General features: G+C 44.9%; 3 protein-coding genes across 3 annotated transcripts; 2 read left to right on the top strand and 1 right to left on the bottom strand.

Annotated features, from left to right (window-relative positions):
* Positions 1–34,466: 34,466 nt before the first annotated feature.
* On the bottom strand, positions 34,467–56,715 carry TPRA1 (transmembrane protein adipocyte associated 1). Its single transcript, XM_043970189.1, has 11 exons — positions 56,423–56,715; positions 44,512–44,639; positions 43,846–43,978; positions 40,109–40,195; positions 39,804–39,876; positions 39,569–39,648; positions 38,012–38,122; positions 37,635–37,695; positions 37,182–37,284; positions 36,933–37,013; positions 34,467–36,195 (listed from the first exon to the last, which is right to left on the bottom strand). The coding sequence occupies exons 2-11, from the start codon at positions 44,619–44,621 to the stop codon at positions 35,955–35,957; spliced, it is 1,080 nt and encodes a 359-aa protein (XP_043826124.1). The 5' UTR covers positions 44,622–44,639; positions 56,423–56,715; the 3' UTR covers positions 34,467–35,954.
* A 28,020-nt stretch (positions 56,716–84,735) lies between these two features.
* On the top strand, positions 84,736–99,264 carry MCM2 (minichromosome maintenance complex component 2). Its single transcript, XM_043975283.1, has 16 exons — positions 84,736–84,882; positions 86,830–87,065; positions 87,896–88,071; positions 88,452–88,712; positions 89,330–89,549; positions 90,000–90,207; positions 91,510–91,644; positions 92,087–92,278; positions 93,469–93,562; positions 94,045–94,295; positions 94,453–94,579; positions 96,109–96,221; positions 96,331–96,579; positions 97,446–97,628; positions 97,909–98,064; positions 98,173–99,264. Exons 1-16 carry the CDS (start codon positions 84,877–84,879, stop codon positions 98,281–98,283), a joined length of 2,718 nt encoding a protein of 905 aa, XP_043831218.1. The 5' UTR covers positions 84,736–84,876; the 3' UTR covers positions 98,284–99,264.
* A 1,567-nt stretch (positions 99,265–100,831) lies between these two features.
* On the top strand, positions 100,832–143,837 carry PODXL2 (podocalyxin like 2). The gene is made up of 8 exons (XM_043977211.1): positions 100,832–100,982; positions 123,230–123,508; positions 131,044–131,834; positions 132,198–132,272; positions 134,196–134,352; positions 135,502–135,563; positions 141,597–141,776; positions 141,997–143,837. The coding sequence occupies exons 1-8, from the start codon at positions 100,943–100,945 to the stop codon at positions 142,207–142,209; spliced, it is 1,797 nt and encodes a 598-aa protein (XP_043833146.1). The 5' UTR covers positions 100,832–100,942; the 3' UTR covers positions 142,210–143,837.
* The last annotated feature ends 342 nt before the right edge of the window (positions 143,838–144,179 follow it).

Genomic DNA, 144,179 nt, shown 5'->3' with positions numbered 1-144,179 from the left:
GAGCTTTAATAAGTGAATAACACTAATTATTGTCCCCTAATAAATTATCCTAAGATCGTGCCAGTAGGATGCAGGGTAGAGACAAGCAGGGATGCTTTTAAGTACTTCCTTGATAAGTGGCTCTATAACCAGTGCTATAATGTCATTTGTTAAGTATTCTAAGGTCATTAATACATCTCCTTGGGACAAGTTACAGCACTGGGGCTGGGAGGGAATCATTAGAAAAAAAACTCATTTCTATTTCTCATGGGTTCATGTTATCATTAGTAAGGAATATTTCCCTGCAGTCTTCATTTGAAACATTGAGTCCCTTTACCTTTCTCTTTCCCTGCTCTATCCCCCTTTTGCATGCCCCCTCCCCAAATCCAGGAAGCCTCTTCTGTCTCTAAGTCACCCTGGTCTTAGAATTCTCCCTGGAATTAATACAACTACCAGACTCAAATCCAGAAATCCATTCCCCAACCTTATTCCCAAAACCTCCAGGAGGTTGTGAATTAGCCCAAAGAAACCCAAACTGGGTCAAGATTCCCAGATTTAGCGTTTGAAGGGACATGTAGAGGTATTCTAGTCAAAACCTTTCATCTTGCAGAGGAGTAAACTGAGGCACAGAAATGGGAAGTGATTTGCCTGGGGTCATACACATAGAATCATAAAGTTATGAAATCATGGGTCAAAAGTTTGAAGAGACTTCAGTGGTCATCAGATCCAACCCCCTTATTTTACAGATAAAGAAAGTGAGGTCCAGAAAATGACTTGTTCAAGGTTTCCCAGGTAGTAAACAGCAAAGCCTAGAATCAGAACCAGGTCTAGTGTTCTTTCCATCCTATATACACCATGCTGAACTCTCCAGGCCTCTCATTTACCATGCTGATATCCAGAGGATTGCAGACCACTCAGATCATGGACTTAGATCTAGAAGGAACTTTAGAAGCCATCTCATCCAATCCTCTCATTGTACATAGGAGGGAAATGGGGTCTAGAGTGGTTAACTGATTTGTCTGAGGCCACACAGGTAGTGAATGGTAGAGGCAGGATTTGAATTCAGCTCCTGTGACTCAAAGTAGAGGGTTCAAAAGAATTGGAAGGGACCTTAAAGTCATTGTTGTCCTATGCTGACTCTCTGATGCTCTTTGTCTTTTCTACCTCTGGCTCATGCTCAGATGATTCCAATAAATGGCAGCCCAGATGACATGACCTGTCCCACCATGTTAGTGCTGGGTTTGGGTGGCGATGAGTTATGCCACAGGGCAGACCACAAGGGGCAACTGACTACAGGTCTAGTTAGTCTAGATGGTAGCATGTGGGTGCTGAGAAACAAATGGCTTCTGGGAGGGAAAGAGGAGTCAAAAGATGGACTCTGAGATAGAGGAGGCAGAGTAGGATGTTTCCACACAGACAGGAGGAACACAGGTAAAGTCATGGTGAGGAAGTGTAGCCTAGCATTCGGTATTCAGAAGTCCAAGCGGGATGGGATTCCTGACATGTCTTGCATCTATTTCCTCTCTACTCTTGGTGCCATTCTAATTCAGATCCTTATCATCTCTTCTTTGGGCTCTTGTAGTCGCCCTGAAGTGGATTCCCTACAATTCCAAAAAAAAATACAAATAATGTTGTTTATCCTTCAGAAGAAAACAATGACATCACCAGGTGATATCTTGACTTGTGTGTGAATTGTATTTAAGTGAGGCAGAGTTACACAAAGTCATCAGCTTCATTCACAAGACAAAAGACAAGATGATGGGAGATGGCCCAGGATGCAGTGAATGACCTTGGAGCCTCTGATGTCTGATCAAGCTCTAAGCGCTCCACAGAAACAGCTTCATCCGCCTTCATGGCTATTGGAACAAACTGTTTTCATCTGACCATTCCACCAGGAAAGTCTTCATACACTTATGGTAGACACCCTCCTAGCTTACTGAAGGGTCTGAGGCCTCTCATTTACCCTCCACCTGGTTTAGCCCAGGTGGTTGTACCTGGGTGTGGCCATTGCTCATACTATAGCTTTTTGGAGCTGCAGGGGAGAGTTAGGTGAAGTTACACACCAAAGGTGGATGAGCAGTCTGGAAAAGGGTTTGGCAAACTCTCACACCATAGGTGTTAGTACTTCCTGAACACTCCATAAACTTGTATCAAGTGCTTACTGTGTGCCAGGAACTGTCCTAACAGTGGGGATACAAAAAAAAAAGAGGAAAAAAAACCAGTCCCTGCCCTCAAGGAGCTTATCATCTAATCAAGGAGACAACATGCAAACAAATAAATACAAAGCAAGCTCTATACAGGATAAATAGGAAATCTCTGGTCAAAAACCTTCAGCAACTTGCCTGCCATCTCGGAATTAATCCTTGGCAGATGGTGGACTAGAAGCCAAGACAGGGAACCTTGGTCAAGGTTAACAGAGTGGTACCTGTAGCCCTCAACTTATGAACTTATGTTCGCAAAACAGAAGCAGACAGTCCAGGAAGTTGGGACTAAGAAAGTCAAGAAAGGAATGGAATTTGGAGCCACAGGCAGAGTTGAGGGTTCAGTGATGTTGTCAAGGGTCAGGCACTTGTACACAGATCTCAGGAGTCCTAGCAGACACATACTGAATCAGGGACCAAGCCTTGTCATTTCTACTTCTTCACATTTCTAGCAACTGTTTGTTTTTCTCTATTCACATGATAATAATCCAATTTCAGGATTTCCTCCTAACTCCAGTAGTCCTAGCCATCAGGGTCGACTTAACTGCCATGACATGGACAGCAGGAGACACCTTCACAGAACTAATTATGCCAAGGGTACCTTCTTGACCTCTGACCCTGTGCTTCCAAATGCTCCGTATCTTTTTTTTTGGTCCAGGGCAATGACTTGCCCAGGGTCACACAGCTAGTAAGTGTCAAGTGTCTGAGTCCGGATTTGAACTCAGGTCCTCCTCAATCCAGGACCAGTGCTTTATCTACTGCGCCACCTAGCTGCCCCCCCCCAAATGCTCTGTATCCTTAACCCTTCTGCTCCATGTGTTGACTGTCTGGTGGATGCTCAGACCACTCCTTTGGACTTAGGGTTACTGCTGACCACCTCCACCTTTGCCCCGATATCTGGGTCTATTGTCATCCTGATTGCCTGACCTAGAATCAAAGAGTCTTGCCTGGAAGGAACTCCAAAGGTCATCTATTCAATTTTTCCACCCCAAGGTGGAATCTCTCTCTGACTCCTAACTACTGCTTGAATAATTTCCACTGATGGGAAACTCACTACCTGTTAAGGAGACCCATTCCATTTTCAGATAGCAATAATTGTTAATGATCTCTTTATAATACTAGGTGAAAATCAGTGTCTAACTTGTGAGATTCATGTCAGCAAGAATATATTAAGGGACCACTATGTTTGTATGGGTGGGAAGCCCTGGGGGTGAGGAAGATGGGAAGAAGAATCTGAAAGAAGCATAAGAGGGCAGCTAGGTGGTACAGTGGATAAAGCACCAGTCCTGGATTCAGGAGGACTTGAGTTCAAATCAGACCTCAGACACTTAACACTTACTAGCTGTGTGACCCTGGGAAAGTAATTTAACCCTCAATGCCCCACACAAAAAAAAGTACAAGATACAGCATCTGCCCTAGAGGAACCCACAGTGCAGCTCACCAGAGGATGCCTACTCACATGTAAACAAGAGACAGAACAATGTCAAGGAAGGCTTCATGGAGAAGCCAGAATAAAAAATTAGAAAGAGCACTAGATTTAGGGCCAGAGGTTCAAATTCTGGTTCCAACACGGTAGCCTCTGGCAAGTCCAAAGCGGGAATTCTCCACCTCACCCTACTCCACCAATCTTCAGGGGATTGAGGAGTCCTGGAATCAGGAAGACCTGAGTTGGAAACCAGTCTCAGACACTTACTGTATTACCCTAGGCAAGTCACTTAATCAGTTTTCTTATCTATAAAGGGGGCTGTTGTGAGGATCAAAGGAAACAATTTTTGTTTAGCAAGTGTTTAGCCTGGTGCCTGGCACATAGTAGGTATTTAATATGTGCTTGTTTCCTTCTTCCTCTCCTTCCTTCCCCCTTTTCCTTCCTTTCTTCCTTTCCTCCTTCCTTCCCTTTTTCCTTCCTTCCCTCCCATAAAACTGAAGAAACTGGCCCAAGATGACTTCTAATGGAGCAAACGGGGAGGGATATATGTAGGGAGAGAGCGCAGGAAGGCTCAGGGCAGAGGGCTGGGGCCCTGAGGTAGAAGGGGAGAGAGGATGAACTATGGCCCTGAATGGGAGGGGGAGCTGGGGAGCTGGGGTTGGATTTGAATTGGGACATTCAGAAGGAAAGAGCAGGATTGAGGGAGAGGAAATGAAGGATCGAGGTACTGGATTTTGACTAGGAGTGGGAGCAATGGAGACAGCTACACCGGACTGGGAGCTGGAGAATGAGAGAGATGGGATCTGGATTGGGGAGGAGGGGACAAAAGGGCAGCACTTGAACTGGGGGTCAGGGGAGTAAGGGAGAAAGAACTAGATTTGGAGTGAGGGACAAGGGAGACTGGGATTTGGATTAGAGGAAAGGGTAAGATTTGGATGGGGAGGGGAGGGGAGGACAAGAGGGGACCTCGTTGGATATGGGTGGCAGGGGCCAGGGAAGGCGGAACCTGAGGGTTTTTTACAATGAGAAGGACTCTCTGATGGATTAGTTTGTAAGTTTGGGTTTCCAGAAAACTGAACCCACCTGGATGACTCCCTGAGCAAGAAGCATCGATCCAGGGCAGCCACCTGTACCCCTGCCTTCCAGCAGGAACAGAGCCAAAGAAAGCTCCTGTCAGGGAATCTCTCCCTTTGGCTTCTGCTGTATGTCTCCTTATGCAACAACAACAAAGGACAAAGGGAAAAGAGAAAGAGAGGGAAAAAAAAAAACAAGAGAGGGGAAACAACCCTTCTAGCAAAATGTCAAGGTTTTAAATTAAATTTAAAACAGTTTAATTGCCTAATTGCTCAGCTATTTTGTGCAGTTTATTAACAGAAGCAATTCTCCAGCAGTCATGCCAGCATAGCAGAAAATTGGCATTTCAACCAAGGGGAATTACAGAGGCAGAGTGTGGAACTCACAAAACCCAGTGCCTCAGACCTGTCAGGAGAGCTATCGGGGCCCCTCTGGGTGTGAGTGCATATCAGTGCATTTGTGGGGTTGGGTGTGCTCTGGTGTGTTTGCTTTATGAGTGTGGGTGTGGTTTGTCCTTGAGGGCATGAATGCTGTTAGGGTGCCTGTGTGTATGTTTTTGAGTGTGCTTTTCTGTTATTCTTCGTGGGTATTTCTGTTGTGGGTGTGGCTGTGGGATAAGTGTATAAGTGTCATGGAGTGTACACTCAATGGGCATAAATGCAAACATAGCAGCATGTTTACGTATGTTTCTGTGGTTTGCGTGCCTGCATGTGCATTTCTATTGTAGGCATGTCTGTGGGATGAGTATGTGTCATTCCATGTGCAAACGTGGTAGCACGGTTGTGTAGGCATCTCTGCTCTTTCACTGCTGTTGTGGCTGTGGCTTAGGATATATATGTGTGTGTGCCCATGTGTGTATACGTCATGGGCATGGTGCATTTGTATATCCATGACCATAAGTGTTTGTGTATTTGCATTGTGTGTGCTTGCATATTTGTGCACTTCTGTTGTGTCAAAGCATGGTTTCTCTCCATCCTTAACCTCCTTCAGAAGGTTGGCATTTTGACTGTTTTGGAAATGAGACCCTGTGGGTTGGTTACATAAAGCTCTTTGCCATCTGGGAAAATAGGGTCTAGTGTTGCTTTTAAGCCTTTCCTTCTGCTAAGAGCCCCCATTGGAGGCATCATTAAACCCAATTTAAGCTCATGTCGTCAGCCCATCTCCAAGTGCATGCCCAAGTCTCCTCTAGAGATGTCAAAACCTTCCCCAAAGGAGAACAGCATGTCCCAGGGAAGTTATGATTTCCTGCTTCCCCAGACTGGCCCATAGGTACCTTTGGTCGGCTGCCACCAGCCACACTCTTTCCCATCTGGCTTCTCTCAGACAATATTCTCCTGCCCCAGTCGTCTTCTTAACCAATGGATCCTAACTGCTCCTCTCCTCAAAACAAAACAAAGAAACAAACAAACAAAAAAACCATTGTGGAGTCATTGGCTACTGAATTCAGGTATAAACTCCCTGTCAGGACCCTCCATTATCTGGCTCCTACGAGACAACAGGAGACACAGGAAAAGATGATGGACTTGAAGTCAGAGGACCCAGGTTTCAGTCCCAGCTCTGCCCCTTTAAACCTGTGTGACTTTGGACAAATCACTTAATCTCTCTTGGCCTCCATTTCCACATCATTAAAATGAAGGGATTGGACCACCAGACTTCCAAAGTCTCCTGCAGCTCTAAACGGACTGTATCCAAGGATAGAAGATCCTACCTTATATTTTTGGCCAGACCTGTGCTTTCATTGGCATGAGAAACAGCCTCCATTAATGCAAGTCAGTGCCTTGTCTATAATTTAGTCTTAGAGAAGAGTTATCTGGGGTCCCTTAGGGCTCATGTGACTTGGCTGTGTAGACACAGCTAGTGTGTGTCAGAGATACAACTGAACCTAGCTCTTCCTGACTCCCAGGCTGTTTCTCTACCCCCTCTAACAAGCTCTATCAGTCACACCTCACACTACATACTCTACTTTCATATACTCTGCGTTCTAGCCAACTGAACTACTTACTCTCTGTCTGCCTTTGTCTAGCTCTCTCCTATCCCCATGACTTTACTCTTGGGATCACTTGTGCCCGGAATGGTCTCCATGCTCCTACCCCCAATGCCATGTGGTAAAGGCCCCCTCCCTTTCTTCTAGACCTGCCTCCTCTATGAAAGCTTCCCCTCCTACTTACCTACCCCACCCCTCCAATACAAAACACATGCCCCTTCCCAGACCATATGGAAATGATCTCCCTTTCAAATTTCTTTTAGCATTCTGCCTAGATTTATCTCATGCTATCTTTTATCAAAGTTATATGTGGGGAGCAGCTAGGTGGCACAGTGGATAAAGCACCAGCCCTGGATTCAGGAGGATCTGAGTTCAAATCCAAACTCAGACACTTGACATTTACTAGCTGTGTGACCCTGGGTAAGTCCCTTAACCCTCATTGCCCGGCCCCAAACAAAATTATATGTGGAGATGGCTCTCCTAACTCCAAGAGATTGTAAACTCCTTGAGGACAAAAAAAGGCAAAAAGCTGCTTCATGCTTCCCTTTGTACTATGTTTGTAGAATAAATGAATTAATTAATTAAAAGTTTTCTGCTCCTCCTCTTCCCCTACTTACTTTTAAAAAAAGTCTCATAAGCTTCCTTTAAGTTTTCTAAGAGTTTTTCCTGCTCATCACTAAAGAGCAGCAAAGCTAGGCTTTAAAAAGTGAAACAAAAGAGTAATGTCACAAAATTAGAAGGATGTCTTAAAGGCATAATAGTAATAATTCATCCTGGTCTTCATTTGGCATATAGACTGCAACCAGGTCTGCTTTTGATGGTGCAGTCCATAAGGGTTAAAGACTGAATCTAGAGCCAGAAAACTGGATTCAGACTCTGACAATTCCCAGATTAATGACCTTGGGCAAGTCAATTAAACTCCCTCAACTTTACTTTCTTCATCTGTAAAATGGGAATGGTAGTGCTTACAGGACCTATTCCACAAGGCCGTGATGAGGAGTCCTTTCTAAACCTTAAAGTCCTGTAGAAGTGGGAATTATTGTTAAATGAGTTTAGGGATATGAAAATGCTTTGCAAGCTATTAAGCACGACATACAAATTACTTTTCATTTCTTCCTTCTCTCATTCATTCAACAAGCATTTATTAAGCACTTACCTACTTTCACAAGTTGGCTCTTCATGAGGGGTGACAACTACTTCAAGGTCCAAGAAAGGTACTCTGTGGATGCCCACTCCTAACACTATGTAGCCTCTGCCTGTATGCCTCCCATGAACAATTAGCCAGTGTTCTATTGGCTCTTAGCAAAGGCATTTACTGAAATGGCATAGTAAGAAAAGAAGCTACAAAACATTCCTTCCACATAAACCTGAGTCACGCTCTCCCACAAATACATTCAGTATCCGTGGGAATAGTGGGCACAAGTTTAGAATATAATGATAGGGGGCAGATAGCTAGGGAATATATGTAGCCAAGCCAACTCACAACTCCTGATTCTATGGGAGCTAGAGGTCCTTTTTCCCTTTATAGAGTTTTCACAAGCTTCTCCTTTGGTATCCCACCCTCTATGAGATGGGCTGTTCACCTGGGAACCCAGGATCTATCCCTTTCCATAGCTTGATTCTTGATTACCAGGGCAGGCTCTCTCCTGAGTCCATAGTTGGCTCTCTTCTCTGCTGCCAGGAATCCCATTCTTCAAAGCAACTTCTTCCCTGGAGTAACTGCCTTTTTTTTTAAATCTATATGTATCTTGACTGTGTTTCTGCCCCCCTATTGGATGCAGTATCTCCTGTCTATCAAATCAATATGTCCCCAGGGGGAGAGGAAATAGAGTGGGAAAGAAGAAGTGAGAAAAAGGAAAATCCTCTCCTTCCCAAAAATAAGGATTCCCTCTCAGGGACCTAGTTCTTCCTTTACTCTTGGTTCCCATATTAGAGCTATCCAGAATTCCCCTTGTTTTAGCTATTTAAAACTCCCATCAGTGTGACTAATTTGTTTGCTTAGCCAATTGTGTTTTTCCCTTCTGACTTGGAGAGGTGTTCATACTTTGTAATGGGATCATCGAGCAAGGCCACAATTTTACGGTTAATTTTAAATCTTATTATAACATTAAAAACTCTTCATCTGTGACTAAACCCTATGACTACAACAAATGAGTGGGGAAGGGGAGAATCATGCTCCCTCTCCCTTCTATGGACAAATAAATATAAAGTAATTTCTGGGAGTCAAGGAATGTCATTGACAACTGTTAGTTTCAGGGTAGGCCTCACGTAGGAAGTGGTGCTTGACCAGGATCTGGAAGAAAGCTAAGGATTCTAAGAGGGAGAAGTGAGAAGGCAGGTGAGTCTGAGTGTGAGGGCCAGACTCAGAGTATAGTAAGTCAGGCATTGAAGCAACAAGTAGGCCAGTTTAGATGGAACTTAGTGTGTAAAAGGGAAATAATGTTCAATAAATATGGAAATATAGGTTGAAGCCACATTATGAAATGTTTTGAATGACAAATGGATCATAGATGGAGCTAGGAAGAACTTAAGAGGCTATCTCATACATTTTACATATGAGGAAACAGAGACAAAGATAATTTAAGTGACTTGCCCAAGATCACAACAATTCTAAGCATCAGAGACAGGATTTGAACCTGGAACCTCTGACACCTCTTTACACTATATCTGAGAGCCTCCTAGAGACAATAGTGAGCCTTTTGTCTTCTTTTCCTTTCACTGATTCATCCCTCTAATTCTTTTCTAGTTCATGCCCTCTTCCCTTCCCCTATAAGACTGTAAGCTCCCTGAGAGCAGATCTGAGTCATATCTACTTTTGTATCCAAAGCAGCTAACACAGAACTATAATTGGGAGGTTTCCTCTTGCTCACTTTGAACTCATGGCTCACCCATTATACCTCTGCGCACCCTTTCAAGACACCTCCATATTAGTCAAACCCTCCTAGGCAGTCAGATCCACCTCAACCTTGCCTAGGTTTGTTGTTAAACTAAGCTGAACTTTTTGGTGAAGAAAAATCTAGTTCTGAGTAGGACCAGGAGAACATTGTACACAGTAACAGCAATACTGGGTGATGATCATCTGTAATAAACTTTGCTCTTCTCAACAATACAATGATCCAAGACAATTCTAAAAGACTCGTCATGGAAAATGCTCTCCACATCCAGAAAAAGAACCGTGGTGTCTGAATGTAGATTGAAGCATACTATTTTCACTTTTTTGTTGTTTCTTCTTTCTTGTGGTTTTTCCCTTTTCTTCTGATTCTTTGCTCCTAGCATGACTTAATGTGGAAATATGTTTAACATGTTTGTACTGCATAACTTATATCAGATTGCTTGCTGCCTTGAGGAGGGGGAGGGAAGGGAGGGAAGGAGAAAAACTTGGAACTCAAAATCTTACGAAAATTTGAATGTTGAAAACTATCTTTACATAGAATTGGAAAAAATAAAATACTATCTTTTTAAAAGGGAAAAAAGAAGGCATTAGGTCCCTATCAGCCAGGGGAATGGGGGGCTAGGGGGGGCTCTAATTTCAAAATAGAATTACAAAATAAGAAAATGTAATGGACTGAGTTTGCTTTATTCCCCTTGAGTCACATATTCCTGAGATGGAGCCTCTGGCTTCACCCCTCCCTTTTAAAGATATCTGAGAAATAGTCCTGGATAATTTGCTTAACTTGGCACAGAGGAAGACAGAAAAAGACAAATAGAAAGAGAATAAGAGTGCCTTTCTGGACCCCAAAAGACCCAGTGACAAGTGCTAATGTGAGTAGTAGGCACATCCCCCAGAAAATGGGGAAGGGAAGAGAAAAGCAGCCGTGGATTCATTAGGAACCAAAACAGGGGCCCTCTTAAGTCATCCAAAAACATTCCCACAATCCCTAAAGACACATTTTGTGGGTGGATCAGAGCTGTGGAATCTAAGCCTTTCTCGGGAGAAAGTTTCAATAAGCTAAAAATATTAGATGTCCCAGAGGTAGGAAAGATCTGTAATACTTGTGATACTGTCAAATGAGGCTCCTGCATGATGGTTCTATGGCCCAACTTGTCAAAAGATGGTACCTGAAAGTAGAGAAACTGGCATCATCAGCTGAAGCAAAGTCAAACAGCATGGAAAGTGAAGTCAAGGTAAGGATACAGGAAAGCAGCATCAAGATAGTGACGCATCTGGGGCGGCTAGGGGGCGCAGTGGATAGAGCACTGGCCCTGGATTCAGGAGGACCTGAGTTCAAATCTGGCCTCAGACACTTGACACTTAGTAGCTGTGTGACCCTGGGCAAGTCACTTAATCCCAATTGCCTCACACACACACACACACACACACACACAAAAAGATGGTGACACATCATCAGCAAGGAGAGATGTTGGCAAAAGAACAAGGCATTGAACATTGAAGTGGGGAAATGAATCCTTTCTCTCTTGCTGAGAATCCATTCAGGGTAGTATTATAAATTATTGGGATTACTTAGATCCCTAAGGCATGGGAGGGTTACCCACCAGAGATGAGGTCTCAACTCTAAAACCTTGTATGTTCTTTGACACAGAAGTGACATAAGATATGTCCTTTACCATTTTGCATGACTGCACAGGTATGACTTATATCGAATTGTTTAATTTCTATGGGAAGGTTGAGGAGGGAAGGAGGAAGAAAATTTAGAACATGAAGTTTTAAAAAATCAATGTGAAAACATTTATTTGTTTTACGTGTAACTTGTGGAAAATTCTAAATAAAAAAATTAAAACAACAACAACAAAAAGATTTTACTAAGTAAATAAATCTTCCATTTTTTTTCAGCCTTGTGAACTTGAAAGCTACCTTTCAAATTTTTCAGCCTGTACCTGGATGGGGGCAAAAAGCCACATTAGTGAGAGAGTCCCAAAGCATACTAGGATCCTTCTTTCCAGAAAGGAGTTTTTAATACAAGGGTTACCGTTAGAAACCCTTTCATTTATCAGAGGAGAGAGTAGAGGTAGAGGACAAGTGATTTACCTAAGGCTTCCTAACCTGTAAGTGTCAGAGCCTGGTCTACTTCCGAGTCCAGAAACCTTCACACTCTATACTCTATTGTGTCTCATCATATCAGGCTCTGTTCTCACTCATGACTGGTGTCTATAGAGATGTTCTCCAGCCAAGGGATAACCCTTTCCAGGATTCCTGAGCTTTCCTACCATGACATGTTACTCTGGCTCCCACTGCCTTAAGGCTGTCACAAGGTTCGCTGATACCCTTTAGGGAATTGGGAAGTCTCTTCTCTGCCATTGGCTCAAACCCCCACTAAATGTGTTTCCCAAAATTTTAGGATTTAAGCACCCACACTAATCCACTTAACATCCCAATTAGCTTTTACAAAGAATTATTTTCTTGAAAGGTATAGCCAGAACACGCATACGAACACTTCCCTCAACACTAGAGAGGCATAATTCCCCCTACACCACCTCATCTCTGGGTGGGGAAAGGAGATGCAGTTTACAGCTTAGTTTAGTTCTTAAATAGTATTGGCCCTACAAGTTCTACATCCGAAGTTCCTCCCCTTCACCTTGGCTTTGTCTAAAGACCCTGGCTTCTCAAGACTCCCCTGTGCAGGGAGAGTTGTAACATCAGTCTCAAATCCTAGACATTGAGGACCACAAAGACTAAGGGGAAGGGGAAAAGATCCTTGGGCCCTTCTCCCAAGTTCACCATGTTTATTATTCCTGGAAGGCCACCTGAAAAGGAGAGACTGTGCCAAAGTCAGGTAGATTTAAAAACAACAGCTACTGGTCAGTGGTCAGTGTAAATAGGCTGATCTCAATCACATGGTAGAGGACATAGAATGCCCACATCTACACCACTCTGCCTGTCTCAGAAGCAGGACCTTGGAATCTCACCCAAGGCTGCCTCTATGACAGATGTTCTGAGAATCCCCCAAACTCCCGTTATACTAGGTTGGGAGACCTAGCTCATCATGTGGTATGCTCTTGTAGCTATCCCAGGTCACTTCATAACAAAAATTCCTACCATTAAGTGCTTTCTATATGCCTTCTCATTTGGCCCTCACAACAACCTTGTGAGGTAGGTGCTACTGTCGTCCCCATTGTGTAGATGAGGAAACTGAGGCTGAGAAAGGTTAAGTGACTGACTTGCCCAGGGTCACACAACTGGTAAATATTCAAGGCAAGATATATCAGATTGTTTTATATCTTGGGGAGGGAGTAAGGAAGGGAGGATGAAAGAAAAATTTGGAACTAAAAATCCTATAAAAACAATGTTGAAAACTATTTTCACATGTAACTGGAAAATAATAAAATGCTTTTATGATTAAATTAAAAACAAACAAACAAACAAAAAATATTCAAGGCAAGATTTACACTCAGGTCTTCCTAACTCCAACTTCCGTAATCTAGCCACACCACCATCTTGCTGCATCTTATTGATCAGTTGTCATTTGCCATAATCTAGTAACCTTTAATGGGGTAGAAGCTGGTGAGGAAGAGAGAGGGGTTACAAAGGAACAATACTTTCAAGGCCTCATGTTCACTTGGTTTCTCTCCAGCCTCCATGGGTTCTGGGCTCTTCACTTTCCCCTAACCACTGGTCATTGCAGACTCCCTGCCCTTTATCCTGATATTAGGTTGTCCAGACCTCTAGCAGCCATGGGATCCTTAATTCTCACCTAGCCAGATCACCACCTGGATATCAGCCCCACCGGGAAGAACCAGTACTCTGGGGCTACCACTCATGACTCATTGTAATACCCCCATCCACTAGATAAGTCCACAACGGCTCAGAGACAAGTGCCATGGCCAGAATTCACCAGCCCATCTACCCCAAGCCCATCCTGGTGGCGCATAGCTCTTGTACTTGGGCCTTGGTCCATCCATCACTGCCACCCCCTCCCATTGTGCCACCCCACCCCCCAAGAAAAACAAAACAAACAAATAAACAAGGCATGGGGGAAAACCCTGGACTAGAGTTCAAGATGATCCTATCCTTGCTCTATACCTAGCTGTGTGACCTCAGTCAGGTAAGTCACTTCCTCTCTTTTGACTGTAGTTTTCTCCTCTGGAAAATGGGGAGTGGGGAGGGAAGGGAGGTTGGTCCCTTATAGCTCCAGCATTCAACAGTTTCATGAACCACAGGCATAGACTCCCTTGTGATTGGGGTCTGCATTAGGCTTCCTGATCACATCAGCAGCACAGATTATCAGCAAGGTTTAAAATGAAAGTGAACTCTGAAGCTAATTAAATCCCGCTCCTGGAAGCCCTGCTGTTTCTTGGCTTCCACTTGGCCATCGAAGACTGAAAGTCAGCAGAAACAAAGCTATCTCTAAGAAGTGCTCTCAGAAGCTGCTTCAAGTATCCATCAGGAGAACTGGAGAGAATGACCAGTCTTCCTTCCATACATCAGATCCAGGCACCAGCAAGACTAAGGATAGATGGTCATGACCCAAGCAGTGGAGAACTCCACCAGAGCATGGCTGTTGTTGGTTGTTGTTGTATGATCCTGACATTATATAGCAGTTTGCCATTCACAAAGTGGCTTTTCATATTATGTTATCTCATTATGTTACCTCACAACATCTCTGTGTGGTAGGTTGAGTGGAGGATAACCACCCCCATCTTACAGATAAGGAAGCTGAGAACGAGAGAGAGACAGAGAGAGAGAGAGAGAGAGAGAGAGAGAGAGAGAGAGAGAGAGAGTGTCTAGGCTGCTAAGACTTTGAGATGGATTGCACCTTAGACAAATGTTAGAGCTTCAGGGGAACTTAAAATGTTAACTTAGATGTTAAAACTAGAAAGAACCTTAGAGATCAACTATTCCAAACACCTCACTTTACAAAAGAGGAAACTGAGGACCCCATCCTTCCTCATTTTACAGAGATTTGCATTCACTCTGTCTCCACTTACTAACTTAATCTCTCTGGGCCTCAGTTCTCTCACCCACAAAAGGAAGGGGTTGGACAAAATGACTTCTAAGGTCACTTCCAGCTGTAACAAAGTTCTGTGATTTATAAATCTCCATTATCTGTACCATGACAGGACTCCAGTGGCGGGTGGGGAAGGGAAGTTGGGAAGCTTTGCTTCAGGGACAGCTCTATTTAGACAAATACTGTACATTCTGTATTTAGCAGCTAATGAGCTGTGTGAGCACTCGGGACAGCCACCCAAGCTCGCAGTGACAGCCGCGTGGTCTGGGATGCAGGCAGCCAGACAAGCTTTAATTTATTGAACCTTTCCTAAGAGATCACAATAATATAGGCTGGGCCAAGTCTGAACCCTCCTGGGAGAGAGTCATAGATGAATGGGCACAGGCTGGGTGACCAGGGCAATCCACTTAACCAAACCAATCAGTCAACTAAGTCAAACTTTTGGTTATATTGTCATTGCTTTTTGTTGTTTTCTATTGAGCTAACTGGCTGCTGACAGAAGGAATTGGGTTGTTTAGCTTGGAGACAATAAGACTTAGGTAGTAAGTGTTGACAGAGTAAGGAGGGGCATGAAGGACTCTTCTGGGGGAAAGGGAACAGATTTGTTCTATGTAGTTCCAGAAGGCAGACATAGAACCAACAAGAAGGTCCAGGGATGCAGACTTACTCTCAATATGAGGACAATTGGGGCAGCTACGTGGCACAGTGGATAAAGCACCGGCCCTGGAGTCAGGAGTACCTGAGTTCAAATCCAGCCTCAGACACTTGAGACTTACTAGCTGTGTGACCCTGGGCAAGTCACTTAACCCCCATTGCCCCACAAAAAAAAAAAACGAAATGAAATCTAATCAATATGAGGACAATCTAGCTAATGATGAAAAAACCATGCAACAAAATCTCCTTCCTCTTTGTTACTCAGCCCCTTGCTACCAAGTTACAAGCAGGGTGGGGCAACAGGGACTTTGCTCTTAAGGGACTAAATTTCAAGAGTGTTGATAGAATTTCAGGGACATAGAAAAAATAAGAATTGGCACCAAGTTAGCAAAAATATTTTGTTGAAATAGAAAGCTACAAGATGGTAGGTTGAAGTAGATTCCTCTCTCTCTCTCTCTCTCTCTCACACACACACACACACACACACACACACACACACACACACACACATTCAAATAACCAATCAACACTTCATATTTGCCTACTATGTATGTAGCAGGCCAAAATGGGTGAATGTAGCACTGTTCTAAAAGACGATGTAGCTCCAACTCCCTCAGAGCAGGAGGAATGACATGGACCCTCATAGACTTCTGGGATTTTGAGTTTTGGCTCATCTCCATAGCCAAGAAAACATAGCACAGTTTTGGGACAAGCGTAGAACTTGGCAAGGTCCACAAAAAAGGGTCCAGACTCGGGGAGAGGGGGAAGGAGGAGGAACTCATTCTTCTTTTCCCAATGGTGGATGCAGCAGCAGAGGGGATAAAAATGGCTGAGAGGGCAGTTAGGTGGCACAGTGGATGAAGCACCGGCCCTGGATTCAGGAGGACCGGAATTCAAATCCGGCTTCAGACACTTGACACTAGCTGTGTGACCCTGGGCAAGTCACTTAACCCCAATTGCCTCACCAAAAAAAAAAAAAAATGGCTGAGAGCAGTTCAGAATCTGTCCAGCCCCACTTCAGAGGACATACATTCGGCCACACCCTATTTCTTCCTGCCCTTAGGTAGAAGCCTCCCCTTGTGCAGATGCCCCAAGGTCTCTGTATTTCCCTCAAGCATGCATTTCATGCTCCTAGACCCAGGTACAGCTTTTGGTATATGCCCAGGATGCAAAAATCTATGGTTATAACTCTCCATAACTCCGGAAGTTGGATTATCTATTGGGTAATGTAGAGTGGTTTTCCACCCTATACTGGAGGCTGAATTAGATCACCTCTAAGGTGCCTTCCAACTTTAAGGTTCTAGTATTATATTGCTGGGTTCACAGGATTTAGAGGTGAAATTTTGTCCAAGCCCCTCATTTACAGACAGGGAAACTGAGACCTAGAGAGGAGAAGGAATTTTGCAGGGAGCAACTAGTAGAGCCAGGAATCTACCAAGTATGTTGGTAATGCATCAACATTATCTAAGAATGAAGATGAGGGGCACCCAGGAAAAATGGAAAAGGTTCAAATATAAGAGATTAGTGTATACTACAGCTTTCATATGCATGATAGGGAAAGTTCTTGTAGACCTTATTACCTCCTTGAGAATGAATGGTCTGAAGCTTCCTGCTGTCGAGGCCCCCAATCAAATGCCCATTTTCCTGGGTATCCACCCAGTCATTGACTGCTTTCCTAATCTGGCCCAAGGAAATAACACTCTACAGCTTCACGTGGATATATGGAGGGTTCCTGCAAAGGTGGACAGGTGACAACCAACAGAGAGTGACAAAGACCTTCCTGGAATCCCTTTATAAGCTCATCAAAGGAATGTAATGTGTTAAATTCATCTTTGCCTCTTCTCTAGAACCTAGTACAGTGCCTTTAACATAACAGGAAATTTCTTACTTACTTTATAAGTGGTGGTTGAATACATGAAAGAATCCAACCTATTACAGGGACTCAATAGTTTGGGAGCTGCTCCTCACATCTTAACTGAAATTAGAATGTGGAAAGGGAAATGGATTTGGAGTGAGAGGACCTGGCTTTACATCTTGGCCCTGAAACTTGCCAGCAGTGTTAGCTCAGGTAATCCTGCTCTTAAGCCACTTCTGGACCATAGACCATGCCAAGCAGCCTACATCATCTCCATCTTTATCAGAAGGTTCCACCCTTGTGACCCTGGACTCTGATGAGTGCACATTCCACCTTTTCTTGCCTAACCTCAGGCCTACCATAACATCTCAGGCCCATCTCCACAAGCTGACCCTTCCCCTTTTTCTAATTCTTGTTCTGAGAACAGCAATCAAACCAAGAACCATGTCCCACTGAGAACCTCTCAATTTAACTTCCCTCTAACTTCACTCTCTCAGACTTCCCTTTATGCATCACTCCTTTACATTCATCATCTTCCCTTATTAAAATGTAAGTTTGTGGGGCAGCTAGGTGGTGTAGTGGATAAAACACCGGCCTTGGATTCAGGAGGACCTGAGTTCAGATCCTGCCTCAGACACTTGACACTTACTAGCTGTGTGACCCTGGGCAAGTCACTTAACCCTCTTTGCCCCGCCCCACCCCAAGTAAGTTTTTAAGGGCAAGTATTGTCTTGATTGCTTGTAGTTGCATCTTCAGTTCTTAGCACAGTGCCTCGAATATAGTAAGTGCTTAATAAATGCTTTTTCATTCATTCGTTCAAGTTGCTTCAGTTTTCTCATTTATTAAAATCAATATAATAATTGCTACACTGCCTACCTCTTGAGATTGTGGAGATGATTCCGTAAAGCACTTTGCAAACTGCAAACTACCATACAAATGTGAATATCGCTGCTATTAATGATTACTTTTATTATTTTTATGCCAAAGTGACTTTGCCAGATGACTGGATGAAGGAAAGGCCTGACACCTCAAAGTAAGGGAGTTCATTTTCTAAGCATCCCATCATAGTGAGATGGAGCAGAGAAAGGTTAGGAAATCAGAATTTTTCCTTTGTTTCCTCTCTTTTAAGAACTATAACTTGATTGGGGTGAATAGGGCTTTGTTCTCTCTGAGCTTGTGAAGCTTCAAAGGGTGCGTGGTATACATGAGGGAGATGTGACTCCAGATTATTGGAGGACTTTGAGAGAGGCAGTAGAGTTAGTCAAACAGAATGGCAGACTGGAGATCTCCTTAGAACTACAGACACACAGGGAAACTAGCTGCGACTGTCTTCCTGATTTCCAGTGCTTGCAACCCTACAGGTGGCTAGGAATAATATGGGTGTTGCAAGGACATGATGAAGGTCAGCTTCTCCGTGTCTGTAGCTCCAGAGAAATTTCCAGTCCACTATTCAAAAGTTCACAGTTGTTAAATTGTTGTTGTCCAACAATCTAAAATCGCATCTCCTTCGCGTAGCCATACTTGACCTCTTCGTCTCAGTGCTCTCTCAGCCAATCAAGAGTTTATATACAGTTATGTGTGTGTATACATGGGTTGGTGATTTCCCTGAAGTATAAGTATAAAAGGGCATATATCCATATATTCCGAGAGAGAACCAAATTAAATTATCTCTGTACATTTTATTATACTCCGCCCCCCCAAACTAAGGCTTCTTCAGGGCAGGGAGAAATTCACATTTCTCTGTAGGTGGTACATAGTAGGCATTTTATGAGTGTTTCCACTGAAATAATTTTAATTTAATGAGGCAGTTATACCTATGTGCTTATATACTCCTTACACTTGCAGATGCAGAAACTGAGGCTTAGACAGATTTAAGGATAGAATAGTAAACATCAGTGCTTTCAAACTCAGATTGTCTGACTGCAGATTCAATGGTTTTTTTTCTACTACATTCCCAATAAAGCTTGTTAAAAACACTTCATAAACTTGGTGGCATTATGCAGATGCGAGAGATTATGATGATTCATGTGCTTCTCTTGTCAGTATCACAGATCTGTGTTTTTACAGAGTCCTTCACAAAACAAATTCCTATACCAAAGGAATGGCTCCCTAATGGTAGAATTTCAGGCACAGGGGTCAGCTGGTAGTGAAGGATTTGGGGGTGAGGGGGCACGGTCCGTCACCCTCCTTCATAATGCCATATACTCAGCTCTCTACTCAAGCTACGAATTATTCTGGCCCCAACCTGCCCTTGACTGTAACTACTAAAGGCCAATGGGGCATGGCCTCCTGGCACCAACATCTGAGGGGGCAGAGAGGTGTCAGACTGCTTCCTGTTGGGTTATACTTCCTCCCTGCTATGATGGTTGTATTTGCCAAGATCACCAAAGTCCTGTCTCTCTGGTCCGTCTTTGCTGGAGTGCACCTTCTTGTCCCGTCCCAGGGGACTGAAGGATGGACTCTCTGGGAATCAGGCCACCCTTTTGTCCATGCAATTACACGGAAGATCTAATTATTCTCTTCATTATCTCCATCCCCCACCCTCATCCCCCATCCATGACTATTTTTGCCCCAGGTGAAAAAAATTCTCAGTTAACAGCTTGGATAAAATTTCCCCACAGTCTGTTAAGGAATCATGAAGGTCTTAGAATCTACAACTGTTTCAACAATCCATAGAGCTCTGGTCTGCCTTCTTTTTACTCCTGTTGGTTAAATAGGTCCCCTTCCCACAGAGCACAGCATCCTTCTCAGTCAGCTGCTGCAGCCCCCTATTATCCCAGGAGGGTCAGTGAGGCCTGGTCAAGGTAATCTCTGAGCAGAACAGCAGAGCTGTGAGTCAGCAGTGCGTGAAGACTGAGCAGCCCGGCACCCGGGTGAGTCAGGTGGAAAGCTGGGGCCCTAAGACCCCAACCCCAGGGGTGGCTCCCATTATTATCACACGCGGGAATGGGGGGGAGGGAACAAGTTTGGCAGCTACTCTCCAGAGGCCGAGGATGGAGGAGGGAGAATTTCAGTGGCTTCAGACAAAAATCCCAATGGATGCTGTTTGACAAGGCCTCCCTTCTTTTCCTTTTCCCAGTTCCATTGGGCTCCCCCCGAAGTGTTAGGTTTTGTGGTGGCTGTTTGGTTCTTTGTCGTTGTTTTTATTTAGCTGTGTCCAGGGTTTTGTTTCGTTTTTCATCTTCCTGAAGGAAGAAAGAACCAGACTTTCATCTGCTAGTCACAGAATCATAAAAGATTAGTACCATTGTAAAGACTGATGACCAACCAGAGGATCCATGATGAACCAGGCTGCCTTCCCTTCTGACACAGAAGAGATGGAATCGGGGTGCATAATGAGACATACATTCTTGGACAGGGCTAATGGGGAATTTGTTTTTCTTGGCTATTTATTCTAAGAGTTTGGTCTCTTCCCACTCCAATTCATCCTCCGCTCAGCTGTCAAATGCAGGTCTGACCTTGTGTTGAGAACACACACACACACACACACACACACACACACATCCACATCTCCATTCAATCAGCCCCAGTGCGCTGCTCTTTATTGCCTCCAGGATCAAACTTAAATCCTCTGTGTGGCTTTTAAAGCCCTTCACGACCTGACCCCTTCCCTACCTTGCTGAGCTTCTCCTGATTTACTCTCCTCTATGGACTCTGCCATTCAGTGACATACAGTGGCCTCTAGTCAGTAAAACACATTTATAAGTGCCTGGTAAACACATGCCCATGTGCTGGGTCCTAGGGGCACAAGGATGACACAGACTCTGCTCTCAAGGACTGTGACCATTTCCTTCGATGCCATGCTGATGAATTATCTCCTGAGGAAGGCCACGCCATTGCTGACCAGCTCTAAGTATTGCGATGTTTTCCCTTACATTGAGCCAGGATTTGCTACTCTGTAATAGCTACCAGAACAACAGGCCTGGAGTCAAAAAGAACAGAGTTCAAGGGCAGCTGGGTGGCGCTAGTGGATAGAGCACCAGCACTGGATTCAGGAGGACCTGAGTTCAAATCTGACCTCAGACACTTGACATTTACTAGCTGTGTGACCCTGGGCAAGTCACTTAACCCCAATTGCCTCACCAAAAAAAAAAAAAAAAAAAAAAAAGACCTGAGTTCAGATCTGGCCTCAGACACTTACTGACTACGTGACCCTGGACAAATCACTTCACCCTGTTTGCCTCAGTTTCCTTCTCTGTAAAATGAGCCGGAGAAGGAAACAGCAAACCACTCTAGTATCTCTGCCAAGAAAACCCCGAATGGGGTCAGGAAAAATCAGATGGGAGTGAACGACAACAACAAAAGTTACTTCTTGGTCCTCATTTTACCCCCAGCATGCTGCACTTCTTTCACACTAACCCTTCGGACCCTTTTCCACCCCTTGGTCCTCTCTTCTTCTGATTCCCCTCAATCATTCCTCCTATTACATGGTTTCTGGGCTTTTCATCAAACCTGCCCTCCCCCTCCTCTTCAAGATATTCTCATTTTCCTCCTGTGACATTATGCTCCAAAACAGATCATGCTGTTCCAAGGCCTGGTAAGACCATGACGGAGAACAATGGGCCTCTCACCTCCCTTGATCTGGACACTAAGTTTCTGCCTAAGCAACTCATTAAGCTCTCCTTGGTTTGGAGAAGGTTTTCTTTCCTTTTCTTTCTTTGTTTTGCTTTGGTTTGGGGTGGGGGTGTGTTTGTTAGCCTCCATCTCACCGTGTCTTTGTGTTTCTGGACACCAAGCTCCTGCCCACATGACCTATGGTCTGGCCACATTAGGAGTATAGCTAGCATTTATATGAGGCTTCAAAGTGTGCCAAGCACTTTCCAAATTATAAATATTATCTCATTTGATCCTCACCAAGAACTCTGGGAGGGAGATGCTATTATGATTGTCATTTGACAACTTGAGGAAACTGAAGCAATCAGAGGCTAATTGATTTGCCCTGGGTCACTCAGCTAGTAAGCATCAGAGGCTGAATTTGAACTCAGGTCTTCCAGGCTCCAGGTCCAGTACTCCATCCACTATACCAACTTGCTACCTAGTAGAAAGAGGGCTAGGTTTCGAATTCTGCCTCTAATATTTTCTATGTAATGGCTTCAGTGGATAGATCACTGGGCCTGGAGTCAGGAAGACTCATCTTCCTGAGTTCAAATCTGGCCTCAGATACTTCCTAGCTATGTGACCCTGTCATTTAACCCTGTCTGCTTCCATTCCCTCATCTGTAGAATGTGCTGAAGAAGAAGCAATATGGCTGGGTTCTATGCCTGCCTGGGGAATGCATCACTTAGGGTAACATAGTTTGGGGAATAGTATCCCCAAGGACAGCATTGTTTAAGGAAGCCCTCCAATCCCTCTACTTACCTGGAGCTGTCCACTAGTAACCTTTTCTTCTTAGCATGAAATTAGCCTCAATTTACATTATGGATTAGCCCCACCCAGTGGGCAAATTGGATGCTCTCTGGGATGGAGCATGCTCAGAGAGGACTGCTTTAGTTACACCCAGAGGGGAGGAGATAGGAAGGAGGTGGGACCAGAGGGACTATAAGAATTGGGACCCTTGGGGGCAGGGAGGGCGGGGATGAAGAGGGAAGCATCCCACCACCCTGGCCATTCCATCACCTCGCCAGGCTTTAATATACAATTCCCTTAATAAAATGTGCACACTCGATATGGAGATAGACTGAGTTGTCAATTCTCTGGAGGAGACCCCAGGCGATGGAAACAGAAGGAAATGGCAAATCTCTCCAGGATCTCTGCCAAAAAAAACCCCAAATGGGGTCATGAAGAGACAGAAAAATGACTGGACAACAACAACTTTCAGGGAATCCCAAAAGTCTTAGTGCAGTTTAAAGTTTTTAACAGCTAAGTAGACTTTTACGAAATTGGAATAGCTGTACTAAGACTTTAGGGACACGCTGAATTTACTGTGATCCTGGGCAAGTCACCCACTTCTCTGAGCCTTGGTTTCCTCATACCTAAAATGGGGATAATACCTATAATAATAATAATATAATAATAGTACCTATCTCGTGGAGTTTTTGTAAGGAAAGTGCTTTGCATACCATAAAGAACTCTCCATGTATGAAATATTAATAGCTCCCCCATCCCTGCTGTGATTAGCTTTCAGGATTTTTAGCCAAAGTATAGCAAATTCAGTCAATGTTAATCAGGGATCTACTGTGCCCAGAATAATGTGTCAGGGGAAAGGTGGTCCTATAAAAGCTTGAATAAACATGGTACCTGCCCTCATAGGGCCTATAGTCTAGTCTTGCATTTTCACCTTGTTGGGTTGAGTCCAGGATCCCAGCCTCTCTAGATGTTTTTGGATCTTACTTCTGGTGTGAAGGGGAGGTGCATTTCTTTAGGCATCCCTGACTCGCTAGACGGATTCTCACTGGATGATTGACTTGGGTGATCTCTCAGAATTCTTCCAGATCTGAGACTTTGTGACCTACAAAGAAAACTGAGCATCCTCAGATTTTAAAAAAGTTTCATACACAGTCACACCTCAATTCACATTAAGGATCAGGGCGAGAGATGAAGAGGGAGGCTTGGCAAGCTGGTTTATGGAAAGGGTGCCGTCTCTCAAGTCAGAAGACCTGGCCTGGTTCTGTCACTTACTCCCTGTATGATCTTGAGTGGGTCACAAACTCTCTGGGCCTCAAAATGAAGATGCATGAATTCTAAACAAAGAGACTGAGTTTTTCCTGCTCTGCTGGTCTCCTGACTGCGCTGCACAGACTGATGCTGACGGGAGTTCGACTCGGCCGGCTCCAGGTTAGCAGCAGTATGCGCTTGACACGGTCTCTCTCTCTCTCCCCAAAGGTGGCCTTGGGCTTTTGGTGAGTTTTATACGGAATATAGACTAAGCTCAGACTTAAGACGATTTGTATGGTATTTCTACTTTCCTATCCTTCTAATCAACATCACCTTGTGACTACCATACAATAAAAGCTCTAACTAGAAAACCAGAAGCTTCTTCCATTTACTAGTCTGGGAGATAAATTAAGGGAAAGGTTAAAGAGGGGAGATTTATGATCTAATATCCAATTTTAGATCTCACAGTTTTAACCACCACTTCTGGTGCTTGTAATCGGGTGCGATCTCAGGTCACTTTACTTCTCTAAATTTCCTTATCTGAAAAATAGGAATAATGATAATAATAATTATTATTATTCTCATTATTGGGTTTTTGGGGTTTTTTGTGGGGCAATGGGGGTTAAGTGACTTGCCCAGGGTCACACAGCCACTGTGTCAAGTGTCTGAGGCCAGATTTGAACTCAGGAACTCCTGAATCCAGGGCCAGTGCTTTATCCACTGCGCCACCTAGCCGCCCCCTCATTATTGTTATTATTATTATTAATATACTTGCACTACTTACCTGTACATTGTACTAACTACAGGATTGCCGTGAAGAAAGTATTTTTTAAGCCTTAGGGCCACAAAGGGAGGCAAAGCCAGACAGGAGGAAGAACATTGCTTCTGGAGTCACAAGACGTGAGTTCGAATCCCAGTGGGAATTCGTGTTACTGGTGTGATATGAACAAGTCACTTAATATTCCCTGGCTTGTGTCCTCATCTCTAAACTAATGAGGTTGGACCTGGTAGCCTCTGAGGTCCCTTCCAGCGGCAGATCTATGTCCTACTAGAAATGTGACCTCGGAGAAGTTCTTTTACTTCTCAGGGTATCAGTTTCATCATCTGAAAAATGACATGTTTGGGCTAACTGACCTCTGAGGTCTCTTCTAGCTCTAATGAGCTCTGATCCCACATCAGGAACTTCTCTCTGAGAAGGGCCTTCATAGCCAACTTGGGAACCAAATAGGAAAAACCATCTTGTTGGTTTATGGTCCATAATTCCTATATCTCATTCGCTAAAAACAGAATTTTCTAGCTCTATCCTTCTTATTAGCCATCAGACTTGGGTCTGAATGCCTTTGGGTTCTTAAAAAAAAATACACAAACCACTTTCACCCTCAAAAAACAGACGACAGCTTTTGAGAAATATTTGCTAACCTTGTTGATTGTAATCCCTTTGACAGCTGGTGGCAGAGTAGATAACGAATGCTGGGCCTGGAGCTGGGCCCCTCTAAGTCTATGATGGTTCTTTGGTGAGGGGTCTCTGACCTTTCTGCCTAAGCACCTTCTCAAAGTGACACTGCCTCCACCTCTACTGGCTCCTCCTCCAACCTCCCGGCCAGAGCCTCCACTGAGGAAGAATCTTCGACAGCCATTCTCACTCCACTCTCAGATCAGGACATAACTCCCCAGACTATTTCTCCCCTTCCCACCCCACCCCCATACACGTACACATATTACTCAGCTACCTTTTATGGGTTGTCTTCCCTTGTTAGAATGTAAGCTTTTCCAGGGCAGGGACTATCTTTCTTTTGGTTTATATCTATATTCCTGGTGCCTAGCATAGTACCTACCATTTTTTTAGTCATCTTTCAGTTGTGTCTGACACTTCTTGGCCCCATTTGGGATTCTCTTGATGAAGATACTGGAGTGATTTGCCATTTCCTTCTCCAGCTCATTTTATGGATGAGGAAACTGAGGCAAATAGAAGTGACTTGCCCAGGGTCACACAGCTAGTAAGTGTCTGAAGCTGGATTTGAATTAAGGTCCTCCTGATTCCAGGCCCAGCTCTCTCTTCACTGCGCTGCCTATCTACCCCAGCAACTACCTACCATAGTAAGTGCTTAGTAAATTGTCTATCAATCTCAGTCTATATGTCAGTTTCTATCCTTGCATCTCTCCCCAATGTTTCTCCTATTGAAAGCTTGGACCTAAGTACCTATAGGTGCTTAATGTTAATTTAATTAAATCACTGACTGAGAGAATGTAAGTCCCTAAGAGCAAAAAGAATTTCTTTTTTTTCTCCATCTCTATCCCCAATGTTTGTTGATTGACTAAAGGGGGGGCATAAGATCATAGATATAGAAATGAAAGGAACTTCAAAGTTCAACTAGTTCAACCCTCTTATTTTACACATAAGAAAAGTAAGGGCTAAAAGGTTCATTGACTGGTCAAAGACAGGATTAGAATCTAGGACCTTTGATTCCATGGGCAGTATGCTTTCCTCTGTTACCACAGTCAGATAGGTTCAACTGTCCACCTGAGAACCTATCTCTAGCAAACCAAAATATGTCCTAGAGCCACTGAGGTTGGGAAGGCACCAAGGACTTTCCTCCCTTTCCCCAGGCTGAGCAATAGCAGCCTAATCAGGATGTGCGCCATGGCCTCCCAAGGTGAATTCTCCAAAGGAGCAAATACTCATTCACATGTACAAGGTGTGGGGGGTTTGTTAGAAATGCAGTCACATCGCCTTAACCGTAACTCACCTCATACAGCCATTCCAACTAGACTAACAAGGAGTCGACTAGAGGAAGTGCTTAAGGGACCTGCTTTAATAAATTAAGTTGTGGGGTAGGGGGGCACTTTCTGAATCCTGGAACAGGTGATTCCCAGGAGACAACTTATCAAAAGTCATGGGGAGAACTAAGCATCTTCCCTTCTCTTGGAATATCAGCAGCAGGGGACGCCTTTAATGAATAAAGGAGGAGGGTGGAGAAAGGTCTTGGGTTTAGAGACAATTCTCAGAAAACAACTGTGAGCTCTCCCACTCCAAGGGCAGCCCTGCATGAGGTGGGGGCAGGGCTCCTCCCTCCCAAAGAGAGACTTGATGTTTTCTATTCCAAATCAGATTTCGTCTTCCACAGAAAGCAATACCACTTCCAGTCATGTGGAACTTATTTTTTATCCAAGGGACTATATCAGCTTATAACTAGATCCTGATAGGAACCTGGGTTTAAAACATTATTCACAGCGGGCTATTTGATCCTTATTTGTTGAATGCGCTCAACTGAATCACCATCTCCAAACAATACCAGAAATAAAATGCCAGGCACGCTTCATCAGCCCGCAAGCTCATCTTGATTTGCAGAGACAATTACATCCCTCTCCAACTCACAAACGTTCTTGCACAATCTCTCAATATTTCTTTCCATCTCCTTCTCTCCCTCCAGAGTGTGGTCTTGTGGGAAGTGTGATGGCTAAGAGGCAGAGGATCTGGGTTCCTCCTGATTCTGACACTGCTTGCAGGTCTTGGGGGAAGGGGGGGGTGCTCAGTTTCCCCATCTGCAAAATGGGAACGATTCCCAGCCTCCCATCTACCTCGGTGGCATATCGTGAGGATCAAAAAGGATAGGCTGTCTGGCAATCCATTTTGAAAAGTCAAGTGTGTACCATAACATTTTTACTGCCTCCTTGGGTCCTAAGGATGCCAAGCCACCTCCTTCACACAATTTTTCTTAGCAAAATCAGTACAGCCAACCATGTCTTTTGTAAAAGGCAAATTTAGACGTGATGGAGCAATGTTTATTTTATTCACTATGTGTCAGTCACTGTGCTAGGAGCTAAGGATTGACATACAAAAATAATAGAGTCCCGGAGCAGCTAGGTGGTACAGTGGATAGAGCACTGGCCCTGGAGTCAGGAGGACCTGAGTTCAAATCCGACCTCAGATACTTAACACTTACTAGCTGTGTGACCCTGGGCAAGTTACTTAACCCCAATTGCCACACACACACACACACACACACACACACACACAAATGATAGAGTCCCTGTCCTCAAAAGGCTTGTGTTCTAATGAGGAGAATGTAACATTTGCAGAATGGTAGGCAGGGAAGGGATCTTTGGGGTTAACCTGGGGTGGACCCCCTCCCACAAATAGGCTTTGTGGATCTGCGAACTTGAATGGGGTTAATTGGTGGTAGGGGTCCTTAGGTATTCCTCTTTAAAGAATTACAACTCTTTCACACAATCCAATTAGAATAAAATGATCGTTTATTTGAACGCTTGAGAAAGTGCCCAAGAGAAAAGTCAGACTTTGCCTCAAGGGGAGGAAATGGCTTAGAGACATCTTTCTGCTCCAATGGAAGAAAGGCCAAAGCTTTTAGAGATAGATGGGGTGATCACCTGACAATGGAAAGTTCCTTTTGGGGATGGGGTGGGGGAGAGATTCCTAAGAGTCAGGGAGAATTTTCTTTTGGAATGATAGTCCTGATGTCTGGAGTCTCTTCATCCTAGTTCAGGTAGTAGCCACGGCAAACTGACTGATATCTAGTTGGCCAGTTTAAACTTTTAATAGTCTCTTAATTCCTCAATATGTCCCAAGCACCATATCAATATTTTCACTAACCTCTAACTGAAATTTCGCATTTTTTTTCAAATAGGATTTTTTTTTTTTTGCTAGGGCAATGGGGGTTAAGTGACTTGCCCAGGATCACACAGCTAGTAAGTGTCAAGTGTCTGAAGTCGAATTTGAACTCAGGTCCTCCTGACTCCAGGGCCAGTGCTTTATCCACTGCAACACCTAGCTGCCCCAGCATTTTTTCCAATTATTTTAAAAGAATATTATTCTAAGAAGGGCTTTTCCCTATGGGCTTCACCAGACTGCCAGAAGGGCCCTCTGATCCATGGGCTTACAGGGACTGCAAGGGGCCTAAGGGGCAGAAGTTTGCCCCATCCCTTCCAAGAGCACTGGTAGCAGGGGGCAGTTAGGTAGCTCAGTGGATAGAGCACTGGCCCTGGATTCGGGAGGACCTGAGTTCAAATCTGGCTTCAGACACTTGACACTTACTAGCTGTGTGAGCCTGGGCAAGTCACTTAACCCCCATTGCCCTGCAAACAACAACAAAAACAAACAAACAAAAAAGAGCACTGGTAATACTAATTTGGTTATTATTCCCTGGGCAAGAAGTGGGCACGGGCAGGAGAGAGGTTAGGATGCTGCCAGCCTGGAGCCAGGGGCCTGCTGCATGACCGCCCTGAGTTGAGGACTTCCTCATCTTCTCTTTGGGCCAACCTCCCTCTCCTCCACACCCCGCAGCACCAGCACACACACACCACACTCTCAGCCCCTTCCAGCTCCGGCATTTTGGGAGGTTCTGTGAGTTCTCAGTGGTGGTGAAAGGAACGGGGTTTGGCTGTTTTCAGGAAGGGGTGAAGGGCCTCAGGCTCCTCCACAGTCCCATTCCTCCCTCTCAGTGGGGTAAGGAAGCGCCCAAAGGTTGCTCTGAGGCTTGGCCAGGGAAGTGAAAGCTGAAGAGGTATGGGGAAGTGGCGCTGGCAAGGCCAAGCAAGGGCCAATCAGCCGGCCTCCTCAGTGAAGCAGGGTCTTCCAGACGCTGACCGTTCATTTCTGACACCCTTTTGTTTTTTTTGTTTTGGGGGTTTTTTGTTTTTGTTTTTTGAGGGGCAATGGGGGTTAAGTGACTTGCCCAGGGTCACACAGCTAGTAAGTGTCAAGTGTCTGAGGCCAGATTTGAACTCAGGTACTCCTGACTCCAGGGCCGGTGCTCCATCCACTGTGACACCTAGCTGCCCCCTCTGACACCCTTTTCAGGGGCCCGGAGGCCAGATCCCACCTCTGATACCTACCTGCCCGTGTGACCTCATCTATAAAAGGCTGGGCTGGATGGCCCCTGATGTCCCACCCAGTTCGGCACCTATGATCCCCGAGTCTTGGCTTCAATCACAGTTCCTCAGGTACAAGTGTTCTCAGTCTGACTAAACTCTCTTCCCTTCCCTATTCTGACCCCTTACAAACCAGTTCAGCCGCACGGTGATCCTGCACCTCCCCAATTCACTCCCTGTCCCAGTCTCCACAGCGGCTCCTCCAAACCTTTTCCCCCTCCTCAAACCTCCCATGGCTCCCTGCTTCCCCACCCTCTGTTAGCCTCATCTACTATTGCACATGAGGCCATTTTGCAGAAAGCTCCTTCTCCTCACCTTCTCCTCATTCAAATGCCTTCTCCCACTATCACCTCCCCATCTCCTCGCCAAGAAAAAATCCTCTACATACAAGGAGGGATACCTTCCCACCCTCTCACTAAACCAATCACTCCCTTCCACTGGCTGCTTCTCCATTGCCCACAAACATGCCCACGTCTCTCCCATAGTCAAAAGCCCTTCGCTTGAACTCTCCGTTCCTACTAGTTTTCATCCTCTCCTCCCTTTTGTGCCTAAACCCCTTAAGGGTCAGCTACAGTGAGCACCTCCATTTCTTGACACTGCAGTCTAGCTTCTGACCTCTTTATTCAGTTAAAACTGCTGTCTCCCCAGTCACCTAGGATGTCTTAATCGCCCATGTCTATTGGCCTCTCCTTAATCCTCATCTTTCTTGGTCTCTCTGCAGCTTTTGATGGTCAATCAGCCTCTTGTCCTTCATACTCCATTCTTTCTAGGCTTTCTTGACCCTGCTCTGTCCGGGCTCTGCTCCGTCTCCTTTGGGACATATTCATCCATGGCACCCCACTCATATTGGGGGTGCCTTAGGGCTCTGACCAGGGTCATCTTCTCTTCTCTCTCTATGCCAGTGGGGTCAAGTTCCAATAGAAACCTGGAGACCACATAACTTAGAAAAACACACATTGACGTTAGGTCACGTTGGATTTTTATTTTGCTAAACACTTCCCAATTCTATTTTGATATGGTTCAGCTGCACTTAGGAGTTTTGCTCCTGGCCTTGTTTGTGGCCGTCTGACACCTCTGCTCTGTTTCACTGGGAAATCTCATCAGCTCCCACAGTTTCAATTACCATTATGCGAATGGCTCTCCCAGTTCTCAGAACCGACCACCCTAAAATCTCTCCTGAACACTTCTCACATCTCCAGCCCCGCTTTAGACATTCCAAACTGGATGTCTTGTAAGCATCTTAAACTCAGCGTGTCCCAGACTAACCAACCCCCCTCTCCTCCACACCCTGCACCCTGCAGCACCAGCACACACCACACACACACCATACACATATACCACACCACACACATACACATACACACACTATACACATATACCACACCACATATATACACATACCATACACATATACCACATACACATACACACCATACACATATATCACACACACATGCATACCCACACACCATACACACATACCACACCACACACATACACATACACACACATACATAGCCACACACCATACACATATACCACACCACACACATACACATACACATACACACACACTATACACATATACCACACCACACACATACACATACCATACACATATACCACACACATACATACACACACAATACACATATACCACACCACACACATAAACACACAATACGCATATACCACACCACATACATACACATACCATACACATATACCATACCACATACATACACATACCATACATATACCACACACACATACATACACACAATACACATATACCACACCACACACATACACATACCATACACATATACCACACACATACATACACACAATACACATATACCACACCACACACATAAACACACAATACACATATACCACACCACATACATACACATACCATACACATATACCATACCACATACATACACATACCATACATATACCACACACACATACATACACACAATACACATATACCACACCACACACATACACATACACACCATACACATATACCACACACACATGCATACCCACACACCATACACATATACCACACCACACACATACACATACACACACACACATATATAGCCACACACCATACACATATACCACACCACACACACATACACCACACCACACACACACATACCCACACACCATACACATATACCACACCACACACATACACATACACACACACTATACACATATACCACACCACACACATACACACACACACACACCATACACATATACCACACACACACACATATACCACACTTTCCCTATTATGATCAAGGGGACCTTGATCCTCTCATCACCCAGGCAGCATCCTTACTTCTCTCTCACCCCCCACATCCAATCAGCGGCCAAGCCCTCTGATTTCCACCTTTGAAGCATCCTTTCATATACCCCCCTTCTCTCCTCTGACATGGCCACCTCCATGGTGCAGGCCCCAGGGTATCACCTCACCCCTGGGTTATTGCAGGCCCCACTGCTTGGCCTCCCTATATCGTCTCTCCCCGCTCCAGTCCATTCTTCCCTCAGCTGTCAAATCGATCTTCTGACCATACCACACACACTCTCTCCCCACTCAATGGACCTGTGGTTCCCCATTGGTCCCAGGATCAAGAATAAGATTTTCTATCTGGCATATGGAGCCCTTCATAGCCTGCCTCCTCCCCACCTTTCTAACCTTCCTACACTTCACTGTCCGTTGTGTCCCCTACTGGCCTCCTAGCTGTTTCTCAACAAAATGTTCCATTTCCAGTCTCCAGGTGTTTTCATTGACTGAGCTGCATGCCCGGAATGACTTCCTTCAGCCCTGCTTCTGGGCTGCCCTGGCTTTCTTCAAGCCTCAGCTAACAACCTGCCTCGTGTAAGAACGCTTTCCCAGGCCTTCATCTTAGGGCATCCCTCACGTTACACATTTATCCTACATAGTTTTATATATAGTGGGGTGCATGTTGTGTCTCCCCTCCCATTAGACTGTGAACCCCCGACACCAAGAACCTATGTCTGCTTTTTGATCCCCAGTGCTCAGAGCACTGCCTGCTGCAGAGTAGGCACTTGAAGGCTGGGTGACTGATTATTATTTCACCTTAGGGCAAACATGGAATCTTGGGCTGGAAGAAACTGCTTCAGTCCACCCCCAATTTTCCAGATAAAGAAACTGAGGCAGAGCGTGGGCAGGTGCTTTCCACAGGGTCATTCTAAGTGGTTTCAGAACTGGGAGCCAACTCCAAGGGTTCTGACTTCAAACATCGACTCCATTTCCGGCTCTGTCGTCCAGGTCGGCCATCTCCCAACCACCTCCTGATCCTCCCAACCTCCCAGGGCACCACCACTACCACTGCCCCTCTAGGCTTCTGTGAGAGCCCACTGCGGCGCCTGAGGCCTTTCCAGCCTATCAGTGCAGGGGCATGCAGGAAATGAAATGACCCAAGCTCTCCAAGCTTGTTAAACCTTCATCTGGGCACCTGAGCACCCTGGAACCTTTGAGGATGATCAAAGATTCCTTTGCTCCAATTCATCCATGAATTCCTCCGCTTTCCCCGTCATTGGCTAGCCCTGTCCTTCCCCCCAACCCCCAACACACACGTTCTTTCCTGTTTCCAGGGCCTCCTCAGCAGAGCCACCTGCACAAGGGGATGCAGTCAAATGGGGCTGGACAAGGAGTCCTGAAAAAGCCCTGTTGCCCATCTCCATTCTAGGGTGGAAGCCATAATGCCAACCAAGAGCAGCCCTTGGCTCTGGCTGGACTGGGCATTCTAGTCCCGGACTGGCCCCAGCTCAGTTACCTTGCACAAGTCACTTTCTGATTTGTAAAACAGCATCCACTGATCATTTCTAAAGTCCCTTCTAGAGCCGCCCACTCCCCTTTTCTGTGCCCTTTCAGTCAGGCCTCCTTCTACCACCCAGGTACCCACTGCCTCTAAAGCACTTGGATCAGGGATGACCCACGTGTCACCCTCTCTGGGGGCATGTGCAGGGCTGGATGCATCCTAGAAGCCCCTAGAGGGCAACATCAAACCCAAAGGAATGAAGCTCAAACGGTAAAGTCTCCTCTGCAGCCAAGCTTGCCCACCTCCCCAGAGCATCCTCTCACACAGGTGACTCTACTCTGCCTGGACATGAGGTGCACCGGCCGGTGATTACTGAGGGGAAGGGTGGTGGCTGTGAAGCAATTGACAAGGCCACACCCTAGACACTCTTTTCACCTTCCTTTATCCAAGCAAGAGTGCTTTAGTCATCTTTAAAGGAGAAAAGACTTAGAAAAGGGTCATTTGAGGGGCGGGAGTGTGAGAAAGGGGAGGCAGCCCTCCCCCCCTTCAATCTAATGGTTTATGGAAGTCGGGTGGCATGCCCCCACCCCCCTCCCTGTTTCTCCCTGAGTCACTGCCAAGCTCCCTGGCTGCATCTGGGCATCTGAAGCCCAGATCAGGAACGGCAGGCTCCAAGCAAGGGGCGTGTCTCTTCCTGCTCCACAGGAGACACCTGTGTTCATGCCCAGTAGTGATGGGCAGTGACCCCTCCCAAACCAACCCTGTTCCCTTACTGTCCTAGAGGTGGCACGTGGATGGAGCACTGCAAATTGAGTCAGGAAGACCCGAGTCAAAATCCTGCCTCAGACGCTTAGTAGGAGGCCAAGTGCCTTCGGCTCAGTGCTTCAGTTTCTTCTTCTGCAAAATGGAGACAATAGGAGCCCCTCCCTCCTATCCATAGAGCCCCTTGCAAGCCTTAAAGCCCTTGCTAAGTGATCGCCATTCTTCCAGAAGAGGCCAGAGAGCTGGCTTTTCCCATGCAGGTCCTCCCATGACCCAAGCTCAGGCCAGTCATGAAGATTCCTGACCAGAGTTATTTCCGACAAAATGCCACATCATTCAAAGCCTTTTGCCCTCGTTCTTCATTCTTTTAAAAACAAAGAACAGTAAAATATGCACAACTTTGCGGTTCTATACAAGAGATGCTTCTGCCTGAACACTGGGGCAGCAGACAGTAGGGGAAGGAGGCCTGTGGTGGCTGGGAGCCTCCTTGGGGAGTAGATGGCCCCCCAGGCTGAGAGGATGAGCTGCTGCCTCTATGCACTGGGGAGGAGAGACTGAGCAGGATCTGTGGCCTTCACGTTTCTTAACCAGAGATGGAGGGGAGGGGAGAGGTAGGAAAGATACCTCCCAAACGGCCCCTTCAGGGGAGCAGAGCCAGCCCTATGAGGTCAGCAAAGATGTGGAAATAGCCATTCCAACTAGAAGGCCAAGCCCTGAGCCCATCCCCAGCCTGGCGCACACCCTCCTTGCTCAGCCATTAACACAATGCCCAGGCAGGAGGAGAGCCTTGGGTCTAACCCAAAGCCCGAAAACCTCTTCCTCTACCAAGCACCTCTTCCATCACCCAGAGTCCAAGTGTCCCCTCAACACTGTGGGGAAGTACACAGTACACCCTCCCTTAGAGCAGGGGAAAGGGGAGGCCCCACCCTGGGTTGACATTCAGAATGGCCCTTGAAGGTCAGGGCCCATGCCCGAGAGGTTCCCCAGCACGCACGCATGCACACACATGTGCACACACTGCATCAGGAGTTGGCCAGGGTCTTCTCTCAATGGGGAAGGAGAGGACTTCAAGAGCCCCCTATCTCCACTGCCCACAGAGCAGCCACGTTGGCTTCCTTGTAGTCCCCACCCAGGGCCTGCTGTGTTTAGCTTTCGGGGCTGGAAGGGCAAGGCTTTCTGGGAGGTCTTCACCCCCCCCCAGTGGCCCTGTGTTTAGCAGCATGGGGAGATCTGCCCCAAACAGGTAGCCTCCAGTCTAGCCAGCTCCACCAGCCTCCTCCTCTGCCCATTCTCAGAAGGCTCAGGCCTCCAGTGACAGTGGGCTTCCTTCCCAACTGTCCTCCACTTCCACCTGGCTCTTTTCCCCTTTTCACTTTGGCCAGCTCTGTCCTGGACTCGGGCCAGGCCTCTGCCCTCTACTCCACGGCCTCCATACCTTTCCCTGACCTTTGCCCTCTCCCAATCTCCTACCCCCTTTTGGTCACAATTCTTTCTCCACCAGCTTCATCTCCTCTCCTACAAGCAAAGGCTTCCCAAACACTGCCCTGCCATCTGATTGGCCTACTGCCGACATCCTGGATCGGCCGGCGTTCTCCCTGCCTTCTGGCATACTTCTGCCTTGCCTCCCCTCCCCTCCCCGAGGATGCTGGGAAGCAGTTGTGCCCACCAGCTGGTATGGCCAAGACAGGGACCGGGTGATCAGATGTGGGGCTCCATGCCTGCACTGGGGTTAGGGCTGGGAATGTGGAGGTGAAGCCCCACTCCTGTTGGACCTCTGAACCCTTTCTGGGGCAAGGCAAGGCAGAGGCCCAGGGAGTGCAGGCTCAGGCGTTGATGGCCTTCCATCGCTCGCTGTCAGTGCTGTTGATGCTGCCCACATGGCAGGGCATGGAGGCTACATCGTCCAAATAGGCGGCCGTGTCGATCTGAGTGTTGGAATAAGAGCCCACAGGCACATCCAATCCCTCCCGTCGGGCCACGGCATATGGGTGGGGCAGGTGCACGTCTGGCTCCTCTGCCTCGTCCACTTGGCATTTATAGGAGAACAGGATTTTGGGCTCCGCCCTGAAGGAAAAGACCACAACACTGATGTTGAGGGGGAGACAGGGATGACCCATGGGCAGGCTTCTCCTAGCTCCCTCAGAATCTGTCAACGCCAGCCCTGGGCTTCAGTGCCTTCTTTCACTTGATCCCCAAAATGAACGGGACAGGGCATAAGACCCCCCCAAAGGACAGGGAGTGCTCCCCATGGGACAGGACAGAGCATCTCTTGATGGGGAATAGAAGAGGCCTATTGTAGGAGGGGAAAGACCACCCCTGCCCAGCCAGAGGAAAGGTCAGCCTGGAGGGAAGGAGGGCAGTGTCCACGCTGGACTGACACAGACACACAACTGGGAAAAGGATAGAGATTCTGTACCCAAAGCCAAGGGCTGACCTTCATCAAATCCCCCAAGTTCTGCACACGCCACCACAGTGTGAGACCCCCATGCAAGTGGTCATCATCGGGGCCCCTATACTCTCCTCCTAAGACAGGCCCCACACAACAGCTCCAGCAGAAACACAAACATGCGTGCACACACACACACACACACACACACACACAAATATACATACACACATATATACATACACACCCCCCACACCAGTCTTTGCTGACTACACAAGATGAAGAAGCTGCTATTTCCCCATGTGGCCACAGGGTGGCGGCCACACCCCCTGGATAAAAACCCTCCCTTTGTGGCCCTGGGCTTGGGGAGCTCATCCCTCCCCTCCCTTTTGGTTCCTGGGGCAGGAACACTTACCCAAAGAAGCCCTTGAGGAAGGCCACATAGATGAGGGGGGCAAAGAAGCTGAAGTACAGGAAGGTGGTCACATCCACACAGCTGGAAGATGGGAGGTGGGGGGAGGGGGGTCAGGTGAGAGGCCTGAGAGCTCAGCTGCCCCCCACCCTCTTGGGCCTTACAGATGGGCTGCCCCCATTCCACCCTTCCCCACCAGTCCGTCCCCCCCCCACACCCCGCCGGGGCCTTCCCTCCCTGCCTTCTACCTACCAGAGGCCCTCGATGATGTCCACACAGAGCAGGGCACTGCCCAGGCCCTGGACCAGGTTCAGCAGGGCCAGGATCCCAGCATAAATATAGAAGCTCTTCCGGGCTGTAGGAGGTGGGGAGAGCAGGGGACAGTAAAAGCCTGCCCTGCCCCAGCCCACCCCTATACCCAAGGCCTGGGGGAGGGGCTTCTGTAGGGGGAGATGGGCCTTCATGGGAGGCCTGGGTTCTTGTCCACTCAATTCCTATGGTGACCCTGAGCAAATGACCACCCTGGACTTTGGCTTCATGTACACGAAGGGACTAAACTATGGACAATCTCCTGTCCACATCTGGCGGGGGACCCTTAACTTCCTTCCTGGATTCCACTGAGGTGAGATAATGCCAGCCTCGTGGGCCATGCCCAACCTCCCAAAGGTCCTTAGCTCAAGGACCCCCACGCCACCCCCTGCTCACATGGTAGTGAGATCCGATCCTTCAGAGGCGTCTTGGGGAGGATGACCACAAGCGAGTAGACCTGGGGACACAAAGCACAGCAGGCATTGGGTGGCTTAAAAGGGGGGAAGCACAGGAGTCATCAGCATGTAGAAGAAAGAGCCCCAGGCTTAGAGATAGAAGGGACTTGGGTTCAAATCCCAGCTCCAACACAAACTAGCTGTGGGACCCTGGGTAAGTCACTTGACTTCTATGAGCCTTGGTTTCCCTCATCTAGAAAATGGGGACAATAATGTTTGCATTAACTGAACTTCAAGATTTCTGTAAGCAAAGGGAAAGAAAGGGCAAGTGAGATGGGAAAGGGGCATCCACCCTACCCTCCTCTCTGCCACCCTTACCAGGAAGAAGAAGCAGGAGCTGGCAAGCCAGAACTGGCGGCCACCATGCCCATAGATATTGAAGTCGTCAGCCGAGAGGTGGGAATCAGGGTACAGGATCTCCAAAGTTCCCTGCAAGGCAAGAGCAGAGGAGGCTCAGCTCCTGCTTGGACCATCCCATGCAAAGGTCTCCTCCCCCATCTGGGGCTCTCCTGCACGTTCAGTCAAATTCAGCAGTGATTGGCTCCCATGCAGGGCCAGGGAGCCAGCCTGGCTGCCACAGGCTAAGCCGGAGGTGAGCAGCCCCAGGGAGAAGGGCCTTCCATCAGCACACACCAAGGACACGACTCCAACATCTACAGTGCTGGGAGGCCTGGCTGACAGAACTAGAGAGTTTAGCCAAGGGCACGAGAGGGAGTAGACGTGCTTTTAAGGTGGTCGTGTGTGTATCTGTGCATATATGTGTGTGTGTCCTGGCTCCCCAAGCAAAGTGCTCCAGATCGCTTCCCTCGTGCCCCGCACCAGACACTTTGGATTTTATAAACTCGCTTCACTGCCTCCTAACCCTCTTTCCTTGATTGGAATAACTGGCCACACATGTATCGGGGGTGTTCTTCACCTCTCCCCATCACCAGCTATAGCACGAAGACTTTAGGGACACTTCATCATGCTGGATCTCTGCCACCCATCTGACCTCCAGTAAGTCCCTCCCTTCCTCTGGGACACAGTTTCTTCTATAAAATGAGGGGCTGAACTAGTTAGTTGCCTGCTGAGATCTCACCTCCTGTGGGGTTTTTTTCTTATCAATGGCTCTCCGTTCTGCCCTTTGTCTATGAAATAAGGGGACAGATGGGGTAACACAGGAGAAAGAGAAGACTGAGACACAGAAGGTCTGGCAGACCCCAAAAGCTGTCCCCCAAACCTAGACAAAGATTTTTGTCCTTTGTGGCTACAAATATTTAGTGTGAAAAATCTGAGTGTTTTTGTTTTTGTTTTTTACTTCTAAAAGCCGTTCCATTACTTTTGGTACCACTGTACAAATAATTGCGAGAACATGCACATTTCACATCAACTTAGGTTTCCATTTAAGTTCCAAAATTGTTTAAGTCTGTGAATAGAGGAACTAATAAGTGGGTACATTTTTAAAGCTGCAACCCCGGAGACAACCCAGCCATAAAGGCGGTAGTATTGCTAGTGCCAGTCCAAGGAGGCTGCCAGCTGCTCCACAGAGAGATGCCACTCCATCTCCCACTGCCGTGCCTTTGCCCAAGTGGTCCCCTCCTCAACTTGACATCAGACCCTCCTTGGCTTTCTTCAAAGCCCACTTCAGGTGCTCCTTTCTACAGGGTGACTTTCCTCATGCCCCAAGACAGCATTCTTTCTTTCTCAACATTACATCTACTTTGTATTTACTTACTCTATTTGCTCTGTTTACTTGCATTCCCCTTGAAACGCAGCAGAATGGAAGTTACTTGAAGGCAGGGCCCGTTTGTCTTGCATTTTAATAAATGCTTATTACATTGAACAACATCTTTCTTCTTATCTCTGCCCCACCCGGAGGCCCACTCTCCCCTTTACCTGAGTGGCTGAATAGGCCAGGGACAGAACTGTGGTGATGGCCAAGACTCGTTTGATGCTGGATTTACTCTCCAGGTGACCTGGAAGATGACCCAAATGGCCAGTGAGGGCCATCCCTAGGGAGCCAAGCCCACATGGGGCCGGAAGACCCCCTTCCAAATCCCTTAATGCCCGCCCCCAGAAAACTGCCCTCTCTGTCCCACTTATCATCCAATGTCCTCAGCTCAATCCATACCAAAGGCGAGACCCAGAATGATCACACTCAGTTCAATAGCCAGAAGGAAGAAGCGAGTGATTTCCCACAGAATCTGAAAAACACAGAAAGTCAAGGCAAAGAGAAAATGAAGAAGGAAATAAGCAGGCCCCAAGGGTACTTAATCCTTTAATACTTGGTGCCCTCTTACCCCAATGCCAGACATACCCAAATGTCCTCTTCCCTCCCCCTACCAACTAACCCCAACTCCTCTTCCTTCACCACACACACACACACACACACACACACACACACACACACACACACACACCCCCGGCCTTACTTACCTTATCGGCCACTGTGGCTGCATCTGAAGTGCTAACTGTCATAGAGACCACAGCCCGGGCAATGCCCACCAGGGCCACCACAAACACCTGTAGGGAAGGCCACATAATCAGGGATTCGGGCACCCTGCCTCCTAGGCTTCATTTGGCCACCTGTGGAGGAAGAGGCTAAGCCACCAGACTCTTCCTGAAGGAGAAGCACGTGGCTAAGTGGTGGCAGTGGCTGAGACCTGCATCAGGCCTGTGACTCTCTGCTCCTCCGTTCCTGTTCTGCCTCTTTCCTGCCCACTGCTACCCATACCCCATTACTGCTCAGCCTAGAAACTGGAGGGAGGTGAAAGCAGCCCTGACTCCGAGGAGTGAGGTGAGGGGGCTGCAGACAGACCCACAGCAAACACCCACCCCATTTCAGGGAAACAAGTGCATCTAAGAGGCCAGCCAGCCATCTGAAGGCTGCTGGGCCAAATGGAGCTCAGGGGGGCAAATCCAGAAAGGCACCATGGTGGGGTGACTTCCATGGAGCAATTCAAGGGTTGAGAGAAGAGTGTCCGTTACATCTGGAGTCAGGCTGGGCTCAAAGCCCGGCTCTGCCATCTGTGTGACTTGCAGCAAGCCACTCTACCTCCCTGGGCCCCAGTTTCCCCATATGTAAAATGAGAGAGTTGAACCAGATGGCCTCTAACGCCCCTTACAGCTGTCGACTTACAACCCTGTGGACCAAAAATGGAAGTCCCAGTAGACAGCCCGGGAACGAGGACTCCTTGGTTGTTCCTGGTAACAGCACCGAGAGCTCACATTTACTGATGCAGGTAACTGTGCAGAGTGCTCTCACATGCACCCATCTGACGTAAGTCAAGTCAGGGACAGGGATAGGGCAGAACAGAAAGGGAAATGAGCTAGGAATCCCAGGGAGACCCCAAGGTACAGGAGTCATGCTGTGCCCTGCTGAGTGCTGGGGGCCAGGGGAGGATGAACACAAAACAGAAGATTTTCTCCCAGCCCTCCAACAGGGATGCTAACATGTGCACACACGGATACACATAAGCACACACATGTGCACATGTAGCACATGCATATGTGGCATATGCATGCAGGCACACACATTCACATATATGCGACCATGGTATAAGACAGTGCAATGAAGTGGAAAGACTACTGATCTAGGTATCAGGAAGCTTGGGCTCTGGTCCTATCTAGTCCTGTCTAATCCCATCTCTGCCACTTACTACATGACCTTGGGTAAGTCATTTCCCCTCCTCTGGCTGTTTCCTCATCTGCAAAATGAGGAAATAAGCCCTGTCCTTTTTACCTCATGAGCTTGCTGTGAAGTTCAAGATAATTCAATGTCAGAAACATTTATTCAGTGCCTACTATGTGCTACACTGGAGACAGGAAGATGAAAAATTAATGGTCCTGACCCTATAGAAACTTATGGATCATACCATTTTCACTTTTGTTGTCGCTTTTTTGTTCTTGTTTATTCTTTCTTGCTTTTTTTTTTGTTCTGATTCTTCTCTTATAACATGACTAATGTGGAAATATGTTTAACAGGATTGTAATGTATAACCTATATCAAATTGCTTGCTGACCTCAGGAAGGGGGAGGGAAGGGAGAGTGGGAGAAAAATTTGGAACTAAAAAAAATATCTTTACATGTAATTGGGAAAAAAATTAAAAATAAAAACAAAATACATTTAAAAAATAATAACGGGGGCAGCTAGGTGCACAGTGGATAGAGCACCAGCCCTGGATTCAGGAGTACCTGAGTTCAAATCAGGCCTCAGACACTTGACACTTACTAGCTGTGTGACCCTGGGCAAGTCACTTAACCCCCATTGCCCTGCCAAAAAAAAAAAGTTTAAAAAAAATAATAATGACAACAAAAAAGAAGCTTATGGGGAAGTACGATGTTCATGAATACAAGGAGCAAGTTATGTCACCTCTCTGAACCTGAGTTTTCTTAGCTGGAAAATAGGAATACTACTATTTGCCCCACAACCCTCGGGTTATTATGAGGAAGATGCTTTGGAAACCTTGATGTACTAAAGAAACAGGAATTTCTACCAGAGATGACACCATTGCTGCAAAGCTCTGCTCCCTACCCCAAGCAAGGGCTGCCAAAAGCTGGTTGGATGGGGTCAGCTAGGTGGCACAGTGGATAAAGCACCAGTCTTGAATTCAGGAGGACCTGAGTTCAAATCCAGCCTCAGACACTTGACACTTACTAGCTGTGTGACCCTGGGCAAGTCACTTAACCCCAATTGCCTCACCAAAAAAAAAAAAAAAAAAGCTGGTTGGATTGGACTTGTAAGAATTCATAAAGGCCTCATGTGCCAGCGATGCAGTCTGATGTAATGCTGATAGGGGACTCTGGGTACAGAACACTGCACGTACCACCCGTTTCAGTTGATGTGTTGGTTAGTTTTGTTTAAGTGACTTTTTGCCCTTCCTTCTTTTTTATTCTTTGTTATAAGGGATAGCTCTCTGAGTAGAATAATGGAGAAGAAAACAGTAGGAAATGAGGGTAAATATAAGAAAAAAAGATATCCAAAAAGTTTGTAAATAATTTTTTTAAAGAGTTCTGGCAATTTCATATGTCACAGTACAAAAACTCACCCAGGGGGGTAAGTAGTACAAGTATTATCACAGTCTGATCTTACTGAAAATAAAACCAAAGTCCAGCACTTGGCATAGTGCCTGGCATACAGTAGGTGCTTGATAAATGTTTATTGAATTAAAGTCCATCCAACAAGGCCCCATAATGAAGAAGGCTACGAGGAAGGGATTCAGACCCAGCTCTTCTGACGCCACATTCTGCGTCTTCTCTGGGGTTTGTCTGCCAGCTGAGGGTACCCTCACTCCCAGTCTCAGAGAACTGTCCCCTCAGTTCACAGATGCAGAAAACAACCATTTCTTAAGCACTTACTGTGTGCTGGGCACTGTGCTATGGAGTTGAACAAATATTGTTTCACATGATCCTCACAACAACCATGAGAGGTAGGTGCTATTATGAAGTCCATTTTATAGGAGAGGAAACTGAGACAAACAAAGGCTTAAGTGACTTGCCCAAGATTATGCAGCTAGTGTCTGAAACTGGACTTGAACTCAGGTCTTCCTGACTCCAAGTTCAGCATTCTATCCACTGGGCCACCTAGTAACCACCAAGAAACCAAAAGGAAATCAGGCCTTAACTCCAGCTCCAGCTCCAATCCCCCCAAAAAATGCCAATGGAGCAGGTCTCCCTACCAAAAGTCTAACTCGGTATCCTGGGTCACGCTTCTACCCTTCCTCTCCCTAGTCTTTAAAATTCAAGAGCAGGACAAGAAGGCCTGTGTGTATAATGATGTGGGGGCCCAGAGGCTGAGTGTAGAGGACTCTCACCTCCAGGGTTTGGGGGCCCCTAGGACCTCCTGCTCTTCTAGTCCTCAGATACCCAGACAAAACATACGAGCAGCGGTAGGGGGGAGTAGGAAGGGAATACGCATTTATTAAGTGCCCCCATATGCCAGGCACTGCACTAGGTGCTTAACAGACATCATCTCCTTTGATCCCAGAGGGAAGTGGCCCAGAGAGGGCTCTGAGCTGAGGAAATCTCTAGGGATTGGCAGGTGAAGTTGGACCTCTGTGCTTTTCGATTTCCTCAACTATAAAAAGAGGTAGCTGGTCTGGATGGACCACAAGGTCCCTCCCGGGCTCTGCCGGCAGTGTTGCTGGGGGTGGGAGGAGAATCGCAGGACTCACCAGGATATAGAACGTGGTAAAGATGGGGCTGGAGGTGATGCGGATCTTGGCCCGAGCTGATGGCAGCTTCCAGAGCAGGAAAGTGAAGAACAGCACATTGGGGATTAGCAGCACGAGGTCCCAGTACCGAACCCTGAGCCACACGCCAAGACTCAGTTAGGGAGGCCCGGCCTAGCTCCCCGCACCGTAACCCAGATAGACCCAGGCCTCGGGCCCACCTGCCCCATCCCTGCCCATTGCACATCCAGGCTCCTTTCTGGGCAGGCCCCACACTGACTTAGGTGCAGATCCCCCAACACACACTCGGGGATCCCTTCATTGAGCTCTGCACAGACTCATACAACGCAACATACAATGTGAGTCTGCCCCTTCCCTCCCGGTAACACACGCCCATCAAAGGACTGCTGTCTCCCTAGTTTTCAACCCAGATGCTCTAAGCGGAGCTGAGCCTTGGCCTCCTCTAACCCGACTCCAGGAAGAGAGGCCCAAAGGGCGCCGCCCCCTTCTGGTGCGCTCCATCTCAGTCTGAACAAATGCAGCGGCTCTGCCTGCATAACCCCAGGATGGAGTTACACCGCACATTCCCCCTCCCCTGACACAGCTGGGTTAAGAGGGTCCACCCAGTGACCCAGCCCTTCTTCCCCACCCCTGCCCCACTCTACTCACCGGGAGGTGCCTATGTCTTCATAGAGCAGGAGTAAGCATCGGTGTGGGGTGCTGATGTTGGGCAGAGAGGATGGGGCTGATGTGACATTGCTACTGTCCCAATCCAGCATCTTGCCTGGACTCTGGCCCTGAGAGCAGACCAAGAGGAGAAGAGATTAGCAGCAGAAATGGGGGATGAAGGCCCCTCTGGCACACATAATCTGAAAAACAGGTCTTTCTGCAGTTGGTTTTGTTTCTACTTTGAAGCATGCCTGTCCCACTAGGGGACTCCAAATGGGATCAAATAGTCCTTTTCACCTTAGGTGGGAGGTTGATCTGGAAAATGCCAAACACTGAGGTAGAAGGCAGGTGACATTGAAAAATCAACATAGTCTGATAGAAAGAGCTCTGGATTTGAAGTTATAGGGCCTGAGTTCCAATCCTAACCAACTCTGCTACATATAAAGCCTTAGGTAAATACCTTCCCCTAGGTAGGCCTCAGTTTTCTTTGTAAAATGAGGTTGTTTAACTAGCCTTAAAAGTTCCTTACAATCCTAAATCACATGACCCTGATGGGTAGGGGAAGAATGCTGGGCAGGGTGGCAAAAGCAGAGAGACAGAGAAGAATGAAAGACATTTCAGGTAATGATGAGGCCTTAAAGAATGGAGGGGGGGCAGCTAGGTGGTGCAGTGGATAGAGCAGTGGCCCTGGAGTCAGAAGGACATGAGTTCAAATCCGACCTCAGTCACTTGACACTAGCTGTGTGACCCTGGGGAAGTCACTTAACCCCAATTGCCTCACCAAAAAAAAAAAAAGAACAAGGGGCAGCTAGGTGGCGCAGTGGATAAAGCACCGGCCCTGGAGTCAGGAGTACCTGACCCTGGGCAAGTCATTTAACCCCAATTGCCTCACTAAAAAAAAAAAAAAAGAATGGAGGGAACAGGGCAGCTAGGTGGCACAGTGGATAAAGCACCGGCCCTGGATTCAGAAGGCCCTGAATTCAAATCCAGCCTCAGACACTTGACACTTGCTGCCGCACCAAAAAAAAAAAAAAAAGAATGGAGGGAACAAAGGCAAGGAGACAGTCAGGAGGAGAAAGGGCAACAATAGGCCCTGCCCTCAGGGAGCCAACATTCTCCTGGGGGAAAAGTGAATTCGAGGTAAATACAAAGTTATTTCAAGGAAATGCTAACGATGGCCAAGCTCAGAAAAGGCCTGGGGTGGGGGGATGCCGCACCTTCACCAAGGGCCAAAGCCTGGTGGTGTGCCCATATCATGGGAAGCAGTGGCAGCTGGACAGCTCAGTGGATGGAGCACCAGGCCTGGAGTCAGGAAGACCTGAGTTCAAATCTAGCCTCAAACACTTAGTAGTTGTATGACCCTGAGCAAGGCACTTAACCTCTGTGTGCCTCAGTTTCCTCACCTGTAAAATGGGGATAATAACAGCACCCACCTGAGAAGTGAAGTGCTCTGTAAGCCTTAAAGCTCTCTATCAGGGCTAGTTATCACTATTCTTAAGAGGAGATGGAAGAGACAGAGAGGAGGGACCATCAAGACGGTAAAATGGGCTGGAAGCCAGAGGAAGAATGTGCTTCAGGCCACAGAGAGGTCAACAATGGCCACCAATGTGACCACTGTGCCACTGTGAGGTGGCTTCAACAGGGCAGAGGGGGAAGGAAGGAGAGGAATGGAGGCGTCTGGGGCAGCAGAACAGAGGCCGCCCCATGAGGGTGGGCGCCACAGGAGCACCACTGGCCATATGGTAGGAGAGGCCGGCTGCTCCGCATCGTGTCACAGGCCCCAGGACAGCTCGCTTTATAAGGCCGCAGGGAAGACGCAGGCCCACCCTGACCCTGGCTCAAGTTCATCTGCCCACGACAAGTTTTCTCAAATTAAACATCCCCAGAGTGTGCCTTGTCCTACTCAGTGAAAATGCAACCTTTGCTTGTAATGACCTTTGTGGCCCTGAGGTGGCGCTGTGACACCAAGAAAAAAGACCTGGTTTTCAGCCTATCTGGAGCCAGCAACAACTTCTAGAGCCACTGGTTAGTGAGGGAAACCAAATGAAGACATCTATAGTTATACCTTTCAAGGAACATGTTCTATCCCAGACACTCAAGAGGAAAGAAAATGGAAAAGTCACATGTTTAAGGTCATCACTAGCCCACTAGCAGATGGCACCTCATAACCACACCCTGGAACCTAGGGCAAGGTGTACTAAGAATGAAGGAAGACTCAGGTGGGGCAGGGGGGAGAGAAACGCCCCTCCCCCCAACAAAGGCAAATCATTTTTGTAGGAGAAAAATTCTCTAAATGGAAAGAGAACCAAGACCAAAAAGTGAAAGGCTCCAGGCCCCAGAATGTGACCAAGTTGAGGGAAAGGAGGTTTCCTGGAGCCACAGAAAACTGGTAGAAGGGACCTCAAACTTGCAGGGTGCAAAACCCCTTGTCCTATCAGATTAAAATGCAATTGGGGGGGCAGCTAGGTGGCACAGTGGATAAAGCACTAGCCCTGGATTCAGGAGTACCTGAGTTCAAATCCGGCCTCAGACACTTGACACTTACTAGCTGTGTGGCCCTGGGCAAGTCGCTTAACCGCCATTGCCCCACAAAAAAAAAAAATACAATTGGGAAATGTCCACCAAACTGAATAAAAATAAAGTAAAACATCAATAATGTGAATTTGTGGTTCTCTAAGTGCTGCCTACAGGGGTCAGTCTCGACCACACGGATCTAGCCCAAAGACCTTGTTTTACAGATGGCGAAACTGAAACCCAGAGATGACATGACTTGCCATAAGAAGATGGTATGTGTCAGGATTAGAATCCAGATCTAAAGGCCCATCTGGGATACAAGGATAGCACAAGGCCTCCCATGACTCAAAGGGAATTTAAAGAGTTTCTTCCATGAACTCCAGGACAGGGTGGGCCTGGGCTATCTTCGAATATTCCACTTTGAAGTACTGGGTGAACTTGGAAACTGAGCTTGGGATCTGATTAGTCAGATTAGGACCAGGATTCAAGTATAGGCCAGGCTTTTATAACTTGGGTCACCTGGAGCAAGTCCTGGCCTCAACTTTCTGGTCCAGGGGTTCTTTTATTGCTGTTTTTGGGGCAACTATATCAGGAGCTCTGTGCCTTTAATGGCTTTTCTCCGCCATCTTGGCTGTGGCCCCAACTTTCTAATCAGTAAGATCTGCGAAAGCCAGGATGAGTTTTGAGCTCTCTGCTAGCTCTAACTCCCTAGGGTGATCCTTTCTTTCCCCCTCAATGCTCAAGTCATCCATTTATTAGGTGCCAATCAGGTACAAGCCAAGAAAAATCTTGCTCTCAAGAAACTGACATTCTTGGGGAGGGTGGGAGAGCAAGGAGGCAAGGAGGTAGTAGGACAAAGGTAGGGAGGTAGGAGATGGAAGTCAGGGGGACCAAGAGGAAATCTGTGTGAAGGGGAGGGCTGAGGGCAGCCAGGCTGAAGGGTCCATACTTCATCTTACACCGCTGGTGCAAATGGTTGGCCAGGCTTGCGTCCGTGTGTCAGATCTCTCTCTCTCTCTCTCTCTCTCTCTCTCTCTTTCTCTCTCTCTCTCTCTCTCTCTCTCTCTTTCTCTCTCTCTCTCTCTCTCTCTCTCTCTCTTTCTCTCTCTCTCTCTCTCTCTTTCTCTCTCTCTCTCTCTCTCTCTCTCTCTCTCTCTCTCTCTCTCTCTCTCTCTCTCTCTTTCTCTCTCTCTCTCTCTCTCTCTCTCTCTCTCTCTCTCTCTCTCAGGGTCTCTGGCTAAGAAGAGAGCTGGGCCAGAGCCTTTAGTTGTTGTACTCTGTACACACTGAGGTTCTGGGTCTTCTCTTTAAACACTGCTGAGCTGGCTGGTGTTTCTCCCCTATTGGCACAGTAAAACACGCGGAGGAATCCTGCCCAGCAGCCACTGTCTCCTGGCCACATCACCAGCGTCATCTGGAAGATGGCATGAGAATCTCACAGGATTGGGGGAGCGTTTAAGCTCCACAGAAAGGGCAGTCGTCCATCTCACTCACGTCCCCTCCTTATGCCTCTTGTTACTGTAAGGAGGCGGCACAGGCTTCTGGATGCCGAGGGAGGTCAACTTTCTGTGTGACCCTGGGCAAGTCACCGCTGCCGGTGGTCTCAAATTCCCCATCTAGTAATAGCACCTACCTCCCAGGGCCTTGGTGAGAATCAAATGACATATTTGTCAAGTGCTTTGCAAACCATAAAAGGCTTTATAAATATAAGCTATTATAATAATTGTTATAGCTAATTTAGAGGGTGAGGGAGCAGGTGGTTAATTTTTCAGCCACACCAATCCATGCACACTGCTAAGACGGGGAGGTATTACAACCGACACTGGTAAATGGAACATGGGCTGGGTTAAAGATACTCAAGGTAATTAAATATCACTATCAACCTAGCGATCCAAGACAGATTCTGGGGCTTTTTAATTGTGTGACACTCTTGGGGCAGCTGGGTGGCACAGTGAATAAAGCACCAGCCTTGGATTCAGGAAGACCTGAGTTCAAATCCAGCCTCAGACACTTGACACTTATTAGCTGTGTGACCTTAAGCAAGTCACTTAACCCTCATTACCCCACAGAAAAAAAAATTTGTGTGACACTCTCAAATGACCTTGGCTGAGTCCCCTGACCCCTATGGGCCTGTTGAAGAAGCTTGGCAGTGGGTGGAGCACAGCAGTCACCCAAAGGGGCTGTGGCGATAAGCAGGAAGGTCTGTATCAAGTCTAGGGAACCTGGCCACCAGGTCCGAGTGCTACGCTCCATCTCCGGTGCCCTCTGAAAGGGGCTGGCGGCTGAGATCTCCACTTACACAGTGGGGAGGAAGAAAGGAGATGGGGCCCCGAAGACAAGCGGGTGTGAAGCTAGGAGGGAATTTCTCCCATGGCTTCTTGCTCCGGGCCAGTGCATTCCAAGTGGCCACTTGGAGCTGGAAGAGTCCTTGTTTATCTCTCTGGTCCAAGCCCTCTATTTTACAGATGACTTGCCCAAAGTCACACTGACAGTAAGCAGCAGGGGCAGGATGTAGGCAGTGAGCACCTACTATGTGGCACACAAAGACAAAAAGTCCAGATGAGGAAAAGCAGGAGGGAAGCTGTGTCCACACATAAGCAAGTACAAAATGTATACATAACATGAAGCCATGGGGGGACGGGGAGGGACCCTGCAGGAGGGGATGCTTGGGCTGAGCGTGGAGGTCAGGGGCTCTCTGAGGTCAGGGCAAAGAGGAAGTGAGGGGCAGATGGGGAGAAGACCAAAGTGATGACCAGGCAGCTTGCCCTGGCTTCCTGCTGCCTTGCTGAGAGGCCTCCCTGGCCTGGGTCTCCCCTCTCGCAGCCAGCACGGGCGTATTGTGTAGGTGAAGAGCTTCCAAGAGGAGCTGGACTGGAGAGGTCACCTGGCCAAGCCCATAAAAGCTCAGAAATAAACTGGCTGGAGGGGCGGTGGCTCAGAGTCACCACGCACACCTAATTATGTCTTCCAGGGCCATGGTCCCTGCATGCTGTGGGAAAGGCTCAGGCACTGACCCCCAGAAAATAAGCAGGAGTCGAATCTCCACCCTCAACCTTCCCCTCCCACCTGCCTCAGGCTCCCTTTTCCACCTAACCAACAGCCTCAGCCCACAGGACACCCATGACAGGAGCGGACGGGAGCCAGGAAGATCAGAGTTCAAATTCTGCCGAGTTAGTCACTGAACTTCCCTGGGCTTCTGTAGCTTCACCTCTGTAATGAGGACAATGATAGCGCCCACCTCGAAGGGTCAAATGAGATAATGCGTGTTGTCCAGCCCTTTGCGACATTTAACACAGTATAAAGATGTGAGTGATTATTATCATTACAGTGGAAAGAGGTGTGACCTAGAAGCTCTAAGACAAGTCAGGGCCCTCTCTGTGCCTCAGTTTCCTCATCTGTGAAACAGGGATCCTGGTTGTTGTGAGGACAGCATAGATAGATCTGGCCGCATCTGGGGGCTCTGGGACCAGATGGGGCTGGTCCTTCACTGTCATGACCCTCCTTGCCTCAGGGCTCCGAGGAGAAAGAACAAGATGTAAGAAGCCTTCCAACCACAGGACAAATGGGGCAGCAAGGAAAGGAACAGAGGGGCCGAATGGTCACCTCTGGCCAGCCTGGGGTGGGGTGGGGGGCGGAGTGAATCTCAGGAACCCCCTCCCTGACCCTTCACTGGGACTAAGGGCCTGCAGCACGCCTCCCTAGCATTCCAGGGCAGGCGTCCCATCTGGAGCAGAAGAGCAGGAAGTGGCCCAGGAATCTGAGGACAACCCAATTCTGGGTGGCTGGGGCTCGGTTACTTGCTCTACCGGCCTGGTGACTTCCAGGAGCACCACTTGAGACATCCCTTGGGGCCCCAAGGCCCCAGGTTGGTGGCAGGGGAGAGCATGTAGGCTAACACCAAGGATACTGGGCTTCTCAGCACCTGCAACGTCAGGGTCCAAGGACATAATAGGATGTCTCTTGCTGGGTCCTCCTCTGAAACCCAACCCCCAAACACTGATGGCCAACTTCTGGAAAGGAGAGAGAGGAAGGACCATGCCAGTCTTTTCAGTAAAGGGACAGAAATGCAGCCCTATTAAGTGAGCTTCTATGTGAGGACTAGCCTGGGGATCGGATACCCCCTGGGCAAGGGCTGGGGAACAAAGCAGGAGGTGGTCTCCATTGCTAGGGCCTTTAGAAGGGGCAGGAAGAAGGTTAGCCCTGGGATGACCAAGGGGCTCCTCCTCCCTCTCACAATGGCCAATAGAGGACACCAACCCCCCCATGTCTGAGCCCACCAGAGAGCCCAGCCCCCAGGGCAGCTCTAAGGACAGACAGAGTCACAGACACCTCGGAGCACCTGCTGGGCAGTCCCAAAGCAGGGCTGACAGACAACAAACCTGATGGGGAAGGTTAGCCTGGCCCCTACCCTGACCCCGCCCCCACACTGCAGCAGCTCCTTACACTCTAAGGGAACAGAGTAGCCTGGGCCAGGCTGCAGATCAGACTCAAGAGCAGGAGCTGTGCTATCTTGGCCTGGGGCCCAGTCTTACAGGTGCTCTCCATTTTGTCATCCTCAGAGGTGAGGGATGTTCGCTGTATCCTTTAATGCTTAAACGGAAGCACGGACCTAGAAGAGACTTAGGGATAACCCTCGTAGGCCAGGGGCTCTTAACTGGGGTCAGTGAACTCGGGCTTGGTCTGTAGAGCTTTATAAAAAATATCTTGACAATTGCATTTCAATACAAATGGTTTCTCTGAGAAGAGGCACAGACTTCACCAGACTGCTGACCAAGAGGCCAGTAATGGAGACAGGTCAGGAACACCAGATGGAAGCCAAAACCCTGACTTTACAGAGGAGGGAGCACAGAGGGAAATGCCCAGGAAAGGTAGGAGTTGAACTCGGGTCTTCTGCCTCCCAGCCCGGTTGTCTCCATGCTCTCCCAAACCACAGCCCCCACTGGGGACAGGCCTCCGGCCACCTCTCCCTGGAGGCTCATTCTTGGATGATACTGCGGGCGGTTCCAGGTTTGCTCCCTACACCACAAGAGGAAGTGAGGGGCAGATGGGGAAAGTCTCCACTAGTTTGCGCATCACAAATAAGACCAAAGTCCTCTGGGCTCAGCACCCAGCCCTTCTCCTCTGTAAGCCTGCCTCTGATCAGGCTCCAGGCCCCATCCATCTTGCCCAGGCTGGCATTCTCCCTCTCTCTTTTTCCTTGCTTACATTTTTATTCTCTCCAGCTCTAGGATGGGGAGCAGGAGGGGAGCAGGCACGGGTGCCCTGGGGCTCCCCATGCCAAGGAAATGAACATCTTTAGGTTTGTGACCTTCACCCAGTCCTACTGCAAAGCCTCACGGAGGCACAGTCAAGGGCAGGCTGTGTGTCCCTGGAAAAGTGCTGGGCCCAGTGACAGCCAAGGGAAAAGAAGGGTGTTCAGTGCCCAGGAGGTGGCCCCTCGGTGATGCATCCTTTGCCTGTGGCAACCACAGCCCATGAAACCACCACCAAACAACCACAACAGGCCCTCAGTCCTACTGGACTCCCATCTGCCTCTGCAGGGACATGACACAGTGGTGGGGACAGGGGCTGCTAAGAGTCCCCCAGTCATCTATGAAGATGACCTTAGCTGGTGATGTTCTAAATGTGGACAAACCATGACTGATATTCTCACCATAGACGAAACCAGCAAAGAAAGGTGAATGCGGAACAAGACATCCATTGTCAGGCAGGGGCAATGGGGTTGATTTGTTTTACTTTGCTACACCGGGGCTGGGGACCACCTTGTTAAATGTAATAGATGCTTGAAGACAACTGAACATAAGCTTGTGGATTCAACACAATCATCCATCTCTTTTGCAGAAGACTGTTAAATTCATAATAAAGAAAAACCATGGGGCAGAGAACAGAAGAAAGCAGCAGCTCAGTAGTGGAATGGCTCCTAAGGTCTCCCTGGAAAGGCAAAGTTGTTAGAGCTCCTGTGACTGGGCTTTCAAAGGCATCAAGAAATCCTAAGTCACACAACCTCTAGGCATCTCATATTGCCCACCTTAAGTATTTACAAAAAAGAGACTAGGGGGCAGCTAGGTGGCACAGTGGATAAAGCACCAGCCCTGGATTCAGGAGGACCTGAGTTCAAATCTGGCCTCAGACACTTGACACTTACTAGCTGTGTGACCCTGGGCAAGTCACTTAACCCCCATTGCCCTGAAAAAAAGAAGAAGAAGAAGACTAGGAGAATAACTGCAGCGAATTGACCAACATCTCTTACAGGAGGTGGAGAAGCACAGAAATCCTACAAATTAAATGAACAGTCTTGGATACTCTGTGACTTCAATAGACAGAAGGAAAGAAGTAGGAATAGTGAAAAACACAATAGAAAACATGGATAAAGAACAAGGAAAGAGGGCCGACTTGTGCCCAGACATCATGAATATTTTGTTGAAGAAAAGAATCTGAGGATGCTAGAAATGGCAAATGCCAAACAGACACTGAAGCAGATCTCAGGTCTTAGAAGTTCAGGCGTTCTCTCCTCTCACACAATTCACACCTGGGGCCCTCGTGTCCATGGGTGTACCAGGGGACAGGGCTGGGGGGTGTCCACCTCACGTGGCTGGCGGCCTTCCTGGATTTCCCTGGCTTTTCAGAGTTACCAGTGGAGCACCCTGGCTGTCTACCTCTCATCCTTCTTCCCTGCCACATGACCACAATGACAACTTTTGCTCTCATTCTTCTTCAAGGTTCCCTATTGGTTCCACACCCCTCCTGCTAGGGCCATCACAAGTCCCTCCATCCCCTGTGACAGACTCCCTTTCATTCTCCAAAGGTCTCCATGCCAGACGGCATCACTAGTAGAATACTAGCATTAAAGAGACAGGCCTGTACTTCCGAGGGGTCAGGAAAAGAGCAACCCAGTCTATTCTCCTCCTGCTTCCACTTCAGTTTTAGGCCCAGTTCACTGGCCATCTGTACTGTCTGTCCTATATATCTGCACTGTGGGCCGAGCTCTCCAGGGGGTCTGTCCAAATGCATGCTGAACTCTTCATCCACATATCTTTCCTGTATGGATGGTTAGGGGCCATTAGCATCATTGCTAATCTGACAGGTGAAGATTCAGAGTTGTTTAAATTCATGCTATCAGTAATTAGGAGCAATTTGCCATGTGGTTACTGATAGGTTTCATTCCTTCTTCTCAAAACTCTGTTTACTCTCTCCCCTCTCATCAGTTAGAGTCATGTGTTAATCATATATTACTGCTGATTCTCCATATCTGAATATTGACTTTTATAAAGTTTTATTTTAAAGTAAGAAATTTCTTCTGATTCTAACTTATTCATTTCATTCATGCAAAATCTTTTTTTCAAAGTTTATATATTAATTAACTTTTATTATCTCTTTTAGCCTTCATTTGTTTAAGAATTCTATCCCCTGGGGGCAGCTAGATGGCGAAGTGGATAGAGCACCAGCCCTGGAGTCAGGAGGACCTGAGTTCAAATCCAGCCTCAGACACTTAACACTTACTACCTATGTGACCCTGGGCAAGTCACTTAACCCCAATTGCCTCACAAAAAAAAAAAAAAAAAAAAAAAAATTCTATCCCCAGTCATAGCTGTGTAAGGTGTCTTCTATTGTCCTCTAATTTTTTTAGGGTCCTTTTTATATTTAGGTCATATATGTACATTTGTAGACTGTGGCATATATGTATGTGTGCACATTACATACATATATTTGCTTATGTGTGCATACATATATACACATATATAAAACATATGGTTCATGTGTGTGTGCACATGCACACATACACTCACACATACATATATGGTATAGATCTAATCCTATCTTCTGCCAAGCTTCTCTTTCCCCAGCAGTGTGGGGTTAGGCATTTATAAAACACCTGGCTACTGTGTCCAGTTAATGTTAGGTCTTTCTTCTTCCACGCATCTACTTTTCTATTTTTTCAAACCAGTACCAAACTGTTTCAATGACTAGTTTGGTAGTTTGATTGGAGATGCTGTAAAAATCTATGTCCCCTTCACTCTCTAATCTTTTTCATGATCTCCCTTGAAGTTCTTGGCCTTTTGTTTTACCAGGTTAATTATTATTATTTTGTCTAGTCCTACAAAGTCACCCTTTTGGGCTGCTGGTTGCTCTGGCAGTCAATTTTTAAATTTAGAGAGCACACTCATTTTCATTATACTGGCATGGCCTAGCCACAAGCAATGAATCCAATTCCTAAGTCTTCCCTGATTTCAGTAAAGAGCGTATGGTAGACATTTATGAAATGTTTTAAGTGTGTCTCAGCAGGTAACTCCCCGGTGTCTTATTTATGCAGGTTGTGATTTGTCTAAATGGAATTTTTCTAACTCTTCCTCCTGAGTTTTGCTGGTGATATACAAAAAGGCTGATGATTTTGCAGGTTTATTCTCCAGCGGATGAGGCCCGGGGAGCTAACAGAGATGTGGAATTTAGTGATGGGGCCAGGCCTGGCTAGCTTCAAACTGGAGGGGAAGTAGGTGGGAAGGGGGCAGTTTCCTGTTCAGTAAAGAGAGAAATAGGAGGGCTGTTGTCTATTCAACTAGAATAGGTTCGGAGAGAGATGATTATCTAAGCAGCCTGGACAAGGAGGGAGGAAGTTTAAGGTCCTAGATCACAGGATCATACATTTGAAACTGAAAGGAACTTCAGTGCACATCTAGGCCAATTCCCTCACTTCACCAATGAGAGGTTAAGCAACTTGCCGAAACTCACACAGGCAGGGAGGCATAATTTGAACCTAGGTCCTTCAGAGCAGTGATCTTTCTGCTATACCACACTGCCCCTCCATGGTTCTCTATCCAGCTGTGATGGGGGAAGGGGGGAATGGCTGTCTCTCCAGATATGGGGGGGGGGGGGGCTGTCTCTACAGATGTGACAAAAAGGGGGACTGGCTCTCTCTCCAGATGTGACAAGAAGGGGATTGTTTCTCTAGATGTGATAAGGGAGGATGTCTCCAGATGTCACAAGGAGGGGAATTGGCTCTCCAGATGTGACAAGGAAGGGGACTGGTTCTCTCTCCAAATGTGACAAGGGGGGGGTTGTCTCTCCAGATGTGACAAGAAGGGGGGCTGGCTCTCTCTCCAGATGTGACATGGAGAGGTTGTCTCTCCAGATGTGACAAGGAGGGGGACTGGTTCTCTCTCCAGATGTGGGGGACGGGACGGGGGGGGGGGACTCTCCCTCTCGAGCTGCGACAGGGAGAGGGCAGCGGCTCCCCCCTCCAGCTGTGGCTCTGGTTGGGGAGCGGCGAGTTGGGGACACCCGTTCCCTTGCCCCCTCCCCCATCCAGCTGTGGCCCGAATTGTTGAGGAGGGGGCGGGTCGGGGAGAGGGAGAAGGCGGGACTAGGGGGAGGGGGCACCGGCCCTCAAGGGCCTCCTTACCTGAACTCCCCGGACCCGCAGCCGCTCAGCGCCCGGCTCCCGGGCGGCCCATCAGCCGCCCCCCTCCGCGGCCCTGGCAGGCCCGGCCTCCTCGGGATCCTCCAGCGCTTCCGACCCGAGGACACGCAGAAGAGGAGGGGGAAGGGGAGGGGGAAACGAACGGCCAGTCCGCACCGGGCAGGGACCGTCGCCAAAGAGCCGCACCGAACTCGTGGCCCCGTCAGGGGAAATGGGCAGGAGACAGCCCGGCCCCGCCTGAATTCTCAGCGTCTAGTCCGGGGACGGGCCGAAAAGAAATCCGCTGGGGGCAGGGGAAGGGAGGGGAGGGAATTGTGTCGGTGGGAAAAAACCAAACTCTCCAACCAGCTGGGACCAGGAACTTATCTATGATCCCTGGGTGTGACGTCCAGCTCCGCCTCCCCGTCACGGAACAGCCAATAGGACTGAAGCACTCTGAAGTCTCGGCTTAAAAGAGAAAGTAAATAGCAGAAATAATCAATAGGAGCAGCCAGAGGCGGGACATACTGACTCTTCTCTTAAAGAGACAGTCCTTGGTCTTTTCTCCCCCACCACCAGCCTTCCACCGATCTCCTAGCCCCCAACCATACTCCTCCTCCAAGGAGCCAAGTCACGAGACAGTAATTCCATTAGGACTGAAAGGGACCTTAGGGGTCTAAGCCCTTTATATTACCGATGAGGAACCTAAGACACAGAGAGGTTGTGACTAGTTAAAGGTCACACAACAAGTGCAGTGTTAGTACAACCTGGATTCTGAACCCAGATCCTCTGAGTCCAGATGTGACATGCTTCCCTCTGGACAGTATGCCACTTCTTTTGTTTGATTTTTTGTTTTTTATTGTATTTTTAAAACATTAAATGAACATTTATTTAGAAAGCCATCCTACCCTTCCCCAACTCATTGAGAAGAAAATCCAGGGAGGGAGGGAGGGAGGGAGGAAGGAAGAAAGGGAGGGAGGGAGGGAGAGAGGGAGGGAAGGAGGAAGGAAGGAAGGAAAACTTCGATTTGTACTCAGAGTTCATCAGTTCTCTCTCCCTGAAGATGGATAGCATTTTTTTCATCATGAGTCCTTTGGAATTGTCTTGGATCATGCATTGATCAGAGTAGCCAAGTCTTTCAGAGTCAATCATCTTTACAATATTTCTGGTGCTGGGCATAACGATCTTCTGATTCTTCTCATGTCATTTCCCATCAGTTCATATAGGACTTGCCATGTCTTTCTGAAGCCACCCCCCTCCCTTGTCAGCACAGTAGTATTCCATCACAATCATATGCCACAACTCCTTCAGCCTTTCCCCAGCTGATGGGCATCCCCTCAATTCCCAATTCTTTTCTGCCACAAAAAGAGCTGCTATAAATATTTTCAGTATGCCATTTCTAAAAGATCTGGCCCAGTAAGAATTAACTTAGAGTGCCTATCTCAAAGAACCAGGAACTTCCCTATAGACACCCACTGCACTTCTGCTTTCTTTATAGCAAAGAATAATTGGATTTCAGAGTTGAAAGGAACCTCAGAGGACATGTAGGAGACCAGCTGCTTTGGAAGAAAAGAGGTTATAAGATTTAGAGCAAAGTGGCCCTGAGAGCATAGAATATCAGGCCTAAAAGGTACTGTCTTATTAAACTCCCTTATTTTACAGATGAGTAAACTGAGACCCAGAGAAGAAAAGTGATTGTCTAAGGTGTCAGGGGTAAATATACAAGAGCCAGGATTCCAAACCAGGTCCTCTGCCTCCAAGTTCAGTGCACAGCAGTGGAATGGATTTGGTATCAGAGGGCACGGTTTCAAATTCCTACTCTGCTCCTTATTCCTTGTAGGACCTTAGTCAAGTTACTTTACCCCTCAGATGGGATAGTAAGTGTCTGAGGCCAGATTGTTTAAATTCAGGAAGATGAGTCTTTCAGACTCCAGGCCTGACAGAAAGTAAGTGCTTAATAAATGCTTGTTCCCTTCCCTTCTCCTTCTCCTTCTCCCTCTGCCTCTGCCTCAGTTTCCCATCTCTAAAATGGGGGTGGGAGGGGTGAATCAAGTAGTGTTTAAGGTTCCTTCCAATTCCAAGTTCCTATGACATCTAGCTTCTCCCCTGGGCCGCTAACAGGAAGGGAGCCAAAATCACAAAGAGGTTATGATGAGAATTGAAGCTGACTCAGTCCATCAGGCAGTGGCAAAGGCGAGATCTGAGACCCTAGTGAGAGGTAGAGTCACCCACAGAGTGAGGAGCCCCTGAGAAACAGGACCGAGAATAGACAGTCTGAGGGAACAAATGGGTAATAAGGTGGAAATAAACACAGGGACTTCCAGCAAAGGACAAAGGGAAATCCCTCTGAGGTTAGTCAGGAAAGCCCATCAGAAAGGATTAGCCAGTGGAAACCCCAGAGAGCCAAAAGCTAATTGGCAGGAAGTCTCCCTGGAGGCCCTTTCCCTAAGCATGGGATTTCAGCAGGCCTATGTATGAGCTCAGCCCTCACGCTCCCATCACAGACTAAGGTCAAAAGACATTATGTCACCTAGAGCTGACCACTTCTTTCCCCAGTGTTACAGAGTGCCTGGTGAAAACCCCTGCCACCTCATCTCTCACCCTCCTGAGCCCCACTCCTCCCTCCCCTGTGCCACTCCAACTGTGCATGCATACCCCCTTCTTTGGGGCCTGCTGGATTTCTCCTTCTCTCCTTAGGTTCCACCTTGGCTGCAGACAGATTGGAGAAGGTGTTAGACCTGGCTTCACGACACACCTCAGACACTTGCTAGCTGTATGACCCTGGGCGAGTCACTGAACCGTGTTTGCCTCAGTTTCCTCAGCTGTCAAAGGAAATGGCAAACCACTCCAGGATCTCTGCCAAGAAACAACACATTCTTGCTGATTGACTAACTAACCCATATCATTTCACTTCAGCCACAGACAAAAAGGGTCATACCCGTGATCTTTCCATCCCCCATGTATGTCCCACTTCTACAATCAAGAATCCTGAAATGCTTTTAATCAGTCACAACCTCTTGTGTGGTTTCACCTTTCCCTATGCCTTCTTCCTTTATAGTCTTTGGAAATTCAAAAATATAAATGAAAGTGGCATAGAGTAGAATCAGAAGGGTTGAGACCAAACATTCTGGGGAAAGAGTGACATATTCACAGGCTAATCCATTAACTGAAATTGAGCAAATACTTTGCACGGTTCTGCCTAGGGGCAGAAAGATTGACCATGGGAAAGGCAATTTCCCAGAGTCCTCTGGGGTTAGCACTATCTAATCTTTATAGGAATGCCAAGGTCTGAAAGCATGACAGATAAGAGAGCCTAGAATCCTAGTTCGCCAGCCATCTATACTCTATGTCTTCACTTTCTCTCCTCTCACTTCTCAAATCCCTTGTAATCTAGCTTCCAAATTCATCACCCAACTGAAACTGCTCTCCGAAAAGCTACCAATGATCTTTTTTAATCTTTCATTTTATTTTTCAGTTAATAAGCATTTATTTTTTTCTCCCTCCTACCCCTGAACTTAAAAGAAAAGGATAAAATCTCTTATAACAAATACACACACACACATATGTATACAGAGAGAAAGAGACAGAGAGAGAGAGGGAGAGAGAGAAGCAAAACAAATTCCCACAGATCATGAGGGGATCTCTCACTGTCTGTTTTTGAAGAGGACCAATGACATCACAGGGTGATGCCTTGACTTACCCTGTGAATTGGGTCTCGGTGATCTCTTAATTGCCAGGTCCCATGGCTTTTTCTCAAGTTGTACCCTTCTTGACCTCTTTGTATTTGCCACTGTCGGCCACCCTCTCCTGGATATTCTTTTCATCTGGTTATTCCCCTACTTATCTACCTGCTTGTTCTCACTCTCCTTTGCTGAATCAGCAACAATATGCTTCCTTCTAATTGTGAATATACCCAAAGGCTCTGTCCTGGTCTTTCTTTGTACATTCTCTCACTTGCTGACCTCATCAGTTCCTGTGGATTTAATGATCATCTCTATGTAGGTGACTCTCAGATCTATGTGACCAGTCCTAGTGTCTCTCTGCAGCTCCAGAACACTGGACTTTGAATCATGAAGGCCTGAATTCAAATCATGCCTCTGACCCTTACTAGCTGTATGATCTAGGCAAGTTGTTCTACCTCTCTCAGTTCAAATTCCCTCATCTGTAAAGTGAGAAACCTAACACTTACTTCACCAGGTTGATATGAGGATCAATTAAGATAATGTATATAAAGAAACAGAAAACCTTAAAGCACTATATCAATGTTATCTATTATTATCATTTTGTTTTTGTTTTGCAGGCAATGGGGGTTAAGTGACTTGCCCAGGGTCACACAGCTAGTAAGTGTCAAGTATCTGAGGCCAGATTTGAACTCAGGTACTCCTAAATCCAGGGCCGGTGCTTTAACCACTGCTCGCCATCTAGCTGCCCCTTATTATTATCATTTTTATTCATTTTATTATTACAATCATAGACTCTCTATTAGACATTTTGTGAGGGTTTTTTATAAATAGTATTTTTTCCAGTTATATGTAAAGATAGTTTTCAACATTCATTTTTAGGAGTTTATTGAGTTCCAAATTTTTCTCCCTCCTTCCCTTCCCTCCCCAAGACAGCAAGCGATCTGATATAGGTTACACATATACAATCATGTTAAACATAACCATGTAAGTCATGTTGGGAAAGATCAGAGCAAAAGGAAAAACACACACACATTGAAAATAATATGCCTCCATCTGAAATCAGACTTCATAGTTCTTTCTTCGGATGTGGAGAGCATTTTCCATCATGAGTCTTCTGGAATTGTCTTGGATCATTGTATTGCTGAGAAGAGCTAAGTCATTCACAGTTGATCGTCTCACAATATTGCTGTTACTGTGTACAATGTTCTCCTGGTTCTGCTCACTTCATTAAGCATCGGTCCCCTTAAGTCTTTCCAGGGTTTTCTGAAATCTGCCTGCTCATTGTTTCTTTTAGCATAATAATATTCCATTACATCCATATACCACAGCTTGTTTAGCCATTCCCCAATTGATGGGCATCCCCTTCAATTTCCACCTATTAGACATTTTGAACTGGACATCTCAAACACAACATGTCCAAAACAGAACTCACCATCTTCACACACACACACACACACACACACACACACACATATTTGATAACCTCAGAGCCATCTTGGATTCCTCACACTCTCAATGGGTCACCAAATCTACACCATCCCTCACATCCTTTACCTTCTCTCTGCCGCTTAGGCTACCTCAGACTTATCACACTTGGACCTACTATGCTAGGCTTCTAATTGGTCTCTCTGTCTCAAGACTCTCCCCTCTCCAATTCATCAGGCACAAAGAAGTCATAGTGATATTCCTAAAGCACCATCCAGATCATATCACTCACCTGTTCCATAAATTCCAATGCTGCCTAGGGCAAAACTCTTTGGTTTGACGTTTAAAGCCCTTCACAACCTGGCTCCAACTTGCCTATCTTGGATTATTACTTTGCTCTCCCACATCTAGCAGAGTTCCCCACACAATGGGTGCTTAAGAAACCTTTTCTGGCCATTACTTTTTTTTTCTTTTCTTTCTTTTTTTTTTTTAAGTGGGGCAATGAGGGTTAAGTGACTTGCCCAGGGTCACACAGCTAGTTAAGTGTCAAGTGTCTGAGGCTGGATTTGAACTCAGGTACTCCTGAATCCAGAGCCAGTGTTCTATCCACTGCACCACCTAGCTGCCCCTCTGGCCATTACTTATTGCCACTTCCAGACCATTTCTGTGATCCTGCCACTCAGTAACCTCTCTTCTCAATCCCATTGTCAACCAGGTCCTAGTCTCAGCCATCCACTGGCCTCCAGAGCACTCTCCTTTCTCTAGGAACTGAGTATGTGGCTTACAATCCTCACCACCTCAACCTCTGCACTCATGTTCAGGAACTTTAATATACAGTCAGTCAGTCAGTCAATAAACATTGAGTAAGTGCCTAGTCCATGCCAGGTGGTGTGCTAACCCCTGGGGATACAAAAAGAAGCAAAAAGTCCCTGCCTTCAAGGAGTTCACAATCTAATGAAACAACAAGCAAAAATATGTTTTTTTACTAAAATTACACACACACTGTAACAATACATACTACATATCTTTAAAAATGAGTCAAGCCAGGGGCAGCTAGGTGGCGCAGTGGATAGAGCACCAGCCCTGGAGTTAGGAGTACCTGAGTTCAAATCCAGCCTCAGATACTTGACACTTACTAGCTGTGTGACCCTGGGCAAGTCATTTAACCCTCATTGCCCCGCAAAAAAAGAAAGAAAGAAAGAAAGGAAGGAAGGAAGGAAGGAAGGAAGGAAGGAAGGAAGGAAGGAAGGAAGGAAGGAAGGAAGGAAGGAAGGAAGGAAGGAAGAGAAAGAAAGAAAGAGAAGATCCTGAGAGGAACTGGAATGTCCTTTCAAATACTTTGGCCTCCCAATTACTCTGTCTCTTCAACAACCATGATGTCTACCTTCACTCCACCTCAGCTCCGTACAAGGAGTGATCCTACCTTATATTTCCCTCTCATGTATAAGCATACAATGTTCTAAGCTCTGAGCTTCCTCTCTCTCTGGTCACTGACACCTATCAATCTCCTTCTGCCTTATTCCTTCTATTTGTTGTCTTCATAACAATATAACAATGGCTAGCAGTTATAGAATACTTTATGGGTTGCCTAATGCTTTACAAATAAAATATTTGTTTATCCACAAATGACATAATTCTCATCTTTACAACAGCCCTGTGAGGAAGGTGCTAATATTAGCATCCCCATCTTGCAGATAAAGAAACAGAGACAGACAGAGAAGACTTTCCCAGGGTCACACAGCTACTAATTGTATGCAGCGGTTTATAAATTTGGGTCTTCTTAACTCCAGCAAAGTGGATAGAGCACAAGACCTGGAGTCAGGAAGACCTGAATTCAAATCTGGACTCAAACAACTACTAGTGACCCTGAGGTAGTCACTTAACCCTTTTTGCCTCTCATTCTTCTTCTGTAAAATGAGCTGGAGAAGGAAATGGCAAAACACTCCAGTGTCTTTGCCAAGAAAACCCCAAATGGGGTCATGAAGAATTGGACGTGGTTGAAATGACCAAACAACAAACACAAGTCCAGCACTCTCTCCACTGAGCCACCCAAATGTCCCCAACCATGATCTCTACCTGGTACAGTAGGTAGAGCACTGGACCTGGAGTCAGGAAGACCTGAATTCAAATCAAGCCCCAGAAATTTAATAGCCAAATATGACAAAAAAGGAAAATGATAAATGTTGAAGGAGATGTGGGAAAACTGGGACACTAATGTACTGTTGGTAGAGTTGTAAATTGATCCAACCATTCTGAAGATCAATTTGGAACTATGCCTAAAGGGCTGCACACCCTTTGACCCAGCAATACCACTGCTAGGTTTATATCACAAAGGCATCAAAAAAAGGGGGGGGGTCCAAAATTGGGAACCAAAGAAATGCCCATCAATTGGGGAATGGCTAAACGAGCTGTGGTGTATGATTATGAAGGAATATTATTGTGCTATATATAAGAAATGACAAAGCAGGATGATTTCAGAAAAACCTGGAAAGACTTATATGAACTGATGTATAGTGAAGTGAACAGAACCAGAATGTTGTATACAGTAACAGCAACATTGTGTGATGATCAGTTTGATAGCCTTAGCTCTTCTCAGCCATACAATGAGCCAAGACAATCCCAAATGACTCATGATGGAAAATGCTCTCCACATCCAGAGAAAGAATTGATCCTGTCTGAAGCATTCTGTTTTTCACTTTCTTTCTCTCTTTTTTTAATGTCTCCTTGTACAAAATGATTAATATGGAAATGTTTTACATGATTGCACATGTATAAACTCTATCAGATTGCTCACCATCTCAGGGATGAGGGGAGGGAGGAAAGGAAGAAAGGATAGACTTTGGAACCCCAAAATTTTTTAAATGTTAAAAAATGTTTTAACATGTAATGGGGGGGATAAAATATTATACAGTTTAAAAAAGAAATTTAATAGCCAAATGACCCTGGGCAAGTCAATTAACCTCTGCCTTGCTTTCTTCAACTGTAAAAAAGGGATAATAGCCTTTGTTGTAGGGATCAAATGAGGAAATATTTATAAATTACTTAACACACACTAAACATTACATAAAAGCTTGTTTTGGGCCTTCCTTCTCTCCATTCCTCTCTGTTCTGGTCTCTCACTCCTGCTCTGTTCTCCCTTTCCTTCCTTCATAGTATCTACCATATGTTTTCTCAAGTTCAACTACCCCTATACCTTCTCCACTTAGATCCTTTGATTGCTGGTGACTGGGTCCACTACAAATATACTACTTTACCTGGGCCCTCACTGTTGCATGACAAGGAAGCATTTATGACGGTAAAACCCAAATGCCAGACTTACCTGTTCAAAAGGCAAGAGAAGAGTGTGTGCTGGACCCAGCTCAAACCAGCTCCTGAGAGATAATTATTAGATTTTCAGTGTGATCATTTAAATGTTACAAATCACAAGTTGATTTATTGTTTTACTGATTGTCTAGACTTAAGAAAGCGATGGAGATAACATTAATAATTTTTCCTGGAAAGCCAGGTGTTAAACATTCACTAGCATACCCTTGAAAAGGGGTTCCTGAAAGAATATTCAATGTTTCTAATCAAAGATTCAGGAAGCCTGGAGATGGAGGAGAGGTGCCACAGTCCTCTAAATCTGCATCCAGGTTGGGGTGATTCTGTGATAGCTCCTAAGACGGTTTCCCAACTTTTCTTTTAACATTCATTTAAGATGTTTCCCAATCATGGGGGGCTTCAGGGTAGGTATGGATAGAGAACAAGGTCCTATAACCATCGCTTCCAAGACTATGATTTGGACTTTTGGAAAACAGTAATTGGTTGAGGGGAATGAGAATATAGGATTGGAAAGTCTTGCAATTTATTCTAGATTGGCCATGAAAGGAGGTGTGGAACTTATCAGTCAGTCAGACAATCAATCAATAAGCATTTATTAGGCATTTAAGTTCCAGGCATAAAAAAAGTGGCTGTATGAGCCTAGGTGAACATCCACGAAGTCATAATTGGGGCTTCTTTTTGGTTATAAAATCGAAAGAAAGTGGGAAGCAATTAAAACCACAAACAGCATAGTAGCCAATTAATATGAGCATGAATCTTCCAAGGGATCTGTGTCTCTAAATTGCTTAGCCTTGGTTATTCTCACAAGTGAAGATCAAAGGCCCTCTGATGGAAACACAGTTTTTCCTCTTGGGGTTCTACAAAAGAATGTTAACTCAGATCCTCTGGGGAAGAAAGAATAAACATCCAGTACACAAAGATCCCAATATGGAGGAAAAGGCCTCGGTTATTACTGGAGCTATGGATAAATGTGTGGGTGTATGTCTATTTTGGCTAGCAAACAAACATGAATTGATTTGCTTTCCAAAGGAAAGGGATAATGCTTGCAAGTTACAAAATCCTCAAAAGTAAACATACCATTACATGACTTCTAAGACCTAGCTGATGACAAAGCAGATTCGATGCAGTCATATGTATCCTAAGGTACACCATAATAATGCCCACTCGTGGGTCCATTGTAAAAATGCCCATTCTTGTTGAATATCTTTCTCCTGTTTGTTATTTGGTAGTGTTTGACTCTTCCTGACCCCATTTGAGATTTTCTTGGCAAAGATACCGGAGTGGCTGCATTTGAACTCAGATCCTCCTGAATCCAGAGCCAGTGCTTTATCCACTGAGCCACCTACCTGTCCTCATCTTCCCTTTCTTAATTATTTCCTTTTTATCCCATATACAGCTTGTTTGTGTGTGTGTGTGTATGATTTTAGTAAAAAACATATTTTTGCTTGTTTCATTATTCTTGAATGGTGAAAGAAAAGACAGATATATTTATAGTATAGAGAAATTGATTATCAATTTCATTATAATAATCTTCACCTTGGGGAGGTACAGGGGAGGGCCTGTCCTAATTTGAAGTTCCTGGAGTCCTAAGCAAACACCCGAGGCAGGCACCTTTTTCAGTGGAGGTGTGTTTTGGGGGTTTACACGTCATAAGGTGAATCTGGGGACAAATTTGGCCTTTTCTGCATGTCTCTTTCTGATTCCCATGGCTAGTTTCAAAATATCTTCATTTTCCATTTATTTCTAGTTTGATTTTCTATAGCCTGTCAGTATATCATTGTTATTGTTACAGTCTTTCTGACCTGCCCCTTTATGTTCTTGTTATGTGTACTGATTAATGTGGGTATGTGAGAAGTTAGGCCCTGACATATTATTGAAGAAGTTATCCATTAACTGGGGTCTGAATCCCTTTTAGAGCTAATATCTGAATTAGAGGTTGGATCTTAGGTTTTGCTGTTAACCCCCTTTTTCCTACTACATCACTGTTATGGCTAGATAAAATCTCCTTTTCTTTACTGATAAATGATCTCCAAGTGCTTTATTTTGTCTCTATATCCAACCTAAACTATGTGGAGAATGGACTGTCAGGCCTAGGCCAGAATAGCAGGTCTGACCTCATCACTTTCCAGCTTAAGAATTTTTAGGGACTTGTTTCCTCTAGTGTACATACAAATTTCCCAACTTAGCATTTAAGGCCCATGGTCTCCCTCCAGCCTTTTTTTCCAGCCTTGGAAATGTCACAGGGGAAGGTGAGGGTCCTTAGGTATTCTTCAATAAAAAATTATACTCTCGCACACAGTCCAATCAGAATTAAAGTGGTCTTTTATTTTGTGCTAGAGAGAGTGACAGAGTGGGAAGCCAAAGACTTCACCCCTCAGGGAGAAGGGTTTAGAAACATCCTTCTCCCAGAACAGAAGGAAGGCAAAAGCTTTTATAGAGGACAGATGGAGTGTCCACCTGAAAATGGAAAGTTCCCTTTTGAAGTGGAGTGGGGAAAGCCTGGATGCTTGTTATATTCCTGAGAGTCTAGGGGGATTTTCTTTTAATTGATGGTCCTGACCTTTGAGGTTATCTCTGTCTCCAGGCTCCAGTCAGGTAGTAGCCATGCCTCAGAGACTTTCTGGCAATAGAATTTTATCTTCCCTCACTTCTTAGGTGTGTCTTTCCAAATATCTAGTTGGTCAATCTAAACTTTAATAGTCCCTAGATTCTACTCTATGTCTGTCCTCTTATCTGGTCATCTTTGGTTTTGCTTCTCACAGGATAAACTTCTGATTTGTTCTAAGCCCCCTATCTGAACTTTACCTTATACTACTTTACCTTAGTACTTCTCACATTAGAAGTATCCTCCCAGCTGTGGCCTCTCCCTCTGATTAGCTGGTTCTTCCCAGAACCTCCATTTTAAGGACACGCAGACCAGCCGTCTCTTCCGTCCTTTCCAGGCTGCACTCCTGATTCTGAACTTTTTCTACCATGATCATTTTCTACCATTGTTACTCCCTACACCCCACCCTGTTTTTAGTTTCCTTTTATGTCTTTATCTACTCCATTTGAGTATAAGCTCCTTTTCTTCTTTAAAAAATGCTATGGGGTTTTTTTATTTGTTTTTTTTTTTTAAGTGAGGCAGTTGGGGTTAAGTGACTTGTCCAGGGTCACACAGCTAGTAAGTGTTAAGTGTCTGAGGCCGGATTTGAACTCAGGTACTCCTGACTCCAGGGCCAGTGCTCTATCCACTGTGCCACCTAGCTGCCCCAAAAAATGCTATTTGTTAAATGGGAGAGTTCTCTGGGAGAGGAAAGGATACTTGGGATATTGTAGTTGTTGTTGTTTGTCCTTCACAAAAGAAGAGGACCATGACATTGGGAGGTGATGTCATGGCTTACACTAAATTGGATTTAAGTGAGGCAAGGCTGTTCACAACCATACATCAGGATGACTGGAGATGGCCCCTGATACTTGAGGCAATTAGGGTTAAGTGACTTGCTCAAGGTCACACAGCTGGTAAGTGTCAAGTGTCTGAGAACAGATTTGAACTCAAGTCCTCCTAACTCCAGGGCCAGTGCTCTATCCACTACGCCACCTAGCTGCCCCACTACTATGATAATGTAAGAAACAGAAGACATCAATAAAAATTTATTTTCACAAATAGAATGTAAACTCCCTGAGGGCAGGGGGTGTTTCTGTTTGTATTCCAGTACTTAGCACAGTGCCTGGAAAATGGTCATGGAAAATGGAAAATTGAGTTTAATTCTATTCTTTTTTTTTTTAATTTTATTTATTTTTTTTGGTGGGGCAATGGGGGTTAAGTGACTTGCCCAGGGTCACACAGCTAGTAAGTGTCAAGTGTCTGAGGCTGGATTTGAACTCAGGTACTCCTGATTCTAGGGTTGGTGCTCTATCCACTGTGCCACCTAGCTGCACCTCACCCTCTCCAGTCTCTGTTATTACCAGATCATTCTGTCCATGCTTTGTCCCATTGCTCATAACAGAATATTGTAGTAATCATGTATATTGCTTTGCTGAACTTGGTGTTTGGGACAAAATTGCTTCAGTTTACCCAGATAACTCGAGACCACCAAGTCAAGCAGAGACAGATTTATTTCATTCTCATGAGAATGGGCGACCCCATGCAACGGATGAGGAACGTGCTAATTGGCTCATGAGTTGAGTTTTTATGGAAGTTTTGAGGGGGGTCCCCTCATGCATAGGGTGAGCTCACAATCTAACCTCCAATCCTGTCTCACCCAGGATGGGTGTTCAGCTTGTGATCATGGTATGGGTACAAGTTCCAAGAGTGAGGGGGAAGGTGGGGAGGGAAGGGTGAAACCATGGGAGGGGAAAGGGTGAAACCACTCCTCCCATGTAAGGAGGGGCAAGGGGGAAGAGGGGAGAGATGGTACCAGGAGCTGGAATTTAGGAATGTAAAAGGGGAGGCAGTATCAGGGTGGGGTCTGCACTAGCAGGAGACATCTTTCCTGCCTGGTCATAGAACAAGGGGGGAGTATGAGATGTGTTGTAGCAACAGCATGGTTAAAAACAACAAGGACTAAGGGCTTGGAATGTAGGCAGGGAGGGATGGTATGATGGTACCAGGATCAGCAAAGCAAAATACATGACTTCTGTTATTAGTAATGGAATAAAACATGAACAGAATGATCTAACAATAACAGAGACTGGGGGCTGGGTACTTTCTAGACCCCATCCTCAGAATCTGAACTGACTCAAGTCCACCTATCCCACATATTGGTATACATTGGTACCACCCCCCACCTCCCTGCCTACATTCCAAAGCCCCCAGTCCTTGTTATTGTTAGCCATTCTGTTGCTACAACATACCTCTTGCTCCCCCTTGCTTGGTGGTCAAGCAGGAGAGCTGTCTCCTGCTAGCACACACCCACCCTGATACTACCTCTCCCTTCTTCCATTCCTAAGCCCTAGCTCCTGGTACCAGCTCCTGGTACCCTCTCTCCCTTCTTCCCCCTTGCTCCCTCCTTACACGGGTGGAGTGGTTTCACCCTTTCCTCCTCCCCTTCCCCCAGCTCTTGGACAGAGCTGAGCATGCATCCATACCATGATCCCACACTGAACATGCATACTGGGTGAGACAGGACTGGATGTTAGATTGTGAGCTCACCCTGTGCATGAGGGGACCCCCCCCCTCAAAACTTCCATAAAAACCCAACTCATGAGCTCATCACTGCGCTCCTCATCCCTTGCATGGGGTCGACCATTCTCATGAGAATGAAATAAATCTATCTCTGCTTGACTTGGTGGTCTCCTCAAATTATTTGGGTAAACTGAGGCAATTGTCCCATACACTTAAGCCTTAGTCAAGCTGGCATAGGTTTTAATATTCTCCCATACCAAATAAGTGCAACCTCCTTACCTTCACCAACATTCAAACTTTACCCAGCATCCACTTTCTAGAGAAACTTGCCTGAAGGTCAAGCCTTTGTTTTGTAATTAGCCTGACCCTTTACTTAGGTAGCCTCAATTGAGTCTCAATTCTATTGTTTTAATTTGTGCCTCCACCCTGATATTTTCTACCTTTGAAACCTCACCCACTACCTCATGTGTTCAGTCATGTCCAACTCTTCTAACCCCATTTGGAGTTTTCTTGGCAGAGATACTGGAGTTGTTTGCCATTTCCTTCTCCAGCCCATTTTACAGATGAGGAAACTGAGGCCAGCAGGGTTAAGTGACTTGCCAAGGGTCACATAGTTAGTAAGTGTCTGAGACCAGATTTGAACTCAGGAAGATGAGTCTTCCTGACTCCAGGCCCCACTCTATCCACTGTGTCACCTAGCTCCGCTATACAACATAGCTATAAAACCACCTGTTTTAGAATTTATTCCCATCCATGGTTTGTGCTGAGCTTTGATATCCCTGTCTCTGCTACTGAACTATACTACTGTTTTGTAGTCATCTACAATTGTCTGCCCTTTGTTTCATCTTCTCTTCACCTTTGAAAAAACTCAACCTGTTCCCTGAAGTATTGAGTAAGTCAGAGAGCATCCCACGAATCCATTTAAGTCTTTTCAGATGGCTTCCTTTCTTCCTACTTCACTACAATTGTTTGCATTTACATTGTCAGAATCTTTTCTCATAGGAGGCCATGTCATTCCTCTTGGGCTAGATTTCCCTGTATGGTTTTTAACTGTAAGATATTAACTTAATCTTTCTCTGAAATTTATGGGAATATGTCAGACACTTCCCAAGAATTCTCACTTTATTCATAATAAATTCTAACGCTGTGTAAGCTATTTATTCCCATCTCACCCAACCTTTCTACCTTGGCAATTTTTGTTCAGTCTTTTTCAGTCGTGTCTGACTCTTCATGACCCCTTTGGGGTCCATTTTTTGTTTTGCAAAGATATTGGAGTGCGTGAGGGAAAACAATCCTCTTTTCAATAATTTTCAGGGACTCAGCAATGATGTGACAAAGGCTCTTTTATTTCCTTCTCATGAGAAGGAGGCACCCTAGTGTGCAGCTAGTGGGTGCCAAGAAAGGGGGCTCGAAGGCCCTGTTTTAAGTCCTAGTCCCTAGCAAATGGACCCTCCCCTTTTTCATCATTGGTTCGATTACTCAAGGGTTACAAGCTACGCACAAAAACTAGCTAATCAGAACACAGTATCCCCATCCCTCTTCCTTATATGGGCATAACTCAGGAGTGGACCTTATTCTTCCTTTTATGGACACAACTCAGGAGCAGACATTATTGAGAACAGGGCTTCTTGAACCATGTGATTTTTTTAGTCAGAGGGGGAGGAGGGGATCTGAGACCTTTGTCCTAAAAACAGGTCAGGAGGAGTATGATTGACTGTTATATCCTCATTGAGAGGAGATAACTACCCATTTTCTCACAGAGTGGTTTGCCATTTCCCTCTCTAGCTCATATTACAGGTAAGGAAACTGCAGCAAAAAAGGTTAAGTGACTTTCCCAGGGTCACACAGCTAGTAAGTGTCTGAAGTTGGATTTAAACTTAGATCTTACTGGTGCTCTATCCACTTCTGACACCTAGCTGCCACCTCAGAAACTAGGTCTTCCTTGTCAGGGAAGCTAATAGAACTAACAGTACCCCATATTGCTTCCCCTATCTTTTCAATTCCAATAAAATTATCACTAGGCCAAGTGAAGAATGTATCAGCTATTCTTTTAGCAAACAGAGAGTAAAGACTGACTTACTTAAGAATTTATTTTTAGAGACTGTGTTGATTATTTTAAGTCTAGATGCAAATTGCCAACTTATTTAAATGAAGTCCTAAACACCTCCAGGGAAGAGTCAGATCTGGGACACTCTGCTGCTAGAGTCTTGATAGTGGCAAATCATAATAAAATACAATTTAGAGATAGAATTTCCCTAGGATTTGTGGTTCTTACCTCATTTCAGTCTTAAAGACCATCCAAAAAAAGGTAGATTGATCATGAAAACCCCCCAAATTTGTATCTTTATGCATCAACGAGAAGAAAGGGCAGCTAGATACTGCTCTAGTATCTGCCCAAACAAACAAAACCCAAATGGGGTCATAAAGAGACTCAACAACAAAGTAAGGGTAACCCTATAACGAGGTATGTATATGCTATCATTGATAAAGTCTAAGCCTCACTACTAATATGTGTGACAAGAGAAACTAGGGCTGGGATACTATGATTTCTGCTTGTAGAATGTTGAGGTGTTATTTTACAAAGTGCCTTGCATATAGGCATACAAAAGCCAACCCATCACCCACTTATCTCAAATTCAAGTTGATTTAATCAAAGCTGCCTCAGAGTACTCCCACTGTCTGCGGCCTAATCCTGTAGCTAGGTGGCAGCAGAGCTTTGGGCTTACAATCAGGACAATTTATCTTTCTGAGTTCAAATCTGGACTCAGATACTTACTATCTACATGACCCTGGGCAAGTCACCTAACCTCGTTTACTTCAGTTTCCTCTTCAATCAAATGAGCTGGAGCAGGAAATGCCAAACCACTCTAGTAGATCCCCAAATGGGATCACAAAGTGTCTGAGGAAACAACAACATTCCCATTTTCTGAATGGGGAAGAACTAGGTGACTCATCCCACCTCCGCATTAAAATGTCTACTAATCACAATTATTTAACCTCTGTTAGGGGAGGGTTTAAATGATGTACTGTCAGGCCAATCAAAAGGAAGACACATCTAGGTTTTCTTTCTTTCTTTCTTTCTTTTTTCCGCAGGGCAATGAGGGTTAAGTGACTTGCCCAGGGTCCCACAGCTAGTAAGTGTCAAGTGTCTGAATTCAGATTTGAACTCAGGTCTGCTTTATCCACTGCACCACCTGGCTGCCCCCCACAACTAGGTTTAAAAGACCCTGTCAGCCCTCACTAAGGGTCTTTGGTCATTGAGAGGCTGTTGATCCAATTTACTGCTAGGCTAGTTTATTGATATATTGATCATGCTCAGATCATTGTCTCTCAGTTTACCTTAATTTTCAAACATAACAGTAATCTAAAAGTAATAATAATCCAAATAAATACTTGTTGACTGGACTTGACATCACCTTCCTTCTTACCCTCTGCTTTCCAGACAAAATGGCCTACGGACTGTTCCCTAAATTCATCATTCAATACCCCCTGCCCCCCAATCTTTGTACACGCTAATTCTCATAATAAGAATGCACTCCCTCCTCACCTTCACCTCTTTGAATCCTTAACTTGTCCCAGCATTCACCTCAGGTGCCAACTCCTAGAAGAAGCCTTTCTTTGTCAATCAAACAATCAACAGAAATAATGAAGCCAGGTGGTCCACAGGTGTACAAAGGGGTCCATGGATAGATTTCAAGGGGTCTGTGAACTTGGATGGGTAAAATTATAGCTTTATTTTCATTGATCTCTAACTGAAATTTAGCATTTTTTTCGTTATTTAAAGACATTATTCTGAGAACAGGTCCATAAGCTTCAGTAAACTGCCAAAGGGGGTACACAACACAAAAAGGTTAAGAATACATACTTGCAGGGCAGCTAGGTGGTGCAATGGATAAAGCACTGTCCCTGGATTCAGGAGTACCTGAGTTCAAATCCAGCCTCAGACACTTAGCACTTACTAGCTGTGTGACCCTGGGCAAGTCACTTAACCCCCATAACCCTGCAAAGACAAACAAACAAAAAGAATACATACTTGCTTACTATATGCCAGGTGCTCTCATAAGCACTGGAAATATAAAAAAAGGCTCCTACCTCCCCCACTTAGTTTTTATGGCTGTCTCCTTTCTTAAATTATCCTTCATTTATTTGTGTTGAATATGCCTGAGAGTTACTTTCCCAACTGAGCACTCAAAGGTCACGGGTTGAGTCTGCAGGAAGCAACTACTATCCCAGATTCAAGGTACTCTGTGGGCCCACACTCCTCTAACAGTATAGCTTATGAGCTCCTACTGGTGTATATCCCTTTATTAATTAGCCAGTAGACACAATTAGCTCAAATAAAAACATTTGTTGAGAAGGCATAGTAAGAAACTGAGATCATACTCTCCACCAAGAGAGATAGTGTTAATATGAATAATGGATCACCTGGATTTGATGGAGGTGCCTTATTATCCCGAAGTATTTTTATGAAACCCTGGATTAATAGGATTAATAGGAGCAAAATGTCCTTCAACTGAACCCAGATAGTTAGCAGATAAAAGACCCTACTTAGTGACTTCTTTTCCCTCAGGATAGTAAGTCCCTATCTTACGGTTAACATCTGGGCATCCTCATCCTTGCCAAACCCTTCTTTTGGAATCCTGTAGTCTTATCATGATGCTTCTGTATTTCCTCCATACTTATTATAACTAAAATTGTTAAACTGCTTTTTGCTTTGGGGTTGATTTCAGTAACATACTATTGAAATTGACAATGCCCTGTAATCAGTGGACTAAAACCATATATACCCTCAGAAATGGGGAGTCCCCTGAGCTTCTCTCTTGGGAGGGGAGTCTCCACATGATCATGTGTTATATTTCTTCTTGGGACAAAATCAAAATATTAAATTGATATTATGGTTTTTCTGTCTGTCTCTGATCTGTTTTGTAGGAGGACAAGTATGAATTTCATGTTCTCTGATCTGGTTAGTAGGAAATATTATAAGATATTATAATTTCTCTGCTCTGTTTATTAATTTTGTAGGAGAGATTAAAGATGATCTCTCTAATTTGTTGGTAGGAGACAGGCAGATATAAAAACTATATTTTAATATTCAATGATAGATAGATGATAGATAGATAGATAGATAGATAGATAGATAGATAGATAGATAGATAGATAGATAGATAGATGATAGAATCAATGGGGAAAGTGATGTGCAACTTGTCATGTATACAGTAGTGAAGCACACACATAGGAAACAAATGTAGACAAGGAACTTTATACCCCTGGCATTGTAGGAACCTGTTGTTCTTTTTCTTTTCAGCTATCATGGCATTGTTCCCACCTGGACACAATGTCTCTGGCTGGGCAGGTCAGTCAGCTGGATTTCTGATTGCCAAGGCTAATTTTCTCTTCAATTTATAACTAGCTCTTTTCTCTGATGCCATGGGTCACATTCCTAAGGCTGTCTTCTGACTCAATTACTCAAGTATGCTCCCTGTTGAACATTATGTCTTCTTTTAGAGTAATAACTTTGCTATAAGATGCCATGGATGACTTGAGGGAAAGATAAATAATCTGCTCCCCTAATAGTTGCTCACATTTATATAGCACTTTACAAATATTATCTTACATCAACCCCCAAAGGTGGGTACTATCCCTATTTTACAGATGAAAAAACTGAGGCACACAGATGCTGTGACTTGCCCAGGATCATACACCTAGTAAGTAGCTGAGACTGGATTTGAACTTGAATCTTCCTAACTCTGGGTTTAGTGTTTCATTCACCGTGACACCTAGTTGCCTATTCTTTCCAGAAGTGACTCTCTTCTCTGCTGTCAGGGGTCATTCTTATCACAACTGTCACCTGTCTCTACTACCCTTTCATTTGTTTTCTGTCATGTCCAGCTTTTCTTTGTGACCCCATTTGGGGTTTTCTTGGCAAAGATCCTGGAGTGGTTTGCCATTTCCTTCTCCAGCTCATTTTATAGATGAGGAAACTGAGGCAGGCAAGGTTAAGTGACATGCTCAGGGTCACACAGCTAGGAAGTGTCTAAAGCCAGATTTGAACTCATGAAGATGAAGTCAGGCCCAGCATTCACTGTGCTACCTAGCTGCCCCTCCACTATCTAGACATCTTCTAAATCTATTAAGCTTGATGGATAACTTTCTTTTTTCTTTTCTTTTCTTTTTTTTTGGGGGGGGGTGGGGCAGGCAATGAGGGTTAATTGACTTGCCCAGGGTTACACAACTAGTAAGTGTCAAGTGTCTGAGGCCAGATTTGAATTCAGGTCTTCCTGAATCCAAGGCCAGTGCTTTATCCATTGCACCACCTTGCTTGCCCCCCTCCCTTTTGAAGTCTTACTTTTAACATTCTTTTGGGGGGGGGCAGGGCAATGGGGGTTAAGTGACTTGCCCAGGGTCACACAGCTAGTAAATATCAAGTGTCTGAGGCTGGATTTGAACTTAGGTCCTCCTGAATCCAGAGCTGGTGTTTTATCCACTGCACCATTTAGCTGCCCTGATAATTTTTTTTTTTTTTTTTTAGTGAGGCAATTGGGGTTAAGTGACTTGCCCAGGGTCACACAGCTAGTAAGTGTTAAGTGTCTGAAGCCGGATTTGAACTCAGGTACTCCTGACTCCAGGGCCGGTGCTTTATCCACTGCGCCACCTAGCCGCCCCCCTCCCCATAACTTTTTAATATTTCTTTTAGCATCCTTATACCTTTTTGTCTATTACCTCCCTCATAGCTTCTTCCATTTCATCAACTGGGCTGTCAATTGATCAGGGTTCTGATGACTTCCCCTACTATACTTGTATCTTGTATTATTTTGTATCTGTGTAAATGTTATATTCCTCCTATTCTCTCCCTTTCCCTGGGAGGTCAGGGACTCGTTTTCTTTTTGCCATGATAGCTACAGTGTGTCTTGTATACAGACAACACTTAATGAATGCTTGTTGAATTTAAGCGAATTGAAAATATGCAGTGTCTTCGTGTATTCTATCAATCAGTCAATCAGGGTTACTACTATCTCTACATGCACAGTTCACCTGGTTGTCCCTCAGGAAAACCACCACAGACTTGGGTGGAAGTGGGGATACACTGTATATTTGCATAGGGCAGCAGAATTTGGAAAAGAGGCTGTGAGAAGTGGTCTTTAGAGGTGAGTGCTGACTTTTGCATGGTGAATAGGAGATTACCCTGGAGCTAGAGATGGGAAAGCCAGCCCCTACCATCTCCCTTGATTCCCAGTGCATGAAACCTTAGAAGATGTTAAGAAGAGATTCCCCTGGGTAAGATTGTTCTCTCTCTCCTTAGTTGAGCAGAGGTTTTATCTTGCTATTGTCTGAAGCTCTTATACATGCTTTGATCTTTTCTAATCTGTAGAACTTCCCTCCTGTTTATGTTTTACATTGATAAAGCAGTTTACTAGCTATTTGTCAGGGCCTTTTGTGTAATCAGTTTGGCCATAGGAAGCCCAGTGTTACCCTGTCCTGGACAGAGACAGATAAAGTGCCTTTTATTCTGGATACCTTATTGTCCTGCTAGGCCACAGATATTTGATATGTGGTAGATAGATAAGATTTTAGTCCAATGTCCTACTTGGCAATAGGAGAGTACAGGAAGGACCACACATCTATGTCGATCTGGAATACCACTGCCCTTCCCCTCCTGTACTATTGGTAGTATAGACAGTGGACCTCTTCTTGCTCCTCACTGAGAGAAATGATTATTTCTCCCTCATATTAGTAATCAGTTATTGAATTAGGACCACGATTGTTTCAGAAGCCTATAGGTTGTTCAGTCTCTGAAGGACATTGCTGATAATGATATTGAATTAACTTTCTCCTCAATCTTGTTCAGATCCCTCCCAATCTTATAATGTGTCAGAAGCCCTTTGTGTTCTCCAAAGGTATGGGTAGGGATGAATTCTTTGAGTAGATTGCCCAAGGCTGGGCAATTTAGAAGTAAATGACATAATCAAAGTTATATTTCCCCCAGCCCCTCATTAGAATAGGTCCACCTCTCATTGTAATATTCATTCTCTCTCTTTAATTGTTAACCAATCAGTTGATTGCCCCTCTCAAGAACACCCACTCTTCCAAGAGCATATAAACTGTGAGCCCACATGACTGGTCTTTGGCATTCAAGTGTCATTGGCCCTCTTATTAATATTAATATTATTAATAAAATGCTATCATTATTAATAAAATTATTAACTACCCAGAAACTATGTCTCTCAAACTTTTTAAACATCCCATCACAAAGACAGAAATCACAGGAATAGGGGGCTATTGGAGTTCATTATACAGGGTTGGGAGAGAAAAAGACATGGTTAGACATAAACGTAAGAGCTGAGTGGAGGATAGATCGAAATGGGAAGAGAATAAAGGCAGGAAGACTAATTAAAAAGGTACCACAGTTGTCTGTAAGATGGATTATGAAGACTTGAACTAGGATGGTCACTGTGAGAGTGGAGAAGAGGAGGCTTATAGAAGAGATATTGTGAAGGTAGAAATGATGAAGTTTGGCAATATTTCAGATATCAAGAGTGAGAGTGGAAAAAAAAAAGAGTGAGAGTGAGAAGTGAAAGATGACGCGAAGATTGTAAACCTGGTTGACTTGAAGGATGGTGGTATCCTAAACAGAAATAGGAAACTTTTGAAATGAGGAACATTTGGGAGAGACATGAGGAGTTCTGCTTTGGATATTTTGGGTTTAAGATGCCAACAGGAAGGACCAGCAAAGATGGTGGAGTAGGATGAAGCAATGCAGCCCAGCTCCCCAACAACTACATGAACAAAGATGTCAGAGAAGAACCAGAACAAACTGTAATCAGAAATCTAAGGTTAAATCATGGTAGGTCATCATTCCAGTACAAGAGCACAAACTGAAACCACTGGTTGTACTAAATCAAAGGGAACTATATATTATGTCAGAGAGGATAAAGAAGGGAAATATTCCTTGGGCTGCCAAAGCCCTCCTTTTGTAGCAGTTAAGTCTTGTGTACTTATTAGAGGAGAAAAGAAGACACTGTTGCAGCTGGTTCTACATTTATACAGGGGTCATACACAGCAAAATTGCAGATACACAACAAAATGGAGTTAGGTCAATTCCTAAATGACCACTCTTAGCTCTCAAAAAAATCCCCTTTTAATAGTATCTAGGAAGAGAAAGTGATCAACAGTGTCAAACACTGCAGAGAGGTCAAGGATGAAAATTGAGGGAAGGCTATTTGATTGGGAAATTAAGAAACCATGAGTAACTTTGGAGAGGGAAGTTTCCAGTTCATGATGAGATTGGAAGCTTGATGATACAAGGTTTAGAAAAGAGGGTGAGCAGAGGAAGCAGAGGTCCTAAATGTAAATTATTTTCTCCAGGAGATTAGTCATCAAGGAGACGACTAGTATAGGATAAGAGATCATGGGTCTGGTGGGATCAAGTGAGGGACTTTTAAGCATGAGAAAGACACAGGCATGTTTGTAGATGGGGCAGTGGATAGAGCACTGGACCTGGAGTCAGGAAGACCTGAGTTCAAATTCAGCCTCAGACATTTACAAGCTCTGTGACTATGGGCAAATCACCTAACTGCTCCCTGCCTCAGTTTCCTTGACTGTAAAATGGGGATAATAATAGCACCTACCTCCAAGGGTTGTTGTGAAGATTAGATGAAATAATATGTGCAAATTTCTTAGCACATAATAGCTACTTACTAAATGCTTGTTATTTTCTTTCTAGTAGATAGGGATCTCCTGAAGATAAGACAGAGAATGGAGATGACAGTGGGGGCAATATGCTGGGGAGATGAACAGAGGACTGGATCAAGGGTACATATAGAGAGGTTTGCCTTGGTAAAGAGAAGGGTCACCTGTTCATCAGAACCAGAGTGAAGGAGGAAATAGTGGGGGAAGAATTCTCGGTGATGAGTGTCAGAGGGGGAGTTGGGGAGGGAGAGCTCTTGGAAAATGCTTTCAGTCTTCTTTTCAGTGAAGCTGACCCCAGGTCCTCAACTAAAAAGGTGGTGGGAAAGGGTGCTGTGGAATGCTTGAAGAGAGAGGAAGTTTGGAACAGCTCTTGTGGAGAGTGGGATGGTGAGCTGATCAAGGAGAAATAGAACATTTGTAATATCATAAACAGGATATATCCAAAAGCAAGCATTATATACAATGGGGATATGCCAGAATCTTTTCCAAAAAAAAACAGAAGAGAAGCAAAAATATTCATTCTCTCCACTAGTATTTTATACAGTACTGAAAATGCTAGCATCAACAATAAGACAAGAGAAATAAATTTAAGGCCTAAAGATAGGTAAAGAAGAGATAAAACTATCTCTATTTGCTGATAGTATATTTGGAAAATCCTAAGGAATCAGAAAGATACTACTTGAAACAATTAATTAATTAATTAATCAGTTAAATTAGTTTAATTTAATTAATGTTTCAGGAAATTTGCAGGCTATCTACAAAATAAATCCTCAGAAATCAGCATTTCTATATAATAACAAAACCCAAGAAGCAATAATAGAAAGAGAAATCCAAATAATTACGAAATGTGTAAAAAAAATGTTTGGGGATCAACCTGCCAAAGCACACAAAAGACTTGTATAGAACCAATTACAACATGCTCTTTTGTGGGGTTTTATTGTGTTTGTTTGTTTGTTTTTTTGTGGGGCAATGAGGGTTAAGTGACTTGCCTAGGGTCACACAGCTAGTGTCAAGTGTTTGAGGTCAAATTTGAACTTAGATCCTCCTGAATCCAGGGCTGGTGCTTTATCTGCCGTGCCACCTAGCTGCCTCCAAAAGTGCTCTTTAAAGAAATAAAGAACAACTTAAATAGCTAGAGGAATATTCAGTGCTCATGCCTAGGCTGTATCAATTAAACAAAAATGACAATACTACAAAAATTAATGCAATATACGATATACCTTAGTACTATACCAATCAAATTATGAAGGAGATACTTTATAGAATTTGATAAATTAATAACACAGTTCATTTGGGAAAAAAAAAAACATGAAATCTAGACTATTAGGGAAATGATGAAAAGAAGGATGGAGGAAAGACCTTAAACTATATTATAAAGCATCAGTCATCAAAACCACCTGGTATTGGTTAAAAAATAGAGAGATATAAATCAATGGAACAGATTGGAGGAGAGAGAATCAGAAACAATGGAACTCAATAACCTTGTGTTTAATAAAGTGGAAAACATAAACTACCTAGGAAAAATCTGATTTGATAAAAAGTACTGGGAAAACTGGAAAGCAGTCTGGCAGAAATTAGGCTCAGATCAGCACTTTACACCACATTCCATAATACTTACTCAATGCATACATGACCTTAATATTAAAAATCATACTATAAAAAATTAAGAAGAGAAGCAGGGGGAAACTAGGTGGCGCAGTGGATAAAGCACTGGCCTTGGATTCAGGAGGACCTGAGCTCAAATCCAGCCTCAGACACTTGACACTTAACTAGCTATGTGACCCTGCGCAAGTCACTTAACCCTCATTGCCCTGCCAAAAAAAAAAAAAAGAAGAAGAGAAGCAGACCATATACCTTTCACAGGGATGGGTAGGAGATAAAGGCAATAATAAAAGATAAAAGAAAGATTATAATTACATGAAATTGAAAAGCTCCTTTCTGTACAGACAAAATTGATGTACCTAGGATAAGAAAGCCAAATGGGGGAAAAATCTTTGTATAAAATTTTTCTGATAAGTTTTGGTATCTAAGATTTATAACTTATACACACATATATATATATGTACTCACACATATAACTAATAACCTTTCCCCAGTAGATAGGTGGTCAAAGGATATGAACAGTTTTCAAAAGAAGAACTGCAAAGTATTTATGACCATAGAACAGATATTCAACATCACTAATAATAAGAGAAATGCTAACCCAAACAACCTCCAGGTGTTGTCTCATACCCTGCAAATTGGCATAGATGACAAAAAATGGCAACAGTCAATGTTGAAGGGGCTGTGGAAGGATAGGTACACTAATACCTTGCTGGTAATGTTGTGAATGACACAACCATTTTGGAAAGCAGTTTAGAATTATGCAAATAAAGTGACTAATGTTCATACCATTTGAATCAGAGACTCCATTACTGGACTTATATCCCAAGGAAGCCATCAGTAAGAAAACTAACTCTCTCTCTGTCTCTCTGTCTCTGTCTCTTTCTCCCTCTCTTTCCATTTGTCTTTGAGGCAATCAAGGTTAAGTGACTTGCCCAGGGTCACATAGCTAGTAAGTGTCAGAGGCTGAATTTGAACTCCTAGGCCAGTGGTCCATCCACTATGCCACATAGCTGTCCCTACACACAAATATTTATAACAGCAATTTTTGTGATAGCAAAAAATTGGAAACAAAGCAGATAGCCATTGATGGGAGAATGCTTAACAGGTTATCGAGCATGAATGTAATGGAATATTAATGTGCTATAAGAATTTAGGTATGTGATGATTACAGAGAAACATAGATCTAAATGAACTGATGCAGAGTGAATTAAGCAGAGCCAAGGAAACAATATGCACAATAACTACAACAATGTGAATGGAAAGAACTGCAAACAAACAAAAAATCAAAAGGTAAATGTAATGAAATTATAAAGATCAAGTATGACTAGAATGAAGTAATATGAGAGGACACCCCCTAATCCACCCCTCTGTGAAGGTCAGAGGGCTACACTTTCCAATTTTTTTTAATGGATTGACCAATTGTCCTGATTTCTTTTCTCTTTAAAAACATTATTTGAAGGGGCAGCTAGGTGACGCAGTGGATAGAGCACCAGCCCTGGAGTCAGGAGTACCTGAGTTCAAATCTGGCCTCAGACACTTGACACTTACTAGCTGTGTGACCCTGGGCAAGTCACTTAACCCCAATTGCCTCACTAAAAAACAAAAAAACAAACAAACAAAAAAGACCAAACCAAACAAAAAAACATTATTTGAGCACTGGCCCTAGATTCAGGAGGACCTGAGTTCAAATCCAACCTCAGACACTTGACACTCACTGGCTGTGTGACCCTGGACAAATCACGTAACCCTCATTGTTCTTCAAAAAAAACCAAAAACCAAAACCAAACAAAAATACTATTTGTTATATGGGTTGGCTCTCTGGTAGGGGGATGTGGAAGGATAGTAGGGATAATAACTCTGATGATATAAAAACCAGAAGACATTAACAAAACCTTACTAAATAATTTTTTTAAATGGTTGCTTTGCTGTAATGAGGATCCTGTTGAAATTGGATAATATACATTTGTAGCGGGCCCAGTCAACACCAGAGCCCACGAATAGGAGAAAGAGATGTGAGTAATGCAGGGTTGGAGTTACAAGCAGACTCCGTGATAAATAATAGAATGGAGTTGGTTCACTGAGGAGTCCTACTAGGGAAGGGAGTAGAGTGTAGCCCATGGAGGGGAAAGTCCTGAGGGGTGGGTGTGGGGTTGTTGTTGTGTGTCGTCCTTCATTTTCTTATTTATTTATTTGTTCGTTCGTTTATTTTGTCCTTCCTTTTCAAAGAGGACCAGTGACATTACAAGGTGGACATTGGATTTAAGGGAGATGTAGTTGAACAAAGTCATCAGCCTCATCCTCTCTTCCAGGAATTGATGTCCAGTGGATGACCTTGGTATCTTTGCCGTCTGACCAAGCTCTAAGTGCTCCCCAGTGTCTGCTTCCACCCTTCTTTGTTTTCTGTTTTTATCACCTCCTAGTTTGTCCATCAGTTAAGAGGGGATTCAGTCCTGGCAGTTGAAAGCTGTATCTTTGTTGTCTTTTCATCCTCCTGGATTTGTTCTCATTCCCAGCTTGGCTCCCAATGGTAGGAGGGTTGGTCTAGGCCCCAAACCCAAGGCTAGGCTAACTCATGTTGGGGACAAGTCATTTTGGGGGTGTTTCCCATGTGCTGAACCCAGCAGGTCCTGCTTCATTCTTAGGCATACTCTTCATTTTTTCTCTCTTTTTTTGGGTGAGGCAATTGGGGTTAAGTGATTTGCCCAGGGTCACACACACAGTTATTTAGGCATACTCCTCATAAAAGGCTGGAGGGGCAGAGAGGGCAAAGAACAAGGTTAAGGGTCATAAGGAATCATAAGGGAGGGTGGAATGAAGAAAGATCATGGCCAGATAAAGGGAGTTCAGAGTCTAGAACAAGCTGGTATCCTGTAGCCTTGTAATTATCTGTATTATTTCTCTCCCGTCCAAGGCTCCAGTCAGTGCCCCAGAGACTCTCAAGAAAGACCCCAGACCTAGTGCAGCCTCCATTGCCCTCGCTTTCTTTTCAGGGAGGGATTCCCTGATGCAAATATACTGCCCGGGCCGAATGAGACCCAGCTTCATGCACAAAGGTTCCAGATTACTCTCCCCATAAATAATAACTTATCCAATGAATTTTATGAAAATAAAATTGGCTTTTGCAGGCCTTTCCAAGGCCGTTGCCCAGTGAGGGCACAAGGGGGTGGGCCGTCCAACTCTTCTTGTACCCATGTTCTGGAAGAGTAAACTGAGGCTGCGGAGGAAACTTAGGACCTGAATTCGGAGTCGGAGGCCTCTGGACTAGCGCATAAATCGCTACAAGGGAACACCTGGTCAGAACCTCTGGCCCGGAGAGGGGCGGGGTGGGGGAGAAGAAGCGCGGGGGCGGCCGGGAGGGGCTGAGCAGAGTCCTGCCTCAGAGGCCAAGAAGCCAAGCAGCTCTTAGGGAGGGGGCGGGGCTTCACATGTCGAGCGGCAGCGGATTGGCTGAAGTTCCTCGGAGCCCGCCTCCTAATCGCCTTCCTCATGCATATTGATGACGTGCGCCAAGGAGCGTATTGATTATTCATGAGGTTTGGCGGGCTCCTCCGGTCACGTGGGCTTTTTCGCGCGAAAACTTTGCTGGAGTAGGAAGGAGTTGTGGCGCTGGGAGCGGAGCTGAAGTAACTATGGCGGTGAGTGGGGAGCATGGATAGCCGGGGGTTCGGGAGGCTGGGGAACGTGACCAAAGGAGAACCCGTGAAGCGGGCGCGGGGGACTTTGAGGGCCCTTGTGGGGGCTGCGATGAAGCAGGGATAAAGAAAAGGGGGTAGGTGGGGGAAAGAAAAATATGAATGCTGCGCCTGCGCAGTGAGCCGGAGGGAGGCCCCTGTGGCTCCTGCGTGCGGGGTAGTGAAGGTTGTGCATTAGTTCCACGGGGATTTATTAAGCGCCTGTTGGTTAGGGTCCCCCAGTATGAGGAGGGATGATGCCCCCCACCTTCAGAGAGAACAGTAGGGATGAGCACCCTAGTGGGGGGCAAATGGGAGGCCATTACTGGGGGTGGGGGGAGGTAACAGGGTGGTCGAGAGGGGAAAGTATGGGTAGGGGGCAGGGCCAGTGCAGGGGTAGGAGGTAGGGTGGGGGCGGGGACAGTCTGTAGGGGCAGGAGGATGATATAGGGTGGGGGCGGGGACAGTCTGCAGGGGTAGGAGACTAGGCCAGAAGATTTTTCTTTCCCTCCCAGTGCCCGTTTCCATGTACAATATATACATTGCAATAAGGCCGACTTCAGTGCCTCTGGTGGGCTCCTGAGCTGGGTTGGGGATGGCAGATTTAGGGCTGAAAGGGCCTCCTGATCCAGCAAGCTCATTTTAGAGATGAGGGAGGATCCCTAGGCCCAGAAAGGTGGTTGACTTGCCCAGAGTCATACAGGTAATTGAACCATAGCAGAGCCAGGATTCCAAGGGAAGGCCTGTTCCTTGAATCCTGAGTTTCCAGGCTCTATGTCCATACAAGACCTAGAGGTTAGAAGAGAGACAGTCTTTTCTCTCATTGGAACTTAAAGTCTAATAGGGGGAAAGGCAAATAGGTAATGGGCTACCAAGAGATAAGTGCACTGTCTGGGTGAAGGTAGTTATTGATAGAGAATCCAGAAAGACTTCCGTTAAAGCATCATTTATTAGATTACCAGCCCCCTCCCACCCCCAGATTTAGGCAAAGAAAAGTCTCTGTCGTCAGGGAGTTTGCCTTCTCTCTACTCTGGGTAAATGGGTATATAGAAAAGTCATTACAAAATACTTCAAAGAAGTTTCAAATGTATGGAGGGGGGTACTAACAAATGAGATCAGAAAAAGTGTCTTGAGGAAGGTGGTGCTTAAGCTGAGTTTGGAAGGGAGGGATGGGAGGTCACAAGAGGCAGGAATCAGGAAGAAGAGCACTCTATGGGGCTTCCTGGAGGAGAAAGGGAATGGCAGTGCAACCCTAGGGAACTTTGAGGAAGGGGGCTTCTCTTAAGGAAGAAAGATCTCAATCCCAGGGTTTATAGTCAGACTCTTTTTTTTTTTTTTTTGGTGGGGCAATGAGGGTTAAGTGACTTGCCCAGAGTCACACAGCTAGAAAGTATCAAGTGTTTGAGACCCAATTTGAACTCAGGTCCTCCTGAATCCAGGGCCTGTGCTTTATCTACTGCACCACCTAGCTGCCCCCTTATAGTCACTTTTAAAAGTGAGGAGGGGACTCCTGGGGGCTGAGCAGACACAAAAGTATTCTGCCTCAGAAGCCTTCCCTCTTGGTCTTTGATGTATGTAAGCATCCTCACCTACTACTTGAATTGGCACAAGGGCTGAAAGTGCCCCAAGTTATTATCTCCTTTTCATTCCTATCCCCAGTCTACCTTCTCTGCTTTGACAGAATTTTTTTTTCTTTTAAAAATATTGATCTAAAGGGAAATCTCTACTTTGTAGGATTCTTCCCTAAAGTAAGGGTAAAGCAAATGTGTTGCCTTATATATACTTCAGTTCTCATTCCATAGATCCTAGCTTGGACCCCAGCTCTCCCATCAAAGCAGATCCTCCTATGAAAGCCTCCCTGTCAATGCCTCTACACAGATGCAGGACTTGACCACTCTGGTCCTTTTGCAGGATTCCTCAGAGTCTTTAAATATAGCCTCCTCCAGTCCAGCTCGAAGATACAGGCGTGTCAGTGATGGTTTGACATCCAGTCCTGGGCGAGGTTCCCGGCGTGATGCTTTGACCTCCAGCCCTGGCAGAGACCTGCCACCTTTTGAAGATGAATCAGAGGGTCTTCTGGGCACTGAAGGGCTTCCTGATGAAGAGGAAGAGGATGGAGAAGAGCTTATTGGAGATGGAATGGAGAGGTGAGGGGTCTGGGGAAAAAGCAGACTTGGTGATGGGAGGGCCAGGGCTTTCGAGAAACGTTGTGAACCAGAATCCTACTCTTTAGGGCTAACTAGGTAGTATGCCAGGGGTTAATTCCAATTGTCTCTGCTTTTTAACAAGTTTCTTTCCCCTGCCTCAGTTCCCCTTCCATAATACAGAGATGATGATAGCAATGATACAGCATACTAGAATTTTTTTGGATGTAACCTCATTTGTCTAAGCACTTTCATCAGCAGAAGAAAAGGACCAGATTGATGAATTGTGCATACAATAAAAATTAGATAGCCAACATTTTAAAAACTCAATTAAACACCAAAATGGAAATTTTGAAAGTCAAAGAGATTAATAAAATGAAATGATAATATATGGAGAGTCATTTCCCCTTTGCTAAGATAATGTGTTATAAGCAAAAACTACATCAAGACTTTTGGAATCCCCTGTATGTTGAACATTAGGTTGTGATTAGGCAGACACATTGCTTGGAGGATGTTGGAGATTCTGTACTGGATCTTAGCAATGCTTTTTTCATTCAATAGTTTTTCTCTGACAGCAGCCTCAAAAGGAGAGCATAACTGCCCACCACAACACTGACCACAAAAGATTGATGTTCCCTAAACATCCCTAACTTTAAGTCCTATGTTCATTAATGTATCAAAGTGCTTTTTGATCTCTGGGGTCTTGAGACCTAATGAATGAGACAGCTGCCCTTTGCAGCCCTGAGGCTAGCCACAGGAGCCCTGTGTATGGATGACTTTAGAAGTTGGGTTGTCTTCCTCTGCACTAACTACTTGCTCCTGGGTCCCTTTAGGGATTACCGAGCCATCCCCGAGCTAGACACCTATGAGGCAGAAGGGCTGGCCCTTGATGATGAAGATGTGGAGGAGCTGACGGCCAGCCAGAGGGAAGCTGCTGAGCGGGTGATGCGGCAGCGAGACCGGGAGGCTGACCGAGGCTTAGGACGCATGCGCCGGGGCCTGCTGTATGGTAAGTACTTTGGATTTCTTGCTTGAGTTTTTGCTGGGGTAAGCAGCTATAAGTGCTTGATTCTATTGTCTTCCCATCCCAGGGTTTGGGGATAAAACTCTGAAGGGAAGATGGCATTTATGCTCAGTTAGTGACCTGCCATCCAACAAGTCCACCTCCTTTGGGGCTGCCATGATTTCCATGGTATTCAAACATTTTGGTGCCTCCATTTGCCCTTCTCAGCTATGGGTTAATGGCCGGGGTGATCTATTCACTGACTAATGGGAAAGGTGGGTTGGCCGCAGGGAGCATGCTGGACTGTTGGCTGAGAAGGAAATGATGTGGTGGAAGGAGGCTATGAACTCAAGGAGGCTCACAGCCATGTTCCTTATGGTCCTTAGACAGCGATGAAGAAGAAGAAGAGCGTCCAGCCCGGAAGCGGCGCCTGGTGGAGCGGGGCACAGAGGAGGGGGAAGAGGAGGAGGACATGATAGAGAGCATTGAGAATCTGGAGGACTTGAAAGGCCACACTGTTCGCGAGTGGGTGAGCATGGCAGGCCCTCGCCTGGAGATCCATCATCGATTCAAGAACTTCTTACGCACCCATGTGGATGGACACGGTCACAATGTCTTCAAGGAGCGAATCAGTGACATGTGTAAAGGTACATGGCCAGGGCTTCCTTCCCTTTCCCCTGCTCTCAGACCCAGCCCCATTTCTCCTTGGTGTTTTCTCCCTTTCAAAATACTTTGCACGCGTTCTCCCAACAGGATGCTATTTTTAGCCTCCTCACAACTCTTTTTGCAGATGAAGAAATTGGGATGTGGGGAATTCCAGTGCGCTGTAAGATCACTGAGCTTCAGGGAGCAGGGCTAGACCCAGATAGAGTATGAGGGCTCGGAGAATTCTTGCTTGGTGCTCTTTCTCCATGCCTGCTGTCCTGACCCCGTCATGGCTGTATCTGGGTTAGGGCCGTGTTCTCCCCAACACAGGTAGAAGGAAAGCTCCCTACATGGCTCAGGACCCTAGGGAAGAGCTGCCATGAGACCATAGAACTATTTTTGTGTTCCCCCACAGCTGCACCTTTCAGACCTCTTGGCCTGTCCTCTGCCCTGTGACTGAGCTCTCTTCCATGTTTTGTGCCTTCTCATTAGTGGGTGAGCTCAATGAGAGCTGGAACTGTTGACTTTTTTCGATGGTATCCCCGAACTTAATAGAGTGCTTGGTGTTGTAAGCACTTACTGCTTATTTATGCATTCCTTCATCTTTCCACCTCCCCAGAGAACAGGGAGAGCCTGGTAGTGAACTATGAAGACCTGGCAGCTCGGGAACACGTCCTGGCCTACTTCTTACCTGAAGCACCAGCAGAGCTCCTGGGGATCTTTGATGAAGCTGCCCGAGAGGTGGTGTTGGCCATGTACCCAAAGTATGACCGTATTGCCAGTCACATCCATGTCCGTATCTCTCACCTGCCCCTGGTGGAGGAACTTCGCTCCCTCAGGTGAGAAAGGGGAGCAGAGCCATGGCCCTTGTGGAGAGAAGCAGTGGCAGGGATTACTTAGCAGTTTCTTCTGCTAGACCATCTGAAAGCTGGGTCTCTGGGGTTTACTTCACCCTTTTAGAACCAGATGGAACAGTAGGATGAGAAATTGAAGTCTCATTGGCCTTTTGGATCTTCTGTTACCCAGAAAACCTGGGGGAGGTAGGGGGTCAGCCAAAGGGAGCACCTGCCATGGAAGCACATCATGAAGAGTTCTGTCTTGTGTAGGGATAAATATAGATATGGGTGGTTCTACCCAGTAGAGGCTTTTGTTTCTTGGAACAGGATTTCTCTGTGTCCTGAATGAGTACTACAGTTCTTCCCTGCCCTGGGGGGGGGGGGGGCCTCCAGTCAAAGCCAGTTTGCCTGTTGCCTCTGAGTGGTTCATCTTCCTTTTCTGGCTCTCCATAGGCAGCTGCACCTGAACCAGTTAATCCGAACCAGTGGCGTGGTGACCAGCTGCACAGGAGTCCTGCCTCAGCTCAGCATGGTCAAATACAACTGCAACAAATGCAACTTTGTCCTAGGACCATTCTGTCAGTCCCAAAACCAGGAGGTGAAGCCCGGCTCCTGCCCTGAATGCCAGTCTGCTGGTCCCTTTGAAGTCAACATGGAAGAGGTGAGCACAGGTGGCAGATCTAAATGTTGTTAGATGGTTCAGTGGATAGAGTAGCAGGCCTGGAGCCAGTAAAACTTGAGTTGAAATCCAACCTCAGATACTTGCTAGGGGTGTAATCCTGAGCAGGTCACTTCACCTGTTTGCCTCAGTTTCTTCATATGTAAAATGTAAAATAACAGCACCTATCTTCCAGGGTTGTTGTGAGGATCAAATGAGATAATATTTATAAAGTGCCTAGTGCAGTGCACGGTTATTGTAAATGATATGTAAACATTAGCTATTATTATAATTACCACTACTATTGTCTGCCTGGAGGAAAACGATCCAGGCAGTGTGAATTGGTCATTTGTTTTGGGTGCTCAGGGCCCGTGGTGGGGTATTCCCTGAGTCTGGCTGCATACATAGCATGAGGGATCCCTTCCTGTGCTTCCTAGTGTGTCAGGATGGGTACCATCTTCAGCATCACCAGGTGACCTTGGATAAATCACATCTTTTTTCTTTGCCTTCAACCATGTCATTTCCTCACAATGGTGCTCCCTGAAGGACTGTGAAGGCTTTGACCTTTCTGGTGGACAAATAGAAGGAAAGAATGAGAAGTCATGAGGTCAGCAGTGATACTCTTTGTCCTTTCATTGGAGAGGCTTCTAGAGAGGGGCATCTCAGGGTATATCAGTGGAAAGTATATACTTTCTATATGCCCTTGTAGAGTGAGATGTGGGCTCTTGTTCTGGTTCCCCCCTAACTAGTTGTGAGCCCTTTAGCAAGACATTTATCCTATCTTTATCTATATTGGTTTCTTCAGATATATCAACAGAAATATCCACATCTACATATCCTGGCCAATTCCATAGGGATATTTTTATGACAAAATGAGATAATGTATATGAAAGAGCTTTGACAGATTAAAAGCGCAACATAACAAATCCAAGGCATTGCTGTCTCAGAGGAGGAGGGAATTACTAAGTTTGCACTGTCAATTACATTAAATATTGATTAAGCACCTGCAGCATTCAAGGCAATATGCCAGGTACTGAAGGGAGTACAAAGAGGAATCAAATTGAGGGTCCTTACCCTCAAGTAATATAACAAAAAAGGATATTGAGTGCTGTAAGAGGTGCAAATGTTGTAGGGATTTGGGGCAAGGCAGAGACCATAAATCCTGAGGGATTGGGCAGACTTCATGAATGATGCTGCTTTGAACTGAAACTGGAGAGCAGCCATAGCTTTTTGAGCAGGGCAATGGCATGACTAGTGAGCAGTATGTTAGGATTCTCTCAATCATGTGTCCTTTGTCTTTTCTAGACAATTTATCAAAACTATCAGCGCATACGAATCCAAGAGAGTCCAGGTAAAGTGGCTGCCGGCAGGCTTCCTCGGTCCAAGGATGCCATCCTTCTTGCTGATTTAGTGGACAGCTGCAAGCCAGGAGATGAAATTGTGAGTGAACAGGAGAAAGAGAAGGGGCTGAACCACCTTCACCTCAGGATCAGACACTAGAAAATGCAGAAGAATGGGTACAGGTTGGGGAAAAGATGGTTGTGACTGTTTGTAATAGGTAAAGTGCATATATAAACTTGAACCAGTCAAATGAAGAAGCCTGGTGTGATGAGAACATCAGAATGGGACCTTGCTCTGCCATTCATTCATTGGATAGTTTAGGGCAGGACAGTTTATTTATTTGTACCCTGGTTAGTTAAGTAACTTGGATAATGGGGTTTGGAATTATTTTCCTTACGCTTCTAAATAATTTCCTATGTTGTTTTGTCAGGATTAGGGGGTGTAAGAAAACATAAGTGGTGGAGTTTCACTGTGGGTCTGCTCACTCAGTCTTGCTCCTCCCATAGGACCAATGATTACTTCTTCCTTTTCTGTGGTCCAGGAGCTGACTGGTATCTACCACAACAACTATGATGGCTCTCTCAACACGGCTAATGGCTTCCCCGTCTTTGCTACTGTTATCTTGGCCAATCACGTGGCCAAGAAGGATGACAAGGTAGCTGTGGGGGAGCTGACTGATGAGGATGTGAAGACCATTATTGGCCTCTCTAAAGATCAGCAAATTGGAGAGAAGGTGAGTTTGGGGAGAAATCTTGTTGTGGAGATGCTTTTCTCTAGACCACCTTGACCTCTCTTGTCTGAGTCTTTAATTCTGAATTCATCCTTCCCCCAAAGCGGTCAGGGCATATATTGGATCTTGGGTGAACTGTGGGTGTGAATCCATAAGGTAGGACAGGGATGTCTTAAAGTTGCCAAGATCCCTCATTTTGGGGGCACATAACTGCAGATAATTTTATTTCCACTGTGTGGAGCTGATGCATCACCAAGCTATAGGAAGGGACCTTAAGGGACTGTCTGCAGGCTAAGTATATGCTGACTTGGAAGCCTGGACCTCTTGGGGTAATAGAGGTACTCATTCATCTTATTTTTCCCAGTGGTCCTGGGATTATCTTCACCTCAGGAGATAAATGGCAGTACAAAAGGTGTCAAAGAAGCTTAACATTATTGCCATTGTTTGAAAAAGTTAATGCCAAAGGTTCTAGGTCCTATCATGCTTCAGGCTGCTTGTGTGAAAGGCAGAGGATCACCTTTAGCATTCTCCTGGGGGTAGGGGTTGGGGGATGCAGCCTGTATGCAGAGAGGAAGATGAAAGAACCCTGACACCTCAGGGGAGGGGGGGGTGGCACATTCCCCTTTTGTAGTATCCAGTGCTATCATTCTGTCCCAGTCTTTTCTATTGAATAAGAAAGCCCTATGAGGGAGTTAATGGGGTTACCCCATTCTAGGAGCTTTGGCATTTTAATATAGGACCACAGGGGAGAACAAGGGAGTGGAAGAGAACATGCTGGCATCTTGGGGTTAGGGAATTCTCTGCCTGGAATGCTTGTCCCACTCACCACTGCCTCCTGGCTTCCAAGTCCCAACTCAAATCCCACCCAGGAGACCAAGCCTTTCCTAATTCCCTTTAATATCTGTGAACTGTCTCTGTTAATCATCTCCACTTTATCCTGTCCCTGTCTTGTTTGTATGGGTGTCTCCCCCATTAGACTGTAAACTCCCTGAGGGCAGGGTCTGTCTTTTTTGCATCCCCTGTGCTTAGGACAATGTCAGGCACACTGAAGGCTCTTGAAACCTGTTTAACTAAGGAGAGAACACTCCTCAGCATTGCTTATTAGAAATAACCTGCCTCTCTAATATAGGAGGAGCTTATAGGGGTTCAGCTGCTGTCAGCACCTCTTGACTAACACTGATTGATTCTTTCAGGTCTTTGCTAGCATTGCCCCCTCTATCTATGGACATGAAGACATTAAGAGAGGCCTTGCTCTAGCTCTGTTTGGAGGAGAACCCAAAAACCCAGGTTAGTGGTAATGGACCACAGGGCTGGCTTGTGACTTTTTCTGTGCTAAGTCTCTTCCTCCATAATTATTTCAGTGCACATCTTATTGAGGAGTCTTCTCTGTGGCTGATTTGGCAGAAGTATATGTGTTTGGTAGTTTGCTCTTTGAGGGTGAGGACGCGTTCAGAGGTAGCTTGTGTGGACCAGGGATACCTGGTCGCTTTTGGATGCTCTGCATGCTCTTCTTACCCAAACCAAAATGGTCCAAGTGATCCTCCTCTTCCCCCCCCCCCCCCGTCCCCCCCATGATACCTCAACACTTTCCTCTTTGTTTTTGTCATCAGTTAGCTATCTTGCTGGTGTGATGTTGCTTCTTTGTACCTGTTGCCCTCCTGACAGAGTAAGGGATCAGTGGACAGTTCAGCTAGTTCCTGCCTTCCTCACTTCCCCACTCCAGGACAGTGCCACCTATCCCTCAAACATTTCTCCCTTTCTCCTTTTAGGTGGCAAGCACAAGGTACGAGGTGATATCAATGTTCTGTTGTGTGGGGATCCTGGCACAGCCAAATCTCAGTTCCTTAAGTATGTGGAAAAAGTATCTAGCCGAGCCATCTTCACCACTGGCCAGGGGGCCTCAGCTGTGGGGCTCACTGCCTATGTCCAGCGGCATCCTGTCAGTCGAGAATGGACCTTAGAAGCTGGGGCCTTGGTTCTGGCTGACCGAGGCGTGTGCTTGATTGATGAGTTTGACAAGGTGGGTGCTTGGGCTTTTTAGGGTATTGAAAAGACTTTTCAGAATTTGGGGTTTATGGGAGAAGATCTTGGCTTAAGCCGAGTCCTAAGAGTCTGGTATAGGAGAATATCCAGAGAGTGGGGGTATGGACTAAGAAGGATGCTTGCCTATACTTCAGATGAATGACCAAGACAGGACCAGTATCCACGAGGCCATGGAACAGCAGAGCATCTCCATATCCAAAGCTGGTATCGTCACCTCCCTACAGGCTCGCTGCACTGTCATCGCTGCTGCTAACCCCATAGGTATTAGGGTTGGGCGGGTGGGCATGGCTCTTCCTTTGTGAATATTGGGACTGATGAAAGGGCTTGACTCTTAGTAAAAGACCATTTCAAAAGGATTCTGCCCTTGTGTTCTATGAGTCCCTATGACCTATTTCCTTCTAATCTCTACCATCATAACTGCTAGAAGTAGATTGGGGCTTCTGCTCCCCAGGTTTGGTTTGGAGAAGTAACTGTTGACAAGAAGTGCAACAAAGCTTTTGACAAAATATGTTAGTTTATGTTAGAAACACTAAAAATACTAGCTCCCAGTTACATAGCCTCATACAATTTTCGAAGCACTTGGCATACATTATCAGGACTGAGCCTCTTAACAATCCTTTTGGATAGGAGGTGCTATTATTAGCTCCAGTTTACAGAAGAGGAAATAAGCTCAAGAGGTTAAGCAGTTGGCAGCACACAGTGTTTCAGGGGACACTTGAACCCAGGTCTTTCCAGGTTCAGGACCAGTGTTCTACCCACTATGTTCTGTAGCCGCCCCCTTTTATTTTAAAGCTACCCTTTGATAACTTTTCCTTGATATGAGAGAAAGTATTTGTTTAAAACTAAGAGCTCGTAACATGGGAGATGAAGCAGGATGAGATGCTTTCTGACTAAGAAGGACAAAGCAAGACTTCCTGTTGTCATCACTGCTGTTCATTATAGTTTTAGAAACACTAGTTATCGCAGCAAGATTTTTTCTTATGGCATAGAAGGGAAAGAAGAGATCAAGTATCCATTTGTGGGTGATATACTTTGTTTAGAAAACCCAACACAACAAAATTAACCAAAATAATACATTCTAGTGTGTTTAACAAGATACCAGAATATAAGAGAAACACTAAAATGAGAAGATGATAAAAATAATATCACAGCAATCAAATGTATCCAATACTAGGTCTTTAAGTTTATAAAGACGTGAAACCTATATAAAACTAACCATAAAAATTTTGACAATAGTAAAAGGAGTTAAATAATTCTAGAGATATTCAAAGTACATGACTTAGGTTGAGCCAATAAAGATGGTGATACTGTCTAATTTATAGATTTAATATAATGCCTAAATTAATGAAAGTAATTCTTTATATTTGTATGTCACTTTTGAGATCAGTTAAAAAAAAGAATAAAGGTATTAGGAAGGCAGTCCTAGGGTCTCAACTGAATACTTCTGTTTCATCCACGTCTACACTCCACTCTCTTTGGAAATGTGAGAGAGATAAGTCAGGTCTGTACTGCCTTGCAGATAAGGTGTTGGGTTTCTATAGGGCAATTCAAATGTTGCTACACGTCTTATTATTAGCTTTCTTTGTCTGAGAAGCAGCTAGACCCTCTGAACTGTTTTCCTGGGGCATTCAATCCCTGTAGAAATAGTGTCTCCCTTTGTCTTTGCAACATCTATTTGCTGTAAGGACCTTTTTGTCCTTGTTTCTACCTTGGGCTGGAGAAAGCCCTCTGAAAGCTGAGTATAGAGACTTAGGAAAGTAAAAGTTAATTGAATCACCCTTATGTCACAGGAGGGCGATATGATCCTTCATTGACCTTCTCAGAAAATGTGGACCTCACAGAGCCCATCATATCCCGATTTGATGTCCTGTGTGTTGTAAGGGACACTGTGGATCCTGTTCAGGTACAGATAGCATTCTGTTGATTAGTTGGTTGCTCTCTTATGCTGCAGGATATGGATTTGGTTTAGAAAAACAAAGTATCCTGACTGACCTTTCCCTTCCCCTCACCAGGATGAAATGCTGGCCCGCTTTGTGGTTAGCAGCCATGTTAAACACCACCCCAGCAATAAGGAAGAGGAGGTAGCCAATGGCAGGACACAGGAACCAGCCCTGCCTAACACATATGGTGTGGAGCCTTTACCTCAGGAGATATTGAAGAAGTACATCATCTATGCCAAGGAGAAGGTCCACCCAAAACTCAATCAGATGGACCAAGATAAAGTTGCCAAGATGTATAGTGACTTACGGAAAGAATCCATGGTGAGAACCCTGAGAAATAAAACTTAGACTGGGAAGAAAGGTGATTTCAGTTCAGTCCAGAAGGTATTTACCAAGGCCTACTATATGCTAGGAACTGACTACAAAAACCAGTAGTCCCTGCCCTCCGGTTCATGTTCTACTGCAGGATACAGTATATAAGCAGGGAAGCAAATAATAATTTGAAGACAAAGAATACCAAGGGCTAGAAAAGGTTTCCACTTTAGGTGGTGATATCTGAGGGGAGCCCTAAAGGAATTCTAAGAGGTGTGAAATGAGGGGCAAGATCATTGGGACAGAAAGCCTGAATCAGCAAGTTGGCTGGTTTGGCTGGAAGGAGAGTGTAATACTAGGTTAAAATATAATTGGGAGGTATTTAACAAAATACAATAGAACCTAGATACTGTTAACCTGTGATTTTTAAGTCAATATTCAGCCCATAGGGATCCCATTTTTACTTCAGTTTTTTTTTTTTAGTGAGTCAATTGGGGTTAAGTGACTTGCCCAGGGTCACACAGCTAGTAAGTGTTAAGTGTCTGAGGCCGGATTTTGAACTCAGGTACTCCTGACTCCAGGGCCGGTGCTCTATCCACTGTGCCACCTAGCTGCCCCCTTTTACTTCATTTTGACACCACTGTAGTAGGTGTAAAGTGGGGGGGGGGGGGACGTACCATATCATATGAAGAGTTTTAAGTGCCAGGCTGAGTAATATGAACCTATTCATCACCAACATAGTTTTTCCAGACTTGTTGGACGAGTGTGCAGGGAGTGTTCCTTCAGTTTCCTTGCTATACAATACTTCTCTAAACTGTAAGCCTCCAATGGGGTTTCCCTGCAGCTAAAGCCTGAACACGATCTCTCTCTGGCAGGCCACAGGCAGCATCCCCATCACAGTTCGGCACATTGAATCAATGATCCGAATGGCAGAAGCCCATGCCCGCATTCACCTTCGGGACTATGTGCTGGAAGATGATGTCAATATGGCCATCCGGGTGATGCTGGAAAGCTTCATTGACACCCAGAAGTTCAGCGTCATGCGCAGTATGCGCAAGGTAGGACACAAATGTGGGTTTATTTGAGGAACAGTTAAACAAGCCAACCTTGCCTGAGAAGGAATTCAGTGGGGCATTGGGGCACTCATGGTCCTACAGGTGGGGCACTAACCTCGCCCCAAGCTGCTCTACTCAGTGGAAACTGGCCTGTTCTCATAGCTGTGAGCAAGTAGAGAAGGCAGGGGACACAGCCAAGAAGCTGGCTAATGGGGAATTTTAATGCTGTAGAAGAATGGTTGAGAGCACATGGGTTGATCTTGTGTCCCTTTCTTCTTGGCAGACCTTCGCTCGTTACTTATCATTCCGGAGGGATAACAATGAGCTATTACTCTTCATCCTGAAGCAGCTGGTAGCAGAACAGGTGATCTACCAGCGCAACCGCTATGGGGCCCAGCAAGACACCATTGAGGTGCCTGAGAAGGACCTAGTGGACAAGGTGGGCATGGAGGGCAGGGATTTGCTGTCCTGGGTCTTAGGGCCCTATTTGGGGAGCATGGGCTATCAGATAGCATGCTTTATTTCCCTAATATCTCATCTGTTTTAGGCTCGTCAGATCAACATCCACAACCTTGCTGCTTTTTATGACAGTGAACTCTTCAGAATGAATAAATTCAGCCATGACTTGAAACGAAAACTGATTATTCAGCAGTTCTGAGACCTCAGGACACTGTAGCTAATTATGCACTTTGCTTCTGGAAGGTCAAGTCAACATTGAGCACCCTGTTTGCTTTGTGCCTTAGGGAGACCTCACTCAAGAGCTTTGTTAAACCACCAGGGGACAAAGGAAAATGGTGATGTTCTGTTTGGTTCAGGGTTGGAACACTTCAGCTTGGCCACCAGGGGCCCCTTGGCTGTGCGTTCTGAAAGTCACTGTAGTTGTGGGCTGGAAAGGTGATTTTGTATGTTCTCCTCCTTTGCTGCTTTTAGATGCCTATATTTTGTATTTTTCTTCCTAGCTTGAGCTCAAGACCCTGTGATCTAAAAGAGGATCCCCTATTGGTATTGGTCAGAGAAAATTTCACATTTAATATACAGATGGCATAAGATACCCTGGCCCTGTCCTTAGCTGACTTTGGCCAGATGAGGTAATTAAGAATGGCTTCTTCCACTCCTGGTAGTTACCATCTTTGGTTGTTTCTGCCATCCTTTGCTTAACAGCAGTTACAAGTGAGTAGGAAAGACTTTTGTATATCACTTTTAGAATTTTCTGCTGTATATTCATCTGTATAGAGGCAAATGCCTGTAGAGAAATCTGGCAATTTAAAGTGTATAATTCTGATCCCACCTGGCTTCCCTCAATTGACAGTTAAGCAACAAATGTATGACTAGAGTATGTGATCATGAGGGCCAAAGGTTCAGTCATCTTTGCCACATCCACCTTTTTCCATTCCAGCGGTTTCCTTTTTACCATGAGTATTTGTACATTGGATTTTCACATTTGTAGTTTTCATTTTGCATAAGATGATTAAAGTGTTTTCTTGGAAATGCTGATGTCTAAGTGCCTTACTTGAGGATTCAGAGTATAGTAGAAATAGAGCTAGAACAGGAACTAGGAAAAGTAGAGTCTTAGTGCCTGGTTCTGCCACCTAACCAACACTATAACCTTCAGCCTTAGGTCTCCTAATCTTTGTGAACAGTACCTTGCTTTGCCTACCAAGGTCATGAGACTGTTTCAGGGGGAAAATGAGAAGGCAAGTGTGGCACAGATGATATAGTGCTGGACCTGGAATTGTGAAGATGTGGGCTTTAATTGTGTCCCTGATGCTACCTTGTGTGATCACAGGAAAGACTTTTCAGAGCCTCACTTTGCTTATTTGTAAAATGGGGAATAATACCTGTAGTACCCGGTTCACAGAGTTATGAAATGCAAAAGAGACAATGCATTGATTGCAAAGCTTTTTGCAAACTCAAGTGCTACGTGAAAGCAGTTTTTAATTATGAACATTACGGATACCATGTTTTAAAACACACACTTAGGGTCCCAGGTGCCTCTTGAGAATTTTCTTTAGATCAGGCAGATAGCAGGGCCTGTTTATGGGTTGGTTAGCCCGGGGCTGATTGAGAACTTTAGAGGTGCTGACAGGTAAAGTGAAAAGATCTCTGTGACCTCTCTTAAGCAACCTTAATTACCTAAGTAACCTTGAGCAAGTCCCAACTTTTCTGGGCCTCAGTTTGCTCATCTGTAACATGAGCAAGGTTGGACTGGATGGCTTCTAGGATCCCTTTCAGCTCCAAATCTGAGTCTCTGAAAAAGATCAGCCATTTGGGGTGGAAAGGGCCAAAAAGCTGATCTGTTCTGACTCCCGCCTAGCACAGTAACGCTTTAAACACCATAGTCACTGCCTGACCACTTCCAGCGATGAGGGAGCTGACTGCTTCTTTCACCCCTTGGTCGGTTCGCATCCCTCTCCCCTCTGCCCGCAGGGGCCCTGGGAAGTCACCACTTCCGAGTGAGGAAACAGGAGTAGAGGAAGTGAAATGATTTTTCTCGAGATGACAGGGAGGAGACCCGGGCTTCATGCCCCTGCGCCCCGTGATCTAGTCTTACTTTGGCTGTTTGGAACAACAAAGTTTGCGGACCTTCGTGCAGAATCTTCACTCGTTTACTTACGATCCGGGCGCCAGGACATTTATTCCCCTACGCCTTCAGACTCCCACCGCCTTAGGCCCTTCATCGCTAGGCTGCGTAGTTTCCAGGGCTCTTTCGGCTGTTCTTAACTGGCTGGGGGGGGGGGGGAGTGCCCCTGTCCGGAGGGACGAGGTCTGGCCTGGTGCCTCCAAACAGCTGCGGCCAAGCAAGGCCTTGGTCCTTGGTCGCGTTAACCATCTCGAGGCCCGGTGTGGGCCAGGCACCGGAACCTTTTAGGTGAGGCCCCGCTTGGCCCGCGGCCATGGTTGGAGGGCTCCTCTGCCAGCCGAAACCTCCCCCCAACATGTGGCAAAAAGGGCATGGAGAAGGCTTCTAGAGCCGTTGAGAGGTGATGGCCGTTAGAGATGCGAAGCACGTGAAACGGGCCCCGGCTCCTGATTGGCTCGTCCCGACAGAAAAGGGCGGGGCTGGGGGGAGGGGGTCGGTTCTTCTGCACCCGCTTCCTTCCGGTCGAGGCGCGAGGCACGCGGCCCGGCGAAAGAGAGAGGGAAGGAGGGAGGGGGCGGGGTCCAACGTGAGTGACTGCTCAACGGCCCTATCACTCTCGCCCCGCCGGCCCCGCCCTCCGCGCTCGGTTACGCCCGAGGCGAAGCTCCAGGGTTGCTGCGGCTGCAGGGGGAGTAGGGCGCCCGGGGCGGCTGTGGGAGCCGAGTGAGGCTGCACCATGGGCCGGCTGCTGCGCGCCGCCCTCCTGCTGGCCTGGGGTGAGTGTCCGCCAGGGCCTGCCCGCACAATGTCGGGAAGACCCGAGGAGGAGGAGAAGAAAGGGGGGAAGGGAAAGTGAGAGGGGGAGGGTCGGTGACAGACACGGTGCTGATGGACAGCGCCTGTGTGTGTGTGACACTTGTACGGCGTGTGTGTGTGTGTGTGTGTGTGTGCGTGTGTGAGACACGCTGCTGGACAGAGCCCGTGTGTCCTCGGTGTGTGTGTGTGTGTGTGTGTGTGTGTGTGTGTGCGCGTGTATGTGTGAGAAAGAGAGAGACAGAGAGAGAAAGAGATAGACGCTGGTTTACGGGATGTGTGTGTGTGAAACACACTGCTCCGGTGGGTGTGCGACACACTGCCGTAAAGGGTGTGTGTGTGTGACAGACGTTGCTGTACTATGTATGTGTGAGACACACTGCTGTGCGGGGTGTGAGAGTATGTGACAGACGTTGGTTGGTGGGGGGTGTTTGTGTGAAACACTGCCGTTCATTGTGTGTGTGTTTGTGTGTGTGTGTGTGTGTGTGTGTGTGTGAGAGAGAGAGAGAGAGAGACGATGCTGGACAGCTCCCAGGGGCCTCGCACACGCGTGTGCTTGCGTACTCGCCCCAAACCCCGCTGTGCTGGCTCTGGGCTTTTCTCATGGGGTAGGTGTGCACAATTTTGGGGGGGAGGGGTGGAGGAAGGAGCGGTCAGTCTCACTGCCGGATAGCCCCTGTGAGGCTTCATGCAATGTGTGTGTGTGTGTGTGTGTGTGTGTGTGTGTGTGTATGTGTCCGGTTGACAAGCAGTTATCTCTGGACAGCCCCCACACAGCGATCGGTGTGCATAAGCATGTTTGTAAGTGTGACACTCTCCTGGATAACGCGTATGTGGTTTCATACAAGGTGCGAGTGACAAACGCTGCTGGACAGTTCCCATTTGCCTGACTTAGGGACATTTCGTGATTACTAGACGAGGGGGGTGGGGTATGTATGTGCATGTGATGGAGGTAGACGTGCTTGGGAGTTGTGATGTGTACCATACACACTCCCCAGTGGGCTTTGACCCAGTGACACCAAGGGTGTGAGCTTCTGTGAGAATCAGATGGGTGCTGCTGGACAGCTCCTGGAACCAAGGCCACTCAAGGCTATGGGGTGAGAAAGAAACAGCCTGTTTCTCTATGGCTTTTACACAAAGAAGAAAGTAGTGGAGTATGTGAGATAGTACCTTGTACATAGTAGGTGTTCAAAGTAGGTGCTTGATAACTATTGATTAAATTCACATTCAGCAGCCATACGAGTATGTCGAAATATTTTGCAGTGAGTGTTTGTGGCAATATGTAACATGCTACCTTGGCCTTACGTTCCTGTGGTGCTTTACAATTTCAAAGTGTATTCACACATATTATCTCACTTGCTCCTCAGGACAACCTCCGTAGGGATCTCATTTTTTACAGATGAGAAAACTAAGGTGCTGGGAGGTTAAATGTCTTGTTTATGGTCACATGACTGGTTAATATTTGAGCTGGGATAGGTTTTCTAACTCTTGATCCGTTATCATTTTTGTTACATCACACTATCTCATCCACAGAGGGATAGTTCCTATGTGATTACTGCCCAAGGGTGAAAGCTATATATGTTCATGTGTTTGTATTACAGATGCTGTTGGATTTTGTGTAGCTGCTAACTGAACAATTAGGAATGTATGATTCTGTCTCTGAGACAGACACTGCTGCACAGTCTGGCATGGTTGTCATGCAGGGGTATAAGGATGTGCTTGTGTATGTCATAAATGATGTTGAATAATTATTTTAAGGTACTTGCTGCTCAAGTCCTCTTTCTATCCCTGTACTGACTGCAGACTGTCTCCTGCCTTAGCCAATCAAGGCTTTGCAGAGAAATGTAAAGCAGAGTATAATAACTCATTCCCTGTTTTCCCTTGGGATTCTATCATTCTGACTTAGTGGTAGTGTTCTTTCACTGACCTATTTCAAACCCCCAAGCAGGGACCTCCTAAGGGAACTAATGTATTTGTCTCTGTCTACCAAAAAGGTGCTTAGAATGAATTGGATCTCAGAAGCATTGACAGAAAAACAAACAAACAAACAACAAAAAAAAAACCCCTATTGCTATCTCTCATGGTTGACTGCTGGAATCAGGAGCAGATTACTGGGACTGAATTTGGAATCTGAGAATGAGCTAGAGAATTTCTATTTGGCCTACCTCCTCCCCTTTTCTCTCTGGGTTTATCAGTTAGATATTCAGCTCTTTGGGAAATCTACATGGCATCATAGTATGATCAAAAAGAGACCTCAGAGGCCATCTAATTCACCCTTACATATCAAGTATCAGAGGCAGAATTCGAACCCAGGGCCTCTGACTCAAGAGTCAGTGTTCTTTCCCTTGTCTCGGTGTCCTTTCTGACAGCTTCTTTTACTCTACCCACTCTGTCAAGCATCATAAAGTAACAGAAAATTAAAAGTGCTTAGGGGTAAAGAAAATCACCCATTCAGAGCGCAATCCTGAAATATCAAAGTGGGTGTGGCCTTAATTAAGGCAGATTAATTGTTAAGTGTGAAAGTAATTATACTTAGAATGGCTAGGTCTGTGCTACTATTTTGGTGTAATCTTATTGTAGGCATATTTGAAGAGAAAGGACTCCCATCTAATTACCTAAATAATTACCTACTGTCAAGGTCTTTGAAAATATCAAGGTCTATATAAAGGCAAAATAATCATCATAGAAGCAAAATAACCAAAGAAAGTGGGATGCTTCCTGGAGAACATCAGCTAAAACCTAGAGATGAAAACCCAGGAAAACAGATTCTCTTACACAGACACAGACACACACACACACACACACACACACACACACACACACACACTTTCATCCAAGTTGTTTAAAGCCCTTGGTTATTTCAACACATTCAAAAGAGATAGGAAAGAAAGCAGGGAAAGAGAGATGTGTTGCAGAGAAACTGACTCTCCTTACTTTACAGGTGAAGGAACTGGGTCAAGGAGAAAGAAGTGACTGGCCTGAGCCTCCACCTGAGTCAAGAATGGAACAGAGAATAGTGCGCACAAGTCCTTCAGTTGCACATTCTGTCTCAATAATCATAAAAATAATGGAATGTTTAGAGTTGAAAAGAACCTCAGAGGTTATTGAGCCCAACACATGACTGAAATAGAAATTCCTGCTGCAATATTCCTCACTAGTGGTGATTTGGTTTCCACATGACAACTTCCAGAGATGGGAAACCTAGTGCCTACTAGGCAGTCTATTCCACCTTTAGGTAGCTCAATGGTTAGGAAGCTTTGTACTAATATTTTTTGTGTGTGTGTGTAGGGCAGTGGGGGTTAAGTGACTTGCCCAGGGTCACACAGCTAGTAAGTGTCAAGTGTTTGAGGCCAGATTTGAACTCAGGTACTCCTGAATCCAGGACTGGTGCTTTATCCACTGCGCCACCTAGCTGTCCCTCTTCTCATATTTAACTGAAATCTGTATCTGTAATTTTCTGTCACTGCTTCTTGTTCTGTTTTCCAGGCCCAAACAAAACAAATCTCATCCTCTTTTGAAGACATCTATCATGTTGCCCTCTACTTTTATCTTCTTCAGGTGAAAAATCCTTGATTCCTTCAATGTCTTCTTGTTTCATAGCTTCCAGTTTCTTCACTATCCTACTTACCAGCTCATAATGTGTCCTAGTTTATCAATATCTTTCTTAAAATGTGTTATCCAGAACTGAATGCATACTCCCTATCTCATCCGACCAAGGAAAATTACAGTGGAAATATAAACTTCTTTGCTCTAGGCATTTCTATTAATGTAGCCTAAGATAACAATCTTTTTTTCTTTTTTTTTTTTGGCCACCACCTCACACTGTTGAGCAAAAATGAACTTTCAGTCCATTAAAGCCTCCAGGTCTTTTTGAATGAAATGTTGTCTAACATCTTTCTTCCATGCTATATACCTTATAGTTGGGTTTTAAATAATTGCATCTATTTATTTTTAGTCTGAACTTTGTAAACTCCAAAGAAAAGATAATTTCCTCTACATGGTATAGCAAATAAAGATTGTATATGAAATGTGCAGTTGAGTTTTTTAACCTAAGTACAAGACTTTAGGTTTATTCCCTTAATTTTATTAAATGAAATTTGTACCAGCCTGACAAAATTTTTCTAGATTCTATTTCTATCATCAATGTGATTTTTTTTCTCTTATTTACATATTGAGTGAGCATACAATCTATGTGTTCACCCAAGTCATTGGTAAAAATGTTACATAGAATAGTGCCAAGAATATATTGTTGGGTCCTTGCACTAGAAATAGCCCTTCAGGTTGACCTCAATCATTTATTAATGTCTTTGGGTCTAGTCATTGAATCAATTCCAAACCCACCAAATGAAGGATCACTCAGTTCACATTTTTTCTCTCTTGTCAGCAAGGATATTGTAAAAAAGATATTTTGCCAAATGTCCAGCCAGACTTTCTAGAAAGATGGGAGAAATGAATTTATCCATTCAGTCATTCCACAAACAGTTACTGAATGTCTACTGTGTGCCAAGTCCTATGCCAGGCATTGAGGAAGATAGAAAGAAAAATAAGTTTACAATCCAATGGGAGAAATAATGATTTGTATGAAAACAACTAATGCAATGTATAATATCCTAAATTTGAAAAAAAAAGTTACATCAAAATACTTTGGGATCACTAAGGATGGAGAGAGAACTTTGGGCTGGTGAGATTGTATGGAAGGTTTCTTGGAGGAGGCAGGTACCTTTCAGAAATGTACCTGGAAGGATTGTGTAGTAGGGGAAATACCCTAATTCCCTACCCTGGCCTCCTCCCAGCAAATTTGCTTAGTTTTCATTAAAACGTGTAAAAACTGCCTTCGAGATTTAATTGGCTCATTGAGTAAAAGCTTGAGCCATTGATGTAACTACCTGACCACCTGAGTACAAAATATCAAGTACAGGAAAGGCTAGATCTTCTTTTTCTAGCTTGTGATTACAGACTATCAGTATGAACCACATTGGGAAGCTGTGTCCAATTGAACCAACGCTTTATCCTGGATGAACTCTATTCCTTGCTCCAACTGGCCTTCTCCTGTCTTGGCTAAGTAAAATGATCTTTTTGCTAACCGTTAGATTACAAAAGTTTTATTTCATTTCAGTTTTAGATCCAAACTACCAGGAGATTAGTCTGAATCAGGCCAAGTCCATACCAGATGGCTAGGTTTTCATTAGGTGGCTATGGGAGGAAAAAGACATTCAAGGAAGCAGGAATAGCATGAGCTAAGGTCTATATACAGGAAAGTATAGTATGCATCTGGGGCATGTGAAGCATGTGAAGTAGTCCAATTTTACCAGACAGAAGGATTTGTTTAGAAGAGTAGTGGGAAGATGAAACTGGTAAAAGGGAGGTCGGGGAAAGATTGTACAGACAATTAAGTATCAGGACAAGGGGTTTGGACTTTATCCTGTAGGCAAGCAGATAGCCCCTGACAGTTTTGTTATTTTTCCATTTACACTTTTGTAGGCATTGTATGTATGTTGTTTTTCCTGACTTTTCTTACTTCACTCTCCTTCAATTTATTCATCTGCTTGTGCTTCCCTGAATTTTCTGTTGTCATTGTTTCTTTGTTTTGTTTTGTTTTGTTTTGGTGGGGCAATGAGGGTTAAGTGACTTGCCCAGGGTCACACAGCTAGTGTCAAGTGTCTGAGGCCGGATTTGAACTCAGGTCCTCCTGAATCCAGAGCCTGTGTTTTATCCACTGCACCACCTAGCTGCCCTGTCTTTTTTTCTTATAGTAGTAATAATGTTCCATTGCATTCATGTGCCACAATTTGTTTAGCCATGATGCGTTATCTATAATAGTCCCCCAAATGTGCTACTATGAATATGGAACATTTCTTTCTGTGACTTCATATAGAAAAAACACACATATCTATGACTTCATACACACACACACATATGTCTATATATCTATATATATCCTACTGTTAGGGGTATGTATGTGTATGTACACATAAAATAGATAGGTAGATAGATAGATAGATAGACACACACACACACACACACACACACACACACACACACACACACACACACACACACACCCCTAACAGTAGGATATATTAGTTAAAAGGGAAATTTTAGTCACGTTTTGGCACAATTCCAAATTGTTTCCCCGTATGGTTGAACCATTTTATAGCCCCTCAACAACAGCTGTCTTCTGTAGCTCCTCCAGCACTGATTATTTCCATTGTTTGTCATCTTTGGCAATTGGCTAGATATTAGGTAAAATGTCAAGTTGTTTGGATTTGCATTTTTCTCATTATTCGTAATTTCTCTACTTAGTGGCTCCATTTCCCCTCTCACTCTCTTCTAAGCTCGATTCAGTTTGGCTTCAGACCTTATCATTCCAATAAAACTACTTTCTCTGAAGTTACCAGTGATCTTTTAAATGCTAAAGCTGATGGTCTTTTCTTAGTCTTCATATTTCTTGCCCTTGACACAGTGGCTCACCTCTTAGATACTCTCTTTCCTCCAGGTTTTCAGGACACTGCTTTCTCTTCTTTTCCTATTGGTATTGGTTTTCTTTTTCTGTTTCCTTTGTTGGAGTGTGTATGTCATGCTCACTAACCATGAGTGTGTCTCCTAAGGCTCTGTCTTGGGCTTCTCTTTTCACTCTATACTAACTAGATGATCTCATTTAGTGATCTCATCAGCTCCCCTGGGTTCAGTTTCTATATAGATGATTCACAGATCTGAATATCCAATCCTAGTGTCTTTCCTGAGCTCTAGTTTTTCATCACTTCAAATTGGATGTCCTGTAGACATCTCAACGTCAACATATCCAAATCAGAACTCATTAATTCTCATTCTTTTTTTGGTGTGTGTGTGGGGGGCAATGAGGGTTAAGTGACTTGCCCAGGGTCACACAGCTGGTAAGTGTCAAGTGGCTGAGGCTGAATTTGAACTCAGGTCCTTCTGAATGCAAGGCCAGTGCTTTATCCACTGTGCCACCTAGCTGCCCCAAATTGGTTACTCTTTTTATTTTGTGGGGCAGTGAGGGTTAAGTGACTTGCCCAGGGTCACACAGCTAGTATGTGTCAAGTGTTTGAGGTTGGATTTGAACGCAGGTCTTCCTGAATCTAGGGCTGGTGCTTTATCCACTGTGGCACCTATCTGCCCCCTAGAACTCATTAATTCTCCATCCAAACACTCCCTTCTTTTAACTTCATTATTATTATTATTATTATTATTATTATTATTATTATTATTATTATTAGTGAGGCAATTGGGGTTAAGTGACTTGCCCAGGGTCACACAGCTAGTAAGTGTGTATTAAGTGTCTGAGGCCGGATTTGAACTCAGGTACTCCTGACTCCAGGGCCGGTGCTCCATCCACTGTGCCACCTCGCTGCCCCTAACTTCCCTATTATTATTGAGGATATCACCATCCTTTTGAGTTACCCAGGTTGGCAACCTAGGTGGCATCCTTAACTCCTCACTTTCCTTTTTCTTTTTCTTTTTTTTTTTTTGCAGGGCAATTGGGGTTAAGTGACTTGCCCAGGGTCACACAGCTAGTAAGTATTACGTGTCTGAGGCCGTATTTGAACTCAGGTCCTCCTGAATCCAGGGCCGGTGCTCTATCCACTGCACCACCTAGCTGCCTCAACTCCTCACTTTTCACTCAATGTACATATCTAATCTGTTGCCAAAACTAATATTTGTACCTTCAAAACATTTCTCCTATACCTTCCTTTCTCTTCAATTCCACATCCATCAAGAGCTGATGAGGACTTAGTTCAGGCCCTCATCATCTTGTTAAGGCTAAAATTCTAGCTAGTTTGTCTAAAATATCTAATGAGTGGTCGCCAATAAATTATAAACTTTAGCAAGAGTTAGGCTTTTAAGCATTTATTAAGGAGAATAAGAATTTGGTAAAGAGTGAGAGAAAGGCCTACATTCATCTATCTATTAAAGGGAGAACACGTTTCTAGCTCCCTTCTCCACCAGCGTCCCCAGGAAAACAGAAAGAGGCAGAGTGCCCGGCTCCCCCTTCCTCCTCCCACCAGCAAACATCACTTCCTGACACCAAAGAAAAGACACATGGTCCTGCCCTCAAAGAACTTCCTTCATGGTGGAGCTTTCCTATAGTAAGTCTCCAGTAGGTGGCATCATTCCAATCATTCCAATCTCTTGTTTAGACTATTGCAATAGTCTTCTAAATAGTCTCTCTTTCCCTAATCTCTTTCCCCTACAGTCCATCTTCCACCCAGCTGCCAACATGATTTTCCTACACTTTAGGACATTAAACAAAAGGATGACCTTGTCACACTTCCCCACCCCCATTAACTTCAGTGGCTATTACCTCCACAATAAAATTTAAAATCCATTGTTTATCTTTATAAGTGGCCTCTTTATTCCTTTCCAGTGTTCTGACGCTTTACTCTCCATGAATTCTAGGATCCAGCTGCTTGGGCCCTCACATATAATACTCCATCTTTCGTCCGCATGCCTTTATACTAACTATCTCTCCCACATGGGGCATTTGTTCTTTCTTTCCACCTTTATGTCTTTCAATCCTTGGCTTCCTTCAGAACTCTTCTCAAATGCTACCTCCCATAGGAGGCTTTTCTCATCTCCTAGCTGTTAGAGTCTCTCCTTCTAAGATTACCTTCTGTCTATTTTATGTATACCTTATATATGTCTATTTCTGTACATGTATTAGAGTATAAGATCCTTGAGGACACAGACTTTTCTTTTTGCTTTTCTTTGTACCCCAAATGCTTGGCACATAATAAGTGCTTCAATAAATGCATATTGACTGACATGATGAATGTTATGTATTGCTTGTCTTTTAAAAAGGATATTTTAAATTTAACAAGGTAATATCCACACTACCCTTCTTGTTTGTGTTCCCTTCTGAGTTTCCTTCTATTCTCTTCTGTACATTTAAAATTGTTTCACTAATGCTTTTTTTTTTTTTGTCGGGGCAATGAGGATTAAGTGACATGCCCAAGGTCACACAGCTAGTTAGTATCAAGTGTCTGAGGCTGGATTTGAACTCGAGTCCTCCTGAATCCAGGACTGGTGCTTTATCCACTGCACCACCTAGCTGCCCCACTAATGTCTTTAAAAAAATTTTTTGGAGTAATTTTTAACCCCCTACTCCCCCTCAAAATTTAAAAAATGACAGACTTCCCTTGTAACAACAACAAAATACACACACATATAGACAAACAAAAATAATATATACATTGGTCATATATGAAAACATATCTTATTTTGCATTTATAATACATTGCTTCTCAAGAGGTGGGAAATACAGTTTATTTCATTTCCCCAGAGTATTTATTGGTCATTGCATTGGTCAGAGTTCTTAAATCTTTCAATATTGTTTCATTTACAATATTATATTAATTTTTCTGCTGTTTATCACTCCTTTGTATCAGTTCAGGCAAGTTTTCCCAGGATTCTCTAAGTTGATCTCTTTTATAATTTTAAAAATTATATTTCAATGCATTCACATATGTTATTTGTTGGCCATTTGATGAACATTACCCATTTGATGGGCATCCCTTTATCTCTAGTGCTTTGTGCCAGAAAAAGAATGCTGCTATAATTTTTTTTTAACTTAAGGGTCCTTTCCATATTTCTTTTATTTCTTTGGGGAATATACCTGGTAGTGATATAACTGGGTCATAGAGTATGCACAGTTTAGTGCCTTTTGGAGTATTGTTCCAAATTGCTTTTCAGAATGGCCCAACCATTTCAAAGTTCCATCAATAATGGATTATTGTGGCTCCAACAATTGTCATTTTCTTTTTTTGTCATCTTTGCCTATCTTAAGTGGAACCTCAGAGTTGTTTTAATTTACATCTCTTATTATTAGTGATTTAGAGCCATTTTTATATAGTTGTTGATAACTTTAATTTCTTATGAGAACTGTTCCTATTCTTTGACTATTTATCTATTGGGAAATGGCTCTTGTTTGAGAAATAGCTCTAATAGTAATATTAACAGCAATAAGATAATAATTTAGAGGTTAAAGGAACCTTAGAGGTTATCTAGTCCAATCCCCTCATTTTTTTACAGATGAGTAAACTAAGACCCAGAGAGGTAAAGTGACTTTCCAAGATGACTCAGGGCTAGGATTTGAACCCATGTCCTCTGACTCTAAATGCAGTACTCTTTCTACTATATATACCTTGTTTCCCTTTTTATTGTCCAAATTGCCCTTCATGTGCCTGTTGTTCTTCCCTAGAGTCTGGTGCATGGAGAATACAGATCTGCATCACTCATCTGCCTAGGACCTATAAAACCATCCAATATATAGTTATTGCAAGTTTTTTTCCTTTGATCTTTAGCCAGGATGATTTGCCAGGAGGAAGCTGGATCACTGTAACTTGTTCACTGTCTCTAAATGCCCCAAAGAAGGAGTGAACTTGTTCAGGGTAGCTTCAGAGAACAGAACTAAGACAAGGAGGGGAAAGTTAAAGAGTCAGATACTGGCCAGGGCAATGAAGAATAATACCATTGAGTTGATCTTATTTCTGTTTTATTGAACATTGTACTCCAGATTTAATGTCCACTTGCTTGATTCTTTGCCCCTGCATGATAGTTGTTCTACAACAAGTAGTCCTGGCATCTGGGTAAATGGGGTAATGGAGGTACTCATTCATCTATCCAGTATCCTGGGAGTCCCGGGAGGACCAGCACTGAAGAGAGGGCAGGGGAAGGGAAAGAGAGAGACAGAGATGGAGAGAGACAGAGAGAGAGACACACAGAGACAGAGACAGAGGCAGAGAGAGACAGAGACAGAGAGAGACAGAGACAGAGACAGAGAGACAGAGACAGAGAGACAGAGACAGAGACAGACAGAGAGAGAGACAGAGACAGAGAAAGACACAGAGACAGAGACAGAGATGGATAAAGCACTCAATATACCAGAGAGGCAGGTAGGTGGAGCACTAAGTTCAAATCCTGCCTCAGATGCTTACTAGTTATGTGGCCCTAGGCCAGTCACTTCTGTTTTCCTTAGTTTCTTCAACTGTAAAATGGGGATAATAATAGCACCTATGGCACAGGGTTGTTATGAGGATCCAATGAGACGATATTTGTAAAACAAAGCACAGTGGCTGACACATAGTTGGTGCTATATAAATGCTTATTCTCTTCCCTTTTTTCCCTACCAGGTATTCTACTAAGTGCTGAGGGTACCAAAACAAGACAATCTCTGCCTCCAGGAAGCTTATGTTCTAACAGGGGAAGACAAAACATCAAGGGGGGCCTAGAAGGTGGGAGGTGGGGAACAATGAGAAAAGGGGGAAGGAAAGGAGGATACCCACATAGGGGCAAGGCCTAAGTTTACCTCTGCCTCCTGGTGCCAGAATAGCTTTTATTCCTCTCTACTAGTGGCTAGGATTGGATCAGACGTTTCTTAGCAGGGAAACTATAGACAGATAGAGTTTGTAGCAAAGTGTGTGTTCAAATGAGATCCAAGGATCTTGATTCCGGCAACAATAGAAGGTAAGAAGCATTTTTACAAAGATTTGAAGAAAGGGTACAATATTTTCCTTTGAATTATGGCCCAAGCAACCACTAAGTATGCACAGAGTGGCTTGTTTGGTTTCCCTCTTAGAAGAGGAGGTAAAAGGAGACTTGAGGAATGCTTCTCCATTTCCCAGGTTGTGAGACAGGATGAAATGTTTTTTTGAAAAAACAAAAAACAAAAAACCCAACAAAACAAAAAGCACCACCAACCCCCTCCCCAAATGGAAGAAGGACTTCAAGGTAAATGCAGAGAAGAAAAAGAATTTAAAGAGGTAGAAGATAATCTGCCTGTGTTAGGAAGCTGGAAAGTAGAACAATACGGCCTGAAAAGGAAGAGAAGAAGCTAACTGTACATATGCTGTTATTTCTACAAAGGAAGGAACTGGACCCTTTGAGATATGGCAGGGGTGTGCTGGGGCCAGCTCAAACTGACTCATGAGCAGATTGTTAGCTTTCCAGTGTGAGCATTTGCAACTCAGAAACTGGCAAAAACTACGAATCAGAGCTAGATTTAGTGTTTTGTTGATTATCTAGACTTAAGAAAGTAATGGGAAAATGTTAATAATTCAAATTAAACTTAAAAATGTAGGGGCATCTAGGTGGCACAGTGGATAAAGCACAGACCCTGGATTCAGGAGGACCTGAGTTCAAATCCAGCCTCAGACACTTGACACTTACTAGCTGTATGACCCTGGGCAAGTCACTTAACCCTCATTGCCCCGCTATATATGTGTGTGTGTGTGTGTGTGTGTGTGTCTGTGTCTGTGTATGTATGTGTGTGTATATATAAAGAGAGACTGTATTTTTTTTTTTGAGAACAAGTGTACTCCTAAAAGTTGATATATTTCCAAAAAATGATGATATGGATCCATAGATGGTCTCTGGAGGGAGATCACCCAGTAAAGGTTAAGGGGAAAAGAGATATGTAGTGGTAGTTAGTGACTCCTCAGTGAAAGGTATTAAAATATACTTGTCTGGAGTCTTTTGAATCTGATTTAGAGGGTATTAATCTAAAATGGGAAGAAGAAGGTAATAACTTGATATTTATCAAGAGTAGCAGCTATGATATGGGAAGAATAACAGTGGAAACATTAAGTAATTCATAGAAAATAACCTCCAAGAAGGGAGACAGTAATAAAAACTGACACAAATGTAGGAAGTATGGTAATTTCTAGTTCCTAACCTAAGGATGCAAGTTTGGCCTCATACTGTGAGACAGTAAGATAGAATTCAGAACTAGATATGTCTCTGGCAGATTAGACTTTCTTGTAAAGAAACAGTTAACCCACCGACATGTAGTAAGTGTTTACTACCTTCCAGGCACTGTGCTAGGTGCTAGAGATGCCCTCAATGAACTTAATTCTAATAGGGGAAAATAGCACATATACATGAGAATGTGCACCTAGGTGGAAGGTAACCTTAGAAGGGATGGTGCTAGCAGCCGGAAGAGAAGAAAGGTTTCACAGAGGAAGTGGTGCTTGAAAGGAATCTTATAAAGAGTCGAGGATTCTACAAGGTGGAGGCGAGGAGGGAGAGCATTGCAGGCATGGGGAAACAGCTAGTACAAAATCATGGAGACAGAAAATGGAGGGTTGTGTGTGAGGAGCAGCGAGGTGGCCAGTATGACTGGCTTATAGAGAGAGTGGAGGGGAATGGAAAGTAAGGAGGTTGGAGAGATGTCAAGGGGTCAGACTGTGAAAAGCTTTCGGTGCCAAAGGACTTTAAGTTTGATCCTGAAGGTAATAGGGAGCCACTGAAGTTGACTGAGCAGGAAAATTAAAAAGTCATACCTACAGCTTTAGGAAAATCACTTTGGAAACTGAGTGTAGAATGTATTGAAGTGGTGAGAGACTTGAGACAGGAAGACTGATTAAGAAGGCAAGAGGAGAAAGGGTAACAGCTCCTGCTCTGTATTAGTGAATCCCAGGCTGCCATTGGCCCTTACTTTGTTTTTGTTTTGTGGGACAATGAGGGTTAAGTGACTCGCCCAGGGTCACACAGCTAGTGTCAAGTGTTTGAGGCCGGATTTGAACTCGGGTCCTCCTGAATCCAGGGACATGCTTTATCCACTGCACCATCTAGCCGCCCCTATTTGACCCTTACTTTGAAGTTACATCCCCACACACACATTTGCAGGTTATCTTTTAAGTGATGGAGAAAACAGTGAGGAAAACTGCTATCCCTAATATGATTATGAGATCAATGATGAATGTAAAGGATGAAAAAAGTGCACTTTTTAAAAAGTGATTTTGGGGAAACAAAACAAGTAACAAAAAGCATCAAACTATACTGCTCAAAGTGACAATGATAGCAAACAACAGTGAGAAGTGAGAGCTACTTAGCTTAGTTGGTTTCCATTTTTTCTGCCAAGGAGAATGATCTTTGGATTAACAAAGTCGAAACAAAAATGATTAACTGGGAATTGAAACCCAGTTTAAGGGAGAGAATACCTAGGGAGGAATCTAGTTGCCCTTAATGAGTAGCTGAAGAACTGAACTACATTGCTGAGTACTGAAGAAACAAACCAATCTGGTCGCTGAGCTACTGACAGTGCTTTGAGAGATTGGGAAGAATTAGAAATGTGCTACAGGCCTGGATAAGGACACATGCCCCAATTTTCAGAAAAAAGGAAAAGAGTAGAGTCTAGAAATTAATCTGGTGTGTTTGACTTTAGTTCTTAACAAGCTTCTAGGGCATATTATTAAAAAGACCATTTGTTATTATCCACTTATAAATAAATGCTGTGATCATTAAGTGACAGCTTGGCTTTATCAGTGGGTCAAGTCACACTAGCTTAATTTATTATTTTTTAAGACTGTAACAGATCAGGAAAATGCTATAGATAAAGTAAACCTAGGTTTCAGCAAAATATTTAACAGTGTCTCATGCTATTCTTATGGACAAGATGGAGAGATGTAAACTAGATTATTTTACAGTTTAGATGGATTCAGACCTTGTTAGATGATTATTCTTTTTTATTTTAATAGTATTTTATTTTTCCAATTACATATAAACATAGTTTTCAACATTCATTTTTTCTTTTTTTCAAATTTATTTTCAAATTTTTAAATTTTTCTCAATTACACATAAAGATATTTTTTGAGTTCCAAATTTTTCTCCCACCCTCCCTTCCTTCTCCCCTCCTGAGGCTAGCAAGCAATCTGATATAGGTTATACATTACTATCATGTTAAACATATTTCCATATTAATCAGAACAAAAGGAAAAAAATGAAAGAAAGAATGTTGTGGGAAATTGGGTAGGGGGTTTGGGGTAGGAACAGAGGTTGGGGTCCTTAGGAATTCCTCTTTAAAGAAATACACCCTCTTGCACACAAATCCAATAGAATAAAATAAGTTTATTTAGAGGCTGGGGAAGGGAAACCAAGAGAGAAATCCTTGGACTTCTTCTCATGGGGAGAAGGCATGGCACAGAGTATGGCTTCAAGATACCAGTCCCCTTGAGCAGGAGACAGGCATATACTTTTATAGAGGACTAATGGGGGTGATCATCTGACTGTGGAAAGTTCCCTTAGTGAGGGAGGATCATCCCCCACTGGTGGTGTCTGGGTGAGTTGGGTGAGGGGTGGCTGCAGATCTCTCAAGCCATCTCTCTCCTCCTCCCAGCACAAAAGCAGCAGCCACACCTTATCTCCCCAGGGCTGAGCGAGACTGGAATGAAGGGTGGTGGTCCTGAAGCTAGCTCATTCCTGATCAGGTTCCATTTATCTCTTTAGGTATGTCTGTCCTTTGGTTTAGTTTCTTAAGGAGAAGGTTCTTTGAGGTACCCCAGAGAACTTCTGGGGTGCTGGGCTCTATAACAAAGAATAAACAAGAACAATAACAAAAAAGCAACAACAAAAGTGATAATAGTACCCTTCTGTCTGCATTCAGATTCCATAGTTCTTTTTCTAATTGTGGAGAGCATTTTCCACCATAAATCTTTGGGCATTGTCTTGGATCATTGTATTGCTGAGAAGAATTAAGTATATCACAGTTGATCATCACACAATTCTTTTTTTTTTTTTTTTTTAGTGAGGCAATTGGGGTTAAGTGACTTGCCCAGGGTCACACAGCCAGTAAGTGTTAAGTGTCTGAGGTCGGATTTGAACTCAGGTCCTCCTGACTCCAGGGCTGGTGCTCTATCCACTGCGCCATCTAGCTGCCCCAATCATCACACAATTCAACATTCGTTTTTGTAAGACATTGAGTTCCAAATTTTTCTCCCTTTCTCCCTTTCTCCCTTTCCTCCCTTCTCCTGAAGCCACCAAGCAATCTGATATAGATTATATGTTACAATCATGGTAAACATATTTCCATATTAGTCATGTTGTGAGAGAAGAATCAGAACAAAGAAAAAAAGACACAAGAAAGAAGAAACATAAACAACAACAAAAATGAAAACAGTATGCTTCCATCTGCATCCCAATTCCATAGTTACTTCTCTGGATGTGGAGAACATTTTCCATCATGAGTCTTTTGGAATTGTCTTGGATCATTGTATTGCTGAGAAAAGCTAAGTCTATCACAGTTGACCATCACACAGTATTGCTCTTACTGTGTACAGTGTTCTCCCAGTTCTGCTCACTTCACTCAGCATCAGTTCATGTAAGTCCAGGTTTTTCCGAAATCTGCCTGTTCATCATTTCTTATAGCATAATAGTATTTGGATGGTCATTTTCATAGAGTAGTCATTAATGCCTTGATATCAGCTTGGAGAAATGTCTCCAATGGAATACTCCAGGGATCGATCTTTGTCCCTGACCTAATTAACATTTTTATCAATGATTTAAATAAAGACACATGCCACCGAACTGTCAAGAATAGCTAACACACTGGGTGACAGTCACAGAAGATCCAAAAAAAAGTGAATTGTGTAGCATCCAGAGGAGAGCAACTGGGATAATGAGAAGGCCTTAAGTCCCTACCCTATGAAGATAGATTAAAGGAACTGGTGATAGTTAGCCTGGAGAAGAAACATCTGAAAAAGTGATCACTATGTTCAAGCATCTGAAGATGTGTGGAAGCTGGATTAGACGTCCTGTCTGGCTGCAGAGGGCAGAACTGGAAGCAGTGTGGGGAAGTTTTAAAGTAGCAAAATTAGACTTGATGTCCCTAAAAGCTTCCTATCAATTCAGGTTTTCCAAAACTGAGATGGACTGCCTTAAGAGGCAGAGGACTCTCCCTCACTAGAGGTCTTCAAAAAGAGACTGGAGGACCACTTGTGTGTTTCATAAGGAGGATTATTTTTTTTTTTAGTGAGGCAATTGGGATTAAGTGACTTGCCCAGGGGCACACAGCTAGTAAATGTCAAGTGTCTGAGGACAGATTTGAATCAGGACCTACCTGCCCCTGGATTCTTTTAATAATAGCATTTATGTAGCACCAAATTTAGGCCCAGTGCTATACACTGTGCCACCAGTGCAGGTATGTAATGGACTAGGTTGCTAGTGATGTGGGATGGAATTTGGGGTCCAATTGATCGTGAGTCCCAAAAGAATTATAAGACTCAGTGACTCAGTTTCCCAAGTTTTATCGCAATGCTGTGGGTGACCACAGGGAGAGAACCAGAATATTGGAAAGGTATCTCTTAAATAAGGAAAGGAAAGACAGTTATATTTATAGTATGGATAAATTGATTATCAGTTTCATTATAATAATCTCCACCTTGGGGAGGTACAAGGGAGGGCCTGTCCTATTCATTAAAATATTCTCCACCTAGGGGTGTTACAAGGGAGGACTTATCCTAATTTGGAGTTCCTGGGGTCCTAAGCCAACCCCCGAGGTGGGTACCTTTTTCAGTGGAGGTGTGTTTTGGGGGTTTACATGTCATAAGGTGAATCTGAGGACAAATTTGGCCTTTTCTGCACATGTCTCTTTCTGATTCCCATGGCTAGTTTCAAAATATAATCATTTTTCATTAGAATTTCTATAGGTTGTCTTTTTCCTTTATTGTTATTTTGACCTGACCTGTTCTGGTCCGTTATGGATGTTGATCACTATGGGTATGAGAACCTAACATAAGTTATCCATTAACTGGGATCTGACTCCCTTTTAGAGCTAATATCTGTACTAGAGCTTGGGTCTTAGATTTTTCTATTAACCCTTTTTTGCCTCCTACATCACTAGTGAGACCCCTTTCAACTGTAAGATTCCATAATTTTCTGATCTTAACAGGCTAGAGTTATAGACTTAACCAAAGAAGATATAGTGGGAGGTTGATGAGCAAATCCCAGGACAATTGAGTCCCTCCAACCCACGTGATGAGATTACAGGATGTAAGGGGCCAGGTATCTTTCAGATTTGTTATGTAGAGAAGGAAATTAGGAGTGGCCCATTCCTACTCTGTAAAGTGTCCATTCCTTTCAGACTTTGATGGGCCAATATAAAGGAAATGTAAAGAAGTTCTTGCTACCACTTTTAGTTGTATAGTCCAAAGAAAGCAAAGAAAGAGAAAAAGGACCTTATGTACAAAAGTATCTCTAGCAGCTCTTTTTTTGTGGAAACTGGGGGAGCATCTATCAATTGGGGAATTGCTAAATAAATTATGGTATATGAATGTAATGGAATAATATTGTGCTCTGAGAAATGATGACGGGGATGATTTCAAAGAATGCTGGAATGTTTCACTTCCTCATCTGTAAAATGGGCATAGTAAATAGTACTTATATCTCAGGACTGCTGCAACCCTTAAAGTACTATATAAATGCTAGCTAGCTGTTATTGTTGTTATTGTGATTGGAGTTCATTATATGAATTGATATGGACCAAAGGAAACAGAACCAGGAAAATAATTTCTACAATAACAACAATGTTGTAAAGACATACAACTTTGAAAGACTGAGGAACTCTGATAAACACAATGACAAACCACAATTCTGAGGAAATTCATGATGAAATGTCCTACTTACCGCTAGATAGAGAAGTGATGGACTCAAAGATTGAAGTATATATTTTTTGTTGATATCGTTAATGAGGGAATTTATTTTGCTTTAGTATACATATTTGTCACAGGGCTTTTGTTTTTATTGCTTTCTCAATGGAGAGGGGAGGTGGGAGGGAGAAAATTCTGACCTGAAAATAAAATAAAATAAAATAAAATAAAATAAAATAGAATCTTTTAAAAGAAATGTTCACACTTCCTTACCCCTTTAGGAAGTGTGAAGATGTTCCTCAATCAACTTGTTAGAATTATATAGGTGGGCAGCCATGAGCTGTCTGAAGGATCAGTCATACTCTTGGTGGCCTTAAAAAGCAAGCAGTCTTCTCTGGACTCAGTTAAGAATTATCATTAACTGGCATTCAAGAAAAAAAAAAAACAGCCCAGAAAAATGACAGAACTCTTTGGAAGGAATCACTCTTGGCCTTTTACCTTGCACCTCTTCTGTAATGCAGGGATGAGGAGAAGATTTCTCTCAGTTCCCATCAGCACCAGCAGCTGGCAGCTGAGCAGTTGTCCTAGTTGGAGACGTGATGCCTAGAAGAGGACGAGGCCAGGGAGTCTAGCTGTGGCACTATGTTGGGCTGTTGGGAGGAGCAGACCCAGAGACCCCAGAGTGACATACCTCACAGAAATGTCATGTTGAGGGAGAACAGTGTGAGGGCACTATAAAAAGAGAAAAGACACCAAGATACTGCTTTGCTGGAGGTATGAGTTGCCTTGGCCATGCGTGTTTCCTCCCTTTGTGACTTTCTATTATTTGCTTAGGGGGTTGTTTATTCTTATTTTCTTAAATAGTATTTTATTTTACTTTTTTCCAATTACGTGTAAAGATAGTTTTCAACATTCATTTTTTTAAGATTTTGAGTTTCAAATTTTTCTCCCTCTCTGTCTCCCTTCTCCACCCCCCAAGACAGCAAGCAATATGATATAGATTATAAAGCAACAACAAACAACAACAACAATAATGAGCACTTACTTGGGATTGTTGGGACTTTGATAATTTCTCACTATGAAGGGTAGAAACATAGTCATTTGACTCATACCAACTCAATATGGGATGATCAGGGATGACTTGGTCGTCTCAGACTTAAAAGGGAGTCTTTATTCCCCTTCCTCCATTAGAATGAAATCTCTTTGAGAGTAGAGATTTACTCTTTGTGTTTGGATACTGGGAGTATATGTGCTGGTGGCTGGCACATAGTAGAACTTCATAAATACTTGTTGGTTGGTCGATTGAAGACTTGGGCTTTTTTGTCCCCTTTGCCTTCTCTGGGGAGTTGCTGAGAGAGCAGTAGAGATAAAATTGAACCTGAATCCTGGGGGGTGGGGAGGTATAGTGGTGGGTGGGTAATCTGTGGTCTCCAGGAGTGAGTAACAACTGTTTCTGAAGCAGAGAAGCTCATGGGAATTGCATGTATGCTTGAATCTATGCAATCAATGATGCTTGACCTTCGAGTTGCGAGATTCAGCCCAGGTGAGGAAATGGTATAGCCTCTCAGCTCAAGAGCTAGCAGCTACAGAGAGGGGAACCATGTGCTCTGAGTGCCAGGCGCTCCTGAACCAATTTGTCTGCAAAACCATCAAGAATTCCTGAGCTCCTGCCTTCTGAATGAAGTAAAGATTTCCTGGGCAGACTGGGTAATATCGACCTTGACAGATTTGAGAGTTTGGGGATCCAGAATTCTAGACAGAGAATGGGCATAGGGGTATTCAGTACTGGCCTCTTGGATAGAAAGGAGTCATGTGTGTTCCCACTCACACACCCAATAAAGGAGCGGCAAGGGACTAAATCCATTTGGTGGGGAAGCAAAAGAAGTGAAGTCGCTGCTGTTACCATGAGTTACCATTTGGGACAGCAGAAGTAGGTTGTCTCTTAAGCAGCTCTTAAGTCTGTCTTCCTCTTTGGGAGGATTCAGACCATAAAGGTTCTACCGTAAAGCTGGAGGGTTTTTATATTGTTCCCAAATCTGGGACTTGTTTCCTAAGGGTGTTCCTGTGGGCTCATAGGCTCTTTGGGGCCTTCTGTGAGTCTTCATCCTTACCAGAGGTGTCATAGCATTATAGATTTATAGCTGGAAGGGGACCATAGAGATCATTTAGTCCAAGCTTCTGGATTTACAGATGATGAAACAAAACAAAAGAGAGGCAGCAAAGAAATCAAATGATTTGTCTGGCTAGGGACACCCAGTAAGGAACAGAGCTGGGATTTGAAGCCAGGTCCTCTGCTTCCAAATGCGGGGCCCTTTTTACTAACCTCATCCCCCACATTATGTTCATCACGCTTGCTTGGAGGGCAACGAGGACCCATGGGACAGAGTTCTGCCTTCCCTATGCAGCCCCCATAACCATGGAACCCACTCAGGTCGTCTAGGTAAGGCAGACCCATGGTGTGCTGGATGTTGCATTTCTTTTTCCTTAGGAATTCAGGGAGATGACAGAAGTAAACATCACTCAATATAACCCCTCCAACAGAATGGACAGGGTCAGCAGCTCCCTCATTCTAGTGGTGTTGGCTCTTCCTGATCCTTGGGCAAGGAAAACATTGTACTCTCTGAATCTGGCCCAGCAGCCTCAAGGATAGCCGCACTAGCTCATCTCTTTGGATCTCTTGATTCAGACAGTCTGTGGTTAATTGAATGGTCTCTTCTGCTTTGAAGACAAGGAAGGAGGAAGATTTGTTTGGTAGCTGTTTTTTGTTTCTTGAGTCCAGAGACTCATACATAGACTTTACACACAAATGGAGAGTGTAAGATATGATACTCTTTACAAAGATGAATACCCATCCTCCTACAGGTAAACAAAGGGAGGGAGGCCAACCTAGTCAACTTTCACAAAAGATTAGAATTCCTGGCACTGAGAGCTCAAGGGAAAGGGCTACCTTCTGGCTTGCACCAGCTCTACTCAGAAAAGACAAGTCAGGTAGTTTGGAGATAAGGAAACAGCTCATCCCCTTGTAAAAGATCCAATGAGATCCCTTATGACATTGCCTTCAATCAGCTTCCTAGTCGGTCTCCAGCTGTTACCTTGTACAGAGGAGGACACTGAGGAACAGAGGGGGTAAAAAGGCCTTACCCAAGATCACAGATCGTGGAAGCGGTTGCTCATGTAATAAACCAGACAAGCATACTTGCAGAGTAATGAAAAAAGCAAACAACCGTTGGGGCCTTACTAATCTGTATATTACAATGAAAAAAATTCCAAAGTGAATCTCAGAACCACTTATCAGTTTGTAGTGCAATTCTTTGTAAAGAAAATATTTAGGACAAAATATTCAGGATACTATTCCGCTAAAATACAGAGTGAGTTTTTAAAAGTAACCAATTTAGTCACATCTTTGATAAGACCTGGGGAGGCATGACTATGCATGGGTTAGTCTAGGATTCAATATTACTTCTTTCCTTGCCTTCCCACACACACTAGCACTATTTCCCAGGCCTTAAATGCTCTCCTTCTCTTGCTTCTCAAAAGAGCTGAACCGCCATTTTTCAGGAACTCATCAGCTCTGCCTAAAGAGAAAAAGGAGGTCCAGCATCTTCCTGCAAATGAAACGTGCCATCCTGTTCCCTCCCCTCGAACCATTCCCACTATACACCTGGGTGGACTCCACACCCTCCCCAAATTTTGTTGACTGCTGACTACATCGATATGGCTATTGCTAAACTTATGTAAAGTTTGTGCTCTTGGGTGATTTTTTGGTCTAGATTCCTCCTCCTTGTCCCTTCCAAACTCTTACAGCCTCTTTTCTTTTTGTGTTTGCACAGGTGTGTCCTTGGGGATGTGCCTGATAGGGCTTGAAGAGCCTGGCCCAGAGGGGCTCACTTCTACCTCTCTGTTGGATCTCCTGCTGCCAAGTGGACTGGAGTCTGTGGACCCAGTTGAGCCAAGTGAGGCCATTGGGCCAGGAATTGGGTTGGGAGGTCCTGGCTCAGGCTTCACCAGTGAAGAAAATGAAGAGTCCAGGATTCTGCAGCCACCACAGTATTTCTGGGAAGATGAGGGAGAGCTGAATGACTCCACCTTGGACCTAGGACCCACTGAAGGTAACTTCTCTCCAATAATGCTGATTAAGTGCTAGCTATATGTAGGACATGGCTCTAGACAACAGTGCAAATCACTTACCTCCCTGAGGTTATTATAATCCACACTCTTCCTTCCCTCACACTAAATTTTTGTTTATTTATAGGTCCTGCCCATCCATGTGCATGCTAACAGTGAACTTCTTCATGTACCTTTGAGAGTCAGGTGGTGACAGGAGCTAACATAGGAAAGCTTATGTATTACCCTATTCTAATAATTAAAGCCTAAGGGACCAGGATAATGGCTCCTAAGGTTCACTTGATTTTATCTTTTTTCACTTCAAGAAATTTATTTTGGATGAAAAGTTAGAAATTCATTCACAATTCTTCCAAGCCCCCAGTTAGGAAATGTCCTAACATTTAGGGAAAGGTTGGGATCTGTGCCTAACTTTACATTAATATTTCTCCCTAATTAACCTATGGCCTCTTGGTAATTGAGACAAAACTCAATTTCCTGGAAACATTTGGGTAACAAAGCAGTAGATTAGATTAGAGTGTTTGTGGGTAGAGGGCACCAGAAGGAAAAGTTAGGGAAAGAGTCAGCCTTATCTGGGGACTTCTCTCAGCCTGGGTCTTCTGCTCTGAGATGCCTTTAAAGCTAATAATGCCTTGACATCGTTCCAATCTGCCACAGTTCAGTTCTACCATTGCTCTTCCAGGATGTGCTGAAAAGTCACAGGCACTCCACTCTATTGGACTAAGGTGGTTCTAACCAGTTTGATAGTTTATAGATGACACTGAGCCATGGCCATGCTTCCTCGACCTATCCAAGCATGATTCTTGTGCATCATCACTACAGTGTGAGGGACTTTTCCATACTTAGTCTAAGGCCTGGGAACTTGATTGATTGGGCATCTAATCACTTATTTTAAGTGGGGTAGGTTTGAATAAATCAACCATCCCACCTTTACACTTGGATACTAGCGTGTTTTCTGTCCTGGGTTTACAGGATTGGGTTGGATTCCGGGTTCTACCTTGTTTCAGGATTTCCTAAGTGACTAGTTCTCTGTAGCCCTCCAGATATCCATGGTCATGGAGGACCTAGGCCTGACATATTCCCTACTCCCAGAGATACTCTGAGATCTGGTGAATGTGAGCCAGAGAACCTAGAAGCTCACATGAATGATTTAAAAGTGACACAGCAAACCATTCTATGGCTTGTTCTAGCAGCTGTGCAAATGTGCTGGCTTAGCAAGAACTCCTTAGAGATTTCAGGCTATTGAATTCCAGAGTGACAAATTGGTAAGAGCGCTAGGCCTGAGTCAGAACAACAGCATTTGTGTTCTGGACGCACTGTTCACTAAACCTGGGACTGGATCTGAGTCTATTTCTGGGAGCCAGTTTCCTCACCTGGAAAATGAAGATAATGATACTTGCCTACCTCAAAGGGAGCTCACAAGAAGTCCCCATCATGGGCTGTAAAATGGCTGTGTAAGTGGGAGCCTGAGATGAAAGACCCACTCTGAGGACTTGCCTGAAGAAGAAAATCCAGCCTGGAAGCTGTGTTTCCTATCTCCCCACTCCTTCCTGAGGGACCTACTTCTGAGAAATTAACGGGATGGGTCTTTCTCTTAGGTTATGTAAAGGTCTCCACATCTCTCTCTTCCTACTTTTTGTTTCTCCTCCTTTTTCCCCCCTTAGCTCATAGACCCCACTTCCTGTCCTTGGTGTCTTAAATACATTTCATATGTGTGCACAATACACACATACAGATGAGGACATATGTGTATGTGCATGTGAGGATTCTAATGGCTCTGTGTCTGTAGGCTTGTATTCATATGCATGTCTTTCATTCCAAGTCACTCATTTTCTTTTCCTGAGTTTTTCTTAAAATCTCAGAGCTGGAAAGGACCTTAGGGAATATATAGTATTGACTCCCACCCAATACAAGAATCCTCTCTATAGTTTCATGACAAGTGATCATAATACTTCCATGGGCAGGTGGCACATTACCTTTATGGGAGGTTTATATTATTGTTGGCCAACTGTAATTCATGGTACCTTAGAGAGAACACTGGCTTTGGAGTCAGACCCTGGATTCCAATCCTCCCTCTAATGTATATAATACCACTGTGACCTTGGGCAAGAAGGCCCCTGCTTCCCTGGGTGTCATATGCCAAATGAGGAAATTGTACTAGATATTCTTTTTTTTAAAAGTATTTTATTATTTTCCAGTTACATATGAGGATAGTTTTCATCATTTATTTTCACAGGATTTCTAGTTCTAATTTTTTTTTCTCCCACCCTCCTTTCCCTCCCTCCCCAAGACAGAAAGCAGTCTGATATAGGTTGTATATGTACAATCACATTAAACATATTTCTACATTAGACATCTTGTGAAAGAAGAATCAGAGCACAAGGGAAAAACCTCAAAAAAGAAGGGAAAAAAACCAGTCCAAAAGTAGAAACAGTATGGTTCAATGTGCATTCATAATTCACAGTTCTTTTTTCTGGATGTTGAGAGCATTTTCCATCATGAGTTCTTTGAAACTGTTTTGGATCATTGCACTGCTGAGAAGAGCCAAGTGTATCCCCATTGTTCATCACACAATGTTGCTGTTACTGTGTACAATGTTCTCCTGGTTCTGTTCCTCTCAGTCAGCATCAGTACATGTAAGTCCTTACAGGTTTCTCTGAATTCTTCCTGCTCATTATTTCTTATAGCACAATAGTATTCCATTACATTCATATACAACATCTTGTTTTCCCTTGATTTCCAATTCTTTGCCACCACAAAGAGAGCTGCTATAAATAATGTTGTACATGTGAGTCCTTTTCCCTTTTCTATGGTCTCTTTGGGATACAGACCTAGCACTGGTAGCACTGGGTCAAAGGGTATGAACAGTCCCATAGCCCTTTGGGCATATGAACTACATATTATTGCAGGGCCCTTCCAGCTTTAAATGTAGGGACTGAAAGTCTTTTCAAGTTGTTAGAAATTTCTCCCTCGTACTGAGCTGAAATCTGTCTCTTGGTAACCTCCACCCATTCATCTTAGTTTGCCTCCAGGAGTTAAACAAAATCAGTTACAGACTCAGAATGTTAGAGCTAAAAGGGACTTTATAGATCACCTAATCTAACTTGGTCTTCTTATAGGTGAGAAAAGTGAGACTGTGTAGCTAAAGTGACTGGTCTGCACTTGGTTTGGTTATGTCTCATTGTTGGTTGGATGAGCCTAAAAACAGATGTGTGCAAAGTAGTTCTAGGGAGATTTTTGACCTCTGTAGGAAAACAGAAAAAAAAGAAGTGATCTTTCCCAAGGAGTTTGTATTCTAAGACTTGGTTTAGCTTTTCTTTAAAATAACTTCTCCAAGAGAATTTATGGCTAGGGACAATATGTTTCTGAAAAGAATAAAATGGAAACTATAGTTTGAAAAGGCAGTCTGTTGTCTCTTTCAGATGATGGAACTTTGAGTGTGTGAAATCAGCTCTTAGAGTCCCTCCCATGTTAGTCACCCCTTCTCCAGGCTCAATGTCTCCAGAACTGGGGATTCATTATTTCTCATCTGATAGAGTGGGAACTACTGGCTTCTACTTTCAGCCCTGCTACTTAAGCAGACATTCATTTCCTTCTCAGGTCGTCACTCTCATAATCTCAACTTGAGTGGCCTTTCCTAAGTTTTTAGCAATGCTTTAGAAAAAAAAAAAGCATTCCCAGTTGTCCTTGCTTTTCAAGGTCCCTGAGCTCAGAGTGGAAAACCAATGCTAGCTACCTCCACTAGCTTCTTTCTTCTAGGGGACAGAGTCCTGACCTGATTCCTGTCAAGTTTGGAAACTTAGAGTCTTGCTCAGGTGAAATCACTATAGTGATGGATCATAGCCATTATAATTGTATCAAATTAAGCTCAAGCCAGGGGCCAGCCATGTTGGGAAAGAATGGGAAATAGTAAGTTTGGAGGAGAAGCAGGATTTCTCTCTTCAGGAACAGCCTTGCCCAGGCCTAACACCTTCTTCTACCTTGAAACTGGAGAGGAGTAAGGGAAGGGAGAAGTGAATGAACAAACTTTTTCATCTCTGTCTGCAGACTCTGTCTTTCTAGTCTCATTACATTTCTAACTTGTCCATGATGATACTCAGAGCCATAACTAGAGGTGACCAGAGCTTGCCTCGGGCCCCAGCAACATGGATAAAGGGGGAGGGTGTCTCCTCTCTGGGCACTGGAATGTGCTGCTTCCTTGCAGCTCTCACCACGCCTGTGCCAATCACCATTTGTACACCTTGCCTCCCGGCCCACTGTGTGCCAGTGACTCCGGAGCCCCAGAGGGACCAATGGAGCTGTTAACACTTCTGCCTGTCTAAATCAGCTCAGTGTTGGCAGCATGTGTGAAGTGCCTTCACAGTACAAGGTGCTATCCTGAGTCCTGGGCATGCAAATGCAAAAGGATGAACATTTCTTGTCCAGAAGCTTCTGTTCTTCTAAGAGGCCAAAGTAGGCAGGTGAGCAGAAGGGCCTGCCCACAGGCTTCTCAGAGAAACAGATCACTCAGTTATAGACTTCTATCCCCATCTGCACACTAGTCTAGTCTTTTCATTTTACAGATAAGGAAACTAAGGCCCAGTGAGGTAAGTGATTTAATCAAGATGAATTAGAGGTCCGAACTAAAACCCAAGTCAGCTGATCCTTAGTCTGGTGTTCTTTGATGTCAGCAAAGGATCTTGGATTAAATCATGTGAGTAGGCCAAGAGAGGCTAGGCCCCATACACCAGTTAGGCCATAAAAGGGTAGCTAGGGTCTGGATTGAAAGGGTTCATGGTCAGAAGGCTATGATACCCCAAAAAAGAGAAAAAAGACCTATTTGTACAAAAATATTTCTAGTAGCTCTTTTTGTGATGGTTAAGAATTGGAAATCAAAGGGATGCCCATCAATTGGATAATAGCTAAATAAACTGTGGTATATAATTGTAATGGAATATTATTGTGCCATAAGAAATGACAAGCAGGATGATTTCAGAAAGGCCTGGAATGACTTAAATGAACTGATGTATAATGAAATGAACAGAACCCAGAGAACATTGTACACAGCGACAGCAATATTGTTCGATGAAGAACTGTGAATGATTTAACTATTCTCAGTAATACAGTGGTCCAAGACAATCCCAAAGGACTATTAGTGAATCATACATTCCACCTCCAAAGAAAGAACTGATATTGATAGAACATAGACTGAAGCATGCTATTTTCACTTTCTTTCATATTTTCCCTTTTATTCAAGTTTTCTTATATAAAATGACAAACATGGTAATGTTTTACATAATTATATATGTATAATCCATATCTGATTGCTTACTGCCTCAGGGAGCAGGGGGAGGGGAGGGAAGGAGGGAAGGATAGAATTTGGAACTCAAATCTTTAAATAAAAATGTTTATTATTATTATTATTATTATTAAAAAAGAGAAAGCTATGGTAGTAAAGGAGCTCTCATCTCCACTCCATTCTTCCTTGGAGTTTTCAGCCACTCCCTAAGCTCTTTTTTTTTTTTTTAATCAAGGCAATTGGGATTAAGTGACTTGCCCAAGGTCACACAGCTAGTTAAGTGTCAAGTGTCTGATGCCAGATTTGAACTCAGGTCTTTCTGAATCCAGGGCTGGTGCTTTTTCCACTGTACTACCTAGCTGCCCCCTATTCATTGTTTCTTATAGCACAGTAATATAACATTCATTCATGACCTGTCATTATTATTTTTTTTAATTATTCCCACATTGATGGGCATCTACTTTGTTTCCAGTTCTTTGACACCACAGAAATTACTGTTATAAATATCTTGGTGTATATGGGTCCGAATCTTTACTCTTTACCAACAGAGGGGTAGATCAAGAAATGTGGGGCTTCTCATTCCTGCTTTTCTGATTTTAGCAAACACTATGTAGAAAGGCATCTCCATGGTTCCTGTCAAAGGAACCAACAGTTCAGTAGGTCAGAGGATCCTAGCTTCTCAATCTGAAGCTGAAAGGGATCTTAGAGACCTTCTAGTCTTTAATTTTACAAATGAAGTTACTGAAGCCCAGGAAGATTCAGTGACTCAGGTTCTGTAACCTCAAGTTTGTCTTCCTCCTTCTAGCGACAACCACTTTGCCCTTTGAGACTTCTTGCCTCGGGGGCAGCTAGGTGGCACAGTGAATAAAGCACCAGCCCTGGATTCAGGAGGACCTGAGTTCAAATCTGGCCTCAGACAGTTGACACTTACTAGCTGTGTGACCTTGGGCAAGTCACTTAACCCTCATTGCCCCACCAAAACAAAACAAAAAAGAAGAAAAAAAGAGACTTCTTGCCTCCTAACTGGTTTGGGGGAGCAGGCTATTGGGAATGATCCAAGGGCACATGTAGTAGCCTTGCCCAGGCTTATCTTGATAAGGAACTTAAGAAACTGAAGATATCGAAAACCCATCTCCACTTGAATGTTCTGCTGTCACCTCAAACTCAACATGTCCCCAAATGCTATCAGATCAGCACTCCTTTATATCATTCATTTTGTATTAGGGTCTCCACCGATCTCCCAATCACCTGGCCTCTGAATCTTGGGAGTCATCTTTTGACTCTTTTCTCTCATTTGTCCCCGACATTCAGTTGATTACTAAGACAAATGGAGTATTCCTTCCAAATAGCTCCCAATTTGATCACTTTCATTCCATCTCTACTGCTTCTACTTTAGGTCAATTCTCATCTCTTCACCTCTATTATTGCAGCAGCCTCCTTGCTAGTTTTCCAGTGTCCACGTGTCCCACTTTTCTTTTTGTGGGTCAATGATAGTTAAGTGACTTGCCCAGGGTCACACAGGTAGTAAGTGTCAAGTGTCTGAGGCCCGATTTGAACTCAGATATTCCTGAATCCAGGGCCGGTGCTTTATCCATTGTGCCACCTAGCTGCCCTTGCACATGTCCCACTTTTTTTTTTTTTTGTGGGGCAATGGGGGTTAAGTGACTTGCCCAGGGTCACACAGCTAGTAAGTGTTAAGTGTCTGGGGCCAGATTTGAACTCAGGTACTCCTGACTCCAAGGCCGGTGCTCTATCCACTGTGCCACCTAGCTGCCCCCACATGTCCCACTTTTAATCTTCTAATCCATCATACACACCAATGCAAGACCAATGAGGTGTTTTTTTAAATTCGTAAAACCTGAGTTATTCCTTATCACCTGTAAGATAAAGTCCAAACTTGGTCTGATAGTCAGAAATGTGGCCAAATATATCTCCTATTAATTCCCTAAAATGACCCCTCCACTCTGGCTGAGCTGGTCTTTTCTCTGTTCCTCAATGTTGGTTTTTGTTTTTGTTTTTGCAGGGCAATGAGGGTTAAGTGACTTGCCCAGGGTCACACATCTAGTGTCAAGTGTCTGAGGCTGGATTTGAACTCGGGTCCTCCTGAATCCAGGACCAGTACTTTATCCACTGCGGCACTTAGCTGCCACCCCCTCCCATTGTTTCTTACATTTCTTTTGTAGCACATCATAGCTGATAAATAAATCACAAATGAATGAACTAACCTTTTATCTCTATCTTCAGACTACACCTTTCCACTCTCGCCACAAAAAACAGCGCCAGAAGAAGACAAGAGTCAGGACCAAGATGCTCCAAACCTCTCCTCTCCCCTGCCCACAATGAATCTGGTTGAGCCACCCTGGCATAATCCTCCTGAGGATTTGGATGAAGAAGAGGAAGAAGAAGAAGAGGAAGAAGAAGAAGTGGAGGAGGAGGAAGAAGAAGAAGAGCAGGAAGGGGAAGAGGAGGAAGAAAGGGAACCAAAAAAGCAGGAGGAGGGATTACTTGCAGTCAATGGGTCCCAGGAGACACCCCAATCTCAGGTACCTGGCCCCTTTTCTACCAGCACCCCACCTGGCTCAGGGGTTCCCAGAAACAGACATGAAGATCCTGTGGACCAAGGTGTGGAAGTGGGGAGCAGCATGGAGCCAGGCTTATCACCACTTCCAATCATCCCAGCTACGGTGACCCTGGGCAGCCAAGACTTTACCAAGCAGGGGGCAGAAGGAACTGTGGGAGTGACAGAACAAGATACAGGTTATGCTAAGGAGGAAATCGATGAGGAGGACACCGTGGTATCAAAAGGACCAGTGGTCAAGCAGGGGGATGAGTCCCCTTCTGTATCACCTTCTCAAAGAAACGTGCCCTCTGGGGCTCCTTCCCAAATGAGCATCTCTGCCTCTCCCACCCCGGACCTTGGTGGAGTAGAACTCACACCCTCTGCTGCTGCCACGGGCCAACAAGACCTTCCTCTTCCAGTTGAGGATGGGCAGGCTCCTGGGGTACCCACCAGGACATCCTGGGACCCAGCTCAGGTAACATGACGGGGCTTATTGATTGGGAAAGAGTGGGATTCTGAAAGGGTAGCCTAACATTCCATAAAAGAACTCTCAATAGTCCCACGCTCACCAGGGTCTCTGACAGTGAGCTTTGGTTTTTGAGGAAATCTTTTAAAAGAAGTAAGTGACACGGGGGCCATGCAGGAAGAGGCTGGAATTTCAGCTCTGTGAGATGCTCCAGGGACATGCCTCATGGCTTGCTGATGATTTGGGGGGTGGAGTGGGCAGGCTTCCACTCCATTAGCAGTGGCATCCTAGGTGATGCATGCCAAAGTTGGCATTCAGGCTAGTGGTCACTCTGCTCCCTCCCTCCTCATTTCTCTCCCTGTCAATGTCCAGGTTATCTGCAAAGACTGGAGCAACCTGGCTGGAAAGAACTACATTATCTTGAATATGACGGAGAACATAGACTGTGTGAGTTCTGGGTCTTGGGTAGGGACTCAGGAGGATTTGGGGGAGCAGAAAAGAGGCTCATAGGAAGTGGGAGATTTGGGTGGGGATCAAGAGAAGGCAGCAAGAAGCAGGGTATCTCCATTCACCGATATCATTGGCAAAAAACTGTCTTACATTATTTTTTCAATGTTATTACCTAATTCATTTATTATGCTAAACAGAATAAAGGTTTCCATCATCCATCCATTTATTCATTTGCATATGAAATTTAGCTGTTATTTTTAATGATATTTTTGTTGCATTTGAAAATATGAAGTCATTTGTAATGACCTTTGTTTTCCTTCTCCTTGCTATAAGGGGCACACTTCAAGCTCTAAACAGCCACATATACCTTCAGGGTCAAGGGTTGATTACTCCTGCTCTTGGGATAGTGGGGATGGATATGAAGATGGAACCCACAATGGGTTGATGTTGGGCAGATGACATATCAGTACTAAAATACTGGAGGGTGGTAGGGGGTGAGCGCTCTGTGGGGTAGGCATAAAGGAAATAATGCCCACCATTTTGGTGGGGACTTTGGGGAGAGGAAAGTGGCAGTGCTCTTACAACTCCACGCCTTGCTCATCTAATTGGTGATCCCAAATCTGCCAACCAACCTTGGCTTGGGATGCCTTGCCTCTGCGTCCCTGTCACTCCCTCTGGGAGGGAGTCAGTTCTCCCCATGCGGTCTGCAGAGGGAAAAGTCCAGGCAATGTGGACCTGAGCAGTCAAGAGAGCCCATGCTGGATGATGAAACATGGTCTTGATCCCTCTTATTCCCAAATTTGGTTGGCTGTGGGGCTGCTAGGTGGCATTGTCCTTTCTACTCAAGTTGGCTTTTTCTGGGGTAGGAAGGAGAAGCTCCCCTGGGGTGACACATCAGGTTGGTTGTTGTTGCACTGTTTCTGAGTGCATTCAAGTCTTCCAAGCAAGGGTCACTCCCTCTTAAATTTAGAATCAAGTTCTCTCTTCCCATTAGGCTGGAAAGAGCCTGGACTTTTACCTCGGTAACCACGGGGGATGGTCAGGCCTGTGAATCATGTTGGTGGCCTTTAGCAGCAACATGGGCAAGAGACTAGAAAGGAGGGGATGGGAAGTGGCAGAGAAACCCCAAGGGATGGATCTGCATGTTGTGAGTGTCTTTAGGCTCCCCCAACTCGATTCCAAGGCACAGGAGACAGCTAGAGATGAGCACCGTCACTTCACCTGGCTGCTGTCCTGGGGAAGAGGCTGGAGTGGGGCCATTAGGGAAGCAGAAAGAGACTGTGGTGAGTGGAATGGAAAGGCCTCCTGAGAGATCCAGAAGATCTGGAGCTGAGGGAACAGGGGAGCTACAAGACCAAAAAAAAAAAAACAAAACAAAACCCATCTGTAGAACTGGAGGATGGTAACTCCCTGTGGGGGAATGGAGGTTACTAAACAAGGCTGGAAGACATTCATTCATTTATTTGTTCATTCGTTTGTTCATTCATTCATTCATTAATTCACTCAACCAGCATTTTACAAGCCTATATTGTGTCTAGACCTCTGCTGGGTATTGTTAGTGATACAACAAAAAGTAAACCAGTCCCTGCTATCAAGGAGTCCAGGATCATCACCAATATATGATTAAGGCCCCAGTGTCCAGTAGTATAGACAATGGATTGCTGTGGGTTTGAAATATGTCAGAGCCTGTTGTCAGGCTTCTCTGGTACTTGTGCTCATGGTGTACTTCTCCTACAATACAGGGATGGGGCCAGGGAGGAGGTTGTGCTGTGGGCCAGGCAACCTCTGAAAGCAAATGGAAGAGGTTTACATGGTGCAAGGCCATTGAGCAGGATTCCTAAGGGGAAGGACTGGAGGGAGCCACTTATGGTGGCTTTGCTCGGCTTAGGTCTTAGGGAGATTTCCTCGTCTCTTTGGCAGGAAGTGTTCCGGCAACACAGGGGGCTTCGACTCCTGGCCCTGGTAGAGGAGGTGCTGCCCCGGCAGGGGGATGGGCGTCCTGGGGACTGGCACATCTCCCTGAGCAAACCCAGTGAGAATGAGCAGCACTTGCTGATGACCCTAGTGGGAGAGCAGGGTAAGTGCCCAGAGCTGGGGATGGAGCAAGAGGTGGGAGGGCTTGGAAGAAGAAAGACCCAGGTGTAGTGGGTGGGACTGAGAGAACAAGAGAAGCAGGACAAGGGAGGCACAGACAGGAGGAGAGGAGGAGGAAGAATGCATGCCAGGTAGACTAGAAAAGGGCTGGACCTTTGCTCCTCTCCTTTTCTAGTGCTTGGGCACAGAATACAGCAGGAAGCCAGATTCACTCAGGGGGCATGGCATCTTACTGTGGCGCCTCATAAGAGTCACAGCATTTTGGCATCCTTTCCATGGCCTTCAAGAGTCTCCACCCAGAATGGATGAAAAAAGCATAGGTCTTTACATTTCCCCTTATCTTAGGGCTTTGAGGGAAGGTAGAAGAGAAGTTCTGTCAATCACATATTCAGGGTTCAGTCTGGGAGTTCTGAGATCTTGAGGCTACAGGGAAAATCTGGGGCACTGGAGAAAAAGAAGAGAGCCAACATTATTAGGTTCATTCAGACCTATAAAAGCCACCTGCTGGAGTGGACAGAAAGTTCTCAAAACGGAGAAGACCTGGATTCACGCCATACCTCTGATGGATATGGGTTGTGTTACCTTGGGTAAGTCACTTCACCTTCAGTGTTGTAGGCCCTCTCTAAGACTTTAAGTGGCAGAGAAGGTGCTGATTTGAATTGGTATAGAGGATACCAAGAATTCCCTGTAGTAATATAGTCACAGGTCCAATTCTCTGTCCCTAACCCAGCATCATAATAACTAGGTTGGGACAACTGAAGCTTTGTCTAGGTCACTAAAAGCTAGAGGGTGCTGATATCACTTGTACTCCTTTTACCTTATAGCCACAACTCAGGTGAGTTTCTGTCTTGGACCACTCCCCACTTTGGCAGTGGTCTCCAGGTTCCCCATTTTGTATGTAGAAATGAGGGAGGAAAAAAAAAGAAATGAGGGAGGAAAGAGAGGCATATTTATAGGAGGAATGAAAGGAGAATGTGGAGTGAAAAGGGTGTGTGAGGGAGGAGTGGGAACTCAGCGGGGTTACAGAGAATGCCAAGGCTAGAAAATGGATGGGACCCAGAGTCTAATTTCCTGCTGATGTAGAGCCCCAGGGCCTGAGACAATAGAGACAATTCTTTTTCCTTCTTCTCAGGAGTGGTTCCAACCAAAGATGTCCTCTCGGTTCTGGGCGACATCCGGAGAAGTTTGGTGGAGGTAAGAGCCTTAGAACCTGGGCCTTCACATTGCACAGCCATTTGGACAAGGGCCTTACCAGTAAACTTACTAGGTACCTGCCTACATGTTTGGGATTTGATGCAATAAATGGCTGCCAGACTCAAAATGGATCCTTCCTGGTCTGCCACGGTTTCTGAAATTCTCACTATCAGCCTCTTCCTAAAGAACCTCCTGAAAGAGCCCAGGATTTTAGCAAGTTAAAGCCTTTCTATTGCCTGGGTGGTATTTATCTATGTCTAGTAGACATGTCAGTAGGAATTAGTGTATCCTAAGTGATAATCCACTGCTCTACACATTATTACTCAGTAGAGAACAGAACCCTGAGGGGGATGGGTATAGTGGAAATTTGAAGGGGTAATAACTACTTGGGGGAAGACCCTCAGTAGCCCACTGGAGGGCCAGGAAGGATTAGGGGCTGTTAGAGAAATGAGGGAGAGTGAAGAGGACCCAAGAAAGACTTGGCTGACATCACAGTTTGGCTAAGAATCAGCCCATCTCCTAGGAAGGGCAGAAAAAGTGCTGTCTCCACATACAAAGCCAACATTTCATTCTTAGCTCAGGTGCTTCCTCTAATGAACTACATCTCAGTGAGCTTTGAGCCAAACTTCTTTAAGGATTTTTCTACAAACACTAATAAGCTGGAGCTTTTCCAAAACCCAGCAAACCCAGCAAATGTCGATAGGAGATTGGAATGGAAGAACTTTCTATCCCATTTGATTTCGTTATTTTGTTCCTTAGTGTCTTTGTGAAGTTGTTGTTTAAATCCTATGTTTTCTCAGTTGGATAAATTTTAAAGACGATCACTCCTGTCCTCAAGCAGCTTACAACCAGCTGGGGCAAAACAACATGAGCTCAAAGAAGTAGGATGTGAGGTAGAATATGATTGGTTAACAGGAAGGTCTAAATAGGAAATCTGAGGAGGAAGGAGTGACCTTTGGTTGTGAGGATCAGGGGAGGTTTCATGGAGGAGGTGGTACAGGAAGAGGGCCCTGAAGGGCTTCAACAAGCAGAGATAAGAAAGTGGCACTAGGCCTAGAGACTGGCCTATGTGATTACCAGAGATAGGAGACTAAAGAGGGAGAACTGGTGAGGAGAGGAGAGGGCAGACTAGGGCTAGACAAAGTCGTGGCCACCTGGGGTGACTGTAGCTCTTGGGAGAACAAAACAAGGGGCACATATAAATGCTACTTTTTATAGATGCTCATATGTTTTGTTTCAGAATATTCTATTTACCATGGCAACTACTATTTATTTTGTGATAAATCAAGTTGTACATGTCATGGTGAGGCTCAAATTACATATGAAGGTACAACTTTTGACATGGGAGAGAGCCCAAGTTTCTGTCTTTGCCAAGGACATACAAATGCCTTGTCTGTCTGCAAACCACAAGGCAAGGACTGGTTTCAATAGCAAAGATTTATCAAATTAATGATTTTTAAAGAAAGAAGGGAGCTCTGTAATATAGCCAACAACAGAATTGGAAGGAAGCTTCAGTTGGGACTAGATCTGAGGATGGGTTCCTTCTTGCTTGGGGTTATTTATTAATAAAACCTCATTCTTTGTTGTTTGGTTTTTTTTGTGAGGCAATTGGGGTTAAGTGACTTGCCCAGGGTCACACAGCTAGTAAGTGTCAAGTGTCTGAGGCTGGATTTGAACTCAGGTCCTCCTGAATCCAGGACTGGTGCTCTATCCATTGTGCCACCTGGGTGCCCCTAAGCATCATTCTTTTTTTTTTCTTTCTTTCTTTCTTTCTTTTTTTTTTAGCAACAAACATTTATTTTATTTTTTCTAGTTACATGTAAGGGTAGTTTTCAACATTCATTTTCATAAAATTTAGGGTTCCAAATTTTTCTCCCTCCCTCCCTTTCTTCCTCCCTCCACAAGATTGCAACCAGGTTACATATGTACAATCCACAAGTGTTCTTTTTATCAGTTATTTCTATGGGGTGGATAATAAGTTTCCTCATTAGTTCCTTGGGATTGTCTTGGATCATTGCATTGCTGAGAGTAGTTAAGCCATTCACACTTGCTCACTGAACAATACTGTTGTCACTATTGTCCTCCCAGCTCTGCTCACTTCACTATACATCGATGTTCATTAGTCTTTCCAGGTTTTTCGGGGATCATCCTGTTTGTCATTTCCTATAGCACAAGACCATTCCACCACAATCATTTACCACAGCTTCTTCCATCATTCCTCAATTGATGGACATCCCCTTGATTCTCAATTCTTAGCCTCCACAAAGAGTTGCTATAAATATTTTTTGTACAATTTTCTCCCCTTTTCTCTTTTTCATTACTATTGTTAACTGTTTCCCTTCCATTCTATTCCCTTCCCCATAATATTTATTCTATTATCCCTCTTCTTTCATCCTATCACTCTTCAGAAGGGATTTGCTTCTGTCTATATCCTCCCCCACTCTGCCTTTTCTTCTTTTGTCCCTCTCTCTTGATCCCTTTCCCCTCTTATTTTCCTGCAGGGTTAGAAAGATTACTCCACCCAATTGAGTGTGTACATTATTCCCTCCTAGAGCCAATTCTAATGAGATTGAGGTCTTTGAGCCAATTCTGATGAGTGTTAGGCTCATTTACTGCCCAGATTAAATAGATTGCTCCACCCCATTGGGTGTGTCTGTTAGTCCCTCCTTGAGCCAACTCTGATGAGTTTAAGGTCTTTGAGCCTTTTCTGATGAGTGTAAAATTCATTTACTGCCCTGCTCCTCTCCCATTTCTTCCCCCACTCCATAAGCCTTTTCCTGTTTCTTTCATGTAGGATTTCACCTCTGCCCTTCCCCCTCCCCCAGTGCATTTCCCTCACCCCTCAATTTAACCCTAAGGATGTCATCATGGGGAAGCTAGGTGACACAGTGGACAAAGCATCACCCTTGGACGCAGGGGGATTCCAGCCAAAACCCAGCCTCAGACACAAGACGGTCACCCACTGTATGACCCCAGGCATGTCCCCCAACTCCAATTTTTTATAGTTCTCTAGGGTCTTGTATTTGAAAGTCAAATTTGCCATTTAGTTCAAGTCTTTTCATCACAAATATCTGAAAGTCCTCTTTTTCATTAAAGTCCCAATTTTTCCTCTGAAAGATTATCATGAGTTTTGCTGGGTAGGTGATTCTTGGTTGTAATCCCAATTCCTTTGTCTTCTGGAATATCATATTCCATGCCCTCCGGTCCTTTAATGTAGAAGTTGCTACATCTTGTGTTATCCTGACTGGGGCTCCACAGTACTTGAATTTTTTCTTTTTGGCAGCTTGCAATATTTTCTCCTTGACCTGAGAGCTCTGGAATTTGGCTATAATATTCCTAGGAGTTTTCCTTTTGGGATCTCTTTCTGGAGGTGATCGGTGGATTCTTTCCATTTCTATTTTAGCTGCTTCTTCTAGAATTTCAGGGCAATTTTCCCTGAGAATATCTTGGAAGATGATGTCTAAGCTCTTTCCTTTATCATGGTTTTCAGGTAGACCAATAATTTTCAGATTTTCTCTCCTGGACCTATTTTCCAGGTCATTTTTCCCAGAAGATATTTCACATTGCCCTCTATTTTTTTTATTCATTTGGATTTGCTTTATTGTGTCTTGATTTTTCATAAAGTCACTGACTTCCATTTGTTCGATCCTAATTCTTAGGCAATTATTTTCATCAGAGAGCTTTTCCATTTGGATTTTCAAGCTGTTGACTTTTTTCTCAAGTCTTTCCTGCATCACCCTCATTTCTCTTTCCATTTTTTCCTCTACCTCTCTAACTTTATCTTCAAAGTCCTTTTTGAGCACCTCTATGTCCTGAGACCAATTCATATTTTTCTTGGAAGCTTTAGATATAGAGGCCCTGATGTTGACATCTTCCTCTGAGGGTGCCCCTTGGTCTTCCTTGTTACTGAAGAAACTTTCTATGGTCTTCACCTTTCTCTGTCTGCTCATCTTGCCTTTCTTTTACTTGACTTTTATCTCCTTAAAGTGGGGCACTGTTTCCAGGCTGCAGTATTCCAAGCTTAAGAAGTCCCAGGTAGTATGATTTAAGGAGGATCAGGTTCTTCACTTGCCTGGCCTGTTCCCTGGTGCATAGATGACCCCAGGCCAACTTGCTAATCAACCAGCTTTGTGTGTTGTGGTTGTTAACTTCGATGAGGCTGTGACCCTCCCCCACCTGGGCCACTGCTACTCAAGCCTACCTCCTGGTTCCTAGCAGGGGTGAAAAATCCAAGTTCTGCCTCAGCACCAGCATGGACCCCTGTAACCCTGTCCAGGGCTCAGTCCTTTCACCAGACTGTGAGCTTAGTTCCAGACAACATTGGTGCTTCAGCTGATTCAGAGGCTCTGGGGATCTCCCTTTCTGGTGAGGCCTTCCTGGGACTGGATCTGTCAGGGTGACTGTGGGGTTGGGCCTGACTCCTGTATTAGCACAGCAGTTCCCTCCTTCTGACCTTCCAAGCTGTTCTTGGTTAGAAGATGATTTCAGCACATTCTTCTGTGAGTTTTGCTGTTTCAGGCATTTTCCTATGGCATTATTTGGATGTTTTTTGGAGCGATCATGTCATGAGTTCGAGAGCTCACTGCCTTTCCTCCGCTATCTTGGCTCTACCCTGGGCTATTTTCTAAGACTAATTCTTTTTGTTTGTTTTTTTGTTTTGTTTTGCAAGGCAATGAGGGTTAAGTGACTTGCCCAGGGTCACACAGCTAGTAAGTGTCAAGTGTTTGAGGCCAGATTTGAACTCAGGTACTCCTGACTCCAAGGCCGGTGCTCTATCCACTGCATCACCTAGCTGCCCCTAAGCCTCATTCTTAATGTTCACTTTCCCCCAACCTGGTATGGACTCCCAAGTTCCCCATTATCTAGTTTCTGGATGCCTATAAGAATGAGACACCATGGACATAATCCAGGTCCCAAGGGTTCACCAAGAGAATAGGACAGATACTTGTCACATGAGAATTGATTGAAGAAATGGAGACTATGATGGTAAAAATTTGAGAGACATAGTTTCTGGGTAATTTAATCATTAATAAGGCCAGCAGATTGTTAACAAAAGGATGGTCATTTGGCCAGCTCTCTTAGACCAAAGATACCTAATGGCAGTGGAGTCACAGTTTATATGCCCTTTGAAGAAGAGGTCTTCCAAGGGGTGCCTACTCATCTGTGATTGGTTAATCAAATGGAAGGTGGATAATCTTGGGGTATGTGACTTAGGCCACTCAAATCTTGGTCCAAGAGACATCAATTTCCATATCACCTGTCTTGATAATAGGGAGAACCAACATCTGTCCCTGGACTTGTCTGAGCAAACACAATGAGCAGGAATACACCCATTAACCTAAATTTAGAACTTATTTTACTGTCTGACTAGATCTTGGTCTGGGTAAATCTCTAAGAAAAATTTCAAACACTGGTTGGTTTCTGGATGAGGAAGTAGGAAAGGGGAAAAACCTTGGTCCTGATACAATAATTAGTTATTAAATATAAGTGAAAAATATTCATTTCTCACAGAATACTTAACCTGACAACTTAGTGGGAGGTCTTAAGAGTTGTCTTCAAGCATCTGAAAGACTGTTGTGTGGAAAGGCCTGAGAAGGACTCTTTCTAGCCCCAGAGGGCTAGAATTAGGAACAATGGGGAAAAATTGCAAAGGGGCAGTTTAAGTTTGATCAATGTCAGGAGAAATGGGCTACCCCAGGAAGTGGTGGGTTGCCCTTCCCTAGAGGTCTTTAAGCACAGACTAAATGACCCCTTGTCTGAATGTTGTAGAGGGCATGGGTATGATTAGATGGTTGTAGGCACCCTTGACATCAGCTGCCCCACCCTCTGCTATCTCCTGAGGATTCCCAGCTCAAGGACATCCTTGCCCCTCCTAGCCTTTCTCTGTTCTGTGACACACTTGGGCAGTCGGCAGGAGTAGCTGGGAGGCTGTTCTGGGGGTTCCCAAAGCCCCCTGAGAGTGTCTAAGCAAGTGCCTCTGGTGCATCCAGGGGCAATGTCCTCACTTTTTTTGCCTTCCTGTTTCTCTTCTAGATTGGCATCCAGAATTACTCCACTACCACTAGCTGCCAGGCCCGGCCGAGCCAGGTCCGGAGTGACTATGGGAAGCTCTTTGTTGTGCTGGTCGTCATTGGCTCCATCTGTGTCATCATCATCGTTCTAGGGCTCATCTACAATTGCTGGCAGCGTCGTCTGCCCAAGCTCAAGAACATGGTAAGGGGCCAGAACCAACTGTGGGCAAGGGACCACGAAGATGAGCCAGGAATGGGGCAGGTGAACTCCTAGAGAAGACCATCGCTGGAGAAGAGGGGAGTGGGCTGAGGGGCGAGCGCTCAGTCATAGGCTCATGCCTCTACTTGAGGTCAGATCACCTGAGGCAGATTTTCCCAGGATCTCTTTCTAACAGCTTTGACTTTTCTTGTCTCCTCCTTAGTCCCATGGAGAAGAACTTCGCTTTGTGGAGAATGGATGCCATGACAACCCCACATTGGATGTGGCCAGTGACAGCCAGTCAGAGATGCAGGAGAAGCAGCCGAGCCTGAATGGGGGCAGCACTGTCAATGGGCCTGGGGGCTGGACTGTGCTGATGGGGGGCAAGAGAGACCCTGAGGACTCTGATGTATTCGAGGAGGACACACACCTGTGAATTGGGTTGGGGGACCAGTCCCCTCCCTCCCCTCCACCACTACCAAACACACTCCTTTCTTTCCACCCCAGGACTTCGGACCAGCACTCTGGACAAAACCAGAATGGTAATGCTGAAGGGGTGTGAGTGGAACATATTCAGGTCAGGATAGGTATGTCTGAGAGAGAAGTACCCAATGCTGTCCTGCTTTCGAGACTAATCTGTATCATTCTGCTCAAAGACCACCACTAGGTCCTGTCTCTCTCCCCTCCTCTGAATCACCTCTCACCCTCTTTGCTGGCTCGGTGCATTCGAGCAGAGAGCTGATGACTTGATTTCTCCCCATCTCCAAGGTGGGGACATTCCCCTTGCTTAACTCTCCATCGATGAGGTGAAGAAGGGGCCCCGAAAGAAGATCACTGTGGGTAATGGCAGAGTTTGTGTCCGAACCTAGAACAGTAAGCACATCCCCTGCCAGGCTTGAGCGCCTGGGACAAAGAGAAGAGAGCCCAGGCCAACCTTCATTCCGCCAGGAAACCCACACAAGCTATAGCCCTCCCCTCCCCTCCTTCCTCCACGTCAGACTCCTGCATCTTGCTTTGGTTAATCCCAAAGCACAGAATGGGTGAGCCCAAAGCCTAGTAGGGATTAGGACTACGCAGCCCACTCTGCTTCTCACAGCTTTTAGCGCGACCAACCCTCATTTCCCCTTTGCTGCAGTGGAGCCGATCTTGGGTCCGCATCCGAAAGCTAGCAAATGAGGCTGCCCCTTTCCTTTTGGGAGCCCCCGTCCCCAGGTGTCTCAAATGCCATTACTACTTCCCTTGGCCTATGCAACCAAGGTTATGAACCACGCCACAAATCCTGCCCGGCCCAGTTTCCCAAACATGGGTTAGCGAAACAATGCTTCACTTCTGGCCACCCTCGATCTACTTGTGCTGTTGCCAAGTTGACTTCTCATGTGCTATTGAACGACCTCAATTTGCCGATGGGTGGTTTCTCCAAAATGGCTGCATACCACCCCGGTAGCAGCTGTGATTTATTCTAAGCTCTTGGGGCAAGCGGCGAGGGCTGTTCCCCCCCGGGGGATCCAGGCAAGGTGCCTGAAGGTGGAAGCTGCTGTATTTACTAATGGGGGGTGGAAGTGGGGAGGCGAGGGCAGATGACATCCTCTCCCCATTCCCAGTAGGCTCTACTCCGGGCACCGCGAAACTGATTAAACTGGCCCTGAATTAAGGATGCTGAGCAGAAACGTGCCTCCCGTCCCTTTTCTCCTCGGCAGCTAGGTCGTTTCTGTGCCCAGGGAAGTGGCTGATCATGATGGCACGAGCTGGCCTTGGCCAGAGAGGGACACTGGGGTCACTACTCCCAGAACCGTGGCTGGGCAGAAGGGCCGGGTCTATGAGATTGTGTGCAAACGTGGGCCCGGACCTCGTGGGAACCAGAAGGGGCAGGGAGCCGGGAGCCAATCAGAAGAGGCAGGCGGCTATCAGCCCCTAAGGCCCCGCCCTCGAGGGGCCGAATTCCTTGTAACGCGCGGGGCCGTGGACTGGGTCTGGGGAGAAAGTGGGCTCGGGATGTCTTGTCTTTATTCGATAGAGACGACGCATCTATGAGGCGGGGGAGGGGAGGGAGAGGGGGACGAGGGGGGCGCTACGGAGGGAGTCCCGGAACGCTTCCAAAGAGACCACCTACCCACTCCCCCCCCCCCCCCCCCCCCCGCCCAGGTCTGCACATGCTCAGTTGGACCCAGCTCCGATCGGGTGGTTGAGCCGGCGGCTGCGCATGCTCAATTGAATGACCCTCTCCTAGAGTTTGAGCAAACACAAATCCCTTTTGGGGGTGTTTCTTTCCACTCCTCCCCCAACTGAGCCCACCTAGCTGCCCGCCTGGTGGTGGAAACGAGCAGAAGAAGGGTCAGATTCACAACCCCCCAATCCCCCCGGCCGGTGAAAGCAGCCCCAACCCTAGATCAGGTCGGGGAGAAGGTC

Source organism: Dromiciops gliroides, chromosome 1 (genome assembly GCF_019393635.1).
Source record: "Dromiciops gliroides isolate mDroGli1 chromosome 1, mDroGli1.pri, whole genome shotgun sequence".
NCBI classification, from domain to species: domain Eukaryota; kingdom Metazoa; phylum Chordata; class Mammalia; order Microbiotheria; family Microbiotheriidae; genus Dromiciops; species Dromiciops gliroides.
This window is presented reverse-complemented; position numbering and strand designations above follow the sequence as displayed.

What these genes read in the sequence shown, in the direction of transcription:
- TPRA1 (XM_043970189.1), bottom strand. Translation starts at nt 44,621, where the DNA reads ATGCTGGATTGGGACAGTAGCAATGTCACATCAGCCCCATCCTCTCTG. An exon ending in CAGCCACAGTGGCCGATAAG is followed by an intron (nt 39,877 to 40,108) that starts GTAAGTAAGGCC and finishes TGTGTTTTTCAG; the next exon opens with ATTCTGTGGGAAATCACTCG. An exon ending in GGATCGGATCTCACTACCAT is followed by an intron (nt 37,285 to 37,634) that starts GTGAGCAGGGGG and finishes CACCTCCTACAG; the next exon opens with CCCGGAAGAGCTTCTATATT.
- MCM2 (XM_043975283.1), top strand. An exon ending in GCGCCGGGGCCTGCTGTATG is followed by an intron (nt 88,072 to 88,451) that starts GTAAGTACTTTG and finishes TATGGTCCTTAG; the next exon opens with ACAGCGATGAAGAAGAAGAA. An exon ending in AGAAGGACCTAGTGGACAAG is followed by an intron (nt 98,065 to 98,172) that starts GTGGGCATGGAG and finishes CATCTGTTTTAG; the next exon opens with GCTCGTCAGATCAACATCCA.
- PODXL2 (XM_043977211.1), top strand. Translation starts at nt 100,943, where the DNA reads ATGGGCCGGCTGCTGCGCGCCGCCCTCCTGCTGGCCTGGG. An exon ending in CGCCCTCCTGCTGGCCTGGG is followed by an intron (nt 100,983 to 123,229) that starts GTGAGTGTCCGC and finishes GTGTTTGCACAG; the next exon opens with GTGTGTCCTTGGGGATGTGC. An exon ending in TCCGGAGAAGTTTGGTGGAG is followed by an intron (nt 135,564 to 141,596) that starts GTAAGAGCCTTA and finishes TTTCTCTTCTAG; the next exon opens with ATTGGCATCCAGAATTACTC.